The following is a 135,830-nucleotide window of genomic DNA, read 5'->3' on the forward strand; positions in this document are numbered from 1 at the left end:
TCAATGAGGGTATTTTTACATTTTATCAAATCTTTCACCAGACCTGATGTGCGTGCCAAATTTGGTTAGTTTTTGAGCATGTTTAGGGGGTCAAATTAAGGGTTTAAGTGGTGTAATAATAAAGAAAGAAGAAGAAGACAGAAACAAACACACTAAATACAATGAGGTATTCGCCCCTTTGGGGTTCAGGCCCTAAATATTGATAAACACTCATTTCTCTCTTCTGGCATTTCGTTCATTCCACCAGTGCAGACAACAAAGCAACATAACTCATCACTATAACAACCATCTCTACTGTAATCAGATCATTTTAACACATGCAGACACAAACATGATGAAAAATGTTAGTTACGTTACCTTTAGATGCTGAAAATGATCTGAATCAAGCTGACGAGTGAAACCAACCAGGAGAACAAACAGAACCTGAAGTGTTCTTAAAGGAAATCTGATCACAGAACAGCAGCTCTGAACTTTGGAACGAAAGTCAAATATTAACAGACAGTATAAAACTTTATCAGCCGGATCATAAAATCTGATGTATGCCTTTTATTGCAACAAGGAAATAAAAAGTCCTGAGATGGCATTAATGCAGTCTGCTGAATCTCTGTGATATGTGCAAAACGGGACAAATAACATGTTTACGGATAAGATAAAGATCAAATTTGAACCACACCTGTCCCTACAGCTGGCTAGTGGCTACACCTCTTTTTACCAATGTTTTGTGATTATTTATTATTATTAATGATCACAATGCTCTCTGACACCAGGCCTGGGATGGTTTGTGTCCATGAAATGAGAAAAATAAAACTTTGTCATAGAGCTAAACCAAATGCATTGTTGTAAATGTCTCGATCTGGAGAGTAACATATGTCAGTATGAAGATTCAACACGTTCTCACTCCCAACTCGTCACATATCGAAGCTTGGTCAGGACCCTGTTGTCTCACTTTTTAACGTACAGGGTAGCCCTTTAGCCCCATTTTTCAATGCGCAGTATCACGGTAGTCACTGTTAAAAAATAATTATATTTTATGGTGTGACAATGCTGTGGTTAAGGTCTGATTGGGTTTAGGCACAAAAAACACTTGGTTAGGGTTAGAGAAAGATCATAGTTTGGGTTCAAATAAAAAATAAAATAAAAATGGCAAGGTGGTCTCGAATCATGGTCTGTGCTGATTTCCAACAATGTTGCAAGCCATCTACCGACCCTCCACCTCCTAATAATTTAGTCAGCTTATATATATACAGGTGTTGAAATGTAGATATTCAACGTATTTCTGGTTTACAGAAACGTACAATGCCAACATTTTATTCTGGCGACCAGGCTGAAATTTGTCACCTTATATAGACGTCATTGGTCTCATGGCGTCTACTTCAGATGTTGTGGGAGCTCAACAGAAGTCTATTGGACTTCTCTGCACGTTGAAAAATGAGGATAAAGGGGTACCCAGTGCATGAAAAAGTGACACCACTGGGTCCTGACCAAGGTTCAGCATGTGATGAGTTGGGAGTGAGAATGGGCTGGAAGATTCTACATGGCTCCTGCTTTGAAATACTGACCTTTGAACCTCAGTGCATATTTGAAGGCTTATAATTCAGAAACAAAAAGGGGCTGCAGACATGGGACCAACTGTTATAAAGAGCTCTTGACCTCAGCTATCATGTGAGTATAGTCAACAACGGGGGTGCTGTCAAATATGGGTAAAATATAGTTAAAATTCATTTTCACCCATTTAACAATTAGATATTTAAAATCTGATTTCACAAATGTATTTACCATCCCCTTAAACTCCTTGTAGTACTCTCAATTCAGTATTTACAACTCCCAATTCTAGGAAAAACACTAATATTTTTTAAAAACTACAACTCCCTGGAGCCACACCATGTAGCTTGATATAAATTAGCACCACAGTTGTAGTTCTTCCAGTTTGGGTAGAGTTGTAGGGGTAAGTAGGGTTGTAAAAAGATATATTTAGTGAATATATCAAATATGTATTATAGCCAAACTAATAATTACACTTCATCTGGATGATCTATATTTAGAAAAAGTAAAGATGTTGATTTATATCAGATATTTCAGATAATATTCTAGAAATGGGGTTTTGGGTTGGTGTTCAGTGTCAGTGGGTGTCATACAACACTTCAAACTGTGTTTAAGGAGCTTGATTGTTTTGGATTCAAAGTGTTTGTTCTAAATGGTTCAAATAGTTTTTATGAATTATTATTGTGCACAACTCAAATAAATGAAATGATTTGTCCAGCGACATATATATATATATATATATATATATATATATATATATATATATATATATATATATATATATATATATATATATATATATATATATATATATATATATATATATATATATATATATATATATATATGTGTGTGTGTGTGTGTGTGTGTGTATATATGTATATATATATATATATATATATATATATATATATATATGGAGTTCGATGTGCTGGGGTGAGAAGCTGGAGTCTGGGTCTTGTGTCGATTGACAGGTGGTTTCAACTCCTGAATGCTCTTATTCTTTGAATCAAAAATATCTACAATTTAACAATTGCATGATTTCTATTTTTGCATTTTTGATAGTGGCTTTAGCATTTTGAGAGAAAAACAAGCAGAATGGTACTAGACATGATGTTAGTGTTATCAAAGATTATGGAATGATGTTAGGGGCTTAAAGGCAGTGGAATAAAAGTTTAATTAAAGCAGACTCATTGGATGATATAAACACACATACTAACATACAATATTAATTGACAAAATCTAAAACTACATTTTAGAATAGCCAATGGCCCTGTTTACACCTGGCATTAATATGCATCTTGGGTGATCCGATCACAACTGGACAGCTTTAAGTATATAGTGCCATTACATGTGTATTAAATGTGGACTCTGATACAATGTTTGAGACTCATATATTGAATCTGGTGAGAGATGATCATTAGAACGTATCATCAAGCTTCAGTCATCACAGGTCAACTGAGTGGAACTCAATAACCTATCATTAAAGTTTCTGTGTGTTTTATGCCAATCATTTTGTAATTTGGGGTGCAGTGAATGAATCATACATCAATAATAGCCTAATTTTACACATGATCCATGACGATGAAGATGCAGAAATCTAGAAATGCATGGCAAAAAGAGTATATTGTCAATATTTTAGAGACCCCCCAAAAAATTCACAAATCATGTTTTCAGGGGAGCTTATGTCTTATTAAGAGGAGCCAAGCTCCCCCTGGCTCTCCTGTAGTTCACACCCTGAAACAGGATATTATACACCAAAACTCAGTAACCCTAAAATGATTAATTCAAAATTAACTTAATTCATTTATAAAAAATTGTGTCTTTTTTTCCTTTCATGTCATTGTAAATTAAATTTCTCTGGGGATTTTTTTGGACTGTTGGTCAAACTAAATATAAAATATGAAAACATGACTTTTCTGGGAAATCATGATGAATATTTGTCAATTTGTGAAGAATCTGAAAATGATCACTTTAGCGCCATCAAGTGATGTTGTAGTGTTACAGAAATGGACGCTGCTATACCCCTTCAGAGTTTATCAAGTGATCCTGTGTAATTATCAAACTGCAATTTTTAGCTTCATTAAAGATAGAAATATATATAGAAAAATATTACCAGTATGTGACAAAGTGGGTGAGAATACAGCATTTGTCCTCATTTTCACCATAAATGCCACATAGATTATGAATTTAACCATGCTTGTTAATTGTTTGTTTAGCCATAGGTCCAGCATTAATTTGTAACTTGCAGACACAAACTATTCCCGGTTTGCATTATGTTTGGTTACAGTTCACATACCAGTAACATTTTTGGATAAAGTAAAACACCGACAAGTATTGTTAAGTTTAGTTTGTTTGTTTATTGGGTTGGTTCTGCGTTTCATAATTTAATCATTTTCTTTCTGTGCATACCCACCAAGTGCTCCAGACATAAGGAGGAGGCACCCAATAATGTCCTGTATTCATACACTGGGTGACATCATTAGTGATGTCACTGGGTTGGATAATGGGGGGGAGGTGGTAGTAAATTATGTTATTTGTTACAACCCGGCTCTTAGGCCGTGACAAAAACAGGAGAATACTAACGGTTGTACGCAATTTTATTTATTTTTAAAGAAATTACAACAAAATAGTAATCTAATGTGTAAAGTGGTCAATCAGTAGATCAGTAGTGTTGGTGTGTGGATGTGTGAATGTGTAATGTTGTAGGGTGTAAACCAAAGAGAAATGCAACAAAACCAAACAAAAGAAACATGTGGTGCCAGGGGGAGAGCCAGAGATGAAGTCAGGGAGAGCAAGGAGTGGAATGGCTGATCCTTCTTTTTTTGTTACATGTGTAGCATGGTGCCACTTTTTCTTGTAAATAAACCACCTTGTGATACCTGGACAAGGTTTTCTGTGTCTGCCTCCTACCAAGTGACCAGCCACTCCGGTCAGGCTACACCACACAGTACATTACATAATATTACATTATATAAAATAATATTGAAACATTTTTTAAATAGTTATTTAAAATGTTAATGGTTAATGGCTGAGCTATCAATATGTTTTAATAGATTAGAATGTAAATGTCTTAAGTTTAGGCTAAAAGTGTAAATAAAGAAAAATATAAATACTAGGGATGTGCAGAGAGTCCAGTATTTGTATTTGTATCTGTATTTGTTGAGGCAGCAAAATTATTTGTATTTGTATTCGAATAAAAGTGGAAAGAGGCTTAAAAATCCTGTTTTTGCTTTTATTATGCTTTTAATTTTGGAAAATTAACGTTTTACAATAAGTGTTCATGAATAAACTACCTTACGAAGGAGGTCCCCAAACTGGGTCTCGAACTGGAGTCTCCCAGATCATAGACAACTGCGCTGACTACTGAGCTAAAACTTTACTCTTCACCTCATTGCAGATAGACCTCTAACTAACAAATATTTTAAAAAATATTTGTATGAAGCCTCATATAAGCTTCACATCAACTTTTAAATGACTGTGTGAAAACACTGTGGATTTTGGCCTCCATCACTTCCATTGAAAGCACATTTGAAGGATCTTTTAATATCCAGTATGAACAGGAGCAATGATTACAGCGAGGAAAACCTCTTTCACTGCTCATATGGACACCTGACTGCTGGTTTAACACACACTTGAAAATTGTGAACTGTTCTTTAAGAATATAATAGATTTATAACACTGTTAAGGACTGTATCTAAGGAGCGAAAATGTCACCAATACATTTCTATTTAACAGCCAACCATTTGTGTTTGTGAAGAACAAATTTATTCTGGTTGAACAGGCTACAGATGTGGAATTATAACATTAAACTTTCCTTTCTGGTATGTTTATTAGACTTAACTTTTTAAAAGAATTATGGCGCAACCATGATTTAATGCCTCTTTTTGTGTGGAGTCAGTATTGAATATAACAAGGTTATATTATGTTTCTATTTTATTTTATTTATATTTTATTTTTTAGAGTAGATTTCTAAAAAAAAGTATGGAAAAGTTTTAATGCAAACTATGAAAGTCGAAATTTCAGTTTTTTCTTTCTTTCTCGTGGTCTTTTCCCTTTTCTTTTCATGTTTGTTTCACATTTGATGTTTAGACCAGGACGGGATTATATTCAGATATAAATGTGTTCTGAGTAAGAATGAGAAAGAAAAATGAGAAAGAAAAATGAGAGAAAAGGACCTGCTGTAAACTGCTCAGAGACAAAATGTATCTACCATCAAACTATAAATATACATAGCGTTGTTTTGGGCTGCAGCAGGCAGCTGTTTTCAGAGAAAAAGCTGTAAAAAGCCACTGTACACTACCTGCTCAGCACCAAACTGCAAACAGACACAGTTAGCTGTAGACTAGCTGGTGAACATAGTGGAGCATTTAGCAGCTAAAGAGCCAGATATTTCCCTCAGGAGTTGGTAGAGAGCAAAAACAGAGCTAAAAGAGAGTGAATATTGGACTTATATTCACCAGGTGGACAGAAACACGACTCCACATGAATGATAATGTTGCTCCGTAACTGCTGAATGTGGAAATAAAGCAACTGTTCGCTAACAAGTTCAACATATCAACTTAAAATGTGATGATATGTCAGTGTTGTGTTCACTGCTTGTTTCTGATGAAAACTAGTGGACAAAAAAACAGTTAATGCAGGTTTAACTTGTTGCTTCATTAAATTTCATTAATAAAGTTGTTGGACTTGCAAGACAAAAATTGCAAAAAATCATGAAAACTGAAGTAGCAAAGCCGACATATCCAGTCAGCAGTAAGGGTCACGCAGTGGATTCTACATTTCCCATAATGCACCTGAATAGTGTTTTTCATTAGAGCCTCCCTGTCTGGTAAACAGTCAAATCTTCCCGTTATAAATTTTTAGTCTCAGAGCCCAGGCTGAGATAACCCTGATGACATCACTATGACATCATCAGGGTTATTTTCTGAGATTTGACAGAAGTGATTATACAACAGTTTTTATAGGCTGAGTAGGACTGACAACAGCAAGTAAACTGATCTTTATGTGTAGAATTGGTGGAATGTTCCTTTGATATTTCTTTCACAGTATTTTGGATTTAAACACCATCAAGTAAAAAGTAAAACAGCAAAAATGAACAGCTTTTTCTTCTGTTTAAGCTGTTTCACTTAACAAGCCTCATTGAAGAGCCCACACCCCAAACTCTGAAAACTGGGTAGAGCGGTTTGGTGAATTTGGTGTGGAAGGTGTGCAGGTGTGTCAGCAATCCTTTAGTAGACACTCTGTAGAAGGACAGGATGCCAGCCTCCCAGTCCAGATACACCGCCAGTCTGCTAGAGCCAGCCGGAGGGACATGAAGGACGATGGTCTTGAAGTTATGATGCACTCGGTAGTCATGAGCAGAGCAGTGAAGACTCCAAGATACCCCATTGTATCCCATCACACAGTCATGGTCTGGACCTTTGCGACGGATGTCCTTGTAGGTCACTCCCATCCCGGCCCAGTTCCCCTCCCACTCCACCTCCCAGTAGTGGCGGCCCTTCAGGCTCTGTTGGAACAGGACTTGGGTCCAGTAGTCGAACCTGTCCGGGTGGTCGGGGTACGGCTGCTCCTTTTGACCCTGGCTAACTTTTTGGTTCCCTTCAGAGAGGATGAGGAGTTTGTGGGTTGAGTTTGTATCCACTGTGAGCTCACATGCATCTGATGGCAGGAAGAAGTCAAGCAGTCAGACATTTATATTGACAGTTTATACCACCGGCACTGAAGGGACTTACTACTCGTTGGCTGGCAGGCATCTATACCATGTTATTATGGATCCCGCTGCTTTTCTTGGCAAGACCCACCCTACTCTGTCTCTGACTGGCTTACCCTGATACTCTTACCCTAATCCTAACCAGTCTCACTCCTCATGCCTAAACCTAACCAACCCAAGCAACAAAGGCAACAGGTACTAGCCAGTGGGAGGCAGAGTAGGGCGGGTCTTGCCAGAAAAGCAGTTTGATCCATAATAACAAGTCTATACAACCACGACTTCAGGCTGGAGTACCTTAAAGTGCCACTAGATGCTCCAAATGATTCCCATTCAAAAAGGCTCAACTTCTCTTTAGAAATACTAAGTCAATCATTATTTTCAGTGAGTTATTAAGGTCTCAATCTTTAAATTCAAGCCCTCTAATAAGTGTGCTGGTGGTCATTTTGGAATTTATTACCTGTAATACGATTTGAAGACTTACAGTATAGTCAGTGGTGGAGAAAGTATTCAGATTTACTTAACTTACTTTACTTTAAGGTTCTATGGACTGATTTCTGTGTGAAGGACCTGGGCCGGATTTTCCGCAAAAATCCAATGGAATTGACATTTTTGGACATTCCCGAGTACCTTGCCTCTCTCCGCTAACATAAACAAACGACCGGCATAACTACACAACAACACAACAAAAATGGTAAACCCGACTAGAAACACCCTGCAACACCCTCTCTAGCTAATGAAACAGCTAGCTGTTTCCATCAACCACTACACATTTCACAACAAAAACACCCCCGCAATGACAAGTTGTCCATTCCCGAGCACACACAGCACATTATTTCCTCAACAAAGGAGCAGAGAACAAGCTCCGGAGAGAGAGCAGAACATAGGTTACCCTGTTTGTTTCTACTGTTGGTAATTCAAAGGTCTTAATGAGCATGCATTTCACAACAAAATGTCAGGGCGTTGCTGCCCAGTGACAGCTCCCTGAGCCTACTGGTGTTTATAAAACACAGTTGGTAAAAAAAAAGTTGGCGGTTTGTGGGTCGGGTCAGGTCCGGGTGGTTGATTAACGCATATTTGTGCGAGTTGGGCGGTGCGGATTGGCTCTCACCAGCCAGCAGTCACAGAGCAACAGGAGCGTCTGTGTGTGTGTTTTTGTGTGTACATACAGCGTGGTGGGGGGGGCAGACTGACTGGGAGTGAGAGATGCTTTGCTGAAACACGGTACAACTCATAGACATGTGAAATGTGACCCTGACTACACACTGCTTTTTGTAAGACGTCAAAAGCCAAAAAGGTTTGAAACCACTGGTTTCATCTTTAACAATGTGTTGTATTTTATATTATCCATTGTGTCAAATCTTCTTCAAAGCTGTCAAATAAATGTAGTGGAGTAGAAAGTACAATATTTCCCTCTGAAATGTAATGGAGTGGAAGTACAAAGTAGCATCACATGGAAATACTCAAGTAAAGTACAAGTACCTCAAAATTGTACATAAGTACAGTACTTGAGTAAATGTACTTAGTTACTTTCCACCACTGCTTATAGTAGTTTTGATGTCTGCCGTGTTGGTGTTGAGTGACAGCTGTGATTGACATTTGGCTTACCTCCTGCTCTCACCGGCTCCGGGACTCACACTGAGTTGGACTATTGTCATAATATTTCACTAAGTTTAATGTTACTTGATTACGATACCTGCCCTGTTAGCACAGTTTAGCTAGAGCAAAACTGTAGTAATAATGACACACCAGGGTTTTATGGTATTTCTTTCTTAATTGCCTTTACTGGGGTTGTTTGGGCCTCCACTGTCATTTTCAACACAGAAGTATAGTACTCCATGTCTAACAGATTTTTGACAAATAAAAAATTCAAACTTACATCGTCTCAGTCCTGGTTTAAACCAGTGTTCTGCATTGTGGTCGACTCTGTGGAGCAGATAGAAACACATTTTGTCTGGATTATGTTGAAGAAGAGGCATTAAAGCCTCTCTGAAGGTTGTTCAAACTTCTTAATTTGACCCATGAAAACATCACAGCATTAAAAAACAACACTAAACACAGACACACAGAGGCTGAAGTCATTCACTTTTGGAGATATTTAGTCATGAATCAAAGTTTGGGACAAATGAAAATTTTGACTTGACGATGGTGAAACAAATTTCATGGCAATCCATCTAATAGTTGTTGAAATATTTGACTCAAAACCACAAATGTCAACATGATGGTGGCGCCAGCATTAAAAAAAAAAAAAAATTTACCAAAATCAGTAGGATACATCCTCTGGGAGCCATGAATGTCTGTACAAAACTGTGTGCAAATCCATTTAATAGGGGTTGAGATATTTCACAGAAGATGTTCACCTGCTGGTGGCGCAACAGTTTGACAGAGGATCACTGAAGTTGTCTGAATGTTTCCTCTGAGGATCACAAATGGCTGTACAAAATTTCATCTTAAACCATTCAATACTTTTTGAGATATTTCAGTCTAGATCAAAGTGGTGGACCGACAGCCTAGAAACAACCATCAGACTGTTTTCTTTACCTCAGTTTAGTAAATTCACATCGTCCTTCCTCCAGAGCTTCAGAGATGAGCTTCACTCCACTTCCTCCAAGGTGATTGTAGCTCAAGTCAAGCTCTCCCAGGTGGGACGGGTTGGACTTCACAGCCGAGGCCAAGAAACCACAACCTTTCTCTGTGATGTTACAGAACGACAACCTGTGACAGAGTGACAGAATCCATCTTTAACAGCTGGTTGTTACTCTTCATAACTATTAAAGTTGCATTACTAGTCTGCTTAAAAGGATACCTGATGGTTTCCAGTTTACAGCCCACATTTCCAAGTCCCTTGCAGAGCAGCTGAACTCCTGAGTCTCTGATGTTGTTGTCACTCAAGTCGAGCTCTCTGAGAGGTGATGAAGGACAACTCAGGACTGAAGCCAGGTCCTCACAGCATCTCTGGGTGAGACTGCATCGGTTCAGCCTGAAGGGACAAACAATGCAAAATGAAGAAATCAAATGCAAAGATACAAAAAACTACCACATTAAAATGATCACATAGTTAAATCAAACCTGTCAAAACTGAACATTATAAGCTTTACAAGCTGCACTTATTTCAGGGCTCTTGTATTGGATTATATTACACTGTCAAGTCTTCTTTGTCATTCTGTATGATTTTGCACATGTAACTATTATTAGTAAAATGTTGTAGAGAGTTTAACAGTCAACCAGTAAATGTGTACTAGATATTGGTTGTCATGTCAAAACAAAAAGTCAAATGTTGTCATGTCTCATACTAACACCTTTAGCAAATACAGACAACAAGGGAAAGTAAAAGTAAAATAAAATATTGAAATAAAGAATCTGAATGACACACTTTTGCTTTTTGTATCAAGTTTGCTTTACTTTTTAGTTTCCCTTTTTGTCTATTAAATCTTATGTAGTTGAAGACAACCCTCTTTAGACTGAGTGCAAAAGCTACACAGTAGCACAATATTACAAGAGCCTAAACTTATACTAAGTCATGGCTGAATTGATAAAAAAGAAGAACCGCACTATTGCTACAAGAAAAAGAGTCTACAGTCCTGCCAGCAGCTCTGTACTTAATCTCACAATCTTTAAAATAAATGATTGTACTGGAGATATGAGTGAGCAGGATTCACATTCTTTCTTTGACATATACCTGCAAGTCATCACCTCACAAGAACAGGAGTGTGTTTTCCTTCAGTTCAGCATGATGATGCTTAGCAGGTAATGTTTACCTGGTTACTATCATAGTTTAGCTTGTTAGCATGCTGTCATTTACTAACTAGCACTAAAAAGAAAGTAGAGATGAGACCTAATGAGAATGTCATTAGTTTGCAGGTATGGTCATAAACCATTGTAATGGACGAATGAAATTGCATAAATGTATCCTGTGGGGAACATGAATCTCAATCTTGTCAAAATTATAATCAATCAAATAGCTGTTTGTTAGTGTTACTAAAAAAACAAGATAAATGTAAACCTCATAAAAAGGTGCTAGATGAAAGGTTAGAGGATCACCAAAGACATTGGATTCATCCTTTGGAGACCTTGGAAATCTACAAACTTTCATGCTAATGAACACATATTTGTTGAGATATTTCAGTTTGGGCCAAAATGGTGGAACTGCTGCTACCACAACAAAATATTTTGTTAGCCAAACCCACAAGTTCTTGTACGATGACTTGCAAAGCATCATCTAAAATGTGATTACTATACTGTTAAGTCTGTCTGTAGTTGCAGAGTTGTCAGATTTTTGGAGACTTCCAAAATCTTTGTTCAGTCACATTATTGTTAGCTGCAGCTTTGACTCACCTCAGCGTCTTCAGTCTGCAGTGTCGGCTCTTCAGTCCAGTGCAGAGAAGTTTGATTCCTGAGTCTTGTAAGTTGTTGTCACTAAGGTTTAAATGATTCAGCTCATTAGAGTTTGAGCTGAGAGTGGAGGACAGCTCCTTACAGCAGTCTTCAGTGAGATTACAATCATTCAACCTGATAAACAGAAAGACAAAGTCAATTTGTTATTTAAATTTGTAACCTTAATGGATGATTATTAAAAATGAAACTGAATGATGAGAGAGACTTGCATTGCTGATTTGGATGCTTTGATGGCTGGTAGGAGCTTCTGAAGGCCTTCTTCTGTCCTGCAGTATTTCTTGAGCTGGATCTCCTCTGGCTTCTCTGGTGAGGTCAACAACACAAAGACCAGAGCTGCCCACTGAGCTGCAGAGCACTCGTCCATTACTGAGTCTCGGTCTGACTCCATGTAGCTCTGGATCTCCTCCACCAGTGAGTGGTCGTTCAACTCATTCAGACAGTGGAAGAGATTGATGTACTTCTCTGGATGATGAGTCTGACTGATTCTCTCTTTGATGTATATGATGGTTTCTTCATGACTTTGGGAGTTGCAGGTCTCTACTTGTATCTTCAGGCCTCTGAGCAGAGCCCGACTGGACTCCAGAGAGAGTCCGTGGAGGAAACGCAGGAAGAGATCGAGGTGGCCGTTGTTGCTTTGTAAAGCTCTGTCCACTGCAGCTTTGTGCAGTTCAGATACAGGCTTTTTTTGGGTCATTTGTTCAGAGCTGATCATCAGGTTTACACCAGACACCTTATACATCACATGGACATACAAAGCTGCGAGAAACTCTTGAACTGACAGATGTACAAAGCAGAAGACTTTTTGCTGCATGCAGAACTCTTCCCTGAAGACTTGAGTGAACACTCCTGAGTACACAGATGCTTCTTTGACATCAATACCACAGTCTCTGAGATCCTCCTCATAGAAGATCAGGTTGCCTTTCTCCAGCTGCTGGAAGGCCAACTTCCCAAGTGACATGATCACCTTGTTATTCCCCTGGGCATCCAGTTCTTGCTCCTCGCCGTACTTGACATGCTTCTTTGTGGTCTGATGAGCCAGAAAGTGGATGTACATCTGAGTCAAAGTCTTTGGCATTTTTCCTCCTCCTGCTTTGGCACACATGTTTCCCAGGACGATAGAAGAAATCCAGCAAAACACCGGCACGTGGCACATGATGTAGAGACTTCTTGCTGACCTTATGTTTGCAATTACTCTTTTAGCCAAGTTTTCATCTTCAATTTTCTTGTGGAAGTACTGCTCTTTCTGTAGGTTGTTGAAGCCTCGTATCTCAGTCACCCGGTCAACATACGCTGGAGGGATGCAGCTGGCGGCAGCAGGTCGGGTAGTTATCCACAGACTGGCTTCTGGTAGCAGGTTACCTGCAATTAGGTTTGTCAGCAGAGCATCTACTGAGGCTGCTTGTGTAGCATCACAACATCTCTCATTTCCCTCGAAATTCAGAGGGAGTCTGCATTCATCGAGACTATCCAATATGAACAGAACTTTGTACATTTTCAGGTCTTTGATTCCAGATTCTTTCAGGTCCGGAGAGAAGTTACGCAGGAGCTCCATCAAGCTTTGTTTCTCATTTTTAAACAAATTCAGCTCCCTAAAAGGAACTGAAAACAGGAGCTGGATGTCTTGATTGGCCTTCCCCTCTGACCAGTCCAGCATGAACTTCTGAGTCAGCACTGTTTTGCCGATGCCTGCTATCCCCATGGTGAGCACTGTTCTGATTGGTGTTTCTTGTTTGGGTAAAGGCTTGAAGATCTCCTTGCACTTGATCAGAATTTCCAAAGATTTCCGTCTGTTGAAGGCCGTCTCAATTTGTCTCACTTCATGTTCATTGTTGTTCCCTCCACTGCCCCCCTCTCTCAGGTAGATCTTTGTGTAAATCTTTCTGAAAGGCACAGGCCATTGCTCTGCACTTATCCCTTCCAACAAGTTCTCATTTTTTGTCTTCACAGAAGATTTTAGTTTCTGTTGATACATTCCGAGTTCTCCATAATAACCTAACAGCACAGAAATATGTAACATCAATAATAAGCCCAAACTGTTATGTTACCATAACACTTCTTATAACTCCAAATCTTGTCTGAGAATCATCATGATTTTAAGTTTTCTTCAGTATCAAAGTAATGCAGTGATAGTTGTCTGTACATACATGGCTTCAGTGAAAACAGGAGCTGCTAATAGCAAATTTGGCATACTTTTAATGAGGACAATTAGACAAATCAGCAAAAAAAAAAAAACCCTTGCTCAACCCAAATTCAAAATCAAATATTAGCCTGCAAAGAATTCAGGATATTGGCATGCAAAGTGCATCTGAGGGTAACAGGGTCTCAGTCACGTGTTGGACAAATTGAAATTTTGGCCTGTTGGTCATATTAATTGAAAGGACAGAGGATCATTAAAATATTTATCATTCATCCTCTGGGAACCCTGACTGGGAGCACCAAATTTCATGAAAATTTATCTGATAGGTGTGGAGATGTTTCACACTGGACCAAAGTTAATAAATGGATGAATTGGTACAAAAACTTAATGTATTACATTTATTGAACATCAGCTGCTCTAGTAAGATAACATGAAGTCTCTTACTTTGCTCAAGTGTGTGAGCATGTTCCTCCTCGTTCATCTTCCTCAAAACATGGAGGGCAATCTTCAGAGCTGCTTCATCATCAAACTCAACCTGTGGATCAGGGAGTTCATCCTCCTGCTCGTCTTCCTCAAACAGTCCTTTGTGTTTTGTAAAAAGGACCTTCTTATGTGCTTTCACAGCTTGCTTTAGAAAGGCCATGGTTTTGGATTCAAATACCTGACAAATACAAAGTTTTTATTGACCTATAAGATTTTTTTAATATATACTACATCCCCAAGGGAAAATGATATAGACATTACACACTACTGTTTTATTTTAAAATTATGTTAATGCAATGACACTAGACATAGCTAATGCTATAGAAAAACATAATAATAAACAAAAGATGATTCATTATGTATTTTTACTTTATCATTAGTCCATTGATATATACAGTATTGCTCACCTTCAGTGTGTCTGGGTTCTGCTGAAAGCTTGATGCTGTCAGGCTGCTGAAAAAAAGGATATAGTCCTCATAGTAACATAACATTTTCAAATCAACCAACCAAGTAGTCTGTCTTGTCAGATGTGATAAATATTCTACCTACTCCACTATGGAATTAATCAAATTTATCATTATCCTTTTATCTTAAAATTCCCATCATTTCAGTAGCCTTTGTTGCTACAGTTGTTCCACAGGTTGCATTGCTCGCTCACATATTTCAGATCTGATTCAGCTCCAACATGTACAGATGTACTTGAGAAGTTGAAATTTTGAGTAAAGAAGGAGAAAAAGAAGTGAAATCCTGCTACTATAGTTTGTTTACGTAGCCTCCGGAGCCGGAGGTAGCTTCCTGAGGCTGGCCAGTCAGAACAGAGTGGGCTCATTGGGAGGCGGGACCTTAAAGAGACAGGAACGGCCTGTTTCAGACAGAGGCTGAACTGAGGGGCTTGAGATAAATAAGGCATTTTTAACTGTAAATATTGCAAAAAAATTTAAAAAATGGACTTGGAAACATGCATGATATGTCCTCTCTAATGCTTTGCACTATGTCTCCTGAATATGTCATCTTCATCAACAGGAGAATAACACTTGTTCTGGACTCACAAAATAGATTTTATCTTGTAAATCTCATGGACTGTAATCACTTTCACTTGTAGAGTTATTCACTTCTGCAATAAATAACTCGATGGATATTAAAACTAACTATCCATGGTAAAATATGTAATTTCACCCTACAGGCTGACGGCAATCTGCTATTTTATTAAGCTGGATTTCCCCCTCCAATATGAATTAAAGTTTAAAATTGAAGAGTAATACATCCCTACAGATTATTATTACCAATACCAATATAATAAAATTGTACCTTGTTCCTGAAGTTCTGGGTTCAGTGCTTAAGTCTGGAGGATATTCTCTGGAGTGATCAGTCTTAGCAGACATAGAACTGATTGTTGAAGATGCTGATTTGCTCTCAGATGTCCTCATCTTCTTGGCTTCAGCAGCTCTGAAGTAGATCAGTAACAACATAGATTACAACCAATGTTTTTGCAGCACTGGACGCAACCACAATCTGATACAGTTTTGTTGTAACGGAAATACATAATCTCATACAGACTTTTGTTGGTGCTGAAAAATGCAGCTGCTCAGTATCAAGTCTAGTAAGGACCTTAATCTTTGTCATTTGATGATTGCAGTAGAAACCAGACACATAATAAAAACAGATAACTAAGTCAAGGTACAGAATCTGGGATGTGCCAAACGGGAATATTAAATGCGGTTAAAGGATAAGGCTGGCAATTTTATATATTTTTCTTATTGTCAACAAATCTCATGTTAAGCAAAATGTTGTTAAAAACATAAACAATGCCTTCCTACCGTAGTAAGATAGACAACTAGCTACAATCTAATTTTCACCAAAAAGAGCCGTCCCCCAAGCTGGACTGATAAGATTGGTCTTTATGTACAGCTGGCTGTGAGAGGAATGCACAGAGAGTGTCTAAAAAGTGCAACAGGATTAATCCTATCTATTTAAAGAAGAATTTGAAAATGTAAATGAAAGTTGTCAGGGCATAAAACCAATGATCTGTTGTCTAACAATGGCAGCTGATAGCTGTCAGTGCTAAAAAAAAAAAAAGCGTTTCAATTGAAAATTGAACTGAATTGTGACCTTAAATTTGAAAGAAAAATCAAATTGTGGATTTCGAGAATTATGACACCCCTAGTCTCTGGAGAGTAGTTCTGTGTGAGGCAGAAGCTACTGAGCATGTGCGGGAACATGTTTCTGTTTACAGCTTCACTAACTTGTTGTGCTACATATCACAACCTCTTGACTTTGTACAGAAGTCCTTTGAGAAATGTAATAATGTAATACAAAGTCCAGTAGTTGTGATATGTAGCGCAACAAGTTAGTGAAGCTGTAAACGGAAACAAAAGTTATATTCTTAACTTTACTGTCACACAGCTGACTGTGACTGACAGCTACAGACAGTCTGTTACTCTGCTGAGATTCAGTCTGTTAAAGCTCTGTTCAGTTCCCTCCTGCTCTCTGTGATCACTTATCCTGTTTTAATGTAGCTGAAATCACAACATAGTTGGTCTCATTTACATATTTTTCTGTTGTCAGACAATGGAACGAATGATATATGAAATATTGATTTAATCACATCTTATACTACCTGTTAACCAGCAGTCATTCCAAAGCCGCTGCAAATTATTGTTATATAATCATGACATCTAACAAAATCAACATAATCAAGGTCAATGACAACCACTCTTTAATTTTAATTTAAGATGAACGATCAAAGAGAAGGTTAGAGACAACAAAGTCCTTTTTAACTTCACTGCCACACAGTCCCCAAACCTCATTCAACAGCTTACGTCTCTGTTTTGCAAAAGATCAGTTTTCCCTGAAAATACTAGGTGTGTTTCCATCCACCTGTTTTTATTTGCATTTTGAATTTGCAAAAACTGGAGCGGAAATATGGAAAAATTGGGGGAAAAAAATTGTGTTGACAAAATACAAATGTAAACAGACTTGGTGAATAAATGATGACGTACATGAATCATGTGACTTAAATGTCATTGAAGAGCTGAAAACATCAGATCTGTGTGGAGCGATGAGGAGACTGTTACCTTCCTCACATCGATACATGAAACTAACAGAAATGTCATATTTCCATCACGTTTTCCACATGGTTGTGCATGGTTTCAGCTTTGACTGCCGCTCTTTTAATGACATCATCTTGTTGTGTCCTCTTCTTCTGCAACGGTTTAATGGAGAATTAACGCCACTTGCTGTTTATCTCCTAATATTCACAAAACAGTAGTAGATGGAAACATATTCTATATTGAATTTATTTTTTTCTGGAAATTAGGTTAAAATTTGTGCTACATTTGGATGCAAACCCAGCTACTGAAATGCAAAGCTGGAATTTTAGGATTTACACACTCTGGAGATGGTTTTAGAAAAGCTCAGATTCAATGGGGAGAAAAAACTGCAATTTAGTCTGGACAGAGGGATGAGACAGAGAGAAAAATATGCATTTACAAATTTAAAGAAAACTCCTACTGTACCTTTTTTGTTTCTTTTTGTGTTTCATGCTGAAGGCTGGGGGACAGTCTTTGGCACGATCACTCTGAGCAGACAGAAAACAGTGTTGAACGTGCTGATCCAGCTTCAGATCCATATACACTCATCTTTATATCATGCTGATCTATTTTCTTGATTAATCATGTCTAAAAAATACTGAAAAATACCTGTTAAAGGTGAAATCTTCATATGTCTCTTTTTCTTCGACCAACAGTCCAAAGCCCAAGAAAATCAGTCTGCTCTCATGTATGACAAAGAAAGCATCAAATCATCACATATGAGAAGCTAAAACCAGCAAATCTTTGGCATTTTTGCTTTAAGGGTTAGGGTTACATATTAATATAAAAGTCAGTAGACTGTTTGAGGTTCAACAAAGAGGGAAACATCAGGTTCTCTATCCAAATATCTTATTCCGCTACCATAGAAACTGAATCCTCAAACAAATTTAAAAGCAAAGAATACCAGAAAAACAGTGCATCTCTGAAGAGAACCAAGAAGAGGTGACGTTGACAGTCACTGTTTACAAAAACAGTTGGGCTGCTTTTCAGTAGGAAATTCACGGATAATGCCTACTAGTGAATACAGTCTCAGTATCTGTCTCAAAAGATTCAACGTTACAGTCTTTTTAGTGCCAAAGTCCCTCTTTTTGTTACTATACTTCCACCTGCAGCTCAACAGGGAAACACTGTCCGAGGAAACACAAAGAGGGAATTTGATGCTAAAAAGACTGTAAATGTGTCAGATATCCACTTGATATGACTAACTCAGACTGCTGAAGCTGAATAGAAGCTTCACATCAACTTTTAAATGCATTTTTGAACCAAATGACTGTGTGGACACAGTCCACTTACATTTACACTTACAACGTCCGTGCTTGTAATTGTTTCTTTTTTTAATGTTTTAGGCAAGCGATAATACTTGTGTACTTTTACAGTGTACTGTAATTACATGACGTTGAATCTGTTGTAGGGTTTGTTTTCTTGAGATAATGGCATTTCAAAAATAATTGCAAGTATGGCCGTTCTCAGCTCCCGAAGATTTTGGCCCCCCCTTACTTACACTGAAAACCATGGATGTATTAGTATTGGATAGAGCTCTTAGCTGAAAACACATTTGAAGGGGATCTTTTAACAGCCAGTATGAACATGAGGAATGATTACAGCGAGGAAAACCTCTTTCACTGTTCATATGGACACCTGACTGCTGGTTTAAGACACTGGAAAAATTGTGAACCTGTCCTTTAATATGCAGGCGGTTGAACACATGTAGTGCTTCTGTCAGTTTGATGCGTTTTGGAACAACGTTTGAGGAGAGAAAATCAATGACCTATGCTGGAAATGTTTTGTGGTGAAAAATCATTGTTGACAGCCTTGGCCTCAGCAGTTTACCATCAGTAAGGACAAGAAAAATATGCTACAGTTAAAATGCTCAAACTTTAGGACAATTTCACTCAACTCATTATTCTCGTTTCATTTTCCCCGTATTTGTTCAATTTTTCAGTTCATGAATTAGCTTGACAATGAATGAACACCGCCATACACGGGCGGAGTAGGAAATTCCAATCGGAAGCAAACTTCAGCCTCATCTCAGAAAACACAGATCAAACATCTCTGTTGTAGCGCTGGACTGAAGATAAACAGCTAAAACTGATCTGAACATGAAATTCAACTTTGCAGCAAAACCAGGAGACACTAAACTTTACCAAAACTTATCAGGAAATGCATTCTGCATTGCTGCTGTCTGCATTGCGGCCTACCCTGCCGCCAACACTCAGCTATGATTTTCATTTAACCAGGCCTATAACTTTTGTATGAAATGTGAAAACTGTCATTTTCTTCGCTTTACAGTTTCAGTAATATTTGTTTTAAAAACGTACCTGTGGTAAATATGAATTCAACTGCGACATTTGAAGCGGGAGAGCAGGTCTTCGGCGCGGACGTGGCGTAGTGACAGTTTCACTTTCATTCCTCCTCCACATCCGCTGTAATATGCATTTGGCTGCAAAAATGAAAAGTGACACGACTGTTGGTTCAAATTCCATGATTACCTGAGAAGCTGTTAGATAAATAACAGAGAAGTCAATATGTCAGTCAAATTTAAACTTTGCCCTCTTCTTCATCTCCAACAAGGCCAAACTCTCCAGATGTGCAACATCAGGCAGTAAACAGCACCTGTTAGTTTATCACCAAGACACAGCTGTTTAATGAATGACAGACAAAATCTTGGAGGATTCATGTCATCTCCTGAATCTTCATTTATTTTCAGCTCCTGCCTTCAGAGAGACAATATAGAGTCTCCTGTACAAAGAAAAATATCTATAAATAATCATTCCTCCCACAGGACGAACATCAGTTAAACCGGTAATTAATGGACACGTCGTTATTGTTTTGAATCGCATGTATTTTAAATTATTTCTGGCAATTTATTAATTCATTGAAAGCTGAACGAATTACAACAAAGGTGGACAATAAAGCTGTTTTGATTTGAACAGGCTGTAACAACATGTGTCCACCAGATGGCAGCATGTTGTCTGATGATGGTCAGAAGGATCCCTGACAAAGTTTGAAAAGGATCACACTCAGAGAGCTCTGGCTCTGGTCGTTGTTCCTCATATTTCACAATTATCTTGAGGAGAACAATGTTGTTGTAACAAAACATCTGAACACTGAAAAAGTTATTGTTTAAGTAATTTTTCAAGACAGATCGATAGAGTACTTTATTTATCCCCAAAGGGTAATTTCAGTGTTTCAGCAGATAAATTACATAGGTTACAAAAACACACACACATACACACAGAAAAAATATACAGCAGTTTTAGTCCTATTCTACGTGTGTGTGTGTGGGTGTGCGCGTGCGTGCGTGTGAGTGAACAAAACATCTTGTAATTGCAACTTTTTAAACAAAACACAGGAAAACATTTGTTTATTTACAGAGAGCTTTCTGTAGAGCCAATGAACAGCTGAACCAAATATTAAAGCCCTCCTCCAATCAAAATCATGTTTTTCTTCTTGTTCCTTCGGTTGGATGTTTGTTCTCTTCTCTGTGCAGAGTTTGTTTTTATTCATCTGCTGAAGGAGGAAAGTTTCTCTGAGCTCACCTTAAATCTCAGTTTAACACCTGGACATACTGTTAGGATTTATGACATCACAGCTAGTTTGGAGCCAATTATGGTCAAGCATGAACTTATACAAGTGCATATACTGAGAATGGACTTTACAGTGAAGGAGGAGACATGAACAATATTTACATATTCAGAGATTCTGGATTTTTACATGAGGGAGAATTTTAACCCACGTAATTTAACTTTTTTGTGGAAAAACTATATCAGACACAAATTAGTATTCCAAGCTGAATATTTGTCTTAAAACATGACTGGAGGGGATCTTTTAAGTTTTTACTGAGGTATTTTGGGTTTTCTAGCTTTGCGAAGCTACATGTATGGAAATATTAGTTAAATAGCCTGATGTTATCAGCTACAGAATAAAAAATAACAAAGTCATCTCCTTGATTAGAGAGATTTTGGTCGTGTTTAAAACTTAGACTCCTATAATTAGACTATTGTTGTTAACAGTAGGGCTGGATAAAAAAAACAAAACAAAAAAAAAACGATTCTCCGATTAATTGCAATTCTTATTTGAATGAATGAGCAGATAGTGTACAGTGGCTTTATACAGCTTTTTCTCTAAAAACAGCTGCCTGCTGTGGCCCAAAACGACACTATGAGAGCGCTGAGAGTGAACCAGAACAGTAAAGTTGCAGCCGGACAGATAAACAATGAGCTGAAACTCACCATAAAGCTGCGTAAAGCTGAGAGGATCTGCAGAGTCACTGATAATTCTCTGTAGGTTCATCACTACAAGCCGCGACCAACACATTATACATCAAACTCAATGAATCTGGCACCAGCGCAACACTTGAACACAGTATAAACTCTGTGACCAGAGTCTGTTCATGTCTTCTTCATTAGTTCAGTTTGATTCCTGCTTCTGCAGGTTTTTTTACTCTTCATGTTTACAGGGTTTTATTATTTGGGTTCAGCTGTTCATTGGCTCAACAGAAAGCTCTCTGTAAATAAACAACTGTTTCCTGTGTTTTGTATTAAAATGTTGCAATTACAAGATGGTTTGTTCTTGAATTTTTCTGAATTGAATTGAATTTTTGAAAAAATAGAAAAATGACACCTAAACTCGAACAGTTGGTGCAACAGTTAAAGGATCTGCCTGCAGGATGGACAGCTGGGGATCAAACCTGTGATGTGTCAATTTCAGGACATTTTTCTGCACATTTCTCTGCTCTGATCTCTGTCGTGGAAATTTAAGGATGAGGTAACATAAAGAGTTTTACTGCAATAACCAGTTCACATTTGCAAATGTTCATCTCCCAGTTTGCTAGGCTGAAGAAGTTCAGTATTTGTACATACAGCTGCATGTGTCACAGACATCCCATATTCATCACCCTAACAGGTATTTTTAATTAAGGCAATAAGGGTATTAGTTTCCATTTCCCTTCCCCCTTTTAGCATTCCATGTTAACATTAAACCTTCAGTTATCTACCCTGTGTCCTGTCGGCTCTGTCAGACTCAACAATCAGGTTCAAAGGATCCTCAAAAGAAATGAAGAGTCCTGACAGAGTTCACAGGTACGCTGGCCAAACCTCCCTCCTCCCAACTGACAAGAGGAGGGTAAAAGATGAATGTGTCTAACTACTTTAACTATTAGTGCCATGAGAGAAAAACCTCAAAGGAGGAGATCTCCCGAGGCCCTCTGACATCTGTCTAAAGTAAGCACAAATAAACCTAAAACAAATGCAAACATGATTACAGTAAAAAAATATATATAAAGAAGAAAAACAAGAAATAAATTGATCAAGAACTACTGAGTATAATAGTAATAATATTTTAAACACATCTGAATTCACTTTCATCTCAAATCTTCTGGTTATACTGATTTCAGATTTCAGATATTAGCATCAAAACACCTGCTGATTAAAGCACTTAAAACTGGCACTTAAAGGTCTGTAATCAACGTTAAGAATATAAGATAAAGACAGCAAACTTCAGGTAAAACTTGAAAACATAGTAAAAATGAAAACACCTTAATGTATAGTTCAACTTAAAACATTCAGCCATTGTAACATTGTTTTCGTCATGTTCTGTTCTCCAAAGTAATACTGCAAAACGCTGTCTTCAGTTAAAATATGTTTGAACAAGCAAAAAATAATCAATACATTTTACACACAAATATCATAATTCTGGAGGAGTTCAATCTGGGGTTGAATCACACTGTACATTGTACTTTGCGCACAGTAAAGGGATAGAAATACATTTAGTATTTATAATTGTCAGTTATATGAAGTTTTCTCTTTATGTGAAGCATTTATAGCTGCATTTCTTGCTTGAAAGGTTCTATATCAATAAAATGGGTTGATTTGTTATTATTATCAAATTTGCTCTGGGAGATAATGTCATATAACTCTGAGTAAAACTGATCATTTTGATAGTTTCAATGTTAATATGAATAATGACTAATCAAGTCTTTTCTTCTGTTTAAGCTGTTTCACTTAACAAGCCTCACTGAAGAGCCCCTACCCCAAACTTTAAAAAGTGGGTGCAGTGGTTTGGTGAATTTGGTGTGGAAGGTGTGCAGGTGTGTCAGTGATCCTCCAGTAGAAACTCTGTAGAAGGACAGGATGCCAGCCTCCCAGTCCAGATACACCGCCAGTCTGCGAGAACCAGCCAGAGGGACATGAAGGACGATGCTCTTGTAGTTATGATACACTCGGTAACCATGAGCAGAGCAGTGCAGACCCCAAGATATCCCATTGTATCCCATCACACAGTCATGGTCATGACCTTTGCGACGGATGTCCTTGTAGGTCACTCCCATCCCAGCCCAGTATCCCTCCCACTCCACCTCCCAGTAGCAGCGGCCCCTCAGGCCCTGTTGGAACAGGACTTGGGTCCAGTAGTCAAACCTGTCCAGGTGGTCAGGATACGGCTGCTCCTCTTGGGCCTGACTAACTTTTCGGTTCTCGTCAGAGAGGATGAGGAGTTTGTGGGCTGTGTTTGTATCCACTGTGAGCTCACATGCATCTGATGGCAGGAAGAAGTCAAGCAGTTAGACATTTATACTGACAGTTTATACCACTGCCACTGAAAATACTTACTACTCGTTGGCTGGCAGGCATCCATGCATCAGGAAACATCAAACAGCTCCAGTCAACAATGTAATCACTGTTTAAATCAGTGCTCAAGGTATTTTAAACTGCAGGTATCCATCACTACAGTACTGATGCTTCATGGTCTATTAACTCACTGGTAGTGCCAGTCAGCCTCCTTAGTCAGAGTTGTCAGAGTTAGTGCATCATGTACTCCATAGCAGATTTTTGACCAAAAAAAAGAAAAAAGTCCAAACTTACATTGTCTCAGTCCTGGTGTAAACCAGTGTTCTGCATTGTGGTCGACTCTGTGGAGCAGATAGAAACACATGTTGTCTGGATTATGTTGAGGAAGAAGCATTAAAGCCTCTATGAAGGTTGTTAAACTTCTAAATTTGACCCATGAAAACATCACAGCAGTAAAAACAACACTAAACACGGACTACAGCTAAGGCTGATGTCATTAGCTTTTGGAAATATTTAGCCATAAACCATAGTTTGGGACAAATGAAAAATTGACTTGATGATAGTGAACCAAATTTCATGGAATTCCATTCAACACTTGTTGCGATATTTCACAGGATAAGTGAAGACTTTCCCCTGCTGGTGGCGCTAAAGAAAAAGTCACATGATCACTGAAGTTCTTTAAATGTTTCCTCTGAGGATCACGCATGGCTGTACAAAATTTCATCCTAATCCATCCAATACTTTTTGAGATATTTCAGTCTAGATCAAAGTGGTGGACCGACCAGCTAAAAACAACCATCAGACTGTTTTCTTTACCTGAATTTAGTAAATTCACATCGTCCTTCCTCCAGAGCTTCAGAGATGAGCTTCACTCCACTTTCTCCAAGGTGATTGTAGCTCAACTCCAGCTCTCCAAGGTGGGACGGGTTGGACTTCACAGCTGAGGCCAAGAAACCACAACCTTTCTCTGTGATGTTACAGAATGACAACCTGTGACAGAGTGACAGAATCGACCTTTAACAGCTGGTTGTTACCCTTCATAGCTATTAAAGTTGCATTAATAGTCTGCTTAAAAGGATACCTGATGGTTTCCAGTTTACAGCCCACATTTCCCAGTCCAGTGCAGAGCAGCTTAACTCCTGAGTCTCTGATGTCGTTGTCACTCAGATCGAACTCTCTGAGAGGTGATGAAGCACTCAGGACTGAAGCCAGGTTCTCACAGCATCTCTGGGTGAGACTGCATCGGTTCAGCCTGAAGGGACAAACAATGCAAAATAACGAAATCAAATGCAAAGATACAAAAAACTACCACATCAAAATGATCACACAGTTAAATCACACCTATCAAAAACTGAACATTATAAGATTTACAATGACCACACTTGTTTCAAGGTTCTTGTATTGGATTGTATTATACTGTCAAGTCTTCTTTGTCATTCTTTATTGTACATGTAACTATTAATAGTAAAATGTGGTAGAGAGTATAAAAGTCAACCAGTAAATGTGTACCAGATATTGAAAACTTGGTTGTTGTGTCAAAATAAAAAGTCAAATGTTGTCTCATACTAAAACCATAGGCTAATACAGACATCAAGAGAAAGTAAAATAAAATAGCGTAAAAATCTGGATGACACACTTTTGCTTTTACATTTTGTGTCAATCTTGTTTTACTTTATAGTTGCTGTTTCTGTTTAGGTTTTATGTAGTTGAACATAACCACCTTTAGACTGAGTGCAAAAGCTACACAGTAGCACAATATTGTCAGAGCCTAAACTTATATATAACTCACAGATAAATGGATAAAAAGAACTGCACTACTGCAAGACAAAGAGTCTACAGCCCTGTCAGCAGCTCTGTACTTGATCTCAGAATCTTTAAAATAAATGATTGTATCGGAGTTATGAGTGAGTAGCATTCCCATCCTTTCTTTGACATCTGCCTGGAAGTCAGCATCTCACTAGAATGGGAGTGTGTTTTCCTTCAGTTCAATTGTGTACTCGCTTACTATTATAGTTTAGCTCGTTAACATGCTGTCATTTACTAAATAGAACTAAAAACAAAGTACAGATGAGACCTAATGAGAATGCCATTAGTTTTGCAGGAATTTGCTCATAAACCATGTTTCTGACAAATGAAATTGGATAAATTTATCCTGTGGGGAACATGAATGTCAGTTTTGTCAAAGTTTTAATAAACCAAGTAGCTGTTTGTTGTTGTCAGAAAAAGAACATCACAAATGTCAACCTCATGATGGTGCTAGATGAAATGTTAGAGGGTCAACAAGGTAATTGGATTCATCCTCTGGAGACCTTGGAAATCTACAAAAAACTTTTATGCTAATGAACACATATTTGTTGACATATTTCAGTCTGGGCCAAAGTGGTGGTACTGCTGCTACCAAAACAAAACATTTTGGTGGCCAAACCCATAAGTTCTTGCACCATAACTTGACAGTAGCGCAATATTGCAAGGGCCTAAACTTATATATAACTAATAGATAAATGGATGAAAAGAACTGCACTACTGCAAGACAAAGAGTCTACAGCCCTGTCAGCAGCTCTGTACTTAATCTCAGAATCTTTCAAATAAATGATTGCACTGGAGATATGAGTTGGCAGCATTCCCATTCTTTCTTTGACATCTTCCTGCAAGTCAGCATCTCACTAGAACAGTGGGTACGTCTCAAGTATCTCATTTTATGTCTCCTCACTCCTCGCCTGAACTGGAAGTTGTTCCTGATACGCCATTTTGACAGGCGTCTCAAGTCTCTTATTCTGCTCCGAGGAGCGAGGAAACATGAGAGCAGCCTTCACGGAAGTCTTTTATCAGCCGACACGCTCCCTTATTGGATATCAGTTATTGATTGGACGCTGCAGCTGATCAGACTGATCTGATACATCACTGCAGTTTCAAACCGAAGTGGAGACAGATTACAGATTAAATTTAAGTGTATCATTCCCGAATTTTATGCTTTACTTGTTTTCTGATTCATCATAGTTAAAAATCTGTTAATTGTTGGTCTGATCAACAAAAGAACCATAAACAACTTTCTTCATTTATTAGAAAGATTTTTCTTTTCATGATGTTATTTCCTCCATTAAACTGTTTCTTGCTGACAGACAGACTCTTCCTGACTTTAATTTGATCTATAATAACAGTCAAACATATTTATATTTTACATCATTTATCGTCATTTCTATTCAGTCACATGTGAGGATGAAAAATCCTGAGCGTCGGGTTTGATATGAGTTACATCATTTCCATTTTCCACTTTATTTAGGTGTTTGTTAAACAGGTAACAGCCTGCAGAGAGGAAACAGCTTTCTCTAGTGGTGATAACTGTGCACCTTTATTAGTGTCAGCACAGTACACATGTGTGCAGACACAAACTCCATCAGAAGTTTCGACAGCTGTTAAAGCCAACTGACAGCTGATCCAGCTGTGATCAGCTGTCGCCGTCATCAGAAACGGATGTCGCTTCATGTGACGCTTCAGAGGAGAGGACGTCTCATGTCTCTTAAAAGAAATTTCCTTGTTTCCTTTCTCCTCACTTCTTTTCCTTGCATCCACGGTGGGAGGGACTAAGACGCAAGGAAAAGACGCAAGTGAAGGAAACGTGGATGCAATTTAGACTTGGGATGCACCCATTGTGTTCTCCTTCAGTTCAAATATCAGCTTACCAGCTTACTATCATAGTTATGTGTGTTAGCATGCTGTCATTTACTAAGTAGCACTAAAAAGGAAGTGAAGATGAGACCTAATGAGAATGTCATTAGTTTTGCAGGAATTTGTTTCACTAGCAAGGACCACACCATCAACAAGATGCGTTTGGATGATTTATTAAGGAAAACAATTGATGTGCATAGTTCTTCCGGTTGCTGTGTTGTGGGGAGGCTTATGAGGAATCCGCTATAGCACCAGGGCAACAGCGGATCCCCTCAGGACACTAAGAAGGAGAGGAAGAATCAGGAAGAAACAGGAAGAGAGAAATACGGTGGGGAATACGAGAGTGGCAGAAGAGGAAAGGGTTAGGTGGTATTTATAGGAATGTCGGAAGTGGCGTAGTTGAGGTATGTTCCTGCTCCTGAAACTTCACTGACCAAACTTCAATATTGGACAAATGAAATTGCATTAATTTATCGTGTGGGGAACGTGAATTTACTTTCAATTTCAATTCAGAACATGAAATGTCAATTTTGTCAAAAGTTTAATAAACCAAGTAGCTGTTTGTTGGTGTCATTAAAAAACAACACTAATGTCAACCTCATAATGGTGCTAGATGTTTTTTTTTAAATTATATATATATATATATATATATACATATACATATACATATATATATATATATGAAATGTAAATATATGTGTGTGTTTATATATATATTTATATATATATATATATATACACACACACACACACACATATATTTACATTTCATGTTGATGAACACATTTGCTGAAATATTTCAGTCTGGGCCAAACTGGTGGCCCTGCTGTTACCACAACAAAAAGAGTCTGTCTGTAGTTGCACTGAGTTATCAGTATTTTGGGGACTTCCAAAATCTTTGTTCAGTCACATTATCGTTAGTTGCAGCTTTGACTCACCTCAGCGTCTTCAGTCTGCAGTGTTGGCTCTTCAGTCCGTTGCAGAGAAGTTTAATTCCTGAGTCTTGTAAGTTGTTGTCACTGAGATTTAAATGATTCAGCTCATTAGAGTTTGAGCTGAGAGTGGAGGACAGAGTCTCACAGCAGTGTGCAGTGAGATTACAATCATTCAACCTGATAAACAGAAAGACAAAGTCAATTTATTATTCAAATTTGCAACCTCAATGGATGATTATTAAAAATGAAACTGCAAATGATGAGAGAGACTTGCATTGCTGATTTGGATGCTTTAATGGCTGGTAGGAGCCTCAGAAGGCTTTCTTCTGTCCTGCAGTATTTCTTGAGCTGGATCTCCTCTGGCTTCTCTGGTGAGGTCAGCAAGACAAAGACCAGAGCTGCCCACTGAGCTGCAGAGCGCTCGTCCATCACTGAGTCTTGGTCTGACTCCATGTAGCTCTGGATCTCCTCCACCAGAGAGTGGTCGTTTAGCTCATTCAGACAGTGGAAGAGATTGATGTATTTCTCTGGATGATGGGTCAAAAGACTGATTCTCTCTTTGATGTACCTGATGGTTTCTTCATGACTTTGGGAGTCGCAGGTTTCTACCTGTATCTTCAGGTCTCTGAGCAGAGCCTGACTGGAATCCAGAGAGAGTCCGAGGAGGAAACGCAGGAAGAGATCGAGGTGGCCATTGTTGCTTTGTAAAGCTCTGTCCACTGCAGCTTTGTGCAGTTCGGATACAGGCGTTGTTTGGGTCATCTGTTTAGATCCAATCATCAGGTTTTCAGCAGACACCTTATACATCACATGGACATACAAAGCTGCAAGAAACTCTTGAACTGACAGATGCACAAAGCAGAAGACTTTTTGCTGCATGCAGAACTCTTCCCTGAAGACTTGAGTGAACACTCCTGAGTACACAGATGCTTCTTTGACATCAATACCACAGTCTCTGAGATCCTCCTCATAGAAGATCAGGTTGCCTTTCTCCAGCTGCTGGAAGGCCAACTTCCCAAGGGACATGATCACCTTGTTATTCCCCTGGGCATCCAGTTCTTGCTCCTCGCCGTACTTGACATGCTTCTTTGTGGTCTGATGAGCCAGAAAGTGGATGTACATCTGAGTCAAAGTCTTTGGCATTTTTCCTCCTCCTGCTTTGGCACACATGTTTCCCAGGACAATAGAAGAAATCCAGCAAAACACCGGTACATGGCACATGATGTAGAGACTTCTTGCTGACCTTATGTTTGCAATTACTCTTTTGGCCAAGTTTTCGTCTTCAATTTTCTTGTGGAAGTACTGCTCCTTCTGTCGGTTGTTGAAGCCTCGTATCTCAGTCACTCGGTCAACATACTGTGGAGGGATGCAGCTGGCGGCAGCAGGTCGGGTAGTTATCCACAGATTAGCTTCTGGTAGCAGGTTACCTGCAATTAGGTTTGTCAGCAGAGCATCTACTGAGGCTGCTTGCGTAGCATCACAACATCTCTCATTTCCCTTGAAATCCAGAGGGAGTCTGCACTCGTCGAGACCATCCAATATGAACAGAACTTTGTAAATTTTCAGGTCTTTGATTCCAGATTCTTTCAGGTCTGAAGAGAAGTTACACAGGAGCTCCATCAAGCTTTGCTTCTTATTTTTTAACAAATTCAACTCCCTAAAAGGAACTGAAAACAGGAGCAGGATGTCTTGATTGGCTTTCCCCTCTGACCAGTCCAGCATGAACTTCTGAGTCAGCACTGTTTTGCCGATGCCTGCTATCCCCATGGTGAGCACTGTTCTGATTGGTCTGTCTTGTTTGGGTAAGGGCTTGAAGATCTCCTCGCACTTGATCATACTTTCGGAATATTTCTGTCTGTTGAACGCCATCTCAATTTGTCTCACTTCATGTTCATTGTTGACTCCTCCACTGTCCCCCTCTCTCAGGTAGATATGTGTGTAAATGTCTTTGAAAGGCACAGGGCATTGCTCTGCACTTATCCCTTCCAACAAGTTCTCATTTTTCGTCTTCAGGGAAGATTTTAGTTTGCGTTGATACACTCCAAGTTCTCCATAATGACCTAACAGCACAGAAATATGTAATATCAATAATAAGCCAAAACTGTTATGTTCACATAACACTCCTTATACATAGCTACACTGACAACAGGAGCTGCTAATAGCTAATTTGGCATACTTACCTGGCTCAACCCAAATTCAAATAGAAATATTAGCGCTCTAACAAGTAAAGTTTAGGATATTGGGATGCTGTGTTATGTTTAATTATAAAATGCATCTGAGGGTGACAGGGATTCAGTCACTAGTGTTGGACAAATTGAAATCTTGACCTGCTGGTTTTACTATATGAAAAGTCAGAGGATCATTAAAATCTTTATGTTTCATGTTTTTGGAACCATGAATGGGAGCACCACATTTCATGAAAATTCATCTGTTAGATGTAGAGATGTTTCACAAAAGATGAAAGTTAACAGATGGACAAATTGATACAAAAACATATGTATGACATTCATCAAACATCAGCTGTTGTAGTAAGATAACATTCAGTCTCTTACTTTGTTCAAGTGTGTGAGCATGTTCCTCCTCATTCATCTTCCTCAAAACATGGAGGGCAATCTTCAGAGCTGCTTCACTTGTTTCATCATCAAACTCAACCGGCGAATCAGGGGGTTCATCCTCCTGCTCGTCTTCCTTAAACAGTCCTTCATGTTTTGTAGAAAGGACCTTCTTATGTTGTTTCACAGCTTGCTTTACAATGGCCACAGCTTTGGATTCAAACACCTGACAAATAAAATGTTTTTTATTAACATATAAGATTTTTTAATTATATACTATATCACTGAAGGAACATGATATAGACATTAAACACCACTGCTTTATTTTGGAATTATGTTAATGTAATGACATTAGAAATATCAACCCTAATGTCTTAGTAAAACATGATAATAATCAAAAAATTATTCATTATGTATTTTTACTTTATTATAGTTCATTGATATGTACAGTATTGCCCACCTTCAGTGTGTCTGGGTTCTGCTGAAAGCTTGATGCCGTCTGGCTGCTGAAAAAAAGGATATAGTCCTCATAGTAGCATAACATTTTCAAATCAACCAACCAAGTTGTCTGTTTTGTCAGATATGATAAATATTCCACCTACTCTTCTATGAAACTATTCAAATTCATCTTTATCCTTTAATCTTAAAAATTCCATCCGTTCAGTAGCCTTTGTTGCTACGGTTGTTCCACTGGTTGTTCACAGCAACAGCATTGATAATCTTACCTTGTTCTGGAAGTTCTGGGTTCAGTGCTGAAGTCTGGAGGATATTCTTTGGATTGATCACTCTTAGCAGACATAAAACTGATTGTTGATGATGATGATCTACTCTCAGATTTCCTCATCTTCTTGGCTTCAGTGGCTCTGAAGATCAGTAACAACATAGACTACAACCAATGTTTTGGCAGCAGTAACACAACTACAATCTGATATAGTTTTGCTGTCATAGAAATACATAATCTCATACATACAGACTTTTGTTGGTGCTGAAAAATGCAGCTGCTCAGTGTCAATTCTAGTAAAGAACTTAGTCTTTGTCACTTGATGAGTAGAAACCAGACACATAATACAAACAGATAAATAATTCAAGGTACAGGAATTGGGATAAGGCTGGTAATTTTCTATATTTTTCTTCTTGTCAACAAATCTCATGTTTGGATCCAAACCCACAATTAACTGATCTGGTAACAAGTATTGTGTGTGTATCCAAAGGTTATTCCTTGGTGCCGTAGACCTCTGTTGTTGTCCAAAAACGATTAAAAACACATCAATGAGTCACACCGCTGCACTGGGTGACATGTTCCTTCATTATGAAGAGTTTGGTCACGTTAGTTTGTTTAGAAACGGCTCCAAAGATTAATAACAGTGATCATGTTTCAGTCTCCTTAAGTGTAAAGCGGACGCCACTGAGCATGTGCAGAAACATTGTTGTTTACAGCTTCAATAGCTTGTTGTGCTACATATCACAACCTCTTGATTTTATACTACATTATAAATTTCTCAAGGAACTTCAGTACTAAGTCAAGAGGTTGTGATATGTAGCAAAACAAGCTATTGGAGCTGTAAACAGAACCAAAAGTTATTTTCTTAACTTTACTGTCACACAGCTGACTGTGACTGACAGCTACAGACAGTCTGTTACTCTGCTGAGATTCAGTTTGTTAAACCTCTGTTCAGTTCCCTCGTGCTTTCTGTCATCACTTATATAGTGTTTTAATGCAGCTGAAATCAACATAGTTGATCTGATTTACATATTTTTCTGTTGTCAGACAACAGAATGAGTATGAAATAATGATTTAATCACGTCTTATACTACCAGTTAACCAGCAGTCATTCCCAAGCTGCTGCACTGCAGTGATAAAATTATTGTTATATAATCAAGACATCTAATACAATCGACATGAATCCAGGTTAATGAAACCACTCTTTAATTTTTAATTTTAATTTTAGATGAACGATCAAAGAGAGGGTTAGAGACAACAAAGACCTTCTACCACACAGTCCCCAAACTTCACTTTACAGCTTACGTCTCCGTTTTGCAAAAGCTCAGTTTTCCCTGAAAACACTAAATGTGTTTCCATCCACCTGTTTTTATTCGCATTTTCAATTTTCGCATTAAAAAAATTTGAGCGGAAATGTGGAAAAATTGTGAAAAAACAGTTTTGTGGATAAAAAACAAATGTAAACAGACTTAGTGAATGAATGATACTATTATCTATGCCTAGTTTATAAAATGTTAAATGGTTTAGCCTCTCCTCCACTATGTGACTTTGTGTACACTCGCTCAGTAAGGTCTATTAGATCCTCCAGAATATCCTCTATACAAGATTGTACCAGACCATTTCATTGCACTGCATTTGGGAAGTCAGCTTTCTCTGTGAAAGCCACAACTCAGTGGAACGTCCTACCTGAAGATATGAAGAACTGTAGTTCAATCAATACATTCAAGGCCAAATTAAAAAATCTTCTTGAGACCAATCAGCTTTGTGACCACTGAGTCTAAATTCCATCTATGGTCTTCTCATTAGCACAGGTAATCTTGCTTTTAATTTGAAAAGCTTTGTATTTTGTATTTTGTATGGTGTATTCTGTGTGTTTTTTGCTTTGCACGGTTTGTTGTTGTGCTGTTGTATGTTTTGATTGTGGGGGAATACAGATGCAAATTAGCTTTGAGCTAATTTCAGTGCAGTGCATCTTTAATGTTTAAAACTGCACACTGTTCTAATCAATAAATAAATACAATCAATTAATAAGCGTCACTGGAGAGCTGAAAACATCAGATCTGTGTGGAGTGATGAGGAGACTGTAACCCTCCTCACATCAATATATTGAAACTAACAGACATGTTATATTTCCATCATGTTTTCCACATAGTTTTCCATCGTTTGAGCTTCCACTGCTGCTCTTTTAATGACATCTCATTGTGTCCTCTTCTTCTTCAGTAGTTTAATGGCACTGACTGGAGAATTAGAGCCACCTGCTGTTTGTCTCTTAATATTTACACAACAGTAGTGGATGGAAACAAACACTATATTGAATTTACATTTCCAGATTTTCTTGAAATTTGGTTAAAATTTGTGCTACATATGGATGGAAACCCAGCTACTGAAACACCAAGTTCAAATTTTAGGATAGGACACGCTCTGGAAATGGTTTCGGAAAAGCTCAGTTTCTATGGGGAGAAAAAACACCAATATAGTCTGGACAGAGGGCTGAAACACAGAGAAAAATATGCATTTATAATTTTATCCAGCTTGGTGTGCATACCAGGCCTTTAGTCTTTAAATGACATTTAAAAAGAAATTCAGACTCCTCAGCTGTGTTATAGCACCTTCTGATTTCCACTCAAGTTGATGATTTATGTTTTTCAACAAAACAAAAAAATTATTTGCTCAACTTTACTATCATGGTCCTCAAGACAACTCCTACTGTACCTTTGTTGTTGTTTGCGCTTCATGCTGAAGTCTGGAGGATATTCTCTGGAGCGATCACTCTGAGCAGATTCTGATCCAGCTTCAGATCCACATTCATTCATCTTCAGGCCTTCAGCAAGTCTATAGAAAGATCACTGCAGTCTACATCAAGCTTGACTAAGATCTCATAAGGATTTTGTGTCTGTGTTGTTTTCAACCACAGACAGCTTCACTAAAAAACAGAATTACACATTACAAACATTACTTTCCTAATACTGTAACATTAGTAAGTTATTTATAACTTGAAAAACTAAATTATGGAATAAAACACTTTAATAAACCCTCCATATGATAGTGTAGACAGCTGTTTTCATCAAAAGAGATTTGATAAACTCACTGTTCACGACCTGCTGCAGCAAATAGACACAGTTAAGAGACTAACTGGTATATAAAGTGAAACATGAAGCAGTTAAAGAGACTTAAACTTACATTTATCAGGCAGAAACAGGAATCTAATGAGATGGATAATGTTGCTTCATGTCTGCAGGATGTGGAAGTCAGATGTTTGGAAATAACATCACCAGCTGCTCTTCCTGTTTGAAGAAACAGTTACATTTATATCTGGATTTCCTTATTTTCTTTATCCTGCAGTGAGTTTTTCCACTGAATGTGATGGATATACATGTCTTTGTTTCCTCTTGTTTGGCTCTTTCGGCTTGGCTTCTTTCCTCACCTGCACATACACATTTTGTTTTATTAATGTTCGTCTTTTATCATGACATATTGATTGTACAAAGTAATAAATAACCACGACCACCTGAACACCTTTTCAGACTTAATGTGCTGACCAGGAGCAACCAAACAAGCAGTGGTGGTAATATGCAGCACCAAAGACATACAGTTGGCTCTTTTCTAGAGTGTTTGATTCACATTATGTGTCATGTAAGTGACCACTTGCAGAGCAAAGGGAGAGTGTCTTAAACTAGGGCTGCAACTAACGATTATTTTCATTATTGATTAATCTGCTGATTATTTTCTTGATTAGTTATGTCCACAAAGTACTGAAAAATGCCCGTTAAAATTTCCCAGAGTCAAAAGTGACATCTTTGTTTTGTTCCATCAACAGTCCCAAGAACAAAGATAATCAGTCTACTCTCATGTGACAAAGAAAGCATCAAATCATCACATCGGAGAAGCTAAAACCAGCAAATATTTGGCATTTTTGCTTTAAAAAGAATAAAACTATTAACTTTTAACTTAATTTTCGGACGATCAACTTATCGTTGTAGCTCAGTCCTAAAACATGCCCAGTAATAGAAACGAATAAATTTTTTTTAAAAATGCAGACAACAGAACATTGCACTTACTTTTGTTAAGGTTGCAGAGTACCTTGACATACTGTCCGATGATTTGAGAGGAGTAAAAAACCTGTGGATGTAAGTAAACATGAAAGGAGAAATAACATATGGTGAAACTGAAATAAAGAAGTGAAGACTGTGTTGCAAGTGAAAGTTCTGCATGAGAAAAATAAAAGTACATAAGTATTATGAGCTTGATGTAGTTAAAGTATTGCAGTAAAAGTAGTGGTTTGGTCCCTCTGACTGATATATTATTATATATGACATCATTAAATTATTAATAGTGAAGCATCAGTGTTAGAGCAGCATGTTACTGTTGTAGCTGCTGGAGGTGGAGCTAGTTTACACTACTTTATATACAGTTAGCTAGTTTAGTCCAGTGGTTCCCAACCTAGGGGTCGGGCCCCTCCAAAGGGTCAGCAGATAAATCTGAGGGGTGGTGAGATGATTAATGGGAGAGGAAAGAAGAAAAAACAAAGTTCTGATACACAAATCTGTTTTCAGTTTTTGGACTTTTTCTCTAATCTTTGATTTTTGCTGAAATATTGGATCATTTGAACATTTATTGAAATGAAAGCATGTGAGAAGTTTAGAGGGAAAAATCACTATTTGGTGGATCTCTTAACAACTCATAGACATGTGAAATGTGACCCTGACTACACACTGCTTTTTGTAAGACGTCAAAAGACAAAAAGGTTGGAAACCACTGGTTTCATCTTTAACAATGTGTTGTATTTTAAAAGCTTGTTATATTATCCATTGTGTCAAATCTGCATCTGAAAAGCAACTAAAGCTGTCAAATAAATGTAGTGGAGTAGAAAGTACAATATTTCCCTCTGAAATGTAGAAAGTAGCATCACATGGAACTACTTGAGTAAAGTACAAGTACCTAAAAAACAGTATATGTACATCAGTATATGGTTTTCTGTTTATTCTTTTGCTATTGTATTTTGCCACTAGATGGCACTGCATAATCATGTCTCCCACACCCCCCAAAATAATGACGCTGTTCTTTAAATACGCAGTTTAAGATTATCGGTGCTGTTTACAAACTAGTCGAGTATTAAACCTGAACATACAGACTATATCTATATATCTATATATACTGTGGATAAACTGTCCGTGTTGATTTTAATGTATTTTGCACTTTTGCATAATGCACCTAAGGACGTTTGAGGGAGAGGAAATAAAATTACTTATTATAATCATCAACATTATCAAACTATTAAACATAAATTTGTTTTATCGTCTGGTCTGCAGAAAGCACAACAATAATATAATGTTTAATTTAAATGTTAAATGAGCTCTTCTGTTTGCTTTGTCTCATCTCTCCCTCTAAGGTCTAAACTGTGTATTACCCACAAACAACGTCACATCGACGCGTTTTTATTGTTTTTTGAATGTAAAATCTATTTTTCTAGCCAGAGATTCGTTAATGTTAAAGAAACTTACCGCTCAGTGCAACCGTCGTACGCCCCACTCCACAAGTCAGTTTAAGTTTCGTTATAAACAACATTAAAAATACTTTCACTTTCTGCAGATAACTATCAGCGATGCACCAACCCCGCCTACATAAACATAAATAAACTTTAACATTAAAGATCTGATACTTTATGATAAATAATTTGCTGTATTTGCATCTGAACTAACTGTTCTTCTCCTGCCATGACTTTGATATTCAGCTTCCCTTTTTAGAAGAATGTGAACTCCAGGAAATAGCGTATTATACGTATACGTATATAATATACGTATACCGTATAATTGTGATGACTGGCGGTGATAAAATATTGAATAATTAGTAATTAGTAACATGTAGTAATTAAATATGCTGTTGTAAATGTTAAAGGTGTGTGTTAAACCAGCAGTCAGGTGTCCATATGAACAGTAATGTAATCATTCGTCCTGTTCATACTGGATATTAAAAGATCCTTCAAATGTGCTTTCAATGGAAGTGATGGAGGCCAAAATCCACAGTGTGTCCACACAGTCATTTAAAAGTCTGTGTGAAGCTTCTATTCAGCTTCATCAGTCTGAGTTAGTCATATCAAGTGGATATCTGACACATTTACAGTCTTTTTAGCATCAAATTCCCTCTTTGTGTTTCCTCGGACAGTGTTTCCCTGTTGAGCTGCAGGTGGAAGTATAGTAACAAAAAGAGGGACTTTGGCACTAAAAAGACTGTAACGTTGAAAGATATCTACTTGATTTGACTCATTTGGACGCTGAAGCTTCACATTAGCTTCAGATAAACTTTGAAATACATCTTTGCACAGAATATTTATATTTAATAATCTTCAATTTAGATCTCAACTGAGACAAACTGAGAAAAATCATAAAAGCAACAAATAAAACTGAACTTTATGTTTCAGCAAAAACTCAAAGCAGATTTGCAACTACTTATAGTTAAATCTATATTATTTTCTTACTTCTATAAAAATGTGGATTAAGTTGAGTTCTATATTCAAGGCTGTCACATCTTGCCTGGACTTTGGGTGTTTTTTGGTCTTTTTATGTTCTTGTGTTCTTTGGGGTCTCCTGGTTTGCACTTCTGTTTAGTCCTTCGGTTCATAAGGGTTTTCTTGTATGATTTGGATGATGGGTTTAGAGGACTGCATCATTAGTTTGTTGGGTTGTGTGCTTGGGTTTGTGTTTGTGGTTGGTTTTGGATGGGTTAGTGTACGTGGCGTTGAGTTTGTTTTCTGGGTTTTTGTTCTGTTTCCCTTGTGTGTTCATGTACTCCTCCACACCTGCCCTGCATTTGGACTCGTTAGCCCTGCCCTGCTGTTTTCCCCACACCTACCCTGTGTTAGCCTCGTCAGCCCTGCCCTGCTCCCTGTGTTTCCTCAGCCAATCAGCTCCCTGTATGTTCACTCCCCTCTCTTGAGTTCTCCACCCATCTCCCCACCTGCACCTCATCTCCTTGTTAGTTCAGTTTCTTTTTAAGTTCTGGTTTTCTGTTCAGTCCTTGTTGGATCGTTTTGTGTTGTTTCATCTGCTAGTTCTGTTCAGCTCTTTTTTTTGCCTGTCTTTGGTCCACTCCTGCTTCCCCACCTGACAGAAGGCGTCTGTTTTGATTTGTGAAAAGTGTCAAAACAAGAGAAGGAAAATGGTCTCATGTTGTAAATCGCAGCTTTGTTTGAATCAGGAACCAAATAGATGTTTTTGGACACATTGAGACAGTTTTGTTCAAAAAAGGTACAATTTTAATCAGTAAGTAAATTACTTAGTACAATTCATTTGAGGATTTTAAATTGTAAATTAATATTTGACAGAACAACCAAAACAAAGAACAAAAATCCAGAAACAGAAAGTCTTCATCAACAACAAAATAAAGACTTGAAATGGTTGTTAATCAAAAATAGTTTTAGCTAATTAAAAAGCCAGAAGTTGTGAGTTAAAAGCAAAGATCAGATTTGGCAAAATGTGTTTTAAATTGATTGATGAATCATCGTACATGTAAGAAATTCAATGTTTTCCACTTGTTTTGAAATTTATTTTTTTTGCAAATCAAACTTTGCTTTGGACTCGACTGAATGAAAAAAGCTTTTCAGTCATTCCTGCTGAAGTTTGTCCCTCGTGAAGTTTTGCAGTGATTCACGTCGACTTTATTCTTCAGATCTTCATGTGATGAGCTGTGAGGAAACATTTAAAGAACCATGAAGAAAAATCAACAAAATATTATTCTGAATAACTGCAGTAATGTAAGAAAGCTTTACAGCTCTACTAATCAACCTCAGTGTGGATGATTATGGATATAATCTTTTAACATTTTAGATATGTAGATGTAATATTGTTTTTTTTATGTCAACTGAGAATATTTTTATAAATAATCAGGCTACAACTCATTATTTGAACTATTGTTTAATCTACAGATTATTTTCTAGATTAAATCAATTCATCATTTGGTTTATAAAATGTCAGCAAACTGTAGGAAACTGTGCATCACAAGTTTCCAGATACTCAAATTATGCCATTGTCTGTTTGAACTCCTTCCATCTGGCAGATATTATAAACCTTCTACGCCCACATCTCCAGACTGAGAAATAGCTTTTTATCCAGAGCTGTAACTGTTCTGAATCACTAAATACCCTTCATAACCTGTCTGACGGTTACTGTTATATACTGCTATATACTGTTCATACTGTTATATACTGTTAAATACTGTTATATACTGTTCATACTGTTATATACTGTTATATACTGTTAAATACTGTTCATACTGTTATATACTGTTACATACTGTTATATACTGTTAAATACTGTTATATACTGTTACATACTGTTATATACTGTTAAATACTGTTATATACTGTTATATACTGTTCATACTGTTATATACTGTTATATACTGTTAAATACTGTTCATACTGTTATATACTGTTACATACTGTTATATACTGTTAAATACTGTTATATACTGTTAAATACTGTTCATACTGTTATATACTGTTATACTGTTATATACTGTTCATACTGTTATATACTGTTATATACTGTTATATACTGTTAAATACTGTTCATACTGTTATATACTGTTACATACTGTTATATACTGTTATATACTGTTCATACTGTTATATACTGTTAAATACTGTTCATACTGTTATATACTGTTATACTGTTATATACTGTTCATACTGTTATATACTGTTATATACTGTTATATACTGTTCATACTGTTCATACTGTTATATACTGTTATATACTGTTACATACTGTTATATACTGTTAAATACTGTTCATACTGTTATATACTGTTACATACTGTTATATACTGTTAAATACTGTTATATACTGTTACATACTGTTATATACTGTTAAATACTGTTATATACTGTTACATACTGTTCATACTGTTATATACTGTTATATACTGTTAAATACTGTTCATACTGTTATATACTGTTACATACTGTTATATACTGTTAAATACTGTTATATACTGTTAAATACTGTTCATACTGTTATATACTGTTATACTGTTATATACTGTTAAATACTGTTCATACTGTTATATACTGTTACATACTGTTATATACTGTTAAATACTGTTATATACTGTTAAATACTGTTCATACTGTTATATACTGTTATACTGTTATATACTGTTATATACTGTTACATACTGTTATATACTGTTATATACTGTTCATACTGTTCATACTGTTATATACTGTTATATACTGTTACATACTGTTCATACTGTTAAATACTGTTCATACTGTTATATACTGTTACATACTGTTATATACTGTTAAATACTGTTAAATACTGTTCATACTGTTATATACTGTTCATACTGTTATATACTGTTACATACTGTTATATACTGTTAAATACTGTTCATACTGTTATATACTGTTATACTGTTATATACTGTTCATACTGTTATATACTGTTATATACTGTTATATACTGTTCATACTGTTCATACTGTTATATACTGTTAAATACTGTTACATACTGTTATATACTGTTAAATACTGTTATATACTGTTATATACTGTTCATACTGTTAAATACTGTTATATACTGTTAAATACTGTTCATACTGTTATATACTGTTACATACTGTTATATACTGTTAAATACTGTTATATACTGTTAAATACTGTTCATACTGTTATATGCTGTTATACTGTTATATACTGTTCATACTGTTATTTACTGTTAAATACTGTTCATACTGTTATATACTGTTACATACTGTTATATACTGTTAAATACTGTTATATACTGTTACATACTGTTATATACTGTTAAATACTGTTATATACTGTTATATACTGTTCATACTGTTATATACTGTTATATACTGTTAAATACTGTTCATACTGTTATATACTGTTACATACTGTTATATACTGTTAAATACTGTTATATACTGTTAAATACTGTTCATACTGTTATATACTGTTATACTGTTATATACTGTTCATACTGTTATATACTGTTATATACTGTTATATACTGTTCATACTGTTCATACTGTTATATACTGTTATATACTGTTATATACTGTTAAATACTGTTCATACTGTTATATACTGTTACATACTGTTATATACTGTTCATACTGTTAAATACTGTTCATACTGTTATATACTGTTACATACTGTTATATACTGTTATATACTGTTAAATACTGTTCATACTGTTATATACTGTTATACTGTTATATACTGTTCATACTGTTATATACTGTTATATACTGTTCATACTGTTCATACTGTTATATACTGTTACATACTGTTATATACTGTTATATACTGTTCATACTGTTATATACTGTTATATACTGTTACATACTGTTAAATACTGTTAAATACTGTTACATACTGTTATATACTGTTAAATACTGTTATATACTGTTATATACTGTTCATACTGTTATATACTGTTATATACTGTTAAATACTGTTCATACTGTTAAATACTGTTATATACTGTTCATACTGTTATATACTATTATATACTGTTATATACTGTTCATACTGTTCATACTGTTATATACTGTTATATACTGTTAAATACTGTTCATACTGTTATATACTGTTATATACTGTTAAATACTGTTATATACTGTTCATACTGTTATATACTATTATATACTGTTATATACTGTTCATACTGTTCATACTGTTATATACTGTTATATACTGTTATATACTGTTCATACTGTTATATACTGTTATATACTGTTAAATACTGTTCATACTGTTATATACTGTTACATACTGTTATATACTGTTAAATACTGTTCATACTGTTATATACTGTTACATACTGTTATATACTGTTATATACTGTTCATACTGTTATATACTGTTACATACTATTATATACTGTTCATACTGTTAAATACTGTTCATACTGTTATATACTGTTACATACTGTTATATACTGTTATATACTGTTATATACTGTTAAATACTGTTCATACTGTTATATACTGTTATACTGTTATATACTGTTCATACTGTTATATACTGTTATATACTGTTCATACTGTTCATACTGTTATATACTGTTACATACTGTTATATACTGTTATATACTGTTATATACTGTTACATACTGTTATATACTGTTAAATACTGTTACATACTGTTATATACTGTTAAATACTGTTATATACTGTTAAATACTGTTCATACTGTTATATACTGTTGCTGTATTGCACATCCACTACTTACTACTGCTGGTCACTGTTCATACTGTCCATCACTTTATTGCTATTTTATCTTATTTTTTGTTCTATGTTCACCTTATTTATTGTTATTTATAGCATAGATACAGAAGTCTCACACTTAATCTTGTTGTACTTGTACAATGACAATAAAGATATTCTATTCTAATGGCTGCAGCTCTAATGCTGATGTTAACCTTAAGCTCAAAGCACCACTGTGTACAGCCTCACAGAGCTGTTAGCATGGCTGTAAAAGACTGAATATGTTTGCATGTGGTTAATATGTTAAAGAAGCAAAGAGGAAGTTTAAATAGTACAAATAGATACCATCAGGTCAGTAGCAGAAATGAGGTCAGCAGCCTGTGGTGTGATATCATTTGCCACAGTATCACAGATGCAAAAAGAGGTGTTTAAAATATCCTGCTAAAGGTGTTGATGCATCAATGCAGCTCTTATGCTCAACAGTGAAAACCTGAACTGTAAAATCCAGCAGCTGTAATGTTGTTTGTGTGTCTGTGTATAGCTGCAACTACTAATATTTTTTCTTACTGATTAATCTGAAAATAGTGTTAATCACTTAATAAATTAAAAGTCGAAAAATAGTGAAAAAATGTCCACTGCAAGTTCCTCGAGTCTTGTTCATTTGACCAAGAGTCCCAAAAATATTTAGTTACAATAACAAAAAAATTAGGGCCCATAGAAAGATCCTGCATCATGTCCTTCATTACTGATGCCAACGAATCAAACATCAGAACAGCTCAAAGCTCAAAGTGATGAACTGCTGAAGAGGAAACAAGCTGCAGTGAACAAGTTCACTTTGACCTCGTCTTGCTTAAATTCTGTATTACATCTATTAGTGGCTCATATCTCTTATATATTCTCTCTCTTATAACTTCTCTATCTCATATTAAATATATCAAACAGTGAGTTTTCAGCTGTCATTGTCAGCATTATTACAACATCCAGAATCCTTTTTCAGACAGTGAAAAACAGCTAAATCTCCTAATCTGAAAGAATGTGGATGCAGCAGTATATCCACACAATTCAGCATCATCAGATTAAATGATGATCTGTTATAAAACTGTCTCTGCTTGAGATCCTTCTTCTTCATGTTTAATCTACAGCGGCTGTTTAGTTTCACTCTGTGTTGTTGACATCCTCCCTTCCGCATTATTTCCTGTTCACTGTTGCCGAAGGGCGTTTCCACAGCAACAGCAAGTTAAATTTAACCTCTTTGATACCACATAGAATGTAACTTAAAACCTATTTCACAGTAAAAGTATGAAAGATCAATAAAAACCATCAGGGATGATAAGGACTAGAATTATTAACCAAGTGCAATATGAGATGTCAAAATATATATATTTATTTCACAGAGTTAAAGTCATCTTTATTGGCCAACTATGTTTACACATACAAGGAATTTGACTCCTAATTTGTAGGTACAGTATATCACAATCATTCCCAATAATATAACTAATGACTTATTAATCATGACCTGGTTGTGGATAAGCAGCAGAAAAACAATGTATGAATTGATGATAGATTAACTAATCAAATAAACAACTAATTCATTTAAGGTCAGAGGTCTGGAACAACAGGATTGGGGATTTTCCAGACAGGTTTTGCTGAAATCACATTAAAAAAACCTGCAGATACTCATCATGTGCAGGAAGCATCATCAAGCAATCTGTGATTTTTAACGACATCTGCTGGATGAACCAGAAATTGCATTTTCCTCAATTAGACCTTTTCTACAGATATCTGAAAGTACAAACAGAAACACAGGAGAGAAACTAAACTTCAAACCACAGAGATTCAGTTTCTACAAAAGTACCGAGAGTCTCCAAACACAGCTGGTTTGAGGGGGAGAAGCGGTGAGAAGGAGGGTCATGATGGGTCGGCTGCAGCCGGCGAGACATCAAACCGCTTGGAGGCTTGAGGTTGTTGTTATAGTTATTGTTGTTGTTGGTGTTTCTCTGTGTCTCTCCTTCTTCTTTCTTTCTCTGTCAACCCAACCAGTCGAGGCAGATGTCGTCCACCTAGAGTCCGGTTCTGTTTGAGGTTTCTTCCTGTTAAAGAAACAGGCGCGACTGTGTTTAAACTGGAAGTGGAAACGTGACATGGTTTAACTCTGTGACCAAAAGTGTCGATGGAAAAACCCTGAATTTGTCTCCACCTGCTGTCAACAGTGTTGGTCTACAGAGAGCAGATGTCAGTCCTTGTTTTGATTCCCATCATATTACTGCATCAAATACAGCCTGACAACTGGACTCTGAACTCTTTTCATGCTCTGTACTGAAGGGATCTGGTGCACCATTTCTCAGCAATGGAGGTGAAATTTGAGCTAAATGTATTATTTTCTTTATCAATTAAGCTCTTGTTTTTCTAACTAATGGTTTAGTCAATAAAATATCAAAAAAATTATTTCATCAAACGTCCAAAATTCAAAAGATATTCAGTTTAATATAATACACTTCACTTATAGATATAAGATATAATGACATTATTTTAAGTGTTCATTATTATTACAGTATTTGTCAACAATTATAACTTCTCTGAAGACATATTTTATATTATTACAACAGTGTTTTACTATATTGTTTCATTATCTGTTTTTATTCAGCAGTTATGAAGTTATAACTGTTGACAAATACATTAATAAACACATCTGCTTATAACTTCATTATAGAGTTACCGTAACATTTAATAGACTGAAACCAGAGGATTGTGATTTGAAGTAATTAAAATGTAATAATGCATTACGTAGGTCGAACAATTACATTAGAACAAGAAAAAAATGAAATCAGAACAAGATGTTTAAAGTGAGGCAGTAGATAATAAAATAGAGTTGTATATTTTGAGGTTATGACTGTTTGTCAAGTTCAAATCAATGAGCAAACATCATCAGTAAATAACTCAAAAATGGATTTGTGGAAGTAAGAAATGCTCCACCATAAACCTGAATAACAGGATAACACATTTCACATGATGAGAACACTGAGTTCCTTAAAGTCTGTATGTATACCAAACACTGAATACTGGTAGAGAGTTAAGTGTGTGTGTGTGTTTACAATTACAATACTTGTTATTTTACTAACAAGTATTGTGTGTGAATCAAAGCCTGATATATCTTATTCCTCCGTTGTTGTCCAGAAACTATTAAAAACAGGTCAGTGAGTCACACCGCTGCACTGGATGACATGTTCCTTCATTATGAAGAGTTTGGTCTCATTACTTTGTTTAGATAGACACAAGATGTTGCTGTGCTGCTGAATTTAAAGCCCCAAAGTTTCAGAAAACTTTCATTTACTCATCATCAGTTTTTCTTCAATGAAACAAGGACTTATTTCAAATGGTACACATCTGTGGATTGTCCTCTGTTGGTTACAACTATTAAAGTCCAATAAAAACTTGACTGGTAAATGTCTGCGAGTGTCTGTATGTATCTGGGGTGTGACATGTTGCTTCTCATGTTGCTTCTCCTTGTTGTTGATGTTGATGACTTACAACCTGTCTGGTGCTTTTATGCTGGTTTGCCCAGTGATCAGTTCTTGGGTCAGTTATTCAAGTCCTGAAAATGAGTTCAGAGTGGGATTAAAGTGGGTCTAGCTAGTCTCTGTGGGTGACTGGCTTTTAGAGGTGAGTTATGGTAGCCGATGGTGGGGGATGTTTATTGGTGTGAACTGGTCCTCCTATTTTTCAGGCTCTTGCAGCTTGAAGGATCAAAGGGGGTTTGGGTCAATAGTCTGGTCAGTGAAGAGTTTGGGAATCTCTCTGACCCTGTTTATACCTGGCAGTAACATGCGTCTCAGGTGATCCTATCACAAGTGGACAGCTTTAAGTATATAGTGCCATTACATGTGTATTACATGTGGACTCTGAGACAATGTTTGAGACTCATATATCGACTCTGGTGAGAAATGATCATCAAGCTTCAGTCACAGTTCAACTCAGTGGAACTCAATAATGTATCATTAAAGTTTCTGTTCGTTTTGTGCTGTCAATCATTTTGTAATTTGAACTTATCTTTTTAACAGTGATAAACGTATAATTAGTTTTATTTCATCAACATGACAAAAACTGGAGCCTGCGATCCAAAACCAGCTCTGCACAGCACTTTATTCAGACCACTACAGGTCAATACAAACACACAAACACTGCTGGTTTGATCCCCAGTAAAAACAAATGGCTCATTTTCATTTTTATGAATCCCCACTTGAACTGAAGCTAACTTTGAGCCTAATGCAGGGATGCAAAATGGCACAGAAGGGGGAATGCAACAAGATGCAAACAAGAAATTACAGTTTGTTACTTATAGGTTATTATTTTCAGATCATCTTTTTATCGATATTCCAAATGAATCCTAATAATTGATCCTCAGTGCTGGCACAGCATCTCTGCAGGTCTTGAAAAGTCTTTAAAAACCTTGAATTTGGTGTCTTCAAAAAAAGACAAGAAATTATATATTCATATCTTATGTTTATTTAATGTACACAACAAACACATACAATATACAGGATTGCACTAATGTTTAACTGCTGTACCTGAACAGAGAATTTGACTATTTTGTTAATTTATTTAAAATTAACTTAATTCATTTACTAAGTACAATATCAATAAATATGCGGCTTTTCTTCCTTTCATGTCATTGTAAATTAAATAATTTTGGGGAAGTTTTTGGACTGTTGGTCAGACAAAATATAAAATATGAAAACATGACTTTTGATGAATATTTGTCTTTTTGTGAAGGATTTGAAAATTATTACTTTAGCGCCATCAAGTGGTGTTGCAGTGTTACAGAAATGGACGCTGTTACACCCCTTCAGAGTTTATAAAGTGATCCTGTGTAATTATCAAACTGCAATTTTTAGCTTCATTAAAGATAGAAATATACATAGAAAGTATTACCAGTATATTACATAATTATATAAAATGATATTGAACATTTTTTTAAATGGCTATTTAAAATGTTTATGGTTAATGGCTGAGCTATCAATATGTATTAATAGATTACAATGTAAATGTTCAGGCTAAAAATGTAAATGAAGACATATATACATACAGTGAAAAATGTCAGGAGTACAACACAGGGATGTTCTTTGTTGCCCTTTATCTTCTTAACTTTAAAAAGCTTTTCAAAAAGTGATAAAGTTTTCTTTCAATAATATTTTTACATATGATTTATAGCTACAGAAGGTCACATATCCCTCTCTCAGCTTTTTCAATCTGCCTCTCAGTAACAAATATTTAACTCAATGAATAATTCAATGTAGCAATAAAGTAAAAAAAAAACTCTAATGCAGGTTGTAAACTGTACATGCTATAGAACATGATTAACATATCAGTGACCCTCCAGGATGCCGTCTGAATTAAGACTTAAAACAAGTTGCAGTATGAAGATGACACACAGAAAAGTCCAATATACATATACACAGATTACAAAAGATTTTTTACACAATTAATACTGCAGTATCAACAAAGTAAAGTCTGCTGTGCATAACTAAAAATACACATGATGCAAAGTTAACAAAGTGCTGCTATATGTAACAAGTTATGATCTTCTCTCCACTGTAACGGTACGTTTGATGTCTTACATGCCATGTGATCCCGGTACTTATATGTGCATGACACAAAAATAACTAACTAAAAAATAACTAACTAGCTTATTTTGAATCTACACTGCCATGCTATCATCAGCATACTAATATGCGCACACTGATGATGTTACCATGTTGATGTTTAGTAGGTATAATGTTTACCATCACTAAACACAAAGTACTGCTGAGGCTGATGGGAAATGTGACCTGATGATGGTGTTAGATGAAAGGTAAAGGGATGGAAGTTATTATAATTCATCCACTGGATAACATGAATGTGTGAATCAAATTTCGCGGCATTTCATCCAATAGTTGTTGAGATATTTCAATAAAACAAAACAAAAAAGAGGAGGAAAAGTCAAGAGATCACCAAAGTCAGAGGGATACATTGTCTGGGAACCTTGTATGTCTGCACAGAATGTGAATATGTAAAATATATGTGAATAGTATGAATGAATGTATGAATGGCCAAAAACAGAGTCCTGGGACATGCCCCGAACAGCAGGCACACCTAAAAGTGATCATTGTGATTATTTCAATGTTAGTATGAACAATGACTAATCAAGTCTTTTCTTCTGTTTAAGCTGTTTCACTTAACAAGCCTCACCGAGGAGCCCTCACACCAAACTCTGAAAACTGGGTAGAGTGGTTTGGTGAATTTGTTGTAGAAGGTGTGCAGGTGTGTCAGCGATCCTCCAGTAGACACTCTGTAGAAGGACAGGATGCCAGCCTCCCAGTCCAGATACACTGCCAGTCTGCGAGAACCAGCCAGAGGGACATGAAGGACGATGGTCTTGAAGTTATGATGCGCTCGGTAGCCAGGAGCAGAGCAGTGCAGACTCCAAGATATCCCATTGTATCCCATCACACAGTCATTGCCTGGGCCTTTGCGATGGATGTCCTTGTAGGTCACTCCAATCCCAGCCCAGTTTCCCTCCCACTCCACCTCCCAGTAGTGCCGGCCCTTCAGGCCCTGTTGGAACAGGACTTGGGTCCAGTAGTCGAACCTGTCCGGGTGGTCGGGGTACGGCTGCTCCTCTTGGCCCTGGCTAACTTTTCGGTACCCTTCAGAGAGGATGAGGAGTTTGTGGGCTGTGTTTGTATCCATTGTGAGCTCACATGCATCTGATGGCAAGAAGAAGTCAAGCAGTTAGACATTTATACTGACAGTTTATACCACTGCCACTAAAAGTACTTACTACTCATTGGCTGGCAGGCATCTATATATCAGGAAACATCAAGTATAGCTCCAGTCAACAATATAATCACTGTTTAAATCAGTGCTTAAGGTATTCATCACTACAGTACTGATGCTTCATGTTCTGTTAACTCCTTCTCCTCTCCATCTATATGCATTCATGTACCATCAATGCATGTTACTAACTTGGCTGCTTCCCTGGAGATTTTTGTGCTTTCTCGTCTCGCAGGAATCTTCAGGATCAAGCTATAGGCTCTGCTGCTGGAAGGGTGGTGCAGACCTGTTGGTCCCAGGGGTCTTCTCTGGGTATTGCTACTATTGTCATTACTAGTCATATCTCATATTTGTTATTGTTGTTATTGTTATTATGCTTCTCTGTGTCTCTCTTCTTTCTTTCTCTCTCAACCCAACATGTGAAAGCAGGTGGCCGCCCACCTAGAGTCTGGTTCTGCTTGAGGTTTCTTCCCGTTAAAGGGGAGTTTTTCCTTACCGCTCTCGCCAAGTGCTTGCTCACGGGGGAACTGTTGGGTCTCTCTAAATCTAAGAGTACGGTCTAGACCTGCTCTATGTGAAAAGTGCCCTGAGATGACCTTTGTTGTGATTTTGTGCTGTATAAATAAAATTGAATTGAATTGAGTTGAATTAAAACTAACCTAACCATAGATTAAACTGATAACAAATGCTTCAAACATGATGAATATTTTTAAAAAAGCCTCCTTTTTCTGAGGAAAATTGCCAGAGAGAGTGCTTCAGGTATTAGGAACAAGCAGCAGCAACCACGTCTTGAGGCTGAAGTACCTTTAAGTCCCACCGATGGCTGTTAGATGCTTCAACTGACTCCCATTCAAAAAGCCTCAACTTCTCTCAAAAAATACTACATAAGTAATTTTTTTCAACCAGTCATTATGATCTCAGTCTCTAAATTCAGACCCTCTAGTAAGTATGCTGGTGGTCATTTTGGTAACTATTACTCTGTTAATAAGATTTAAAGACTTACAATATAGTCAGTGGTGGAAGAAGTATTCAGATCCTTTACGTGAGTAAAAGCACTAATACAACAATGTAAAAATACTGCATTACAAGTAAAAGTCCTGTATGAAAACTCCTACCAGATTTTTGACAATAGAAACAATAGAAAATTCAAACTTACATTGTTTCAGTCCTGGTTTAAACCAGTGTACTGCATTGTGGTCGACTCTGTGGAGCAGATAGAAACATGATGATTAAAGCTTCTCTGAAGGTTTTTCAAACTTCTTAATTTGACCCATGAAAACATCACAGCAGTAAAAAACAACACTAAACACGGACTACAATTGAGGCTGATGGCACTTGCTTTTGGAGCGAACCTTTATTTAGTCATAAATCAAAGTATTGGGCAAGTGGAAATTTTGACTTGATGGTGGTGAACCAGATGGCAATCTATCCAATAGTTTTTGAGATATTTCACTCAAAACCACAAACTGATGGTGGTGCCAGTGTAAAAAAAAAATCAGCAGTTCACCATAATCAGTAGGATACATCCTCTGGGAACCATGAATGTCTACACAAAACTGAATGCTAATCCATTTAATAGTTGAGATATTTCACAGGATAAGTGAAGACTTTCACCTGCTGGTGGCGTTAAAGGAAAAGTCAGAGGATCACTGAAGTTTTTTTAATGTTTCCTCTGAGGATCACAAATGACTGTACAAAATTTCATCTTAATCCATCCAATGCTTGTTGAGATATTTCAGTCTAGACCAAAGTGATGGACCGACCGACCAGCTAAAAACAACCATCAGACTGTTTTCTTTACCTGAGTTTAGTAAATTCACATCGTCCTTCCTCCAGAGCTTCATAGATGAGCTTCACTCCGTCCTGTCCAAGGTGATTGTAGCTCAGGTCAAGCTCTCCCAGGTGGGATGGGTTGGACTTCACAGCTGAGGCCAAGAAACCACAACCTTTCTCTGTGATGTTACAGAACGACAACCTGTGACAGAGTGACAGAATGCACCTTTAACAGCTGGTCGTTACCCTTCATAACTATTAAAGTTGCATTACCAGTTTTCTTAAAAGGATACCTGATGGTTTCCAGTTTACAGTCCACATTTCCCAGTCCGGTGCAGAGCAGCTGAACTCCTGAGTCTCTGATGTCGTTGTCACTCAGGTCGAGCTCTCTGAGAGGTGATGAAGTACTCAGGACTGAAGCCAGGTCCTCACAGCATCTCTGGGTGAGACTGCATCGGTTCAACCTGAAGGGACAAACAATGCAAAATAAAGAAATCAAATGCAAAGATACAAAAAACTACCACATTAAAATGATCACATAGCTAAATCACACCTGTCAAAAACTGAACATTATAAGCTTTACAATGGCTACACTTGTTTCAGGGATCTTGTATTGGATTGTATTATACTGTCAAGTCTTCTTTGTAATTCTTTATTATTTTGCACATCTAACTATTAATAGTAAAATGTGGTAGAGAGTTTAACATTCAACCAGTAAATGTTTAGGAGATACTGAAACCCTGGTTGCCAATTCAAAACAAAAAGTCAAATGTTGTCATGTCTTAAACCAAAACCTTAAGCAAATACAGACATCAAGGGAAAATAAAAGTAAAATAAAATACTGAAATAAAGAATCTGAATGACACACTTTTGCTTTTTGTATCAACTTTGCATTAGTTTTTAGTTTCCCTTTTTGTTTATTAAGTCTTATGTAGTCGAAGACAACCCCCTTTAGACTACACGGTAGCACAATATTACAAGAGGCTAAACTTACACTAAGTCATGGATGAATTGAATAAAAAAGAAGAACTGCATTATTGCTACAAGAAAAGTATTTAATCTCACATTCTTTAAAATAAATGATTGCATTGGAGATATGAGTGAACAGGATTCACATTCTTTCTTTGACATCTTCCTGCAAGTCAGCATCTCACTAGAACAGGAGTGTGTTTTCCTTCAGTTCAATAAGATGATGCTTAGCAGGTAATGTTTGCCTGGTTACTTTCATAATTAAGTGTATTAGCATGCTGTCATTTACTAAGTAGCACTAAAAAGTAGAGATGAGACCTAATAAGAATGTCTTTAGTTTTGCAGGTATGGTCATAAACCATCGTAATGGACAAATGAAATTACATAAATATATCCTGTGAGGAACATGAATGTAAATTATGTCAAAATTTTAATCAAATAGCTGTTTGTTAGTTAGTTACTAAAAAAACAACACAAATGTCAACCTCATAATGGTGTTAGATGAAATGTTAGAGGATCACCAAAGTCATTGGATTTGTCTGGAGACCTCAGAAATCCACAAATTTTCATGCTAAACTGACAAACTGACAAACCAAGACAAAACATTTTGTTGGCCAAACTCATAAATTCTTCTACCATGACTTGCAAAGTATTGTCTAAAATGTGTTTACTATACTGTAGTCTGTCTGCAGTTGAGTCATCAGTGTTTTGGGGACTTGTAAAATCTTTGTTCAGTCACATTATTGTTAGCTGAAGCTTTGACTAACCTCAGCATCTTCAGTCTGCAGTGTCGGCTCTTGAGTCCGTTGCACAGAAGTTCGATTCCTGAGTCTTGTAAGTTGTTGTCACTAAGGTTTAAATGATTCAGCTCATTAGAATTTGAGCTGAGAGTGGAGGACAGCTCCTTACAGCAGTCTGCAGTGAGATTACAATCATTCAACCTGATAAACAGAAAGACAAAGTCAATTTGTTAATTAAATTTGCGACCTCAATAGATGAATATTAAAAATAAAACTACAAATGATGAGAGAGACTTGCATTGCTGATTTGGATGCTTTGATGGCTGGTAGGAGCCTCAGAAGGCTTTCTTCTGTCCTGGAGTATTTCTTGAGCTGGATCTCCTCTGGCTTCTCTGGCGAGGTTAGCAACACAAAGACCAGAGCTGCCCACTGAGCTGCAGAACACTCGTCCATCACTGAGTCTTGGTCTGACTCCATGTAGCTCTGAATCTCCTCCACCAGAGAGTGGTCATTCAACTCATTCAGACAGTGGAAGAGATTGATGTACTTCTCTGGATGACAAGTCTGACTGATTCTCTCCTTGATGTGCTTGATGGTTTCCTCATGATTTTGGGAGTTGCAGGTTTCCACCTGTATCTTCAGGCCTCTGAGCAGAGCCTGACTGGACTCCAGAGAGAGTCCGAGGAGGAAACGCAGGAAGAGATCGAGGTGGCCGTTGTTGCTTTGTAAAGCTCTGTCCACTGCAGCTTTGTGTAGTTCAGATACAGGCTTTTTTTGGGTCATCTTTTCAGGGCTGATCATCAGGTTCACAGCGGACACCTTATACATCACATGGACATACAAAGCTGCGAGAAACTCTTGAACTGACAGATGTACAAAGCAGAAGACTTTTTCTTGCATACATGGCTCTTCCTTGAAGACTTGAGTGAACACTCCTGAGTACACAGATGCTTCTTTGACATCAATACCACAGTCTCTGAGATCCTCCTCGTAGAAGATCAGGTTGCCTTTCTCCAACTCCTGGAAGGCCAACTTCCCAAGTGACATGATCACCTTGTCATTCCCCTGTGAATCCAGTTCTTGCTCCTCACCGTACTTGACATGCTTCTTTGTGGTCTGATGAGCCAGAAAGTGGATGTACATCTGAGTCAAAGTCTTTGGCATTTTTCCTCCTCCTGCTTTGGCACACATATTTTCCAGGACAATAGAAGAAATCCAGCAAAACACCGGCATGTGGCACATGATGTAGAGACTTCTTGTTGATCTTATGTTTGCAATTGCTCTTTTGGCCAAGTTTTCATCTTTAATTTTCTTTTGGAAGTACTGCTCCTTCTGTCGGTTGTTGAAGCCTCGTATCTCAGTCACCCGGTCAACATACTGTGGAGGGATGCAGCTGGCGGCAGCAGGTCGGGTAGTTATCCACAGACTGGCTTCTGGTAGCAGGTTACCTGCAATTAGGTTTGTCAGCAGAACATCTACTGAGGCTGCTTGTGTAGCATCACAACATTTCTCATTTCCCTTGAAATTCAGAGGGAGTCTGCACTCGTCGAGACCATCCAATATGAACAGAACTTTGTACATTGTCAGGTCTTTGATTCCAGATTCTTTCAGGTCTGAAGAGAAGTTACACAGGAGCTCCATCAAGCTTTGTTTCTCATTTTTTAGCAAATTCAGCTCCCTAAAAGGAACTGAAAACAGGAGCTGGATGTCTTGATTGGCCTTCCCTTCTGACCAGTCCAGCATGAACTTCTGAGTCAGCACTGTTTTGCCAATGCCTGCTATCCCCATGGTGAGCACTGTTCTGATTGGTTTGTCTTCTTTGGGTAAAAGCTTGAAGATCTCCTCGCACTTGATCAGAATTTCCGAAGATTTCCGTCTGTTGAACGCCGTCTCAATTTGTCTCACTTCATGTTCATTGTTGACCCCTCCACTGTCCCCCTCTCTCAGGTAGATCTTTGTGTAAATCTCTTTGAAAGGCACAGGCCCTTCCAACAAGTTCTCATTTTTCCTCTTCAGGGAAGATTTTTGTTTCCGTTGATACATTCTGAGTTCTCCATAATGACCTAACAGCACAGAAATATGTAACATCAATGATCAGCCCAAACTGTAATTATCCTGTAATACTCCTTATAACTCCAGACCTTGCCTGAGAATCATCATGATTTTAGGTTTTCTTCAGTATCAAAGTAATCCAGTGATAGTTGTCTGTACATACATGGCTACACTAAAAACAGGAGCTGCTAATAGCTAATTTGGCATACTTTTAATGGGGACAAGTTGACAAATTGGCAAAAAAAAAAAAAACCCAATTTCGAATATAAGCTAGTGAGTAAAGTTTAGGATATTAGCATGCTACGTTAAGTTTAATTATAAAGTGCATATGAGGGTGACAGTGATGCAGGCACTAGTGGTAGACAAATTGAAATGTTGACCTGCTGGTTCTGCTAAATGAAAAGTGAGGATCACTAAAATCTTTATGATTAATCTTCTTGGAACCATGAATGAGAGCACTAAATTTCATGACAATTTATCTATTGGGAAAAACTTTTCATTACTTTTCATTCAAAATTGTTATTGTTCCCAATAACTCTTCTCTAATTGCAAGTGAAGAAGACAGTGTGCAGGAGTTCTTTGTTCTACTATAGATGGTCCATGGTCTTCTCTGATGTACCCCGTGATTTACAGGTGTACAAAAATTCTGGTCCTTGATGACAATTTATCTGATAGGTGTGGAGATGTTTCAAACTAGACTTAAGTTAATAGATGGACGAATTCGTACAAAAATTCAATGCATAACATTAATTAAACATCAGCTGTTGTAGTAAGATAACATGCAGTCTCTTACTTTGCTCAAGTGTGTGAGCATGTTCCTCCTTGTTCATGGTCCTCAAAACATGGAGGGCAATCTTCAGAGCCGCTTCACTTGTTTCATCATCAAACTCAACCAGTGAATCAGGGAGTTTGTCGTCCTCTTTGTCTTCCTCAAACAGTCCTTTTTGTTTTGCAGAAAGGACCTTCTTATGTGCTTTCAGAGCTTGCTTTAGAAAGGCCATAGCTTCTGATTCAAACCCCTGAGAAAGACCATGAAATGTTTTATTCAACTATTAGTCATTTAATGTAATAGTAATTTTATTCCTCAGATGCAGGTCTACAGCATAAATCATTATAAATCAAACATTTATTTGGAACTACAATGCAATTATACTATGATGTGTAATACCACTCTACATGTTTTCATGTTGGTGTAAATGATTAAGCTCTAGATGACTTTTTGTGCCTTCTCATCTCACAAGTTCCTATGGATCAGGGCACTCACTGGTGCTCTCAGTTCTCTCTCTCTCTCCTCTTTTTTTAAATGAGTCAGGAAGCCGACAGAAAAGTCTAACTTTACTTTTAATGTTATCAAATGAAGTGTAATTTCTTTGATAAATGAATGTTATCAAAGAACTGTCCTCCCCTCATCCTAGAAACATCTTTGTACTCAGTCAATCACAGCTGAGCCTGTCCTGCACTCCAGCTTAAAAAAAGCAAACTTTTATTATTAAATAAACTTTCACCTACACATTAGCACCAAATAAAATCAGTCAACAATGCTGTTAAAATAAATCCATAACATAATATAACATAAAAATATAATTTAATTTCCAAAGTGCCCATTTTTATGTTTGAGGTAGATTATGTCCATTTTTGCTGTCTGAATATCATCAACTTTTAATCTTCTGACTAACTGAATGTAAACCTCATTTGGGAACATGTGGTAATTGTTTTGCTCGGTCTATGGCATCATTTCTGTCAGCAGGAGAGATTTGTCCATCTTCCACCTGAATACACTGCAATGACGTAAGTAACCACCACTCCAAAATGTGGCAATTGGTCCAGATAACAAGTGGTCTTTTGATTTGGCCATTTCATGCAGAAAAGTTGCGGTAACTGCAATCACAAAACTGCAATTTCCTGGAGGGACTGACTGGAAAAAAGTCACCTGTGAAAAAGAGCTGAACTGAGAGCAGCAGAGAGAAAATGGCGCAAATCCAGAGAGTGCACTGACCTCAGTGACTCTCAGGGTCTCCTTGCATCATTCTCCTCCAGTCTAAAAACTGCAAAGACCACTTACTACCAGAACAAGATCTGCAGCGCCACAGATGCACAGAAAATGTTCTCCATTTTTAATTCACTCCTCAATCCGCCTCCTCCTCCGCCCTCCACTCTGCTCACTGCAGACATGTTTGCCTCATTTTTCACTGACAAGGTCTCTGCCATCAGTAACCAGTTCACTGAGCCTGACCAACCCAGTCTACAGCTGCCCACTAACAGGGCCACACTGTCCTCATTCTCCCCTATAACCAAGGAGGAAGTCTCCAAACTTCTTCTAAACTCTTGTCCCCCTACCTGTCCACTGGACCCAATACCATCCAACCTGCTTCAGAATATTTCCCCCGCACTTAACTCCACAGTCACACACATCATCAACTCCTCACTTACAATTGGTGTTTTCCCCACCGCCTTTAAGCAAGCTTGAGTCACCCCTCTGCTCAAAAAACCTACATTCAACCCAGCTCAGGTTGAAAACTACAGACCGGTTTCACTCCTGTCCTTCCTGTCAAAAGTACTTGAGCGCACAGTCTTTAATCAAGTCTCTGAATTCCTCTCTGCCAACAACCTGTACGATCCTAATCAGTCCGGCTTTAAACAGGGTCACTCTACCGAGACTGCACTACTGTCGGTTATGGAATCACTGCGCTCAGCTAGAGTTGCTGGTCAGTCCTCAGCCCTTTTGCTACTGGACCTGTCAGCTGCCTTTGATACAGTTAACCACCAACTCCTCCTCTCCACACTCAGTGAGCTTGGTATCTCAGGATCCGCCCTCCGCTGGTTCATGTCCTACCTGTCAGTGAGATATTATAGAGTATCTTGGAATGGAGAAATGTCCAAACTGCACAGCTTATCCACATGGGTTCCCCAAGGGTCAGTGCTTGGTCCCCTCCTTTTCTCATTATACACCACCTCACTTGGTGCAATCATCCACTCCCATGGTTTCTCATACCACTGCTATGCTGATAATACCCAGCTCTTCCTTCCCACCGGAACACCGCACAGTCTCCGCTAGGATCTCTTCATGCCTTGCCGATATATTGGCATGGATGAAAGAACGCCACCTTCAGCTTAACCTCTCTAAAACTGAGCTCCTTGTCATACCAGCCAGTCCTTCCATACAACAAAACATCAGCATCCAGCTCGAATCAACCCAACTCATGCCCACAAAGTCTGCCTGAAACTTAGGTGTCATGATTGATGACCAACTAACCTTTAAGGTTCACGTGGCCTCAGTCGCTCGATCATGTTGATTCGCCCTGTACAATATCAGGAAGATCAGACCCTACCTGTCTGAGCATGCAGCACAACTCCTGGTACAGGCTCTCGTTATATCATGCATCGACTACTCCTTACTGGCAGGCCTCCCTGCATGTACACTTAAACCTCTGCAGATGATCCAGAACACAGCAGTGCGTCTGGTCTTCAATCAGCCCAAAACAGCACATGTCACCCCGCTGTTGATATCCCTCCACTGGCTCCCAGTTGCTACCTGCATCAAATTCAAAACCCTGACACTTGCTTACAAAACAGCAACTAAAGCAGCTCCTGCCTACCTGAACTCCCTCATTCAGGTCTACACTCCCTCCTGCCCACTACGCTCTACCAACGAAAGGTGCCTGGTACCACAACAGGGCCCTAAGTCACCAGCTAGACTCTTCTCCTCTGTAGTTCCCCAGGGGTGGAACGAGTTACCAAACTCTGTTCGATCTGCAGAGTCCCTCTCAATCTTTACGAAAAGACTAAAGACCAAGCTCTTTCGCGAACACCTCTACACTTGATGAACTGTAGGGTGAAAAAAAACAAAAAAAAACAAAAACAAAAAAAAAAAAAACAAAACAATAACAGCAACAAAAAAAACATGCTTCTATGCACTCTAATCATTGCCTTGTTGCACTGCCTGTTGGCATCTACGTCCTATGGGGCCCTAACTTAAGCTTTATGGCACTTACTGGTGTTGTTGTCTCCTGACTAGATCCCTGCTTGTGTTGTATCAGTCTCATATGTATGTCGCTTTGGATAAAAGCGTCTGCTAAATGAAATGTAATACGATGTAATGTAATGTAACCCGTGACTCACAGAAACAGTGATAATAAACAAAAAAATCAATAATTACACAAATTGGTTGATTATCAAATATAATTACCCACCGTCAGTGTGTCCTGGTTCTGCGGAATGCTTGATGTAGTCTGACTAAAAAAAGTGAGAGATAGAAGCCAAAAACATTTTCTATCAAAGCATACATTCATTTTTGTTGTCCTTTTGAAATAAATACTGCACAATGAAAGTAACAAAACAGTGATATCAGTGTCACTTTTTTAAATTTGAATTTATCTGAATAAATACTTTTACAATTTATGACTAACAGACACTGTTTGTAATTGTTTCAAGAAAAGTTTAAATTGATTTCAACTCTATAACTGGTTCTAGATTCAGCTAGAGGATGCTCCTAATGAAGAGTGGGAATGTAAAACACCATTACCACCAAACATGCCTATTTTGAACAAAACTATCCCAAAAACACAAAGGTAGGAACCACAGGACTGAACCAGCTAAAGTTTAACCAGCAGAATAACTGTAAAATCAAACATTTTCAACCATGAATACAGTGAAGAACTCACTAATGAACACTTAAACCAGTGTCTCCACCTTAACATTACACCTTTTTATACTCGAGTTTAAGAACAACAAAGGTGTCACATCTCCCATTAATACAGAAATGCTGTTGTACATAATCTTGAGAATGTAATCTGAAAGCATTGATCATCTTACTTTGTTCCTAAAGGTCCAGGTTCATTGCTGAAGTTTAGAGGAAATCCTCTGGAATTATCACTCTTTACTGACATAAGACTGACTGCTGAAGGTTTTTCAGTGACTCTGTGAAGTAGATCAGTGATAGTATAGATTAGTGTTCAGTTAACCTGGAAAAGGAAAGGATCTGAAAACCTGATGAAAACATTATAACATAAAAATTTAATGCCAATTTGGTGCTCCAGGGGCCCTGGAGTACCAGCTTCCCTCCCCTAATATTATATAATGTTTTAAACTAACAGTGCCGACCATCTTACTTTGTTTCTGGAAGTCTGGGCTCATTGCTGAAGTTAAGAGGAAATCCTCTGGAGTTATCACTCTTCACTGACATAACGCTGACTGCTGAAGGTTTTTCAGTGACTCTGTGAAGTAGATCAGTGATAGTATAGATTAGTGTTCAGTTAACCTGGAAAAGGAAAGGATCTGAAAACCTGATGAAAACATTATAACATAAAAATTTAATGCCAATTTGGTGCTCCAGGGGCCTTGGAGTACCAGCTTCCCTCCCCTAATATTATATAATGTTTTAAACTAACAGTGCCGACCATCTTACTTTGTTTCTGGAAGTCCGGGTTCATTGCTGAAGTTAAGAGGAAATCCTCTGGAGTTATCACTCTTCACTGACATAACGCTGACTGCTGAAGACGCTGATCCTCCCTCAGATTTACTCATCTTCTTGGTTTTAGTGACTCTGTGAAGTAGATCATTAACAGTGTAGATTAAAACAAATGTTCTGGCAGCATAAACCACAACCACAGTTTGCTTCAGTTTTGCCGTAACAGAAACAACGTACCATATAAAGCCTTGTATGTGCTGATGAATTAACTGTTGCTGTTGGTGAATCAGTGTCAAGTACTGTGAGGACCTTAAAAAGTAATTAAACACCAACTGAAATGTTTCTACTGACCTCCAGTATATGAAGCTCTAGCTGAAAGTGTAGACATACACTCACATTGTGGACAGTGTTCATTTTGGCTCCTTATTTGATTTAGTGTTTGTCTTTTCTTCTTATATATCAGTTTTAGTCAAATTTTAAATCATTAGACTTTCGTCTGGTGTTTCAGATCAGAGACACTGTATTTCACACATCCTGTAGTAGTTGCTGCTGTGGGCCTTTCAAAGTCCAATATTTTGAGAATTTGATCTTTTATTTAATTCACTTTAAATAGAAATGTTGCTTTAAAGCAGTTGTCTTCACTATTTTTTTCATGGTAGCCAGCCTGCCTCTGCTGCTGAAGTGATTCACTGCTGCAGGTACCGCTGGTAGAGAGGAGGTGCTGGTTTGTCTCAGCCAGCAACCGACTTCAAAAAAATTCTCCAGATTTTAAGATACGTAGAGCGCTCTAGTAGCCAAATGCACATGCCACATAATTGCAACGTTCCCGATTTGATTCCAGCGAGGGACCTTTGTTGCATGTATTACCCATCTCTCTGTCCCTTTGTTTCCTGTCTGCCTCTTCACTGCCCACTGTCCAATAAAGGCACAAATGCCAAAAATCATCTAAAAAAAAAAGAAGATTTTAAGATACGTGGCAAAGTAAGATAAATATCGACAGTGGATGGGACACTGTGGACAAAGCTGTTGAAAATATGTCTTTCTACATGTTTTTGCTTGTTAAACAGATGTTTTGATAAATAAAGTACTTATTGGCTTTTTACTCACTAAGGTTTTATTGCAGTTACAGTTACATTGTCATCAACTCGAGTAAAACGTCTTCACTTCACCTGCTTCACTGTCTCCACATCTCTGCTCTGCTGTCTGCTCTGTATGTGTGTGTGTGTCGAGTAGCTGAGCTCCACTCTCAGTCAAAACGACACAGAGAGCAGAGGAGAGGCCAAAATGTATAAAAGTACTGATAAAAAAACAAAATTAAAGAACTACAGTTTCTTAAACTTTTATTATTATTAGCTACAATGTGAGCCACCAATTAAAGCTTAGTGAGCCACGTGAGGCTGCACAATGAATAACAACAAGAATGCTTTAGGATTCATCAGTTGTGTTATAGCATCTTCAGGTGTGTTTTAAAACAAAACCCACATTGTGGCTGCCACATTTGGTTCAGTTTTTGCAGTGCTGGAGCACCAGCTTCCATCTTCCCTCCCCTAAAAGTCTATAATGATGTTTATATAAACTTTATATAATCTTACTCTGTTCCTGAAGGCCTGGGTTCATTGCTGAGGTCTGGAGGATATTCTCCAGATTTATCACTCTTTGCAGGCATCCAGCTGGCTGTTGAAGATGCTGATCCCCCCTCAAATGCAGTCACTCATTTTCTTGGCTTCAGAAAATCTATGAAATAGATCAGTAACACTGTAGACTATATCGACTCAGGAATTACTTAGATCTCACACAAGGTTTAAGGTTTTTGTATATTGCTTTGCTCATGGGGTGCTTCACCCAAAATCAGAATTATAACTTTAGTCTTGTTTTTATGAGGCCACATAGGGTCTATGATGTGTTAAATGAGTTAATAGTTAGTAGTAGTTCACATTACTGTTTTTGTACCTTCTGCTCTTTCATTGTTTCCTTTAGTTTCCTTTAAGACAAAAACTCATGTTAAGATTAGGAAGTGTAATAAATTCAAATCTCTTGTGCAGGGTTATTTCTGCTGGTCAGTGTAGAGAGGACTGGGATAACTATTAAATATAAGAGTCAGTAGGCTGAATGTGGCTCAGATGGAAACATCAGGTTCTCTGTCCTAATGTCTGATTCTGCTGCGATAGAAACTGAAACCTCAAACAAACTTTAAAGCAAAGAATATCAGAAAAACTGCATTCAAATTTAGGATAATTGAATGATTTGACTCAAACTGTGTATGTATCTTTCGCCCCCATCTGCCTGAAGTGGACAGGAGTCCAATAAGCCCGTTGCTGCTACACAACTTCAGTGCATCTCAGAAGAGAAAGGAGAAGAGGCGGATAGTCGAATGTTTACAAAAACAATCGGCTGCTTTTCAGTAGGAAATTCATGGATAACACCTACTAACAAATAGTCTGAGTATCTGTCTTAAAGGACGGGTTCACAATCTTCCAAGTGTGTCTTAAAACAACAGTCAGAAGCCCAAATGAACAGTGAAACTTGTTTTTCTTGCTGTAATCATTCCTCCTGTTCATATTGACCATTAGAAGATCCCTTAATAATGACCTTACAATGGAAGTGATGGGGGATAAAATCCACAGTCCTCCCTCTGTGCAAAAATGTATTTAAAAGTTTATTTGAAGCTAATATGAAGCTTCATCTTCCAAAGGAGTCAAATCAAGTAGATATCTTTCACAGGCTAATAAACAGGCTATAACAACATGTGTCCACTAGATGGCAGCATGTTGTTTGTGGAAGTCAGAAAGATCCCTGACAATGTTTAAAAAAAAGATCAGACTTTTACACAGTGGCTTTAGGGGGAGCCATATCTTATATTTTCCAGTGCACTACTAAGCATCTTACATGCATGTGCATACATGGACGTGCACGGTCAATTGCAGGATTACTGTGAAAAACATTCTACTGTTACTACATACGGTTAATACTGTCAATAACATTTCACTTCATACCGAGAAAATGTAGCCATGCAGGTACCACAAAGACACAGAAAAACAAGTCATCATTGCAATATTTCACTAGAGCAACAACAAAAATAGGTCTACTCCACACAGTGAATCAGCCAATGGTTTACACTACGCTTCTAAACAGAACAGACATAGTTTACATCACATGACAACACTGGAACATGCCCACAGCTTCAACTGTTGGTCTGACACAAAACATAGTCTAGAAAGACAACAGCCACACATGAATTAGAGAATTAAACTTACATTGATCAGGCAGAAACAGGAATTCAATGAGATGATAATGTTTCCTCGTCTAGAGGATGTGGAAGTCAGAAGTTTGGAAATCACGTGACCAGCTTCTCTTCCTGTTTCAACAAACAGTTACATTTATATCTGGATTTCTATATTGTTTTTATCCTACAGTGACTTTTTCTACTCAATGTGATGGATATACCTGTCTTTGTGTCCTGTTTGGCTCTTTCGGCTTGGCTTCTTTCCTCACCTGCACATACATTTAGTTTTATTAATGCTCGTCTTTTATCATGACATATTGATTGTACAAAGTAATAAATAACCACGACCACCTGAACACCTTGCACTGACCAGGAGCAACCAAACAAGCAGTGGTGGTAAAATGCAGCATCAAAGACATACAGTTGGCTCTTTTCCAGGGTGTTTGTCTCACATTATGTGTCATGTAAGTGACCACTGTCAGAGCAAAAGGGAGAGTGTCTTAAACTAAGGCTGCAACTAATGATTATTTTCATTTTTGATTAATCTGCTGATTATTTTCTCGATTAATCATGTCTACAAAATACTGAAAAATGCCTGTTATTAGTTCCAAGAGTCAAAGGTGACGTCTTCATATGTCTTTTTTTGTTTGACCAACAGTCCCAAAGACAATCAGCCTGCTCTCATGTAACAAAAAAAAACATCAAATCATCACATATGAGAAGCTAAAACCAGCAAATATTTGGCATTTTTGCAGTGCACCTGTCCTAGAACATGCCCAATAATGAGAATGAAAAATGAAATTTAAAAAAATGTACAGAACAGAACATTGCACCCACTTTTGTGAAGTTCCCAGAGTACATTGACATACTGTCAGAAGCTGTGAGAAGAATAATAAACCTGTGGAAGCAAGTAAACATGAGAGGAGAAGTGGTCATATGGTGAAACACAAAATAAAGAAGTGCTCATGTGAAATACTCAAGTACCTCAGAAAAACAGTGATGTAAACTGTAAATGTACTAAGTGACTTTCCACCACTGTATATTTAGTATTACAGCAGAGCAGGTGGGTGCACCAGCATTTACAAACATTTAGCTTGCAGCCTCATACTGTCATTATTAATCACTTACAATAATTCTTTCTTTCTTCAAATCTAATTTTGTCACTAGATGGCACTGCATTATTTCTCCCCACCACTGGTTTAGCAGAGTAAGCCAATAACATGGGGTCCATAACATAACAGTTACACAATAGTGGGCGGGTCCTGTTCACAAACCAGTCGAGTATTAAATTAGAGGGGTGTACTACGAAGTGAGATTAGTGTGTTAGCGAGGTATGTTGAGCATAAAGCCAGGATGTTTAATGTCACGAAGGTGGCTCTCTTTTAACCTGGCTACATCACCATGGTAACTTATACTGCAAACTTAACCTGGTCCGGAGCAGGTTAAATCGGCAATAAAAAGCGCCATACTTTCTCTGACTACCTGATTTGCTGCCAAATCCGTTTAACACTGTTGGTACTGCAGTGCTGCTCATATTCAGTGTGTCTGCAAGATAATCCCGCCCTTCCTTGTGACAGAAAAGTCACACAACAAAACAAAAACACAGCTCACACAAAGAAAGCCTGAGTATGTTGAACTTGCTTCGTAGTTCACCCCTCTGAAAATACAGAATATTTATATAGATGCACTGTGGATAAACTGTCTATGTGGATTTTAATGCATTTTGTATAATGCACATAAAGACGTTTGAGGGAGAGGAAGTTAAATTACTTCTAGGCTGATAATCATCAACATTATAAAACTATTAAACATAAACTTGTTTTATCGTCTGGTCTGCAGAAAGCACGGAAATTATTAGTTCTCATGTAATATTTAATATTTATGTTTAATCAGCTGTTCTGTTTGCTTTGTCTCATCTTTCTCTCTAAAGTCTAAACTGTTTATTCTCCTCAAACATCGTCACATCGACTTGTTTTACTGTATTTTTAATGTTAAATCTAATTTTCTCCCCAAAGCTTCGTTAATGTGACAGAAACTCACCGCTCAGTGCAGCCTCCGTCCGTCCTGCTCCGCCGAGGCTGCAGACAAACTGGCGGTAAGTTTCGATGTAAACAACTGTTATACTTTCACTTTCACTGAACCGCATATGCTGCTGATAAGAAGATAATTCAACCGGATGTTTACATGTCTCCAGTGCACTAATGCTGCCTGCATAAAATCATAGTTTTAACATTAAAGATCTGATACTTTATGATGATTTACTGTATTTGCATCTGAACTAATTGTTCTTTTCCTGCCATGACTTTGATGTTAAGTTTCCCTTTTACGAAGAAAATGAACTCCAGGAAGCAGCACGATTATATAATATAATTATATAACTCTAATGATTGATGGGGATAAAACACTGAAGTGAGAGATTTAGAACAGTGCAGGAAGAACCACACTGTACAAATACTCCAGTACAAGTAAAAGTAATAAATTCATGGTTAATAAATCATTAATGCTTTATAAATAATTTATCGATCCATTAATAAAATAAGTACAAATCCTCCTCCAGCATCAAACTTTTTCTTTTTAGCTCTTTAGTTTTTCAGTTAAACCCTCAAATGTCATTAAAAGTGTTCATATTTCTCACTTTCCACTAAGTCATCAAATATTAGTATTTAGTTAATAATGGGTCTAATAAGCCATTTATAAAACTTTATCAGTCAGCTGCTACTATAAATGTGAATAAATAATTAAAAAAGGGGTTCATGTCGTAATTAAATCTGCTGTAGTAAATGTTAAAGGTGTGTGTTAAACCAGCAGTCAGGTGTCCATATGAGCAGTGAAAGAGGTTTTCCTCGCTGTAATCATTCCTCCTGTTCATACTGGATATTAAAAGATCCTTCAAATGTGCTTTCAATGGAAGTGATGGAGGCCAAAATCCACAGTGTGTCCACACAGTCATTTAAAAGTTGATGTGAAGCTTATATTCAGCTTCATCAGTCTGAGTTAGTCATATCAAGTGGATATCTGACACATTTACAGTCTTTTTAGCATCAAATTCCAAATTGTTTGCAGGGGAGGAGCAGTGATTTTAAAAGTGTGGGGGTTCTAGTAATGCCATATCAAAATGAACGCCATGCATTCCTAGAATTTCTTCTACTACTATAGTTGTAACCACTGCTTCAGCTTACCGTGAAATAATTACTGAGACCACATGACTGTAACAACTCAGGAGAATTTATTGAGGGTCTGGTAGCAGTTTACTAACTATATCCAGTTATTTGTATGAGCTACTAGACTGGAGCAGAGCTATTCTTATTATACTTCAGATAATCACAGAATATCTTTATCCTACTATTTTACACATTTTATAGACATGAAATAAAGGAAACTAACACTTCTATTAAAATGAAATGGATCATAATAGATGCAAAACAAATTGAATCCTGGTAACAAATCAGTATCTTCAAATAATTGGCTTCATGACATTAACATTTACAATAACTGGTTCAACCTGGAAATGTATTATGTTGCCCTTAAAGAGTCCCTTCTGAGTCCATGGACTGGTAGATCCGAAACGGTTTTCAGATGAAAAAATAAGTGTCTCTTTGAGTAGGAATCCAAAGACGTCCTTTAATTGTCTTTAATTGTGAAATTAAATACTGAAAGTTGTCCAGGAGGTTCTGTAGCAGCAGCCGTCAGTTCCTCTCCAACAGCAACAGGGAACAAGCAATCCTTCTTCATCTGAAGTCTTCCTCAAAGCTAACAGGAGAAAATCACATCAGCAGGTGATGTAAAGCTAGTGAGTGCAGAGAATGAGCTGTTAGCTCTCACAGTCTACAGCTACAACCTAACCCTTTTAAACTCAATAATAAACAGTAACGTTACTGTACTCTAGCTTTAATACACGATACAAACTTTAACTCACTGTATATAAAATGCAAAACACACATTACTCCCTAACATAAGGAGTGCAACTATGATATCTAAAGCAACATATTCATTTGGCATTTAGCTTCAAACAGCATGAACCATGTGAGTTTACATTCTGGACACAGAGTCCGTTTAGCATGGTGGCTAATTAGCGATTAGCTTAACTCACGATTAGCGATTAGCATGCTAATAAACACTAATTTGGTTGTTAAAACTTAACATAAGGCAGGTGACACATCACCATAAGACAGACAGATGTTACACTTCTTAAATATGAGCGCTCACCTTTGTCTACAACTATAAAAAAACACTTTACAAACCAAATTTGCCACCTGGTTTACAATTACGCTATTTCAAAATGTTGAATGACTAATGTTAGTTGCACAAAAGTAGAAATTCGTCTTCAGCTTGCAGCATGACGATCAACATCAATATCACATCATTTACATCTCATTCACCCTCTTTGTGTTTCCTCGGACAGTGTTTCCTTGTTGAGCTGTACTGTAACGTTGAAAGATATCTACTTGATTTGACTCATTTGGACGCTGAAGCTTCATATTAGCTTCAGAAAAACTTTTAAATACATTTTTGCGCAGGATATTTATATTTAATAATCTTCAATTTAGGTCTCAACTGAGACAAACAGAAAAATCACAAAAGCAACAAATAAAAATGAGCTTCTGTGTGTTTCGGTAAAAACTCAAAGCCGATATGCAAATATTTATAGCTAAATCTATATTATTTTCTTATTTCTATAAAAGATTTTCTTATTCGCTGATAAATGAGCATCACAAGTTACCAGATACTCAAATTATGCCATTGTCTGTTTGAACTCCTTCCATCTGGCAGATGTTATAAACCTTCTACGCCCACATCTCCAGACTGAGAAATAGCTTTTTATCCAGAGCTGTAACTGTTCTGAATCACTAAATACCCTTCATAACCTGTCTGACGGTTACTGTTATATACTGTTATATACTGCTATATACTGTTCATACTGTTCATACTGTTATATACTGTTATATACTGTTCATACTGTTATATACTGTTATATACTGTTCATACTGTTATATACTGTTCATACTGTTATATACTGTTCATACTGCTATATACTGTTATATACTGTTCATTCTGTTATATACTGTTCATACTGTTATATACTATTATATACTGCTATATACTATTATATACTGCTATATACTGTTCATACTGTTATATACTGTTCATACTGTTATATACTGTTATACTGTTATATACTGTTAAATACTGTTATATACTGTTATATACTGTTATATACTGTTCATACTGCTATATACTGTTATATACTGTTCATACTGTTCATACTGCTATATACTGTTATATACTGTTCATACTGTTATATACTGTTCATACTGTTATATACTGTTATATACTATTATATACTGCTATATACTATTATATACTGCTATATACTGTTCATACTGTTATATACTGTTATATACTATTATATACTGCTATATACTATTATATACTGCTATATACTGTTCATACTGTTATATACTGTTCATACTGTTATATACTGTTATATACTATTATATACTGCTATATACTATTATATACTGTTATATACTGTTCATACTGTTATATACTGTTCATACTGTTATATACTGTTATATACTATTATATACTGCTATATACTATTATATACTGCTATATACTGTTCATACTGTTATATACTGTTCATACTGTTATATACTGTTATACTGTTAAATACTGTTCATACTGTTATATACTGTTATACTGTTATATACTGTTAAATACTGTTATATACTGTTAAATACTGTTCATACTGTTATATACTGTTATACTGTTATATACTGTTCATACTGTTATATACTGTTATACTGTTATATACTGTTAAATACTGTTATATACTGTTATACTGTTATATACTGTTAAATACTGTTATATACTGTTAAATACTGTTCATACTGTTATATACTGTTATATACTGTTAAATACTGTTATATACTGTTAAATACTGTTCATACTGTTATATACTGTTATATACTGTTATACTGTTACATACTGTTCATACTATACTGTTCATACTGTTATATACTGTTCATACTGTTATATACTGTTATATACTGTTATATACTGTTATACTGTTATATACTGTTAAATACTGTTATATACTGTTAAATACTGTTCATACTGTTATATACTGTTATATACTGTTCATACTGTTATATACTGTTATACTGTTATATACTGTTCATACTGTTATATACTGTTCATACTGTTATATACTGTTATATACTGTTATATACTGTTATACTGTTATATACTGTTAAATACTATTATATACTGTTAAATACTGTTCATACTGTTATATACTGTTAAATACTGTTATATACTGTTAAATACTGTTCATACTGTTATATACTGTTCATACTGTTATATACTGTTAAATACTGCTATATACTGTTCATACTGTTATATACTGTTAAATACTGTTCATACTGTTATATACTGTTATATACTGTTCATACTGTTATATACTGTTATACTGTTATATACTGTTATACTGTTATATACTGTTAAATACTGTTATATACTGTTAAATACTGTTCATACTGTTATATACTGTTATACTGTTATATACTGTTAAATACTGTTATATACTGTTAAATACTGTTCATACTGTTATATACTGTTAAATACTGTTCATACTGTTATATACTGTTGCTGTATTGCACATCCACTACTTACTACTGCTGGTCACTGTTCATACTGTCCATCACTTTATTGCTATTTTATCTTATTTTTTGTTCTATGTTCACCTTATTTATTGTTATTTATAGCATCGATACAGAAGTCTCAAACTTAATCTTGTTGTACTTGTACAATGACAATAAAGATATTCTATTCTAATGGCTGCAGCTCTAATGCTGATGTTAACCTTAAGCTCAAAGCACCACTGTGTTAAAGTACAGCCTCACAGAGCTGTTAACATGGCTATAAAAGGCTGAATATGTTTGCATGTGGTAAATATGTTAAAGAAGCAAAGAGGAAGTTTAAACAGTACAAATAGATACCATCAGGTCAGTAGCAGAAATGAGGTCAGCAGCCTGTGGTGTGATATAGTTTGCCACAGTATCACAGATGCAAAAAGAGGTGTTTAAAATATCCTGCTAAAGGTGTCGATGCATCAAAGCAGCTCTTATGCTCAACAGTGAAAACCTGAACTGTAAAATCCAGCAGGTGTAATGTTGTTTGTGTGTCTGTGTATAGCTGCAACTACTAATATTTTTTCTTACCGGTTAATCTGAAAATAGTGTTAATCACTTAATCAATTAAAAGTCGAAAAATAGTGAAAAAATGTCCACTGCAAGTTCCTCGAGTCTTGTTCATTTGACCAAGAGTCCCAAAAATATTTAGTTACAATAACAAAAAAAATTAGGGCCCATAGAAAGATCCTGCATCATGTCCTTCATTACTGATGCCAACGAATCAAACATCAGAACAGCTCAAAGCTCAAAGTGATGAACTGCTGAAGAGGAAACAAGCTGCAGTGAACAAGTTCACTTTGACCTTGTGTTGCTTAAATTCTGTATTACATCTATTAGTGGCTCATATCTCTTATATATTCTCTCTCTTATAACTTCTCTATCTCATATTAAATATATCAAACAGTGAGTTTTCAGTCAGCATTATTACAACATCCAGAATCCTTTTTCAGACAGTGAAAAACAGCTAAATGTCCTAATCTGAAAGAATGTGGATGCAGCAGTATATCCACACAATTCAGCATCATCAGATTAAATGATGATCTGTTAGAAAACTGTCTCTGCTTGAGATCCTTCTTCTTCATGTTTAATCTACAGCAGCTGTTTAGTTTCACTCTGTGTTTTTGACATCCTCTCTTCCGCAGTCATTTCCTGTTCACTGTTGCCGAAGGGCGTTTGGAAGCTACAGCAAGTTAAATTTAACCTCTTTGATACCACATAGAATGTAACTTAAAACCTATTTCACAGTCAAAGTATGAAAGATCAATAAAAACCATCAGGGATGATAAGGACTAGAATTATTAACCAAGTGCAATATGAGATGTCAAAATATATATATTTATTTCACAGAGTTAAAGTCATCTTTATTGGCCAACTATGTTTACACATACAAGGAATTTGACTCCTAATTTGTAGGTACAGTATATCACAATCATTCCCAATAATATAACTAATGACTCATTAATCATGACCTGGTTGTGGATACAACAACTAATTCATTCAAGGTCAGAGATCTGGAACAACAGGATTGGGGATTTTCCAGACAGGGTTTGCTAAAATCACGTAAAAAATACATTTTATAACTAACATTACTGCCTATGGCAGGTTAGAAAATATAATTAAGACCTTTGCAAATCAAATGAAAGACTTTTAAAAACAAAAATCAACTATTTTTAAGATTTTTCAAGGGCTGCAGATACTCTGTGCAGGAAACATCATCGAACAATCTGTGATTTTTATCGACATCTGCTGGATAAACCAGGAATTGCATTTTTCTCAATTAGGCCTTCTCTTCACATATGCTGACCTGGTTTGACTCGGTTTGACTCGGCGTGTCAGCTCAGCAGGGCTCCATTGGAACATGGCTGCCTGCTTGAAGGTGTGTCTTTAACTGATGACACGCTTGTCTTGTGTCGAAAAGCAGCAGGCTGTATACATTATGGCAGTGACTAGAGATCATGGCTGTAAAATGGTGGATAAACACATTTCATTTCCTACAAGTTCTTCACTTCAGTTAGTTTGTCAGTTTGAAAGCGTTTAACATGAAGCAGCAGCAGCAGGAAATGTTTTCATCAGCAGTAACATCTCCATCTCTGTCAAGAATAACTCAAACTTAAACTCATCTAACTTAAAGCAGCTCTGACACAGCTGAGAGCGAACAGGAACCAGTAAAAATAAAGCAGATATCTGAAAGTACAAACGGAAACACAGGAGAGAAACTAAACTTCAAACCACAGAGATTCAGTTTCTACAAAAGTACTGAGAGTCTCCAAACACAGCTGGTTTGAGGGGGAGAAGCGGTGAGAAGGAGGGTCATGATGGGTCGGCTGCAGCCGGCGAGACGTCAAACCGCTTGGAGGCTTGAGGTTGTTGTTATAGTTATTGTTGTTGTTGGTGTTTCTCTGTGTCTCTCCCTCTTCTTTCTTTCTCTGTCAACCCAACCAGTCGAGGCAGATGTCGTCCACCTGGAGTCCGGTTCTGTTTGAGGTTTCTTCCTGTTAAAGAAACAGGCGCGACTGTGTGTAAACTGGAAGTGGAAACGTGACATGGTTTGACTCTGTGTGACCAAAAGTGTCGATGGAAAAACCCTGAATTTGTCTCCACCTGCTGTCAACAGTGTTGGCCTACAGAGAGCAGATGTCAGTCCTTGTTTTGATTCCCATCATATTACTGCATCAAATACAGCCTGACAACTGGACTTACTGTAACTCTTTTCATGCTCTGTACTGAAGGGATCTGGTGCACCATTTCTCAGCAATGGAGGTGAAATTTGAGCTAAATGTATTATTTTCTTTATCAATTAATCTCTTGTTTTTCTAACTGATGGTTTAGTCAATAAAATATAAAAAAAAAAGTTTCATCAAACGTCCAAAATTCAAAAGATATCAGTTTAAAATAATAAGCTTTACTTTAAGTGCCCATATTTAGCATTAATGAGCAGCATATAAACAATGAATATTAATTAACACAATTTAATGTTTATAACACACTATAATGTAGTTGTAACCAGATATAATGACATTATTTTAAGTGTTCATTATTATTACAGTATTTGTCAACAATTATAACTTCTATGAAGACATATTTTATATTATTACAACAGTGTTTTACTATATTGTTTCATTATCTGTTTTTATTCAGCAGTTATGAAGTTATAACTGTTGACAAATACATTAATAAACACATCTGCTTATAACTTCATTATAGAGTTACCTAGAGTAACATTTAATAGACTGAAACCAGAGGATGTTCTGCATTTTTGCATTGATAAATGACTTCAATGATTTACTGATTGTCAAAATAACAACTGTAGATCATTTTCTCTGCAGTTGTTATTTAGTTAGTTGTTTCATACCAAAATATTAACACTTATTTCACAAATATATAAACCAGGAAATTATGCACCAAAACTCAGCAACCCTAAAAATAACAGACTGATAAATATAGAGGATTGCACTAATGTTTAACTGCTGTACCTAAACGCACGGCGTGATTTAGCCAAGTAGGACGTGATCCTGGATCAACATTGCGATCAACCAATCACAGCCCTCTGACATCATCAGTGTGCTGCTTCTGTGCTTCTCTCAAAATTTCTTTGTGGCTCCAGAGACAGCCAGAGACAGTTGTGCTTCTTTTCTTCAGAGTTAAGCTAAGTTTTCCTAATTGAATTTATCAATTTATTAATAGTCAGAAAACTGAACAAAATCCTTAACTGCATGTCTTTAATATTTAATATTTATCTCTCGATAAGAATCACAGATGTTTGTGTGAAAAAAGGAGGGAAAATGTGTGTCATCACAGATCTTTGTGTGACTCACAATGGTAAACAAGTCAAGGATAAGTCTGATGTATTTTTTATTGTTTATTTTTTTGTTACTGTCAGCATGGCCTCTATGAAAAGAGCAAAAATGAGTTTCTCTTATGAATAAGTATGGTTTAACTAGCCATCAACAGGAGTAGTTCACATCATAAGTTGTTTCCAGAAAAACTACAATGTTCGTGTTCATTTTATTGATGAATTATTCTGACCACAGCAAAATTAGGGCTCTTTTATTATCTTTACCCTTTATTGTTAGTGAACAATATACTAGCTAACCCTGTAATTTAAAATTAACTTAATTAATTTACTAAGTACAATATCAATAAATATGCAGCTTTTCTTCCTTTCATGTCATTGTAAATTAAATATCTTTGGGGATTTTTTTGTTCTGTTGGTCAGACCAAATATAAAATATGAAAACATGACTTTTGATGAATATTTGTCATTTTGTGAAGGATTTGAAAATTATTACTTTAGCGCCATCAAGTGGTGTTGCAGTGTTACAGAAATGGACGCTGCTTTACCCCTTTATGAAGTGATCCTGTGTAATTGAAACTGCAATTTTTAGCTTCATTAAAGATAGAAATATACATAGAAAAATATTACCAGTATATTACATAATTATGTGAAATAATATTGAAACATTTTTAAAATGTTTATGGTTAATGGCTGAGCTGTCAATATGTTTTAATAGATTAGAATGTAAATCACTTAAGTTCAGGCTAAAAATGTAAATAAAGAAATATATGCGTACAGTGGAAAATGTCAGAGGTAGGCTATAACACAGGGATGTCCTTTGTTGCCCTTCATCTTCTTAGCTTTAAAATGCTTTTCAAAAAAGGATGAAAAAGGATTTTTAAATAACTGAATGTATGTTACGTATAAGTATATATTGGTTTTATATGTTACGGATAAAAAAGAATAGAAACAAGACTAAATTTACAATAGGTCACATATCCCTCTCTCCCCTTTTTCAATCTGCCTCTCAGTAACAAATAGTTAACTCAATTAATAATTCAATGAAGCAATAAAGTAAAAAAAACTCTGATGCAGGTTGTAAACTGTACATGCTATAGAACATGATTAACATATCAGTGACCCTCCAGGATGCCGTCTGAATTAAGACTTAAAACAAGTTGCAGTATGAAGATGACACACAGAAAAGTCCAATATACATATACACAGATTACAAAAGATTTTTTATACAATTAATGCTGCAGTATCAACAAAGTAAAGTCTGCTGTGCATAACTAAAAATACACATGATGCAAAGTTAACAAAGTGCTGTTATATGTGACGAGTTATGATCTTCTCTCCACTGTAACCGTACGTCTGGTGTCTTATAAGTCCATGTGATCCCGGTACTTATATGTGCATGACACAAAAATAACTAACTAAAAAATAACTAACTAGCTTATTTTGAATCCACACTGCCATGTTATCATCAGCATACTAATATGTCAAGGAAAAAGTCAAGAGATCACCAAAGTCAGTTCATTGTCTGGGAACCTTGAATGTCTGCATAATTTGAATATGTAAAATATATGTGTATATGTATCTGTATGAATGGCTAAAAACAGATTTCTGGGACATGCCTCGAACAGCAGGCACACCTAAAAGTGATCATTGTGATTGTTTGAATGTTAATATGAACGATGACTAATCAAGTCTTTTCTTCTATTTAAGCTGTTTCACTTACAAGCCTCACTGAGGAGCCCTCACCCCACACTCTGAAAACTGGGTAGAGCGGTTTGGTGAATTTGGTGTGGAAGGTGTGCAGGTGTGTCAGTGATCCTCCAGTAGACACTCTGTAGAAGGACAGCATGCCAGCCTCCCAGTCCAGATACACCGCCAGTCTGTGAGAACTTGCCAGAGGGACATGAAGGACGATGCTCTTGTAGTTATGATGTACTCGGTAGCCAGGAGCAGAGCAGTGCAGACCCCAGGATATCTCATTGTATCCCATCACACAGTCTTGGTCTGGACCTTTGCGACGGATGTCCTTGTAGGTCACTCCGATCCCAGCCCAGTTCCCCTCCCACTCCACCTCCCAGTAGCAGCGGCCCTTCAGGCCCTGTTGGAACAGGACTTGGAACGAGAAGTTGAACCTGTCTGGGTGGTCAGGATACGGCTGCTCCTCTTGGCCCTGGCTAACTTTTCGGTTCCCGTCAGAGAGGATGAGGAGTTTGTGGGCTGTGTTTGGATCCATTGTGAGCTCACATGCATCTGATGGCAGGAAGAAGTCAAGCAGTTAGACATTTATACTGACAGTTTATACCACCGCCACTGAAAATACTTACTACTCAATGGCTGGCAGGCATCCATGCATCAGGAAACATCAAACATAGCTCCAGTCAACAATGTAATCACTGTTTAAATCAGTGCTTGAGGTATTTTAAACTGCAGGTATCCATCACTACAGTACTAATGCTTCATGTTCTGTTAATTCACTGGTAAAACTAACATAACCATGGATTAAACTGATAGGAAATGCTTAAAAACATGATGAATATTTAAAAACAGCCTCATTTTTCTGAGGAAAATTGCTTCATGTGTTAAGACAAAGCAGCAGCAACCACATCTTGAGGCCGAAGTACCTTTAAGTGCCACCGATGGCTGTAGGATGCTCCAACTGACTCCCATTCAAAATGCCTCAATTTCTCTCAAAAAATACTAAGTCAATCATTTTGGTGTCAATCTCTAAGTTCAGACCTTATAATAAGTGTGCTGTTGGTCATTTTGGAAATTATTTCTCTGTTAATAAGATTTAAAGACTTACAGTATAGTCAGTGGTGGAAGAGGTGTTCAGATCTTTTACATAAGTAAAATTACCAGTACAGCAATGTAAAAATACTGCATTACAAGTAAAAGTCCTGTATGAAAACTCCTACTTAAGTAAAAGTACAACAGATTTTTGACAAATAGAAAATCCAAACTTACATTGTTTCAGTCCTCTTTTAAACCAGTGTTCTGCATTGTGGTTGACTCTGTGGAGCAGATAGAAACATGATGATTAAAGCTTCTCTGAAGGTTTTTCAAACTTCTTAATTTGACCCATGAAAACATCACAGCAGTAAAAAACAACACTAAACACTACAGTTGAGGCTGAAGGCATTCGCTTTTGGAGATATTTAGTCATAAATCAAAGTACTGGACAAGTGGAAATTTTGACTTGATGATGGTGAACCAGATTTCATGGCAATTCATCCAATAGTTGATGGTGGTGCTAGCATAAAAAAAAAATCAGTGGTTCATCATAATCAGTAGGATACATCCTCTGGGAACAATGAATGTCTATACAAATGCATGAATGCCAATCCATTTAATAGTTGTTGAGATATTTCACAGGATAAGTGAAGACTTTTGCCTGTTGGTGGCGGTAAAGAGAAAGTCAGAGGATCACCAAGGTTATTTTTGAATGTTTTCTCTGAGGATCATGAATGTCTGTACAAAATTTCATCTTAATCCATCCAATACTTGTTCAGAGAGCAGTCTAGATCAAAGTGGTGGACCGACTGACTGGCTGAAAACAACCATCAAACTGTTTTCTTTACCTCAGTTTGGTAAATTCACATCGTCCTTCCTCCAGAGCTTCAGAGATGAGCTTCACTCCACTTTCTCCAAGGTGATTGTAGCTCAGGTCAAGCTCTCTCAGGTGGGACGGGTTGGACTTCACAGCCGAGGCCAAGAAACCACAACCTTTCTCTGTGATGTTACAGAACGACAACCTGTGACAGAGTGACAGAATCCACCTTTAACAGCTGGTTGTTACTCTTCATAACTATTAAAGTTGCATTAATAGTTGCTTGAAATGATACCTGATGGTTTCCAGTTTACAGCCCGCATTTCCCAGTCCGGTGCAGAGCAGTTGAACTCCTGAGTCTCTGATGTCGTTGTCAATCAGGTCGAGCTCTCTGAGAGGTGATGAAGTACTCAGGATTGAAGCCAGGTTCTCACAGCATCTCTGGGTGAGACTGCATCGGTTCAGCCTGAAGGGACAAACAATGCAAAATGACGAAATCAAATGCAAAGATACAAAAAACTACCACATTAAAATGATCACATAGCTGAATAACACCTGTCAAAAACTGAACATTATAAGCTTTACAATGGCCACACTTTTTTCAGGGTTCTTGTATTGGATTGTATTACACTGTCAAGTCTTCATTGTCATTCTTTATTATTTTGCACATTAATAGTAAAATGTGGTAGAGAGTATAAAAGTCAACCAGTAAATGTATATGAGATATTGAAAACTTGGTTGTTGTGTCAAAACAAAAAGTCAAATGTTGTCGTGTCTCATACTAAAACTTTAAGCAAAAGTAAAGTAAATTATTGAAAAAAGAATCTGAATGACACACTTTTGCTTTTTGTATCAAGTTTGCTGTACTTTTTATTTTTTGTTTCTGTTCAAGTTTTATGTAGTCGAACACAACCACCTTTAGATTGAGTGAAAAAGTATTGCAAGAAAGAACTGCACTAGTGCAAGACAAAGAGTCTACAGCCCCGTCAGCAGCTCTGTACTTAATCTCAGAATCTTTCAAATAAATGATTGTAGTGGAGATATGAGTGAGCAGCATTCCCATTTTTTCTTTGACATCTGTCTGGAAGTCATCATCTCACAAGAACAGGTGTGTTTTCCTTCAGTTCAACATGATGATGCTTTGTAGGTAATGTTTACCTGGTTACTTTCATAGTTAAGTGTGTTAGCATGCTGTCATTTACTAAGTAGCACTAAAAACAAAGTGATGAAACCTAATGAGAATGTCATTAGTTTTGCAGGTTTTTTTGTCATACACCAACATATTGGACAAATGAAATTGGATAAAGTTATCCTGTGGGGAACATGAATGTCAATTTGGACAAAATTTCAGTCAACCAAATAGTTTGTTCTCATAAAGGTGCTAGATGAAAAGTCAGAGGATCACCAAAGTCATTGGATTCATCCTTTGGAGACTTTGGAAATCTACAAACTTTCATGCTAATGAACACATATTTGCTGAGCTATTTCAGTTTGGGCCAAAGTGGTGGTACTGCTGCTACTACAATGAAACCTTTTTGTTAGCCAAATCCAGGGTTCTTGTACCATGACTTTCAAAACATAGTCTAAAATGTGGTTAGTATACTGTAGAGTCTGTCTGTAGTTGCACTGAGTCGTCAGATTTTTGAAGACTTCAAAAATCTTTGTTCAGTCACATTTTTGTCAGTTGCAGCTTTGACTCACCTCAGCGTCTTCAGTCTGCAGTGTCGGCTCTTCAGTCCGGTGCAGAGAAGTTCAATTCCTGAGTCTTGTAAGTTGTTGTCACTAAGGTTTAAATGATTCAGCTCATTAGAGTTTGAGCTGAGAGTGGAGGACAGCTCCTTACAGCAGTCTGCAGTGAGATTACAATCATTCAACCTGATAAACAGAAAGACAAAGTCAATTTGTTATTTAAATTTGCAACCTCAATGGATGATTATTAAAAATAAAACTGTGAATGATGAGAGAGACTTGCATTGCTGATTCGGATGCTTTGATGGCTGGTAGGAGCTTCTGAAGGCCTTCCTCTGTTCTGGAGTATTTCTTGAGCTGGATCTCCTCTGGCTTCTCTGGTGAGGTCAGCAACACAAAGACCAGAGCTGCCCACTGAGCTGCAGAGCACTCGTCCATCACTGAGTCTCGGTCTGACTCCATGTAGCTCTGGATCTCCTCCACCAGAGAGTGGTCGTTCAGCTCATTCAGACAGTGGAAGAGATTGATGTACTTCTCTGGATGATGAGTCTGACTGATTCTCTCCTTGATGTACTTGATGGTTTCCTCATGACTTTGGGAGTCGCAGGTTTCTACCTGTATCTTCACGTCTCTGAGCAGAGCCTGACTGGAATCCAGAGAGAGTCCGAGGAGGAAACGCAGGAAGAGATCGAGGTGGCCGTTGTTGCTTTGTAAAGCTCTGTCCACTGCAGCTTTGTGCAGTTCAGATACAGGCTTTTTTTGGGTCATTTGTTCAGAGCTGATCATCAGGTTTACACCAGACACCTTATACATCACATGGACATACAAAGCTGCTAGAAACTCTTGAACTGACAGATGTACAAAGCAGAAGACTTTTTGCTGCATGCAGAACTCTTCCCTGAAGACTTGAGTGAACACTCCTGAGTACACAGATGCTTCTTTGACATCAATTCCACAGTCTCTGAGATCCTCCTCATAGAAGATCAGGTTGCCTTTCTCCAGCTGCTGGAAGGCCAACTTCCCAAGGGACATGATCACCTTGTTATTCCCCTGGGAGTCCAGTTCTTGCTCCTCGCCGTACTTGACATGCTTCTTTGTGGTCTGATGAGCCAGAAAGTGGATGTACATCTGAGTCAAAGTCTTTGGCATTTTTCCTCCACTTGCTTTGGCACACATGTTTCCCAGGACAATAGAAGAAATCCAGCAAAACACCGGCACGTGGCACATGATGTAGAGACTTCTTGCTGACCTTATGTTTGCAATTACTCTTTTAGCCAAGTTTTCATCTTCAATTTTCTTGTGGAAGTACTGCTCCTTCTGTAGGTTGTTGAAGCCTCGTATCTCAGTCACCCGGTTAACATACTGTGGAGGGATGCAGCTGGCGGCAGCAGGTCGGGTAGTTATCCACAGACTGGCTTCTGGTAGCAGGTTACCTGCAATTAGGTTTGTCAGCAGGACATCTACTGAGGCTGCTTGTGTAGCATCACAACATCTCTCATTTCCCTCAAAATCCAGAGGGAGTCTGCACTCATCGAGACCATCCAATATGAACAGAACTTTGTAAATTTTCAGGTCTTTGACTCCAGATTCTTTCAGGTTTGGAGAGAGGTTACACAGGAGCTCCATCAAGCTTTGTTTCTCATTTTTTGACAAATTCAGCTCCCTAAAAGGAACTGAAAACAGGAGCTGGATGTCTTGATTGGCCTTCCCCTCTGACCAGTCCAGCATGAACTTCTGAGTCAGCACTGTTTTGCCGATGCCTGCTATCCCCATGGTGAGCACCGTTCTGATTGGTGTTTCTTGTTTGGGTAAAGGCTTGAAGATCTCCTCGCACTTGATCAGAATTTCCGAAGATTTCCGTCTGTTGAACGCGGTCTCAATTTGTCTCACTTCATGTTCATTGTTGATCCCTCCACTGCCCTCCTCTCTCAGGTAGATCTTTGTGTAAATCTTTCTGAAAGGCACAGGCCATTGCTCTGCACTTATCTCTTCCAACAAGTTCTCATTTTTTGTCTTCACAGAAGATTTTAGTTTCTGTTGGTACATTCCTAGTTCTCCATAATGACCTAACAGCACAGAAATGTGTAACATCAATAATAAGACCAAACTGTTATGTTCCCATAACTCTCCTTATAACTCCTAAACTTGCCTGAGAATCATTATAATTTTAAGTTTTCTTCAGTATCAAAGTAATCCAGTGATAGTTGTCTGTACATACATGGCTACACTGAAAACAGGAGTTGCTAATAGCTAATTTGGCATACTTTTACTGAGGACGATTTGAAAAAAAAAAAAACCTTGCTCAACCCAAATTCAAATTCAAATATTAGCCCGCAAAGACGTTCAGGATATTGGCATGCAAAGTGCATCTAAGGGTGACAGGGACTCAGTCATGAGTTGGACCAATTGAAATTTTGGCCTGTTGGTCGTATTCATTGAAAAAAAAAAGGATAATTAAAATGTTTATTATTCATCTTCTGGGAACGATGAATGGGAGCACCAAATTTCATGAAAATTTATCTGAGAGGTGTGAAGATGTTTCATACTGGACCAAAGTTAATAAATGGATGAATTGGTACAAAAACTTAATGTATTACATTTATTGAACATCAGCTGTTCTAGTAAGATAACATGAAGTCTCTTACTTTTCTCAAGTGTGTGAGCATGTTCATCCTCATTCATCTTCCTCAAAACATGGAGGGCAATCTTCAGAGCAGCCTCACTTGTTTCATCATCAAACTCAACCAGTGGATCAGGGAGTTTGTCCTCCTGCTCGTCTTCCTTAAACAGTCCTTTGTGTTTTGTAAAAAGGACCTTCTTATGTTGTTTCACAGCTTGCTTTAGAAAGGCCACAGCTTCGGATTCAAATACCTGACAAATACAGTGTTTTTTACTAAGCTATAAGATTTTTTATACATACATTATATTCCCCGAGGGAACGTGTTACACAACACTGTTTTATTTTGGAATTATGTTAATGCAATGACACTAGACATAGCTACCCTTATGACTTAGAAAAATGTAATAATAAACAAAAAATTATTCATTCTGTATTTTTAATGTATTATTAGTTCATTGATAAATACAGTATTGCCCACCTCCAGTGTGTCTGGGCTCTGCTGAAAGCTCGATGCCATCTGGCTGCTGAAAAAAGCATATAGTCCTCATAGTAACATAACATTTTCAAATCAAGTAGACTGTCTTGTCAGATGCGGTAAATTTTCTACCTACTCCACTATGAAATCAATCGAATTCATCTTTATCCTATTAGTCAACACATAACTATGAATATTAAAACTGTAATTATTCTTGGTACAATTCATCACGTCTCCCTACATGTCCAACATTAATCCGCTATTTTATGAATTTAGATTTCCCATTCCAATATATATCAAATAGTTAAAGATATGAGAGTAATACATCCCTACAGATTATTATTACCAATATAATAAAACTTAATATTAAAACCTTTTCATTCTCATTTCAGTATGACGGCCAGTGGTATAAAATCTTGCTCTTTGCAATCATAACCATCTAACAGCATTGATAATCTTACCTTGTTCCTGAAGCTCTGTGTTCACTGCTTAAGTCTGGAGGATATTCTCTGGAGCGATCACTCTTAGCAGACATAGAACTGATTATTGAAGACGTTGTTCTACTCTCAGATTTCCTCATCTTCTTGACTTCAGCAGCTCTGAAGTAGATCAGTAACAATGTAGATTACAACCAATGTTTTGGCAGCACTGAATACAACCACAATCTGATACAGTTTTGCTGTAAAATAAATACATAATATCACATCAACACACCGTTGTTGGTGCTGAAAAATGCAACTACTCAGTATAAAGTCTAGTAAAGAGACTTTATACTGCATTATAAATTTCTCAAAGAACATCAGTACAAAGTCAAGAGGTTGTGATATGTAGCATAACAAACTGGTGAAGCTGTAAACAGATGTAACTGACAGCTACAGACAGTCTGTTACTCTGCTGAGATTCAGTTTGTTAAACCTAAACAGAAAAATCATATTTCCATCATGTTTTCCATCATTTGCGCTTTGACTGCAGCTCTTTTAATGACATCATGTCGTTGTGTCCTCTTCTTCTGCAATGGTTTAATGGTACTGACTGCATCATCTCCTAATATTCACACAACAGTAGTAGGTGGAAATGTACACTATATTGAATTTACTTTTCCAGATTTTCTGGTAGTTTGGTTAAAATTTTGCACTACATTTGAATGGAAACTGGATACTGAAATGCCAAACTTGAATTTTAAGAATTACACACTCTGGAAATGGTTTTGTAAAAGCTCAGTATCTATGGGGAGAAAAAAATGCCAATTTAGTCTGGACAGAGGGCTGAAACACTGGGAGAAATATGCATTCATAAATTTATCCAGGTTTGTGTGGATATTCTCGCCAACACCAGGCTTTAGACATGATCAAACAACATGTCCAATAATATGGGGCGGCTGTGGCTCAGGAGGTAGAGCGGGTTGTCCACTAATTGGAAGATCGGTGGTTCAATTCCTGGCTCCTCTAGTCCGCATGGCGATGTGTCCTTGGGCAAGACACTTAACCCCATGAATGATTAGATCCTCTGAAATCTGATAAACCCACTGTTCACTACTTGCTGCAGCAAACAGACACAGTTAAGAGATCAACTGGTGAAGAAAGTGAGACATGAAGCAGTTAAAGAGACTTAAACTTACATTTATCAGGCAGAAACAGGAATGATGATAATGTTGCTTTACGTCTGCAGGATGTGGAAGTCAGATGTTTGGAAATAACGTGGCCACCTGCAGAGCTCTTCCTGTTTGAACAAACAGTTACATTCATATCTGGATTTCCTTATTTTTTATCCTACAGTGACTTTTTCCACTGAATGTGATGGATATACCTGTCTTTGTTTCCTCTTGTTTGGCTCTTTCGGCTTGGCTTCTTTCCTCACTGGCACACACACATTTAGTTTTATTAATGCTCGTCTTTTATCATGACATATTGATTGTACAAAGTAATAAATAACCACGACCACCTGGACACCTTTTCAGACTTAATGTGCTGACCAGGAGCAACCAAACAAGCAGTGGTGGTAATATGCAGCATCAAAGACATACAGTTGGCTCTTTTCCAGAGTGTTTGACTCACATTATGTGTCATGTAAGTGACCACTTTCAGAGCTAAAGGGAGAGTGTCTTAAACTAAGGCTGCAACTAATGATTATTTTCATTATTGATTAATCTGCGGATTATTTTCTCGATTAATCATGTCTACAAAATACTGAAAAATGCCCGTTATAATTTCCCAGAGTCAAAGGTGACGTCTTCATATGTCTTTTTTAGTTTGACCAACAGTCCCAAAGACAATCAGTCTAACAAAGAAAACATCAAATCATCACATATGAGAAGCTAAAACCAGCATATATTTGGCATTTTTGCAGTGCACCTGTCCTACAACATGCCAAATAATGAGAATGAAATATAAAATTAAAAAGCTGTACAGAACAGAACATTGCACTTACTTTTGTGAAGACTGCAGAGTACATTGACATACTGTCAGATGCTGTGAGAAGAATAAGAAACCTGTGGAAGCAAGTAAACATGAGAGGAGAGGTGGTCATATGGTGAAACACAAAATAAAGGAGTGCTCATGTGAAATACTCAAGTACCTCAGAAAAACAGTGATGTAAACTGTAAATGTACTAAGTGACTTTCCACCACTGTATATTTAGTATTACAGCAGAGCAGGTGGGTGCACCAGCATTTACAAACATTTAGCTTGCAGCCTCATACTGTCATTATTAATCACTTACAATAATTAATAATTATTATGAATCTATTGGTATTTATCACAGATCATATTCAATCTATAATATTAATTTCACCAGAATCTAAAGTGATTTCCACTCATCCTTCATTATGGGACAGAGTCAGACCTGAATGCACTTCTTGAGTTTAATGTTTAAATCTGCTGCATCAAGTTTAAAGTTTAAGAGCTATGTATATAAACTAATGACGTAATTAATAAATTAATGAATTCGTTTTTTAATTAACACATTTACATCAGCAATTTTCTGCCAGCATTCCTCTCTCGCCTTAATTGCAGCGACAGCGTTGCTTTTTGCTTATTATGTATATTATTCATATCTCTCAATTATAATGATATGCTCCTGCTGACTGACGTAGCGACACGCGATTGGTCCATTTTGTGCGGGAAAACGAGTCAATGACGCCAAACTCCTCCTTTAATGGAAACATACACACACATATAGCCTGAAGCAGAAAGCCTGAGTTGACAAAGACAACTGTTATCCTCCGTCGTGATACCATTTATCTCTGATCACGAGTTTAGGGTTTGTCGAGCCAGCTCACACAAAGAAAGCCTGAGTATGTTGAACTTGCTTCGTAGTTCACCCCTCTGAAAATACAGAATATTTATATAGATGCACTGTGGATAAACTGTCTATGTGGATTTTAATGCATTTTGTATAATGCACATAAAGACGTTTGAGGGAGAGGAAGTTAAATTACTTCTAGGATAATAATCATCAACATTATTCTCATGTAATATTTAATATTTATGTTTAATCAGCTGCTCTGTTTGCTTTGTCTCATCTTTCTCTCTAAAGTCTAAACTGTTTATTCTCAAACATCGTCACATCGACTTGTTTTACTGTATTTTTAATGTTAAATCTAATTTTCTCCTCAAAGCTTCGTTAATGTGAGAGAAACTCACCGCTCAGTGCAGACTCCGTCCGTCCTGCCCCGCCGAGACTGCAGACAAACTGGCGGGAAATTTTGATATAAACAACTGTTATACTTTCACTTTCACAGAACTGGATATGCTGCTGATGACACGCCTCCAGTGCACTAATGCTGCCTGCATAAAATCATAGTTTTAACATTAGAGATCTGATACTATGACGGATAATTTGCTGTATTTGCATCTGAACTAATTGTTCTTCTCCTGCCATGACTTCATCTTAGTCATCAAATATTAGTAAGTAATTAGTTAATAATGGGTCTAATGAGCCATTTATAAAACTTTACCAGTCACCTGCTAATATAACTGTAAATAAATAAGTAAGGGTAAGGGTTCATGTAGTAATTAAATCTGCTGTTGTAAATGTTAAAGGACGGTTCATCACTTTTCAAGTGTGTGTTAAACCAGCAGTCAGGTGTCCATATGAACAGTGAAAGAGGTTTTCCTCGCTGTAATCATTCCTCCTGTTCATACTGGATATTAAAAGATCCTTCAAATGTGCTTTCAATGGAAGTGATGGAGGTAAAAATCCACAGTGTGTCCACACAGTCATTTAAAAGTCTGTGTGAAGCTTCTATTCAGCTTCAGCAGTCTGAGTTAGTCATATCAAGTGGATATCTGACACATTTACAGTCTTTTTAGCATCAAATTCCCTCTTTGTGTTTCCTCGGACAGTGTTTCCCTGTTGAGCTGCAGGTGGAAGTATAGTAACAAAAAGAGGGACTTTGGCACTAAAAAGACTGTAACGTTGAAAGATATCTACTTGATTTGACTCATTTGGACGCTGAAGCTTCACATTAGCTTCAGATAAACTTTGAAATACATTTTTGCACAGAATATTTATATTTAATAATCTTCAATTTAGATCTCAACTGAGAAAAATCACAAAAGCAACAAATAAAACTGAACTTTATGTTTCAGTAAAAACTCAAAGCAGATTTGCAACTACTTATAGTTAAATCTATATTATTTTCTTACTTCTATAAAAAATGTGGATAAAGTTGAGTTCTATATTCGAGGCGTCTGTTTTGATTTGTTAAAAGTGTCAAAACAAGAGAAGCAAAATGATCTCATGTTGTAAATCACAGCTGTGTTTGAATGAGGAACCAAATAGATGTTTTTGAACACATTGAGACAGTTTTGTTCAAAAAAAGTACAATTTTAATCAGTAAGTAAATTACTTAGTACAATTCATTTGAGGATTTTAAATTGTAAATTAATATTTGACAGAACAACCAAAACAAAGAACAAAAATCCAGAAACAAAAAGTCTTCATCAACAACAAAATAAAGACTTGAAATGGTTGTTAATCAAAAATAGTTTTAGCTAATTAAAAAGCCAGAAGTTGTGAGTTAAAAGCAAAGATCAGATTTGGCAAACTGTGTTTTAAATTAAAAAAAAAAGAAATTAACATCCAAACCACTGCTCTTCATTTTGACCTGCAAAACATCGACTGAATCATTTCAGACACAAAAGGTTTTCTTTGAGGATTTCTGATGAACACAAACTGCATTAAATCATCTTCACAGGAAGTAAAGCAGGAGAATTAATCTATAAAACAAAGCAGATTGTTGAACTGATTCATTAATAAAGACAATTCTCTGACTGTTTCCTGTCTTTTCTACCAAAACATGACTGAAAGTCGACCAACAGCCATAAAATAAAATGTCAGTTTGAACTTTGATAAATCACCGTTCATGTAAGAAATTTGATTTTTTTCAACTTGTTTTGAATTTTATTTTATTTTTTTGCAAATCGAACTTTGCTTTGGACTCGACTGAAGGCACGAAACATGTGCCTGAGAACTCTAAAAAATGTTAATGATTAACTCTGTTGAGTTGACCTGAAAACCTACACGAGTCGAACATTAATAAAAAAAAACAAAAATAATTATGTATAAAACAACTTTGTATGAAAACAAAACATGATATGAAACAAATGAAAAAAAGCTTTTCAGTCATTCCTGCTGAAGTTTGTCCCTCGTGAAGTTTTGCAGTGATTCACGTCGACTTTATTCTTCAGATCTTCATGTGATGAGCTGTGAGGAAACATTTAAAGAAGCATGAAGAAAAACCAACAAAATATTATTCTGAATAACTGCAGTAATGTACGAAAGCTTTACAGCTCTACTAATCAACCACAGTGTGGATGATTATGGATATAATCTTCTATAAATAACATTTCAGATATTCAAATATGTTGTAATATTGTTTGTTTATGTCAACCTGAGAATATTTTTATAAATAATCAGACTACAACTCATTATTTGAACTATTGTTTGACCTACAGATTATTTTCTAGATTAAATCAATTCATTGTTTGGTTTATAAAATGTCAACAATCTGTAGGAAAATGTCCATCACAAGTTTCCAGATACTCAAATCTAACATGTTTATATCTCAACAGTTGGATGCATCGCCGTTCGCTGACTTCGTCTGGTTTTCATCTCGCTCCACCATCAGGTTACAACTTTTATTTGCAAAACTAAGAAAATGGTTCCACCTGCCTAATATCAGCATGTTAGCATGTTAGCATGTTAGCATGATCAGGGCTGCAACTAACAGACTGTGCTGGTCATTATTCATAAAAAGCTCAAACTGATTCAGTTGTATGCTAATGTCTGGCTACCCTTTGATAAATGACAATTAAAAAAATAAGATGTAAACAGCCTTTTGATTTAGAAAAAACCCACAACATTTTCAGCAAAAAATAGAGCATAGTTACTTTTTATAAATTTGGAAAAAATAAAAATAAAAACATCATTGTGACATGTGCAAAAGTTTGGGCACATAGTCAGTACTTAGTAACACCCCATCTAGCAGATATCACAGTTTGCAAACGTTTTTTGTTGCCGGGGGCGACAAACATAAAATCACTTTCTTTAAAGACTTAAAGATGTGCAGATAATCTGCACAGGAATCATCATCAAGCAATCTGTGATTTTTATCGACCTCTGCTGGATGAACCAGGAATAGCATTTTTCTCAGTTTGGCCTTTTCTACACACGTATACTGACTTGATGACACACTTTGTCTTGTGTTGAAAAGCAGCAGGCTGAACACATCATGGCTGTGACTAGTTGTCAAAATCACAGCTGTAAAACAGTGGATAAACACATTTAATTTCCTGTAAGTTCTTCATAATAAAAGCCTTCAGTTAGTTTGTCAGTGGAAAGCTTTTATTATGAAGCAGCAGGAAATGTTTTTCATCGGCAGTAACTTAACGCGACTCCGACACAACTGAAAGTTAACAGCAGCTAAATGTATTATTTTCTTTATCAATAAATCTCTTTATAGTCAATAAAATATCAAAATAAATGGTGAAAATGTTTCCCAGAGTTCAAGGCGACATCTTCAAATCCTGTTGTTTCAAACGTCCAAAATTCAAAAGATATTCAGTTTAAAATAATACACATTTTACTTTAAGTGCCCATATTTAGCATTAATGAGCAGCATATAAACACTGAATATTAAATTAACACAATTTAATAAACAATATAATGTTGTTATAAGCAGATATAATGACATGTAAACACAGTGTTTTACTATATTGTTTCATTATCTGTTTTTATTCAGCAGGTCTGAAATTATAACTGTTGACAAATACATTAATGAACACATCTGCTTATAACTTCATTATAAAGTTACCGTAACATTTAATAGACTGAAACCAGAGGATGTTCAGTATTTTTACATTAATAAATGACTTCAATGATTTACTGACTCAAAATAACAACTGTTGATCATTTTCTGTAGGCTAAGTTATTAAAATTTAATAATGTGTTAAGTAGATCAAACAATTACATTAGAACAAGAAAAAAACTGAAAATCAGAACAAGATGTTTAAAGTGAGGCAGTAGATAATAAAATAGAGTTGTATATTTTCAGGTTATGATTATTTGTCAAGTTCAAATCAATAAGAAAATTTCAGGTAAATGACTAAAAAATGGATTTGTGGAAGTGAGTGACATTAAGAGCACTTAAAGTCTGTACGTAAACCAAACACCATAATACAGGTAGAGAGTTAAGTGTGTGTGTGTGTGTGTGTGTGTGTGTGTGATGATACTCACAGACTTGACTGTCTGTTTGATGTAGTCCTTCCTGCTGGTCAGGTCGTGGTCTGGATATGTGTCAAACACCTGAAAGACAGAAAGGAATGATGGGAAAGAAAATTGAATAGTAGGTTATCATTTTATAAATCTTTTGTATATATATGTTACGAATGTTTTCAAACTAAGGAGTCAATGTTTGTTATCAACTGAATGTGATGTAATGTCATTGTCATTTTGGGGACACATGTTGGTAAAGATATCCTGCTCCTAGTCTAGTTGAACTCTTGAACCTGTTTCTATCTGAGGGTTGCTTGCTGATCTCTGGGGTTAGCTAGAGATATCTTTGTCTTAAGCCTTCTGTTTTAGAGACCATACTTGTTTGTAAGAAGGTGTAATGGTTTGTGTCCCCCCAGTCTGGTCCCCATTTAGGCACCAGACTGTTTTTAGCTTTGCTTCTGGAGAGGTATAAAGCTGTCTAGTTTGAGTTCACAATCTTTAGGGAAAGGACCAGCTGAACAACAAGCTTTCTCTCCAAAAATACAAGATGATTGTATTTTTGTTTGTGTTTGGACATTTGTATAATTGTTACTGATGATGTGATGGATTGTACAGTGTTTACAACTGCGTCAACAAGTAACAATGTTTAATGCTTTCTTTATGTCTCCATGTGCCTTCTTTCTCCAGAGAAAATTTCCACAACAATGAAAGCTGAACTCTTTTAAACACTGTAAAAGTATAAATGACCAGTCTGGTGATTTTATATTTTTCTTCTTGTCAACAAATCTCATGTTTGGATCCAAACCAACAATGAACTGATCTACTAACAAGTGTTGTATGTGTATCAAAGCCTGATATATCTTATTGATCTGTTGTTGTCCAGAAACACCGCTGCACTGGGTCACATGTTCCTTCATCTTGAAGAGTTTAGTCTCGTTAGTTTGTTTAGAAACGGCTCCAAAGACTAATGACAGTGATCATGTTTTCAGTCTCTGGAGAGTAGTTCTGTAAGTTCTGTGTAAGTTCTCTACAATGTAAAACAGTCCAGAGGTTGTGATGTGTAACACAACCAGATAGTGAAGCTGTAAACAGAGCAGTGTTCCTGCACATGCTCAGTGGCGTCTGCTTTACACAGAACTACTCTGCCTAAACTTCACTGCTGAGCAGCTCTTCACTCATGCTCAGTCCTCAGATTTATTCACTCTAGTGACCATGTTCCAGAAGCTCTGTTTTTGGATTTTAAAGCACCAGTTTACTGTGAGAGGTGAGAAATGGAGTGAAATGGACATCGTCTTACCCTCTGGCAGATCTGTTTCATGGTCATCTCCTCCAGATCAGCCTCCTTCAGAAGACTTTGGACCGTCTCCTTCAGCTGCTCATCAGTCGGCGATTTCTTTATCATCTTAATGAGCGGCTCGTCGTCGTCTGAGCTGTCCTCTGCTGCGGAGAGGAGGACACAGAAAAATTAGATACTGTAGTAAAACTTTGGAAGCCATAAAAAGAATAATGTAAATGTCACAGGGATAACACAGACTAACAGACACATTAACACCTGCAGCTAATCTACAGTTTACAGTTACTGTTACTTCTTCTACATTAAAACACAAAGGACTCGAGTTCAGGCTGTTTCATGACTAAATAAAGACGTGAAATCGCTGCTGTTGACTGAATCCAAGAACCTCAGAATTTAATGTTAATCTCTGAGAGACACTGAGATGATTTAAGTAAACAATCCTTTTTTAGAAATCGACAGGAACTTTATAAAACATCATTTTGACCATGAATCGTTGACATGAGCTCCATCCTCTTTAACATCTAACTAGTATGATTCAATAATTCAACTCTAACAATAACAGTTTTTACATTTTTAAACAGATGTTAGATAGTGTGTGCAGATGAGAGATGATGAGTAGATAAGAGCTACTTTAGAAAATTAAAATTATGTTTAAAAGGATTTTCCATTGTACATCATTTCTCTGCTGTTTTTTTGTGAAATTTCATCAAAAGCTGTGATTGGCTGGACATAATGGAAGCATTTCCTGTTTTTATGATACCTAAAAAGCTTTTAGTTGCACCAAACTACAGAATTATTAATAAGTTTCTGCAGTGTTCATCATAATCAAATTTACGACCTTTTTAATACCACAAAACATGATTTAATACCTTTTCCACCGTCGTACTGGTTCAGGAATGACAGAAAACCAGTTGGAACAATCAGGTATACAATTATGTATTAATTATTTATTGACATATCACGTTTCTTCAGTACGTCCCGGCTGTATATAAGAATAATTCCTAATAATAGAATTTTAAAATGTATTTTCTTTTATTTAGGTTTTTGCTAAACTCTCTTCTTGTCCACAGTGAGAGGACGAGCTTCATGGCAGCTTCCATACGTTTATAGACGTAAAACGTCTCCCGACAGCCGTAAACACACAAGAAAAACTTACGACTAATGTTACCGTCTACAGCAGGAACGAGACAATAGTTAAGACCTTTAGATAAGAAGCTGAAGTCTTTCTTTGAGGAAGTGAATTCAATGTATTTGAAGAGTTTTAAAGAGTAGCAGATACCTTGTGATCAGGTAGATGATGTCCAGTGATCTGGAGTTACCTGTGCAGCTCTGATCAGTGGTCTCACCTGTGTTTGTGTTGTTTTTGCTGTTGCTGCTGCTGTCGGCCTTCTTAGTTTTGGCAGCTGGTTTGACTGGAGCTGATTTCTTCTTTTTGGGCTGCGAAACAAAAAGAAAACCATCAGCTCAATAATGTGGAAACACGTCTGAGCCGCACGTCATCAGACGTCTCCAGTTTTACCTTCTCATCGGCTTCGCTGTCGGCGTCTGACTCGGACTCGTCTGAAACTTCCTTCTTCGCTCTCTTTTTTGGAGGACCCGTCTTCTTCGCTGGTGTCCTCTGTCTTTTCACTGGTGCAGATTTCTTGGAGGCAGATTTCCCTCTGCTTGACTTTGATTTGGAAGACTGACACAAAGAGTTTGTAGATTAAAAACTAAAACTATAAATCCCTCAGAGAGTTCATCCAGATCACTATTTAATATTTGTTATTATGAATATAGTTTTGAGTTTTTAAATGATGGGCAGACGCTACTGAGGCTTGTTTCACTTCTGTGTTTCAATACGTCGTGTTGGAGTTTGTGTCAAATGAGGATTAATACAGACTGATGACGTCTCTGCTGCTTCAGAAAACACTTCATTCAGTTTGACACTGTTGCAGCTAAACGATACGATGCTGAAGTCAAACGCACACAAGAAGAAAAGAGAATAATAACTGAGAAATATGGTGATTTATCATTTTATCAGTCAACAGTTTGGACACATTCACTTATTTAACTAAGTGTGTCCAAACTACAAAAACATTTCCATCAGATAATAACTACTGAAATAATATTTAAATGAACATCTTCGTTGTGTTTTTAAAAACCTGAAAAACATTTACTATTTCTCAGAACCTGCTGTGACGTCTTTAATTTGCTTGTTTTGTCCAAACAGTCCAAAATGTTTTTCTTTTTAAAATTACTGTCAAATATGACAAAGAAAAGCAGGAAATCATCGTATATAACAGAAATTATTTGGCTTTTTTGCTTGAAGAATAACAGAAACAATTATTCTGTATCAAAATAGTTGATAATTAATTTACTGACGCTTGATTAATCAATTTATTAACTAAGTGTCAACAAACAAAACAACAAAAATATTTGATATGGAGGTTTTTTGGACGCATTTATCAGTCATTTGTTAGCATGTAAATGTAAATGTAGCATATTTCACAATAATGTGCATTTACTGCAAGAAGAAGAGTTTTATAGATTTATTAAATCTGCAGATTCTTTTATTGCACACATATGAGATTCAAACAGTAAAATCAGTGAGGTGTTGTAGAGCATCAGTCCCTGAGCAGCTGCTGTAACTGGTTTTAACCACCAGATGTCGCTCTGCTGCTGAATTTCAAGCCCCAAAGTTTCAGAAAACTTTCATTTACTCATCACTAGTTTTTCTTTAATGAAACAAAGACTTGAGATGGTAAAAAAAATTATTTTACATCTTATATTAATGCTGCAACTAATGATTGTTTCCATCATTGATTCATCTGCTGATATTTTCTTGATTGTTTGGTTTATAAAATATCACAAAACAGCTAAATGATGACTTCAAATGTGCAGTTAATAGTCAAAAACCCAAACAAATAAGCAAACAAATCAATAAAAAACAGCAGATCCTCACATCTGAGAGGCTTAATTGATTAGTAAAATCTATTCATTTTCTGTCAGCTGATTAATCAATTAACTGATTAGTCACAGTTGGTTTATTTAATGATTTACCAGAAAATAAGTTTCCAGTTTTGTGCTCAACCTTTACAATCTCACCTCATCATCTTCATCAGACTCATCCTCCTCCTCCTCTTCTTCTTCTTCGTCTGCAGACTCCTCCGACTTGTCGGACCGGTCCTCCTCTTTCTCCGATCTTTTCTCCTCGGTATCCGATCCTTCCGCCTCGGCTGAAGCTCCGACCTTCTCGTCTTCCTCGTCGTCGTCCTCGTCGCTGCTGGAGTCCATGACGATGGCTTTGGACTTGCTTCCTGATTTGGACTTTTTGGGGCTGGACGAAGAGCTCCGGGGTTTAGGTTTGCTCTTCTTCTTGGTTTTGGCCTTCGAGTCGTCGCCTGATAGTTTCTTCTTTGATTTCTTCTTTTTCTTCACAGGAAGACGCTGCAGAAACACACAAGACACAAGTTTCAGTTTCTACGACTTGACTGATGAGTCGCTGCTTCCACAAGAAGAAGAAACTTAAAACACTTGACTTTATCTCCTATTTATCATCTATAAGCAGAATATTAACCTATAATTAATCATCTACAACACATAAAACAGTTATAAGCAGATCAAAGAACATTTTAACTGTTTAACTTTTAAGTGTTTATTAATGTACAACCATTATAACTTATGAATATTTTACGTAATTGCAACTAATGATTAATCTGTTGATTGTTTTTAATCGTTTGGTCTATGAAATGATGAAAAATGGTGATCAGAGTTCCTTTTTACCAGCCGTTAGTAAAAATAGTAAAAAAACATAAAATATTCAGTGAAGACAAAAGAAATATTAAATATTAATTATATTCATTTGACAGACTAAAACCAGAGAAATTTGACTTTTCTTTAAAAGTGAACAATTAAGCTATTATCAAATCAATTAACTAATTAATTAACTGACTAATCACTGTGGCTCTACTGTTTTACTATCTTCACATTCATTATCTGTTTATACACCAGCATCCAGTCTCTATAAAAACAATTATTCACTGACAATAACCAGATGATAAATTAGAGCCGACGAGCTCACAGCTCTCACCTTGCCGCTGTTTTTCGGCGCGGCGAGGAACGTGAGGATCCTGTCGACCAGATCTGAGTGGGTTCCTTTCTTCTCCAGATCCAAAACTGTGCAGACGACTTTCAGTTTGCTGTTGGTAAAATTTGAACTCCTGCATCCAAAAAAAACCCCCAAATGATTATTGTTCATCTTCTGGGGTTCAACACACATCTTCATCACAGAGGTTTTTATACCTCTGAGGAAAAACTTTCCTTCACTTTCATTCAGCTGAGAAACTGAACACGAAACGGAGAAAATTTATAATTCAAACCAATAATGACAACATTAAAGTTTCTGAAAACTCTATAGTATAAATCCATACGGAAGTCTGATGATTAAATACTAATTAATTGAGAAGTCAGCTGTGTTATATTTCATCAGACGGCAGCACGTTCAAATTAAGAAATTTTAAATCAAAGCAGATTTGGGGCTTTAATGAAACAGTATTTTAATAAAGCCCCAAACATCTTTTATTCATGTCGCTTCAATAACAGACTGGTTTCATCTCAGCAGTTATAAAAATCCTCCTTATCCAATTTAACATGAATTACATATTTAAACACGAGGGTTCACTATCTGCATATTAATCTACACATGAACAGAAATCATCCTCGACTCGTCTAAACTACCGACTCTGCAGAGTAGATGAGTTACTGAACAAAAACTACTGTGAACGTCTGAGTCCACATGATGACTCAGTGTGAAAGCGTCTCTGCCCAGAAACTCACTTGAGAAGTTTTTCTCGTTTTTTGGTGTACTGTTCGCTGGCGGCGTCAAAAGGAAAGCCGTTAAACAGACGCAGGTTCTTCTTTATTGTGGCCATCTGTTAAAAGAGCAAACAAGAATAATCTCTACTTCACTGCAAATGTTTAGAAATCACAATTATTTGTCATTTTTTTGTAGTTTTGTTTACAGAAGAGGTTATAAAAAAGACTCGAGACTGTAGTTAACAGCTCATAGTTGTTCCATTACGGATTTATATGAAGTTTTGAAGGGAACAGTCTCTTCCCTGATGCTCCTGGCTCATTACCATCACATTACATCAGTAATAAATGATGTCATGAATGAAAAACCAGAATCATTAAACTTCAGTCTTCTGCAGACGGAGTCTCTGGTTCTGTGCTGGTGGGTTTTATATCATCCAGATGTTTGTACCTTTCCTGGTCTGTCGAATAAAATGGCGTGAAGAGGTTTCAGATCAGCTGGCTTCATCTTGTTGATCTGGTAGCCGGTGCGTGGAATATCTCCTAATTTATCTCCACTTCCTGAAAAGGCGGGAAATCAACCAGCCGACAGTGTTTATACACATTTCAGCACAAAGCTGGACGGCTCGTTATTAAACGGCAGATGTGTGAGTTCTGCACAACACTAACAAAATAAAATACTGTGTTTATATAACTGAACACATAATTTAAATGAAGCAGAAGAAGAAGAAGTTGATCACATCCAGCAAACTTTACCATCTCCAATCTTGAGCTTCTCTCGTTGCTTCGGTGCCTGGAAGTCGAGCCTCTCAACTGTCTTCTTCGCCCGTTTGCCCTCGATGATTTCACCTGCAGCTGCAACCACAGGGAGAATTATATACAACATGTTTTAAAAATGTGAGTTTTTTAGTATATTAGGGGGCCGTTTAACAGTAGTGTTGGTGGTTTGATCTCTTGCTCTTCATGTTCACATCATAGTGTACTTGAGCAAGACACTAAATCTCAAACTGCACCGAGCAGAGCAGCACTGTGTGTGTGTGTGTGTGTGTGTGGGTGAATGAGAGGCTTTGTAAAGCTGTAGAGTGTCAGCTGTGTTATATATGTTGATATCTACACAGTGTTGTTGCATAGATGTGATGTTTGTGTTGTAGCACCTGACAAAGGGTCCAAAAATCCAATAAACTATCAATCTGAAATCTTTCTTCACTCTCAGATACTTAAACGTGACTTTAAAATGAAGGTTGTTGTAACGTTGTGAATGATGCTGCCGCCACCGTGTTTCACAGATGGAATAATGTTCTTATGCTGGAATAAAGTGTTTGCTCGTCTCCAAACGTAACGCTTCTCATTCAAGCAAAAAAAAAAAAAAGTTGGATTCTGGTCTAATCAGTCCACAGAACGTTTTTCCAGGAGCTTTCTGGTTTATCCAGGTGGTCTTCATCAAACTGTAGATGGGTATCAATGTTCTGCAATGCACACCATTGATGTTCAGTGTTCTTCTGATGGTGGACTAATGAACACTGGCATTAGTCACTGCAAGAGGCCTTTAGTTTCCTGGACGTTAACCTGGGGACCTCCTGGACTATTACACTCCTGCTGTTGGTCGACTCCTCCAGAGGTCTGTACTACAGATTTGGGGTTAGCGAGGTAACTTCAGGTCTGACTCTGGGTTTAAAACGGAGCTTCTAATAAACGGAGAGATTGTTTACGACACTAAACACATGATGATGATTTTAGCTGCATTTTAATTGTTTACGTTGATTTTCTCCCTGCAGTGACAGCTGACTGTGATGATTTTAACCTCTGAATAACATGAGACAACTGTGTGATGATAACTGGAAATAAAAAAAACAAATATTGTCTTTTATTAGAAAAATAAACCACACAGTTAATTGGCTCCATGATTATAAATGCAACATTTGGGTCAGAGAGACTCATCAGTCATTAACTACTTTTCTACTCTTTGCTCCAGTAGCAGAAACAGTCTGAATTATGTGACATATTCAGATGGTTTCTTCATCATCCAACTAAATAGCATAGATACTCACTCTATACTCTATACTGAAGCATATATAATAATTCCTACATGTATTTTAAGCCTAAGTCTACTTTTAATATGTGGAAATTATTTCTAGTGTTTCTACATCTTCTTATTCTGTTGTATAATTACAGACTCGTTTACATTTCACTTCATTGAATATGACTTTTTTCTGTCACTAAAACAAAAGTTTTTGCAGGTATTTGGTGTCACAGTTTCATCTCATATCATGCAATACTTCATTCATAGCTCTGATGATGTCACTCACTTTCACATGAAGGCGCTCGTAGCTGGAAAACTCAGAGCTGACTGAGCTGGTTGATAACCAGCTTCATGATACTGGTTATCAGGTCGGCCATTAGGCTCAGTGAAGACAGATAACGAAGTGATGTCTTGGGTGATGTTGAACTGGCTTCGTAGCTCAGCCCTCTGGGGAGGGTAACAATGGTGATGGATGTCTGCCTGACAGTCGACTGATGGAGTCTAAACTCCTTAGAAACAGTTTTGTAACCTTTTCCAGCCTGTAGAGCATCAACAACTCTTCTTCTAAGGTCCTCAGAAATCTTCTTTGTTCGAGCCATGATTCACGTCCACAAACCTGAGTTGTGAAGCTCAGAGTTTGACGGTGAAAACCCAGATTTCTCTTCTTTAAGTAAGGCAGGGCCTCCCAGACTCATCCCATTGATTGAAACACCTTCCCTCTTCAAATTAATTGGTAATTCTAGAGGTTCACATACTTTTGCCTCACACATATGCAACATTGGATCATTTTCCTCAATAAATTAATGTTAGAAAAAGTGTGTGTGTCTGTGTGTGAATGTTGGATTACTGGTTTAACAGACAAAGACAGCCTCCATCTGCATGTCAGGAGTGTTTTCAGTTTCTGACTTGACAACTGAACTGAAACAATAAACCAATTGTTTGTCTTTACCCGGTATTTTGGAGCGACTTTTGTTCAGACTGGACTGGTCGTCCTGTGACGTCTCCTGCTGGTCTTCCACGTCTTCCTCCGACACTGCAGAGCTGTCCATCGCTTCCTCCGCCACGTCACTCATATCTGCTTTGCCTCAGTCTGAGTATCAATAATCCTGAAAGAAGAAGGTGAACAAGTTTACGTCAGCGTTATTGCTCCCCTAGATGTTCTGCCTTCTTCATTGCTGTGAATAATAAAAGTTAATATCCTCTCTCTATTTAAGAATCTGTATTAATTTGTTTAATAACAGAATCAATATCCTTCACACCTGTATGTGACCTGTCACACAGTTGCAAGAGTTTGTCACTTTATTTCGGGATTGTTAACCTGAGAGTGGTTAAATGTCAGGTGTGAGATCAAAATTACATTCAGAAATCAGCCAATTTAATAAAAACTAAATTAAAAACTAACATAAAACCACAATTAGTGTCGTTTGACACATTAGTCTTAACTCAAAGTCCACTTAACAGCATCTTTTAAGGCTTTTAGCTGCACGTCATGGTCTTCATAAGCCAATAAGATGCAGCTGAACATTCTGAAAAAGCTAATAAGTGGACCTTGAGTCAAGTTTATCAGAATCAGAATCTGTTTATCAGTCAAGTAAACAAGCATGCAAAGAATGAACAAAAACAACATAGAAGAATAAAAATGAAACAAAAGTAAGGTAATAATAATAATACCAAAAAAACAAAGTAATATTAGAATTAAATGAAAAGTGTTATTTTATTATAGAGCAAAACTTTCCAGCAAAAATAAAGAACTTTCTATCTATCTTGTCCTTCAGTTTCAACAGAAACAGAACACCATAATTTTAACTGAATTATAATTTAATGCAGGACCATTACTGGGGCGGGTTACCTTGCACAGAAATTATAATGAGACTAACTTCAGACTATGAATATCTGGTACTCATAAGATCCCCACACATGATTTTGTGTCATTAAAAAAACAACAACAACACAGTTTTCTAGATATTTGCTCTACATGAACAGTGCATTATGGTGGAGTAATACTATGGAAACAGGAACTAATTATATGATATAAATTAGAGCTGCACCACAGGTATAAAATCAAAAATCAAGATATTTTTCACCAAATACCTCGATATGGATATTGCGACAATATTATAGGGACTTTTTGGCTTTCACAAAATATTTAATGAGATGTTTGATAAATAATCATCAGTAATGTTGATATAATAACTAAGTGGTTAAAGGCAAATAATAAAACAGTTCAGAAAATTACATCACTTTACTGTAATGCAGCTTTTAAAACCTGGAAAAGACACTTACGCCATCAAAAAGACGATATCCAGTCTCATATAGCGATATCGATATAATATTGATATACTGCCCGGCACTTCGGTAAATGTAGTTTGGTATATCAGAGTTATGCCGAACAATATTATGGGCTCTAATATTGTGTCAGGTCTTAACGTTTGTCATTTTAACTCATGTCCTACCAGGTTGGTGCTTTTGTCTATAAAAACAACATAATTGTTTAACGGTGTTTGGCAGCTTGGACAGATGCACTGAGCACTAATGTCTCAGGTTGACAATCGTTACTGTTTACCTATTTAAAATTAACTGAATCTTCTTTTAAGTTCAACCTTAAGTTGTGTGCATGTGCAGCAGAACCTGCATGTTTCTAAGGAAGTACTCGGCCTCCTGTTTGGTTTAATTCGTGCTTCATGCTGTGCAGGTTGATGGTGTTTTGTCTTTATTCCTTTACAATAAACGTCGGTGCGGATTGGCGCGCTGTAACTTTGCGTTATCGTTACGTTAGCTACCGCGCGTTAAGGTCGCCCGTTGAAAGGCTCCGGTATAAACTATGACTTCAACGTCCACTTCTAGTACCGGCCCGGTGTTTGTCGGTTAGTTAGCCGTTGTTACATGTGTTGCCAGTGAGTTTAGAAGACAAACGTTAACGTCTGCAGCTAGCCTCCGCCTGCTAACACCGACGTTAGCCACAATAATGTTAGTGACGTTCACTCTGAGCTCAGACAGAAACAGCGATACTGACCGTTTACAGCCTCGTGAAGCGATGAAACAAACTCCACATAAATGTCACCCGATATCCAAACTCTCACTGTCTGACGGTTAGTTGCAGCGGCTGATAAAAGTTTACCTTGTTATAAACAGGAGAAGCTGCAGCCTGCGTCTCGTCTGACAGTTTCTTGTTTTTTGATTTCATGATGGCGGTTTCTCTGGTGGGCGGGGATTACGACGGCGGCCACTACGCTGATTGGACCAGAGGCTGATGACGTAATCCTCTTCGTTCTATAAATGGTGGCTCAAACCTGGGTGAAGTCGGCCTACCGCCACCTTCTGTTGCTACTAGCAACGCAGTTTCCAAAACTTTCTTTATTTACAACAAAGATGTCATACAAAACCAGTAAAAAGCAACTTTGTGCAAGTTAGAGGAGTCCAGAATCCATTCACTGGGATTCTTTTAGAGTTCTAGTAAAATGTAGGGCAGGGTGGGAACGGTTAACACTTTTTGCATTTTGCTCAATTACTCTGAGAGTATTTACAGTGGACCAGCAAAGGGTCCATGGATTAATCTAAGGGGTCTTGAGATGATAGGACAGGATGGGACATCAGGAAACAAATAAACAAAAATGAAAACATATATCTTACACATTCGTTAAGCCTCTAAAACTTATTAAAATAAAACAAGTCCTCTTTCGTTATAATGCAACATGTGATGAGAGATCCCAAGTAGACATTGCTTTATTTTATGAGGTCACAAGCCAAAAAAGTCTCATTAACTTAATTTTTATTTTACCTGTCATATTAGTCTGAATATTTGAACTGTTTTACAAACAATGTAATATATCTATGAACAGTTAATTTGTTTTGTTTTGGTATAGAGAAGGCTGCTCTATGCAAGGTAGGCAACTAATCTTACCACGTTCCAGTGTTAGATAGAACAATAACAAAAAACGTCTATAGCTTCCCCTGATTTATAAATAAGCAGTTCACATACATTTGTATTTCTTCATCCATACGGTTAATCAGGAAGTGTTCTTATTTTTGTTGTTGTTGTTCAGTTTTTAATATGACTGCTGAGTACGGGGACAGTCACCACTTCCTTTAAAATACTGAGGGACTTTCACATTTTTGATTAAAGTGCCAAAATACTGTTTGAGTTCAACAGCAAACTGATCAAAGCAGGTTGGAACCAGATTATTTCCATCTGTGGATGTGGAATTTACCAAGAATGATCAGAAGCTGAATTATATAGTAGATACAGTAGATATTACTATCCAATGAACACAAAATATAACATTACAACAAATGCAAAATACATTTGAATGATCACAGTGAAAAAACAAATGAAATATTGTTTCTCTATCTTAACTGCAAAGTCTGTATTTAGCTTAAATCTTTCCTTCTTTAAGAGTCGATTCCATGTAAAATCTTGAAGGATACTTGTTTCACTTTATTATTAATATTTAATTATATTTATTTAGAATAAAACAAGCCTTTTCCAACTGTAAATCACAACATGATAGAAGATCAGCAGAAACAACATAGCAGTCTTGTGAAAATAAGTTTGCACAATTTAGTATCTAAATTAGTAGAAATAATTCCTTTTTTTGTCATTTAAGTTTTTATTCATTTTCACATTTTAACAGTGTAAAATACAGATAGTATAAATGTGGTACATTAAAATAAAGGGAAGAAACACAGAAGTAAACAAAGACAAACAACAAACAACACACAGAACCCATTTATATCAACAAACCAACAAACAAAAAGCCAAAGGCAATCAGAAAGAACAACCCCAGCATTTCAGCGTTTCTTTATATTCTGTCAACATTACCCCAAACCCTCTCTAAGATGTAACATCCTTAATGTCTGTCACATTTTGCTTTGAACATTATTTACTCTAACAGTCAAGTGTTGAACTCTGCTTTAGTAAAACCTGGTGGTGCTGGTACTGGTTCTGGTTGAGGGCAGCACCAAGGAACAGTCCCACAGAGCATGTAGAAATGTGCCCACTTATTACATTTCCAACAGTTATTATGTTGGGTTGGGCCCATTTTTGTTTCCAAGTTTGAGAATGTAAAATAACATCCATGTGCAATTTTATAATGGTTACAGTTATGTAACGGATCGCTTGTAGTCCAGCCTACATGGAAATAAGAATTAAAAGAAAATCATCATAATCATTATTATTATTATTGTTGTTGTTGTTGTTATTGTTATTATTACAAAATGGGTGACACTTTATTTTCAGGTCCTCTAATTTTATAATAATTTCCTGGAAGTTTTTGAGTAATTTGCAGGTATTTAATGGTTAATTAATTTTTGCTTGCTGTAATTGTTTGTTCTGGATGTTAAAAGATCCCCTTCGGTGTAAGTGATAGTGTACCAAAATCCACAGTGTGCCCATACAGTCATTTTGCACAAAAATACATTAAAACATTTATCTGAAGCTTTTACGAGGCTTCAGCAGTCTGAGTTAGTCATATCAAGTGGATATCTGACACATTTACAGTGTTTTTAGCGTAAAATTCCCTCTTTGTGTGACAGTGTTTCCCTGTTGAGCTGCGGTGGAAGTATAGTGACAAAAAGATGGACTTTAGCACTGAAAAGACTGTAACGTAGAAAGATATCGACTTGGTTTGACTCATTTTGGAAGGCTGAAACTTCATATTAGCTTCAGATAAACATTTAAATAAATTTTGCAGAGAATGAGGCTTGTGGATTTTGTCCCCCAACATTTACATTGTAAGTGCATTATGAAGGGATTCTAATAGACAGTATAAACAGTGAGGAATGATTGTGGCCAGAAAAACCTGTTTCAATGTTCATTGAAACAGGAAACAATGGGCATCTGACTGTGATTTTAAGACAGACTTGAAAAATCGTGAACCCGTCCTTTAACTATGTTGAGTCCAAAACATGATATGCATGCTGTTTTTCTTTTATGTATAACAGTCGGCATAAATCACAATTTAATTAATCTTGCACAATGTTCCTTTCAGGTTTTGGACTGATAAAGTCACTGGTTTGGTTTGACACTCACGGCCAGCTGCTTGCACTTCCATCAGCTGCTCACCACAAAAACTGCATGTGTGCTGCTAAAACAGAAGAGGGAAGAAAAGGTGTGAAAACAACAGGAACAGACTCTTGATCTTTTGTATTGGAGATAGTCGAGGAGGAAACAGATAGTGTCTTTTAAAACCCAATACTGTCACAGGTGTTACATTTGCACGTCAATGTGCAAGTACTGAGCATGAAAATCCTGAGGTTTGGGGATGCTGTGTCTGTGAAATGGTTTCTGAGAATGATTTAAGAGATTTTATGCTGATATGAGGTATATAAATAGTACCAAGCAGAATGAAGGTATTGATAAGGCTATTAATATAAAACCGATTGACCAATAGGAGAAAGCTTTTTAAATTTTGTGGTGGGACTGTATAGTCTAATTTTGTATCATGGGTGCATTTGCTGCTTTGTTTGTGTGTCAGTACTGTTGACAACACATCTCTATGATAATACCACAAGAGCAAACCACTGTTTATTGTTTTAGTAAACTGAACTTGGTAAATTTAAAGTTGCATAGCATGCATCAAAATACATCCACCGAGCTCTTTATTAGGAATACCTGTGCAATCTAATGCATTAAGTACAACAGCTCTGCCATAAATTCTACTTTGAAGATGCTTACCCATTTTCACTTGTTGTTGACAGTGTCAGAAAGGTGATAATGGTGAAAGGTGATGTATAAGCTTTGTAAAAGTTGAACTTATGGCAGAGCTGTCGTATTGGATTGTACTGGTGAGTGTATATGGAAACTTAATTCACAGTTTGCAAAAAAACAAAAAAACCCAAAACCTTTAAATGTGCAATGACAAATCAGATGAGCTGTCAGCAACTTTTATTTTCATTTTTACAAATATACAGGTATTTTCTTGAACGGCAAATTCTGGGGTTGTGCGGTGTATGGAACACAGAATCTTGCCTTTTTAACAATTATGGTTCTGTGGTGCCTGACTTCAGTAAGAATATTATTTTCCAGGGTTTTCAATGTCACAACTGAAATAAAAGTAAAAGAGACTTGTAGAAATGTGCAAAAATGTATGTTTATATGGCTTCTGACTTAAAAATATTGGACTGTCCTGGACCGCAGGAAAAAAAACTTTATTAAGTACTTAATTATGAAATTGTAACCACTCAAAATTAGCATAATGAGCCTGAATTTATATTCACAAATATCCATCATAGTGTCATTACACATGGTGGCGCTGTGGCAGCAGGGATGTGTGTTTGAAAAGTGGAGCAGCTTTTAAATTTCCATAAAGTTAAATTCAATAAAAACCAGTTTGTTGCCTAGCAGCAGCATCTCAAACAGTATGGAGGGTGATTAATGCCACGAGAGACAAACCAGAGACTCATCATGAAAAAATACATCACACTGTGTGAAAGTAAGCTGAGAGCGACCCGACTGTTACCCAAACAGACCGTGTTCACTTGAATAAATTGGATTATTAGAGACTTTTTTAATAATTTAGAGAAAAGCCAATATCATAATTAAGCAAAAGAAACCATCATTATTGAAAATAAACTGTCAACAGTTTGGCGGGTTTGACACAATGACAAACATTTTTAATATGTGAAACATTTTAATATGAGAAGGAATTGTCTGTGTATTTTAATCAGCATTAATGAGCCCACATTGAACTCAGTTCATCTTCAATGTGTCCAGAATGGTTCTCATCAGATTAATTCCCAGATCTTCAAAAAGTCTGATGTTTCATCAGTTAAAGGCTGTTTGATCATCTTCATCAATCATTTACATCAATATGTTTATAACTTCCTTCCTTTTCAATTTCAGAATTCCTTTTCACTTTAAGTGTGTTTTAATTCCAGCATCTTTACAAGACTTTCTCTCATTTGGTGCTAATTACCCCCCATATCTTCCTACTTTAACTGTGAGGTAACAGCTCTGATTGGTCGTCTACATATTCACAAAACCTCAGCCAGACAGACGCTGGATACAAATATCAATTAAACTGCAATACATGAGTATCCACACACTGAATCACTAAGGCTCCCTTTAATTTTATTTTGACCAACCTCAGATCTTTTCCTCAGTTTTTTTTTATTTTAATTCATGTATAAAATGAAAGGAAGCTCTGATTTAGTGTGCAGCTTCAAAAATGTTTTATTACTTTTTTTTTTTTTTTTTACTATAAAAAACATTCCAGTGTGCTAGAAAATTTCATTTTTTAACCTAAAAATATGTGTAATTGTCATTTTTTAATCCCACCTTACAGTTTTCAGGTTTTAGAAATATATTTTTCCTACTATATCCGACATTTGATTAATTTCTGTTTAGTGCACTCATGAAACTGCTTTTTTTTTTGCAGTGAATTACTTTATAATAATGTAATTTTGACCAAAAATAATAATTAAAAAAAAATAAAAACTAAATAGGACAAGCCACCAGAGTCTCTCTTCATATAGTAAATAAATGAGTGGAAACCAGTGGATGCCATGAAGGACAAAATACTTCAAACTTTCTAAACACAGTAGTATTGTTTGCAAAGTGGTTAGTTTTCATGTAAAGCATATCGTCGGTAAGTAGCAGGAGACTCAAGTGCACGACGCAGGTGGTATGAACTGAAGAACAGTCTTCATTTATCCTCGAGAGCAAAACTGAACAACACAGAACAAAAGACCCAACAAAACTGAACTGATACACAGGACTGAAATACTACCTGATACTAACTGAGGACATGAGGAGCAGGTGGGGAGATGGTTGGAGAAACTCAAGTGAGGGGAATGAAGAGATGAAACAGGAGAACAAGAAAGAAGCTGATTGGCTGAGCAGGGCTAATGAGGATGACTGCAGGACAGGTGTGGAGGATAAACAAGAAAAACACTAAAGGAAATCACTGCTCTGAGCTGAGGACAAGTCAAAAACAGAACTTCATCCATGAGTTACATAAAAGTCTATAATCATGTCCTCTTCAGAATTACATAAATATAACTTAAATAAAGTCACACTGAGCAAACACAACAAATAAACTCAGCATTACGTTCCCAACCTGGGAACCAGAAAGACTAGAAACATAAATTACCGTTGACATGAACATGAACCAGAGTGATCTGCATATTAAGGCTGCATAACAACATAAACTGGACTGAAAGACAACTGTTGCTCTGAGTTTCAGTTCACTTTTACACTTGGTTTCTACGAGAGTCGATAAAGCAAACAACAGTATCTCAAGTGGTCCTTCAATATAATCTACAGCCTCTCTTATCAGTCCAGTCTAAACAAACTGGGAGACAGTCTGAGGGCATCTGGTGGACTGATGGAGCAACCCAGTCACCAGGAGAAAACGTCGGCATTGAACGTTTCTGCAAACCACAGAAATGTTGAATATCTACGTTTCAACACTTGAATTACGTATCATAACAACATTTCTACAAACGTAGCATATTAACATTTCTACCCGTTGAATAATGATGTTTGATGGTGTGACGACGCTGTGGTTCAGGTCTGGTTAGGTTTAGGCACAAAGACCACTTGGTTAGGGTTAGGGTTAGGGTTAGGGTTGAGATGATACGTTTTGTTGACATTTCCATATGATACGTATTATTGAAATGTTAATATGCTATGTATTTCACGTTTTGAGACGTAGATATTCAACGTTTCTGTGGTTGCAGAAACGTACAGTGCCGACGTTTTATCCTGGCGACCAGGCTGAATGGAGGGATGCAGAGCCAGACTGGGACAGAACCATAACACATAAAGCTGTGTTCAAACAGAAAACAAAGCAAATTTTTGCATGAATTTCACCCATTAATTATGTTAATTCATCCCAAGAAGTATAATGTGCTAACTATATATTAGCTGTAATCTAGTTAACAATGAACCACTGATCATCTGTAGAAGTGTCTGTGACTGAACTCTTGTTCTTCCTGTTATTTCCCTTCTTCTTGTCTCCGTACATTTATGAAGCAGATTCATAAAACCCTGAGATATGTGCAGATTTTTCACTCAAGCTGACTGTTTTTTTCAACTTGCGTTAAATGCGCTGCCTGTAATATTTATTTGGCATTCCGTCTGAACACAAGATGACATGATTTATAGTGCAAACATGCAATATAACAGGTACAGCAGGTCATTAACCTTCACATACTGTTCATATTCTGATCCCTTACAGTCTCCCCTCATAATTAATCTCTATACCAGATTTCTGGCCCATAAATCCATTTTTCATTCATAAATACCTCATCAGTCATTAATAAATGGGTGATTCATCCTTAATGGAGTTTTCAGAGAGCAGAGAGAGAATATTCTTGTCTAAAACAGGAGGGTATAACATCATGATTTCAATTAATGTTATTGAATGTGACACAATTTTTTAAAATAAATATGGGAAAACTATGAACACTGTGTATCAGCTGCACAAAAAAGTTGATATATTTCTATTTTTGTGTGTTCTGGGTCACTTTAGGAAAAATGATAACATTTCTGGCTGAAGCAATGGTGTTTATATAATGGTGAATATTATATAAGGGTTAAATTTACAAACCAAACACCATTAAAAACATCAGCATAACAAGGTACAAGCATGATTATTCTGTGACAGATCAATTATTAACCCTCATACATGTCTCCTCCGTCGTTGCTGTGTCATTAATCACCTTCCATACCTGCCTGCACACTGTTTTAAAACCGCACCGCGAACCTCAGAGAGCAGAAAGGCTTCAGGAGCCGCTGAGATGTCTCCTCTCTGAGACGAAACTCGAGACTTTCTACTGTATATTAGGAGACAAAGTAACTTTCTTCTCCTGCTTTGCCATCATGTGATCATTTCCTGGAGACATTTAATTTGTACTGGACTTTATTTTGTACGAGAATTAGTGAAAATGTGGATTTATTGAACGAAGATGTTCGAGATTCTCTTCGGTTAAACCAGGTAAGAATCACCTTGTTACACCAACTGTCAGCTGTTTCTGTGTTTTTGAACGATAACCTGCGTTTATATTTTGCTAAAACATGTTTATTTGTTATAATCATTGCATATTACAATCATCAATCAACATGTTTTGCAAGATGTTAGCAGGAAAGTTTCGCTTTGTGCGTTGCCTCATACATTTTCTTATAATTTATCACATTTTAAAATAATATTTAATTAAATGTTTTACTATATTGTGTCCAGACAGGATTTTATAAATACTGAGGTCATTATTTCAACTTCTCTGAGTGCAGCCTCGCGTCTCTAACAAGATGTTTGACTGTAAATCTGATCCGGAAACTGCGAATCAACGGTTCAGTTATACTTTCTGCAGATTAGATCTGCCTGTAAGTGAGTTAAAAGAAGTCTCCACACTGCATGAATTGGAACAATTCATTTTACCATTAATAACCAAACGTGCACAAATAATTGAAGATGGTGTTTAAGTCTGTGCCTCCAGTTTAGGGCTGTTACTAACAATTATATTTATTATCGATTAATCTGTCAGAAAATGTCTCGTTTCAGTCCACAACCCAAAGATATTCAGTTTACTGTCAAAAAGGACAAAAGAAACCAGAAAATATTAATATTTAAGAAGCTGGAATCATTGATATCTTTTCTTAACAATTACTAACAATTAATAGATTCAACTTTATCCAGTTTAAACTTTAATATGTTAATGGAATAATAACTTTAACATTACTCATAAGTTGCACAATAGAAAGTGAATTAGAAACAGCTAAAATGATGGCAAACGTTCAATCACTAACTCTCCAAGTTTCCAATAAACTGAGAAATATTTCACAAGAAAAGAAAAGAAAAACTCTTAAAACAAAACTATGACACAAAATATCTGACTGGATGTGAAACTGAGACATGATTGTTGAGATCAGATTATGAGAAATTACGTCCAAAGTTGAAGAAAATCTTTTCTAAACATTAAACATCTTGCAGAGGACTGAGTCTGTTTGTCTCATACCCTTTAAAAACATAATTATGATATTGTGTATTTAAATCCAATAAACTGTAACTGTGTTATTCTAACACAAAGCTTATGTTTGGTGCCACAAATGATTAAATGACATCATGAATGTGTCACAAAACTGGAGAAAAGGTTGCACATACATTGATATAAATTAATGACTCATACACACACATACATTTCCTCCAGCTGTGACCTTTTACACAAACATAATGTTCTAAATATAATATTTATTTATTTGTTGTCTATTTTTAGGTCCTTGTTGCTTTTCATGTGTGTTTATAACAACGTGTATTTTTTATGTTAAAAGTCAACATGGATGCTGGTTATTAACACGTTAAAAGGCACTTAATAGTACAAGAAATGTGCTGATTTTGCAAATGTGCATCCACTTTTTTATACACTTTGAGTAAAAACATATTTCATACAGTGTAATCTTTAGTATTGTGTGTCATTTTATAAAATAGAGTCATTTGTGATTAATTTCATCAGATTTCACTGAATCATTCTCAGCAGAAAAATCCAGTATTTTAAAGGTTTTTTAATTCTTGAACTTCGTGAACTTTTAGGGTGTTTCACTTCATGTAAAATGTGTCTGAAATGACATCCTGACACATTAATAGAGAAAGAGAGACAGTAGAGTCAAGCAGGTATGACATCTCAGTCCTTTGCCAAAAAAGGAGTTTCAACTGGACTTAACTTGACATATTTCTGCCACACAGTAAAAACTTCAGGTCAGTGGTCAGATGTTCATTTCTGTTATTTCTATCTTATATCTACTGTATATTCTGTTATGATGTCGGATGTTAAACATGGTCAAAGTTCCAAAACTTGGTATGAACATATGTAGAAATGCTCCCTGCACGTCAGGTTGTTCGCACATGCTCACAAACGTCCGTCTGTTCTCTCCAGTCTTATATTTCGGATCTGATTCAGCTCCAACATGTATGGGTGGATTTGACATTGGAATAAAGGAGAAAAAGAAGTGAAATCCTGCTACTATAGTTTGTTTACGTAGCCTCCGGAGCCAGAGGAAGCTTCCTGAAGCTGACCAATCAGAACAGAGTGGGCTCATCAGGAGGCGGGGCCTTAAAGAGACAGGAGCTAAAACGGCCTGTTTCAGTCAGAGGCTGAACTGGGGGGCTGCATAAAGGACCAGTATAAGATAAATAAGGAGTTTTTAACTGGAAATCATGCAAAGATATTCCAGTAGAGCCCCAGAATATAAATATAGAGCTGAAATGTGCAGAATATGTGTCCTTAAAGGTGTTCCTAAAGATAAAAAAGGAAAACAGAACAGGGATGAAGATTCTGGGAGGTTGAAACCGTTTTGCATTTTAACCTATATGCCTGCCTAAATAAAGGCTTTTAATATAATTTTGCTCCTAGCGCTCAGAGTAATCCATTTAAGTCCTTTATTGACATTCTGGCTCGGAGAGTAGAGCAGTTTATCTACTAATTGCAGGGTTGGCGGATCAATCTTATACTTCTCCTGTCTGTATGTTGATATGTTGACATCTTGTGTCCTTCAGCAAAAGACACTGAACCCAAAAGCCATCGGCTCACATGGTAGCTTACAGCCATTAGTGTGTGAGTGTTTGTGTGTGTGAAGCTCTTTGTCCATTAAAGGTACCCTGTGGAGTTTCTGACCTCTAGTAGCACTGCTAGACCTGGAAATGTGCAGAATATGTCCTCTTTAAAATGGATGTGACTGTCAGATTGCCTGTTTCGGAAAGTGTTTTGTTTTGATGTTGTAGACGTGTCCTTACAGAAGGCATTTGACCCACATCAACACTAACACACACTGTATCATATGGAATTGGGCCGTTTTCGTGATTAAATTATGTTCCTCACAGTGTTTATGTTGTGTGTCACTGTCACTTGCCGTAGAAGTGGTTTTGATGGATTTGTGCTACCGACAAGGAGATAACAGAGTCTCTCTTCAACCTGTTTCATGTTGTCTTCACTCTCAACAAACTACCGGCATCAGAAACACAAGCTGACCAATAACTTCTTGTTTTCCCTCGTGGTATCTCTGTAGCCCCAACATGTATTTACATTTCTGAGGAGAAGCTACAGCATGTAAATCCATCATAACCCAGAGTATTTTCAGGTATTCTGGTTCACCAACCAGGACTCATCTGCATGTTGTAAGCAAATGAGCTTCACACATCAGAATCACACCCTGTAAACCCAGGAGGATTTGAGCTGCTGCATCTGTCATATGATTCAAATAATCAGACGCTTTCACACAGCGATGAGAAGCTCTGAGCTCCTGACAGCAGCTCACTGACCCTCAAACATTCACAACAACTTCAACGTCATCTCAGTTACATGTTGTCACTGCAGAGGAGCAAAAAAAAGCTTTATGTTTGTCTCCACTGCGGCTTGTTTTCTTCTGCGCATCATCCCATCTCTGTCTCTGCTCAAACATACTCTTGTAATACTCAGATTATAATATTCAGAATTAGCAGGATGTCAGTGTTGGTGTACTTTGTTGTGTCTTGTCTTGTTTGTAAGCTCAGTGTTTTGCTACAGTAGCTGAACTTCTGTCACCAGAGAAGAGCTCATGTATATCAGGGAACAACTTCTTCAGATTTGGTTCCCAACTTTCTCATCCCATCTGTTGAATTACTGAACATTTTGGTCAAAGGCACACTCACCGTGGATCACCGACTTCCTGTCTGACAGGAAGTAGCACGTGAAGCTGGGGAAACACGTCTCTGACTACTGGACCACCAGCACCGGTTTCCCTCAAGGCTGCGTTCTTTCTCCTCTACTCTTCTCTCTGTATACAAACAGCTGCACCTCCAGTCATCAGTCCATCAAGCTCCTGGCAGACGGACCATCTGGTGTCCTGGTGCAGCCAAAACAACTTGGAGAAGGAACATAGCCCCACCCGCCCCCATTACCCTGTGTGACTCCCTGGAATCCTTCTGTTTCCTGGGAATCATCATCAGCCAGGACCTCAAGTAGGAGCAGAACACCAGCGGCCTCACCAAGAAGGCTCAGCAGAGGATGTACTTCCTGCATCAGCTGAAGATGTTCAACCTACCAAAGCCAATGATGGTGCACTTCTACACCACCATCATTGAGTCCATCCTCACCTCCTCCATCACCATCTGGTACACTGCTGCAACTGCCAAGGACAAGGACAGACTGCAGCGTATCATCCACTGTGCTGAGAAGGTGATCGGCTGCAACCTGCCATCCCTCCTGAACCTGCACGCCTCCAGGGCCTTGGTGCGGGAAGGAAAGATTGTGGCCGACCGCACAGCAAAAGAACAGTTTCTTCCCGACTGCAGCTGGCCTCATCACCAAGGACCGGGACCCCCACTGACTGTTAACCAGACCCCCACTGACACTGACTGTCATCCAGACGCTCACAGAGACTGACTGCCATCCAGACCCTCACTGAGACTGACTGCCATCCAGACCCCCACTGACACTGACTGTTAACCAGACCCCTACTGACACTGACTGTTAACCAGACCCCCACTGACACTGACTGTTAACCAGACCCCCACTGTCACCACATGTACATTAACGCACATCTTGCACATATTCTGTATTGCGCTTATCTATATACTTCATACTGTAAACTTTTGCACATACACACAATATTTTGCACATTCCTGCACAAAATTGCACAGCTCTATTTTTTTTAAAACAGACATATCAAATTTATTCATATAACACTTTTATTAATATCTTCTATTGTTTATTTGTCACTTATGTTTCTTGTGTTTTGCGGTAATTGCCTGTCTCTGTCCTCACATTATGTTTGTTGTTATACATCATCAGACCAAAGCAAATTAACCTTATATGTGAAAACTACCTGCTACTAACCTGTTCCTGATTCTGATGAATGATCACAGGAATAGTAGCATTAGATCTATTAATTAGATAAGCCAACTAAAATATTTAAAAGTGGAAGCAGCCAGAGCTCTGCTACAAGTAGGACACTGCCAGAAGCTTAATCTCTTTCATTTCTACTATACTGTATGTCTGCTCATTTTATGGATGTGTCTCTCAGCTTTGTTCTGTTTCTTTCTTCTCTCTTCTTTCTTTTTATTCTCCTTTGAGTCATTCTTGTTATAACTGAGGTCAAGTGAGGATATTCTGGTGAAAGCTCCTTCAAAAGTCCAGCAGATCCCCAACAACAACACAGGCTGGTCTCACTTGGTCATAGCTTTATTTTATTTCATTTTTTCTCTTTACCTTCTTTTTGTGGATTTACCACACCCACATGCACACACATGTACAGATCATGAACATTGTAGTCCTTGAATGACTGTGTTCTTTGTGTCTTTCAAAAATTAAAAAAACTTAAGTTCCAAAACAAATAACACAACATTACAATACCACTACAGCTAGTTAGATAGATGGTCAGTTAGTTATTGTGTCATGCACATATGCGTGCCAGAGCCCACATGGACTCACAAGACACCAAAATATAGCTGAACAGCAGAACAAAACTTCTTCCGTTACATTGCAAACAAAGAACCTTGTCTTTTGTCTCAGGCTTTACAAATAAACAGAGATTTCCTTCCTGAAAAAAACTGCAAAACAGCTCAAGTTTCTTTCAGTTATTCATCCAGAAAAAAAGCAATAATTAAGTAATTATTCACATAATGAGTAATAAAACATAAAATGGACTTCATTTTCACCTAAATCACACAGCAAACAAAGTCTTTTCTCTTCATGAGGACATTAAACCTGCCTGTTTCTGTAGCTGATGGTACCTGAACATAACTGTGAACACAGAGATCTTTGACTTTGGATAAATTCTGCTTCACATGAGGCTCCGCAATGTTTTTCATTAGACAATATGTTCTTAATTTAGGTTTGTACTGAACATCGACAGACCATCTTTCTTTGTACACCAGGAACAGTTTGTGTCAACGTCATGAATATTACACTGTTACCTGAAATATGAGAGTGAACAGTGTGAACAACACATGGGAAAACCTGAGCAACAACCTTAGCAACCAAGGCTACAGAACGGACGGCTGTTTATGGGCATGATGTGCTGATATCAAGTCATCAGCAAGGTAGAAAAAAAATGTTGTAAATGAAGCGTTGAGAGCAGTTTGAATCCCTGACTCTTGTCTTGCAGGCAGCATTTCTACATATGATGACCTCAAGTTTTGGAACTTTGACCATGTTTAACATCCAACATCATAACAGGATATAAATAACAGAAAACCACAAAAAGCATGATATGTCCCCTTTGAGGTTTCCTGGACTTACTGTATGTGAAACTGAGTGAGCAGTTGGCCAGAACAACTTTATAAGATTGTAAAATGTGGAGCTGTGTGTTGTAGAATGAATCCTCCTGCTTCCTAGTGGCCAAAAATCAATTAATTAGTGTGAAAGAGTAACTTAAAGTGCTCTGTCTGTTACTGTCACCTCTCCTCCAGCTCCTCCAGCTCCTCCCACCTCCCGCCATGAGCCTCTCCTCCAGCTCGGTGGCGGGGGCGGAGCTCTACAGCTTCAGCGACTCTCCGGTGTCTCTGGACTCCAGCGTTTTCTTCTGTGAGACGACGGCGTCCTGCGTCAAAGACTCGCTCGAGTTCTTCATCATCAACGTGGGTGGAAGTCGCTACTTGCTGTCCCAGGAGCTGCTGGCGTCCCACCCGGAGACCCGGCTGGGAAAACTGGCCTGCTGCAGCCGCGACTCGGCACTGGAGCTCTGCGATGATGCAGACTTCCTGGAGAACGAGTTTTTCTTTGACCGCAACTCACAGACCTTCCAGTAGGTGGCACCATTTTCTCCTCCCTTATTTAAAACATGCAAATAACACATAACTTAAAGTCCCCCCTCAAGTCAAAAACACGTTTTTCCTTCTTGTTCCTTCAGTTGGATGTTGTTCTCTTCTCTCTGCAGAGTTTGTTTTCACATTCATCTGCTGAAGGAGGAAAGTTTCACCTTAAATCTCAGTTTAACACGTGAACCTACGAGCAGGATTTGTTACATCAGAACTAGTTTGGAGCCAATCATGGTCCAGTATGCAACTTACACAACGTTGAAACCTCCAGTGCACAAACAATAGTGAAGTAGGAGACATCTTGTGTCCAGCAGTTTAACTTTTGTAATGAACAAATATTTACATATTCAGAGATTCTGAATTCAGGAGAAGGAGGAGATGTAATTTCAAGGATTGTAAACTAAGTAAATAAACATTTTTGTTCAGAGTTCTTTTGTATGTCTGTAAACATGCCTGGAGGGGATCTTTAATGTAATTTAATGGAAAAAAAATCATTTCTACAGTCAGAAGTTCCTGCTGATGGCCAGGGAAAGCTTGAGCGAGTGTACGCATCCAGGCAAAGTATTCAGGCAAGACAAAAGAAAAAAAAACATTGCAGCATACAAAGGAGAGAGGTCTGCACACTGTTAAGCCCCCAATAAATAAAGAGAATAAAAATATTTATTGGGAGCTTAACAGTGTGCAGACCTCACTCCTTTGTACCCTGCAGGGAATGTTTAAAACCAGCTCGACTGTATATGAAGTGTTGTCCAACCATGTCTGAAGTGTTTTTAGCAGCCGCACTGTAAGAAGCCTCATACAGAGGACGAAGACGTGAACACTGAGCACACTTTCAGACAGTTAGTTATTGAAATGAAAGCATGTGAGAAGTTTAGAGGGAAAAATCACTATTTGGTGGAGCTGTTAACAACTCATAGACATGTGAAATGTGACCCCGACTACACACTGCTTTTTGTAAGACGCCAAAAGCCAAAAAGGTTGGAAACCTTGTATTTTAAAAGCTTGTTATATTATCCATTGTGTCAAATCTTCATCTGAAAAGCAACTAAAGCTGTTAAATAAATGTAGTGGAGTGGAGGTATAAAGTAGCATCACATGGAAATACTCCAGTAAAGAACAGCTGCACGTTGCATCTCTGAAAACAACAAGACACGTCTGAACTGTGACTCCTCTGGTGTGTTTCTGCCTCGAGTCAAACATTTGCATGAATGAGAAGCAACACCTGATGTTAAAACCGGAGGTCGTCTTCACAGGTCTGCTGTCAGCTCTCGTTAACTGATGACGTTCACTGTTTTGCTCTGATGCCCTTTAAAGTGTGATTCCACTCAGCTCTCACCTCAAAAATAAACTGTAAACTGTGAGATCAGCTGAGAAGAAATCCTGTTGTGATTCTCTCACTTTCTCTGTCTTTGTTTTCGTATATTTTAAATGAAGAATCTCTGGATTAAAACCAAAATCTCCACCTGACATTATATATATATATATATTATATATTATATACTTGCATGCTAAAATGCCAAATGTGAAACATGTGATACTGTAAAAGCAGAGAAGTGGAGTTTTGGCCGCCATTGGCCCTGTGTAGGCAGATCGCTCCGTCTTGATGATTTAATGTAGATATATGAAAGTAAAACTGATTTCATGGAGCGGAGCAGAACAGAAAAGCTGGACTACATTTAGATGATAACCTTTATTTTTATGATATTTGATATTTTCAACCGTTTCTACAGCACTGAGGTGCTACACGGTGATGGTAGCTTGTATATTTCTGCCTACAACTTGGATTCGTCGTAATTTCTGCAAAGAAGTTAATCACCACCAAGAGAAGCTAGTTAGCATTAGTGCTAGCTCGGTTACCTCTGTCAATCACATGACTCTCATCTTCAATGTCGAAGCGGTTCCTCAAGTCTTTCCTGACTCGTCTGTAGCTTTTTTTTTGAAGCTACTTCTTGTTGTTCCACCTTTAAATGTGTTCTTGTTTCACAAACTGAAAACCTGATAATGAAAACAATGAGTTCTTATTGTAATCAATGAAACAAAAGAACAGAGAGATACAGCAGAGTTTCTTCTTGTAAACTGCGATCTTTGACTGTTTTGTGTCACTTTTTGATAACGATGCAGTTTTTCCATAAACTCCTACTTCTTCTCTGCTGACAGGATGCTCCCTCTCTGTCTGTATTTCTGCTGCAGGTATGTGATGAACTTCTACCGGACGGGTCACCTGCACGTCAGGGAGGAGCTGTGTGAGATCTCCTTCTTGCAGGAGATCGAGTACTGGGGCATCGACGAGGTTCGTATCAGCCCCTGCTGCCGCGAGCGTTACTACCGCCACAAGGAGCAGAAGGAAACTCTCGACGTACAGCGAGAGTTCGAGGCCGAAGACAGTGATGAGGACTTTGTTGGCGCCGCTTGCCCGGCTTTCCGTCGACGTCTGTGGGACCTTCTGGAGAAACCCGAATCATCACGCGCCGCTCGCACTTTTGGCTCGCTCTCAATCTTCTTCGTCGTGGTGTCGGTTATCAACATGGTGCTCATCTCGCTGGACTTAGGGGAGGACTTTGAAGTGAGCGGTCTCGGTGCCCCGCTGCTGTTTGACGCCCTGGAGTACGTGTGCGTGGTGTGGTTCACCGGCGAGCTGGTCCTTCGGTTTCTCTGCGTGAGGGATAAGTGTCGGTTCAGTCGGAGCATTCCCAACGTGATCGACCTGTTGGCCATCCTGCCGTTCTACGTGACGCTGACGGTGGAGAACCTCCACGGAGGAACCACCGAGCTGGAGAACATGGGCCGCGTGGTGCAGGTCCTCCGACTCCTCAGGTCCCTCCGCATGCTGAAGCTGGGACGACACTCGACAGGTAAACAGCTGATGATGCTGTATATGTTGAAAGGCATCTCTGTTCAAGTCTGCATCAGTTAGTGTTGATTATTGGGAGATAAAATCATGAGTTTCTTCTGATCCTGTTGCTGCCAATATGTCTCCTTGAAGGAAAACTATGGTTTCATAGAATTTGGGGCTTATTTTTATAGTTTTGTTCATCATTTCTATTGATTATGAACAAGGCAATGTGTGCAACAGGAGCCTGAGACCCTAAAAGACCCCAGAATACTTGCAGCAAATACTTTGTGGTACTTCGATTACTTCTGTTTGGCAATATGCACTAAAGCACAATATAAACTGAAGGACATTTATTTTGAGTTTTTATTTATACCATACTGTTAGCATTTTAAATAATCTTAGATGCTTTTAGGCTTAAATGCAAATTTCTAGGTTCATATTTTATTCTAGAATATTTTTCCATGTTCCTTGTTTAAACTTGAGGTGAACGTGTGTAAAAATGCTCCCTGTAAGACAAAGCCCAGGTTATTTGCGTGTTTTTCTCACCTTTTCCGACAAGATGACACCTGCTTATCGTGTTTGCAGCTCGTTCTGTGATCTTTGTTGCTGATGTTGTTCACGTCGTCCACTCGGATCTGATTCAGCTCCAACATGTACGGATGGATTTGAGAAGTTGACATTTGGAGTAAAGAAGGAGAAATAAAGAATGAAATCCTGCTACTATAGTTTGTTTACGTAGCCTCCAGAGTCGGAGGAAGCTTCCTGAAAGCTGACCAATCAGAACAGAGTGGGCTCATCAGGAGGGCGGGGCTTAAAGAGACAGGAGCTAAAACGGCCTGTTTCAGACAGAGGCTGAACTGAGGGGCTGCATAAAGGACCAGTAGAAGATAAATAAGGAGTTTTTAACTGGAAATCATGCAAAGTTATTCCAGTAGAGCCTCAGAATATAAATATATAGGCTGGAAATGTGCAGAATATGTCCCCTAAAGTGTCACCGTTTCATCCTCAAAGTCTTTTCTCTTGTAGAAGTGAAGTATAAATCTAAACTTTGTGCTGTTTGTCAAACAGCAGAAACAGCAACTGACAAAAATTTTTGCCACAAGGTCCATTTAGTGGCTGTTCTGGAGCTGTTGATCACATCACATGTTCCTCATCAGTAGATCTTACATCTATCGAGCAAACTCAGTCTGCTGATAACTGAGGTTCTTCGAGCATTTTAGAGAAATAAGACCAACGAAGAAGACGATAGGAGTATTTTCAAGATAGATGACAAAAAGTTGTAATAAAAACTCCAAACAGCTGAAGGAGTCGGTCATGTGTTCTCAGCCTGTCAGAGGATTTCACGTACATGATGTGAGAGAGAAAAAGGAAATTGTAATTTTCCGCGGTGGGAAGCCGCTGCTGTGAGATTACAGCCGGGAGGTTTTCTGAGGACGACAAAGACGAGAAGAAAAAAAAATTCGATTCATATTTTGGCAAATTCCTTCAGGAGACGGAGGATGTGTGTGTGTGTGTGTGATTATATGTGCGTGAGCGTATTTGTCAGACTGGGACTGTGTGAGGGCTTTGATGTGGGTGATTTTGGGAAGGATGATGATCCCTGGACTCAACTCATGAATAATAAAAGAGAACATGGGGGGGGGGGGGGGGGGGTGATGGAGAGCGAAAGAAAGAGGAAAAGGGAAAGAAAGGCAAATATTGAAGTAGGAAAAAAACATAGAGTGAAATGAAAAACAAATATAAGTGTTGTAACTGTTTACAGTAAAGCTCGGTAATTAACGTGCTGTGTTTCTTTAATCTTTCACCTCCTTTTTAATTTGGACAAATTATAACTGGAACAAAATGTAAAACATTTACAGATGTTAAAATGATGAAAAACAAACTTGTAGCAGCCAAACTCCCTCAAAAATACACATTTATTATAAATATTCATGCAAACATGACGTCAGATTTATCAGATTTTGAAAACCACATTATTTCTGCATCATCCTTCGATTAACAGAATTTCCCTCAAACATTTACTCCAGTGCTGTACTTAGGTATAATTTTGAGGTACTTGTACTTTACTTGAGTATTTCCATGTGATGCTACTTTATACTTCTACTCCACTACATTTATTTAACAGCTTTAGTTACTTTTCAGATGAAGATTTGACACAATGGATAATATAACAAGCTTTTAAAATACAACACATTGTTAAAGATGAAACCAGTGGTTTCCAACCTTTTTGTCTTTTGACGTCTTACAAAAAGCAGTGTGTAGTCGGGGTCACATTTCACATGTCTATGAGTTGTTAACAGCTCCACCAAATAGTGATTTTTCCCTCTAAACTTCTCACATGCTTTCATTTCAATAAATGTTCAAATGATCCAATATTTCAGCAAAAATCAAAGATTAGAGAAAAAGTCCAAAAACTGAAAAGAGAAATATCAGATATCTGTCTGTCTCTCGTTACTGTAATCATTCCTCCTGTTCAAGAGTCCTTCATAGCGTCTCCACACTGTTAAAACGGCCATAAATAAAATCTTGTTTTTTTTCAAGCTTGGGGTCCAAACGCAGAATTTAAACACCATATTTTAAGGACATCATGTGCTAAACATACAGGGATGTTTTCAAGCATATAGTGTGTCTTGTTCTGCTCTGAATAAATGAATGAGTCGGTGGTTAGTTTGTTAACTTGTTAGTTCAGTTTTTTCGTTCCACACAGAAAATCCAAGAGAAAATCATCACTAAAAGTCAGGTGAGAACGTTCTGTCCTCTCATTGGTCAGATGTGTCTGCAGCAGCAGGAGCCAGAACGTAAATACATCTCAATGTCTTGATTCAAGATTTTTGTTTTTCGATTGTTTTTCCCTGAAAAATGCAGGATTAAAACATGTATTTTAGGATATCGTGTGCACAAAATATAAGAATTAAGAATGTACTTCAGTTGTAATTTTGTTGATCAGCAGTGATCAAACCCTGAGTCAGGTTTCCCATCATGCCCAGAGCTTCTAGTCAGTAAAGAGCAACTGTGGACACCAATCATTGATCATTGATCATCTTGTTTGAGACCGTTACTGCTCTCAGGAACAAACAGATGGTTTTTATTGATCAAATGCATGAAAATCTTCATCATGATCAGGAAATTCAACTAAGAAGCAGAAAAAAATCCATTTTTTCTGTTGACTCTGTTGTGAAAATTGAGTGAAAACAAACTGCAGAAGTTAATTTGCTTTGATTCAGTGTTTTAAATCTTTATAAATGTAAAAAAGCAGCAGGAAACCTTTTATGAGCTCATTTCAAATCCTCCTTAAACTCTGCAGCAAAGCTCATTTCTTCTTCTCTCAGAGGAGAACAGAGACATGACAAGTCATTCTGGGGTGTGAATGTCGCCCCTGCGAGCAGCTCACATGTGGGTATATTTATAAATTTCCTCGTTATATTTCTTCCTCGCTGAGCAGCGTCAGACCTCTAGACTCGCTCGGCTGTTCAGACCGTAGAGAAATGAAGAGACGACGATCCGTCGCCGTCGCTCACACACACACACGACCGGAGAGAAATAACAAGTTTCATTATGAAACTGTACACAAAGACCTGCTGCTGGGAAAGAAAACACTTTGCTGTTGTTGTTCAGCAATAATTTGAAGTTATGAATCAATGAAAGACTTTAATTTAATAACTAATTATACGGTTTGAGTTACTCAAACATTTCAGACAACAAAAAAAACTCATTTTGAAATTAAGTTTTTCTCCTACAGCAGTGTGAATGAACCCAAAATTAATATCTGAATAAACATGTGATAAACTCATTATTTACACTATTGATTATTGATCCAAATCTATTTCTCTTTAGGCTGCATTTAAACACATTGTTTGCTCTATTTAAAGCACTTCACACTTATAATCTTCATCATCATTTATAATAAAACTAATAATAATGATAATAATAATACCTTTATTTATAAAGCACTCAAAACAAATTAAACAGACAATAAAAGGCTAATAATGAATAAAATATAATAATAAAATGATAAAATACATCGAGAGATCATAAAACCGATTATAAAATCAATATGAATGTGTTTGAAATAGTGAGAAGAAGAAGTCCAGTATCTATATTATCACACTATTTAGTGCCAGAAAAAGATTTAGTATGTTGCAATACATATTATATCAAATGCATCATGATAAAAATACCAGGATGTTCTACTGCATCCAGTCACAGTTTGCAGTGTGAAAGCCAGCGAGTGTTTCTGCTACTCTTACCCACAATCCTCTGCACCGCCGAGAGACCACAGACCAGTGGAAGCGTTAAAGGCACAATGTTGAATGATGAAAGTATGTAATGATCTTGGTTATTGTACATATATCAAACTCTATGATGCATGTGGCTCCCCCATATTGAATTATGCTGCAGGGGTTTCAAAGAATCTAAAACTATACAGAATAGAGCTATACGATGTTTTTTGGGGGTTCATAGATTTGCTCCGATCCCAGCAGTTCAGGGAGACGTGGGCTGGGTACAGCAGGGTCTGTTGATTGTGGAACCGTCTAATCAAAATGTCAGAGGACAGAATAAATAAGAAAGTATTTATATGGAGTAAATTATGTAGTTCTCCAGTTAGAGGAGGTGGATATGCTGTATATCTATAGGAACAACCTGTGCTGTAATGTTAACTCTATTCTATTGAAATTTGAAGAAAAATGGTTTTAAAATGTTCTGTTAAAGCCAAAATTAAGAACATATATGCATATCAAACAGACGTAACATCTTGTTTATCTAGAGGCCAAAGATCTTTGGTTGCACAGTTGAGAGCTGGTTTTCTTCCTCTGGCCGTTGAGGTCGATCGATTCAAAAATATTCCAGAGGAAAATAGATTGTGTTAGAATTGTGATTTGGGTGAAGTGGAAAGTGAGTCCCATTTTCTATTGTACTGTACAAACTATGATGACTTAAGAGAGTTACTGTTTCGTGAAATTGTTCGACTAAACCCTGAAATATTCTGGTGTTCAGATGAGCAAAAACTGGAATGCCTGTTTAATTTTGATGTATTTAAGTTTGCTAACTTTATCTCAAAAGCCTGGAAAAGAAGGTGAGATAGATTGTTTAATTAGTGTTCACTTAGACTTTTCAGTAATATATGGTAAGCTCCCAACTGTAAATCATAATGTCTGAACTATTTAATGATGAACTCTGGATCTGAAGATGAAAGATTTTCTTTTTACAATATATACGTTGTACTCTGGTTCTGGCTCGTTGGAATTCATGGTGTCTTGTAAGCCCATGCGGGCGTACAGTTGTATGCATGACACAATAATAAAAATTTCATTCATTCACTCATTTGTTATAACAAAGTAGTGCAGTGTGTCCCAGTTGTATGCAGACTGAATGCAACATGTGTACTCTGTAAGAGCAGCTGCACTTCTTATTAAATTAGAAAGAATAAATATGCGGTTTGGATCCAGTCAACATGTTCGCTTCCCTGATCTCATTTAATAATAATCTTCTAATCTATTGTGATCTAATATAATCGTTTTAATAATATGATTTAACCCATAAGAACCCATGCTGACACAGATGTCACCAACCCTTTCAATGTGCTGGAAAATTCCTTATACAGCTTTTATCCTTGATTTGAACTCATGATGTCCCTAAAGTGACATCTACTGAACATCCTGCTGCAGTCATGTGAAAATGTGTGACATCACTTCCAAAATGGTGGTGTGTCTGGTCAGCAAATGTGACAGAACTAGCTCATTAAAAAAAGAAGAGCTACCTTTTTTTTGTTACTAAAGGAAGGTTTCAACCCATTTAACAATTCTGATGCTTTAATAAGACGTCCTGTATTACATTTAACCTGTTCTGACCACATTTCTTCAACAAATTGATATGTTTATCAATTTATTAAGTTATGACATATATGTTACATTACAGAAGGTAGAATTTCAAAATAAAACTCAGAAATGTTTTATATTCCCCGTAATTTTCCTTTAAGGAGAAATGGGTTCTTATGTGATAATAATATAATATGAAGTACTGCTGGTGCCCCCTAAAGGCTGCAGTGTTGATCAGAGCCAGAATATCTGATATATAATCAATCCTGATGATACCAAACAAAATATAAATGTAAAGTTTGTCCTGAGTTGATGAGTCAGTTCGTTAAGTGATGAAAACATTCGTCTGTCCTTGTGTCTGTTCAGGCCTCAAGTCTCTGGGTATGACCATCGCTCAGTGCTACCAGGAAGTCGGCCTCCTGCTCCTCTTCCTCAGCGTCGGCATCTCCATCTTCGCCACCGTGGTGTTCGCTCTGGAGCACGACTTTCCCGGCTCCACCTTCACCAGCGTGCCGGCCTCTTGGTGGTGGGCGACCACCTCCATGACCACCGTCGGCTACGGCGACATCCGGCCTGACACGGCGGTGGGGAAGGTTCTGGCCTTCCTCTGCATCCTGTCCGGCATCCTGATCCTGGCGCTCCCCATCGCCATCATCAACGAACGCTTCTCCGCCTGCTACTTCACCCTGAAGATGAAGGAGGCGGCGATCCGGCACGGCGAGATGCTGAAGAGGTTGGCTCGAGGCTTGGTGGTGGAGGCGGCTGAGGGAGGCGCGGCGGGAGGCGTGAACCTGAGGGACGCCTACGCCAGGAGCATGTTGGAGATGTTGAGGCTGCAGGGACGCGAGAGGGCGAGCACACGGAGCAGCGGAGGAGAGGAGCTGTGGATGTAGAACAGTTCAGGGCAAACAGAGACAAGACTGTCCTGACCTTTGACCCCTCAGGAGGAACTGTGTGGTTAAAGCGCCTGAAAGTTGACATTTCTTATCTGAAATAATTCAAATTTTGACAAGTCAAAAGGTCTTATCTTAAGAAATGTGTCAGAACAATGACCCTCTGAACAAAGCTGCAACAATTAGTCGATTGATCAATTAGTATTTTGATAATTAATTAATTGATCAAGCAAAACTCTTCACAAACATTCTGGTTTCAGCTTCTCAAATGTGATAATTTGTTTTATATCATTATAAACTGAATATCTTTAGTTTTTTGTCGGACAAAACATCACATTTGAAGCTGTTTTCAGGTGTTTTATAGACTGAATGATTACCGTATTGACTCTAATAAGATGACCACTCACTTTTCAGACACCTACTTTTGGAAAAATACTATTTGAAGATACAAAACACGAGTTTGGATATCGGCCGACACTGATACCAGAACTCTTTTTTTCTTGAATCAAATCAAATATATAAATATCTTGACCTTGAACATAAAGGAACGCCACCTTAAAAAATGTAATTTATCCCCCTAATGGTTTTATATTCCAGCCAATATATAATCGAGAGAATAATCTGCAGAATAATAGATGAAGACAATAACGGCAGTTAGTCGCAGCTTCGCTCTGAATCGTAGTAAAATGTAGGTCGACTGTCAGGAAGTTAAAATATTCAGGAGGGAATCTGTGTGGAAGCAGCAGACGACGCCGTCGTTCTCCTCTGTGGTTTTACTCTGAAGGCGGCAGCTTGTCTCATCTGTTGAGTATTTTGACAGTTTAGTTTATATTCTGAATATTTTGTCTGGTTTTATTTAGAAATACATGAGAACATTTTGTCTTTTTTTTTTAATCACAGAAGTGAAGTTTAACACAGTTTGACAGATTAACGAACTTGTTTCAGTCTGACGTCTTAATAACAATGAATAACTTTATTTATTTGATGTTAAAGTCCACACATGTTGTTACTCATGACGTTCTTCTCTGTGTAGGTTAGTTAGAGACGTTAACATGCGTCTCTGCAGAAGCATAATTCCAGTTTTAGACAGTAAATCCATTTTCAGACATGGAAAACGTACCATCTGTCTGTTAAAGTGAAGCTTCAGATGAAGTTTTATATTAATGTTTCTCAGCTTCGTGATATCTGAGAGGACGAGAGCAGCGGTGAGTTAAATATGTTGTGAGCTGCATCTCTGATGGATTTTAAGACGTATTTTGCTGTTGAAGTTTTAATGAACGAGCGTGGGTCTCCTGCTCCTCAGTTTCATCATTTAATGTTATCAGAGAGTAAATTCTGCTGCCTTCCCACGACAGGAAGTTCAGTTTAATTCCTATTAGCTCAACATGCTGCATGTAAATGTATTTATTGGTATCGCAGCTGACGTGAATAAAAACTGTAAAATATGAAGAAAGTGCTGCTCAGATTATTGTTGTTGTTGTTGTTGGAGGAGTTTTTAACATCTTTTCATTGTTTTCATAGACTGATCAGATACGAGAAGAATCTCTTTCACAGCGTTTCATAGTTAATTAAAGTGATTTTACTTTCTTTGTGTGTCAGAGATGAAGATTGAGATAATAAATGTATCACAGTGAAACATGTTTTTCCTTCTGCTGCTGTTTATGTTTATGTGACAGAAACGTTTCAGAGGTCGGACCTCGTCAGATTGTCTTCTGACTTTGACGTCAAAGTGACTCAGATGTTTATTAAGACATGAGACTGACATATTAAATAAAGGGGTGCAGGTCTGAAAGGGGCTCAGTCGGTCTTCCTGCTTTGATGCAGCGTCTCGAGCAATGTCATTATGAGTAGGAGCCGCAAGCCGTCGCAGCTCGTCGTCGTCCAAATTTTTGAGACGAGGCTCCAACTCATTCATTTCAAGTTTGCAGACGGTCTGAACAGGCTGTGGCTGTGCAAACCTCTGTGTGACCTTTAGTTAAGAGACCATAGAGACAGTAAAATGACCTTTAATTCATGAAAAATTCATCTCCTCTTGCATCGCTTTTTTTTCTGTTTATTAGCCATAAAGCAATGTAGAAGAGCGAGCAGCCATGTTTGGTCCACGATGTTCTTCTGGTAAAACTCGTTGACTTCTTTATTCTGAACAGATTATATTGTTTACACGCTACCAGAGAATACAACAGAGAGCATTAAAGCATAAAAACCTCTGTGTTTGAGGGCTGATAGTAGCTCCCTGATGTGTTCATGTGATGAACAACGTGAGTAATTGGACTGAAGATGAGTTCATGATGTCTAAATAATGTAAATAATGTAAATAAAAATCATATAAAGAGAGAAATGATGATAAAATAAGAGAAATCTTTATAAACCTAATATGGTGACATGTACAGTCATTTCATTTAAGCATCCTGAGATATTTCCAGTCTTTGTCAGTTTGGTGCAAGTTATCAAAAAAACAGGATTTATTACCAAAACTCTTGATTCAGTTCATCTAGAGAGAATTATATGTCAGTGCTCTTGTTATGTTGTTATGTTTTCATCCCTACATAATGTTTTCATGCATTAGTAACTCTTGTACAGAAGTAGAATATAAAACCCTGCAGGATGTGTTCAGGTCATCGTACCTTGATGCTTCTTGTGTAGCTGCTGTCATGACTCTGCGACTCGGTCATGCAATAAAAACGTTCTCCTGTGGGTCAGAGTGGTCTTTTCAAATATCACAGTGAAGCCCGAAGGCGTGAATAAAAACACTGACCTGTGAGCTGCTGCTGGGATGTTTTCTGCCTTCTTGCCTTTTTGTTTGTAGATGAGCTGCGGTGTGAAGGTTTAGCAGCATGTTGGAGTGTTTATTTATCGCAGCTCAAATTCAAAAGCTGAAAAACACTGGAGCATGAAAACATGTTGTCAGACTTACTTTTGTGATTTAGGAGGATGTTGCATTGACTTACCTGAACCTAAACCATAATAAACCAAGATTTAACCCAATAATTTAATGGTTAATGATGTAAAGACCAGCTCTCTGTCTGGGTTCCCATAATGCACTGCTTCCCAACCTTTTCTCAACCCTAGTTTTTGCTCCTCACGACCACAGCAACAAGAGTCTTATCATGTAAATCTGTGTCAAATCTATGTTTTATTTTCAAGAGCATGAAGAGTATAAAACTAAAATCCAGGACAATATTTAAAGAAAGAAGTCACATTACTTCAAAATTAAGCTGTAATTTTATTAGAAAAATTGTATTATTATAAGAAAAAGTCTTAACAATTGAAGAATAAAGTCATAATTTTATGAGAAAAAGTCCTAATATTTTGATATTAAATATTTTTGGATTTTGAGACGCAGTTGTAATTTTACCAAAAAAGTTGCAATATTTTGAGAACAATGTCAAAATGAGGAAAATATCTCAATTTTACAAGAAAAAAATACATATTTTGAGAATAAAGTTAAACAAGTTTGAGATTGATTTAATATTTCATAAATAAGGTCTTAATTATATGAGAAAAAGTCTTAATATTATGAGAATATAGTTGTAAAAGTTTGAGACACAGTTGTAATTTTACAAAAAAGTTGCAAAATTTTTAGAATAAAGTTGATATATTTTAAGAAAGTCATAGTTTTATGAGAGTATAGTTGTAACAGTTCAAGAATAACGTCAGTAATGAAAAATCCTAATTTAACTTAAAAAATTACATAATATTTTCAATAAAGTTGTACAAGTTTGAGATTAATGTCAAGATTTATTATAATTTTTCAAGATAATGTAATATTTCATTAATAAAGACGTAACTTAATGAAAATGACAATAATAACAATAATAATAATAATAATAATAATAATAATAATAATAATAATATAAGAAATGCAGCTCAAAGTACTTTACAACAAAAGAAAGTGCTTCAAATGAAAAAGACATAAAAAGGACATAAAAGCATGTAAAAAAAACATTAATGTGACATTAACAAACATTAAGATGGAAAATAAAACCCACTTGATAATATTAATATAAATACGATAAAATACAGTGAAAATACAATATGCGTCCTTCAGTGGTGGTAAACTCAGAGATTATTTCTGTATTTCTGTGTCGAGGTCTTTGATGCATAACAGAACTTCTCTTTTCCCAGCAGACACAGACTCACCACCGGTCTTGATTAACCCAAATAAGCCTCTTTCAGTTTACTTCAGAACATCTTCCCGTGGGTTTAACCTCACTGTGGATCTTATCTGTGTCGGGCTCAACCTGAAGCAACCCGGGGAAAAAAAAAACACCCTTAGTGTTGCTGTAAAACACACTGCAGTCTTTTCTAAAACCTACAAACCTCATAATCTGAGACTAAAGTGTAATATTTCTAGATAGTGAAATATTATCAAAAAATTTAATTGTAATTTTTTGAGAAAAAGTCCTATTATTTTGACAATAAAGTTGTAAAAGTTTGAGACTGATGTAATATTTCAAAACAATGATGTCACAATTCATCAATAAAGTTGTAATTTCATGATAATAATAATTTAATTGAATTCCTAATAATGTGTGAATAAAGTTGCAAACCTTTGAGACAATTGTAATTTTATGATAAAGTTGCAACATTTTTAGAATAAAGTTAAAGATATATATATATATATATATATATATATATATATATATATATATGTATGTATGTATATATAAACATGTATAAAATATGATAAATTGTATGGCAGTAATATTTCAAGGAAGCCAAACTGAGGAAAGTGTTTTAATTTTACAAGAAAAATCACAAAACATTTTAACTGAATTAAATTTGATTATTAATTATTTAATGATTCATTTAATTTGCAATACAGATGTAATAGAGAAAAAGACAGAATTATGAAAAATATCAACTCAAAGTGTAAAGACATGCATCAAAATATGAATATTAGTATTAGTCTTCCAGGAACACATCTGCACACACACAGAGAGAAAGGTGATGATCACGCCTGTTTTTAGTCTCGTTAATATTAATTTATTTTTACAGACACTTCTCATGTCGGCTTCAGGTGTCGTCTGACAGGAAAAAGGTTGCAAAAAAATCAACGGCGATGATTTGCACCTTTTAAAAATGTTTGTGTTTGTTTAAAAAATAACATCACACAACTTTTTCATGTGTTCCTCTTGTGTTGCCGTAGTCCTGCACACCTGCCTGCGACACCCTCGTTGTCTTCACTGTTAACTAATCCTTGTGTTTCCCTCTTTATTCCAGTCAGCTGTGTCTTGTTCTGATTGATTGATTGATTAGTTTCTTGTATATTTATAACTGTCTGTTCTTTTAGTTCTTTTTCAGTTTGTGTTCAGTGTATCTCGACGTTTGCAGCTGTTGTTTTTGCTCCTCCATGTTTTGCCTTCGTCTGCCTGAAACCAGTCTGGCAAATAAATTGTTTTCTTCAGGTCTGGTTGCTCCTGCGTTTGGGGTCCAGCCGCCTGTATAACTGTGACACATAAACTGTATTTATTCATCAACAGTGATTTATAACAAGGTTGGAAGGTCAGAAATCAGATCAGAAAACATTTCCATGAGTTGTTCTGGAGTTCAGTCATGTATTCTGTCATCTGACATGTTGATTTCCACATATTCTTTACCAAATAATAGGTTATTTCCTGTTATTGTCATTAGAATCAGCTTCATTGGCCAAATATGTTTCTATAGTGGCTCTCAGTGGAGTCACACACAACAGTGTTCAGGAAGATAAATTGAACATAAACATATGATTATTATGTACAAGCAAGTAGGTGAAAAATAGATAAACACACACAGAACAACAAATGCACAACAACATATAAAGTCTATATACAGGTCAAACAGTTTCTGCACACAAGCAGTGCAAAGGTGTATAAGTGTGCAAAGAGTGCTGAAATAAATACTGATTTATTTGTTATTAACTTCTTATACAATCTAGATACAAGACAACCACATTTATATTTTGTGGTGTACTATTCATTAACAGCTAGAGTGATATCATGGAACAACATTAACACTTAGCTTTAAAAACACTTTGCTGGTTATTGATGTGTGTTCTTAAGATATTCAGATTTAATTAATAGTTTTATTTAAAACTGTTTTCAAAACTTTTAAGGCCTTGATTTGACACATTATATATATATTTTTTTCCTCTTGGCTTATGTGTTACTTTTAAAAATCATGTATATTGTACCTTTAGACCTTAGTTATTAGTTTTATAACATGATTCACAGACAGAGACGAAAGCACATGTTACACTAGTTTAACATGTCAGAATCATATGTTCACATATCGGTCGATGCTCCTAGAAAATGAAATGTTTTCTTTGTGGTTGATGATCATTTTTGGTTGTTTTAATGGAGGGAATATCAGGACAAAAAAAATAATTTATAAAAACATGAATTAAGAGCACAGGTGTCCACATAGTTTTGGCCACATAGCTTACGTTAATACAGTTAAATCCTCCTGTTCTCATTTCTGACACATTCTCATCTTACTCACATTCTGGATGTTTGAGGCCGCTCTGACCTTTGACCTCCTGAGCGCTGCCTACCTGATGTGAGTTGATGTTTCCTCTCCTCCTGCCCTCGCTGTGAGGTCTGACTGGATTCGACTGGAGCTTTTGTTTTTTCCTCCCTAAACGGCTAAAATGCAAATGTGATGTTCCAGTTTTGTTTTTTTTTTGCTTGCTGTGCAGCCAGAAGCATCAAATGGTGAATTCAGGTCAGTTATGAAGGCAATGAAGCAGGAAGTCGTCCAGTCTACCTGAAAATAAGAAATAAGGAAGGAGACACATGCACACACACTTACAGTACAAACATGTTTACACTACTTGTAGGGACCCTCGTATCCCTGATAACTGCTGATACCTCTAACATAACTCTAAAACCAATCTCAGAACCAAAGAGCCTTTTGAAAAATGAGGGCCAGAAAAAAAGTCCCCAATCTCAAGGTCTAAAACTCTCATGGGACCTCCTGAAGACAGAAATAAAGGAGGAAAAACACATACAGACACATCGCTAAAGGTCGGGTTTGCTTGTTCATGTGACGAGTCATCAGGTGACGTCTTGAGGTTGAAGTTAAATCGCTTTTTCAGACATCTACATTTGCAGAAAAGCTGGAAAGCTGTTGTCATAGAGATGGGTTGAGATGCAATGAAGCCTACAAACCACAGCCCTTTATATAAAGCTGGATGTGGCGAGGTGTGACGTCACTCACTGGTTTCACTGGAGCTGCAGCTTATGGTCGGCGCCATCTTTTCTTCCAAATCAACCCTGTTTTGCAGGAAACGTAATGCTGCTGAATCATGATTTTTCTCAACATAACAAGAAAATGTTGTTAACATATTTCACAAGTTGCTAAAAATGTTGATACTGAACACATCAGTGAAATGTTCAGAGACAATGTCAACATCGTATCTAGGAGACAAGGTTGTCCAGGTAAAGAAGGTGGGCTGTTGCCTTTCACACTCTGCCCCACTACCTCTGAAGCTAATGCTAAATTGTGCTAACAGGTCAGGTATCATGATCAAGTAACATTAAACTCAGTGAAATATTGCGACAATAGTCCGACACAGTGCGAGTCCTGGAGTCGGGGAGAGCAGCAGGTGAGCTAACTGTCAATCACAGCTGTCAATCAACACCCACACGGCAGACATCAAAGCTACTATAAGTCTTCAAATCTTATAAACGGAGCAATAATTTTCCTAAATGACCACCAGCACACTTATTAGAGGGTCTGAATTTACAGATTGAGACCAGAATGACTCATTGAAGTAAATGATTGATTTATTATTTCTAGAGAGCAGTTGAGGCTTTTGAAGTCAGGCGGAGCAGCTAGCGGCCGTCGGTGGCACTTTAAGGTGAAAACGGCTCACACACGTTTTGAAGTAGTTGTAAATCTTGATAGAGATGTTCATATCCAGCTTATTTTCACACCTTCTCACACCTGACTAATCACTGCATGAACTGGGCGTGATTGTCGGATTTGGAAAGTTGCAGAAACAGTCAGACGCCTCCCAGTGGTCCCAGTGTCAGGAAGATGTGGAGGAAGAGGTTTTAAGATGCTGTTCAACCAGTTGACAAGCAGTTTGTTGACTGGATTTATTTATTTATTGAATGGGACAGTGTGCAGTTTGAAACATTAAAGATGCACCGCACCAGAGTTAGCTCGAAGCTAATTTGCATCCGTAGTCCCCGACAAAAAACATACAACAGCACAACAACAAACAGTAAAAAGCAAAAAAAACCCCAAAAGAACCCCCAAAAAACCAACAAACAAACAAAAAAACCACACAGAACACACCATACAAAATACAAAATACAAAATACAAAGCTACACATCACATACACCCACAATGTCAATTAGAAATAATGTAAACTAAAGTCAGCTGTGTGAAGCATACTGAACAATGTCACCAAATAATATGAACATTTAAAGGAAATAAAATTAAAATCTGATCCAGTAAGATGGGAATCATCCTGACTGTGGATGTTTCAGAGCCTCCAGGTGAAAACACAAAGTGTATCAGAGACTCTATGAACCATTCAAAACGCTTTTTTCAGGCCTTGTTATGATCAGAGTGTCTCCCTCGTCTCTGCTTGTCATAACAGTTTAACTTTGAGCTGTTTTATTTCCCTCCGGTGTTTCCTCTTCTTCTCCTCCTCTTCCTCTGCTCTGATGAAAGCTAAACACAGATCCTTCAACTGAACTGACCTCAAACCTGCAGCTCCGCTCACATCTATATGCTTCTCAAAAGTCGGTGTCTGCATCGACAGAACTAGTCTTATAAAATACTGAATGCATTGGAGGACGGATGAGATCTTATAAAGTATCTGATGTGACACTGGACACCTTCATGAGACAGATAGTTATTGATCTGCCCTGTGGTTAGTAGCTTCAGTGCTGCATCATCCCAAACAAGAAGATACTGATCAATATGGAACAATAATAATAATAATAATAATGTAAGAAATAAAAGTTTAATCATCGTAGCTTTATGTTGATATGTGGTCATCAGCAGACTGACTCAGGGGGTATTTTGGGGGTATTTTTGCCTTCACAGTGATACAGACATGTGGGTTATTTAGTTGAAAATAAATAAACTTTTTTTTGTGGAAAAAGGAAACAAAGAACAAACTCTTCAATTAAAACAGAAAATCATAGTATAGAGAAAATAAATTGTCACCTTTTGTTGGATATATTTAAGTAATTTGGGGTTTTCATAGGAAATGTAAAAATAAAATCCCTATTTGCAGTCAAAAATAATGTCAGCTTTTTTTAATATGCTGGTAACAGTTTTTTCTTCGGAGAAATATCAGAAGTACGTAAACAAAAAACATAAAATATAAATTTCTCTCTTTGTGTTTCTGATTTTTTTCTCAAAGGTGAACAAAGTGATTTACAGAGCAGATGTGTTGCTGCAGCAAACAAAACAAACCAAACACAGTGTGGAGGATTTAGTGACATCTAGTGGTGAGGTTGCAGATTGCACCCAACTGAATCCTCCTCCCATCCCCATCCCCTTCCAAGCATGTAGGACATATGTGTCAAACTCAAGGCCCGCGGGCCAAATGTGGCCGCCACTAGACCGCAATGTATCCACATAAATGCGATTTTCCCAACAAGTGGAATTGAGAAATATAAATAATGACCCCAAAATGTCCAGAAAGAGAAAAACTGATGCTGATGGAAGGCAGTTTCAAGAAAGACGGGAAGGAGAAAACATGTTTTAGCTTCAAGGAGAAAAACCGGTACGTCCTCTGTGTTATGAGGCGGCGTCTGTGGCCAAAGAGAATAATCTACGTCGGCATTTTGACACCAAACACGGAGCTAAGTATGCAAAAAAATATTCTGCCCCTCTCAACAATGACAAAGTTAATGTCATAACAAAGCTTGTTGCTTTGTATTTATGTTATAATTACAAAGCAACAAGCAAACATTTTTTT

The 135,830-nt window shown here is 37.1% G+C and overlaps 4 protein-coding genes and 2 long non-coding RNA genes across 20 annotated transcripts; 1 reads left to right on the forward strand and 5 right to left on the reverse strand.

Moving 5' to 3' along the window:
* Positions 1 to 5,980: 5,980 nt before the first annotated feature.
* LOC121905113 (NACHT, LRR and PYD domains-containing protein 12-like) lies at positions 5,981 to 66,402 on the reverse strand. Of its 9 annotated transcripts, none has more exons than XM_042423106.1 (15): positions 66,031 to 66,402; positions 64,828 to 64,888; positions 35,855 to 35,915; positions 34,977 to 35,220; positions 34,509 to 34,628; positions 31,801 to 31,938; positions 31,536 to 31,581; positions 31,154 to 31,301; positions 14,229 to 14,306; positions 11,857 to 13,639; positions 11,588 to 11,761; positions 10,059 to 10,232; positions 9,794 to 9,967; positions 9,132 to 9,178; positions 5,981 to 7,203 (listed from the first exon to the last, which is right to left on the reverse strand). In XM_042423106.1, the coding sequence occupies exons 5-15, from the start codon at positions 34,607 to 34,609 to the stop codon at positions 6,668 to 6,670; spliced, it is 3,399 nt and encodes a 1,132-aa protein (XP_042279040.1). In that variant the 5' UTR covers positions 34,610 to 34,628; positions 34,977 to 35,220; positions 35,855 to 35,915; positions 64,828 to 64,888; positions 66,031 to 66,402; the 3' UTR covers positions 5,981 to 6,667. The 9 variants fall into 9 exon arrangements, with proteins under 9 accessions (XP_042279040.1, XP_042279041.1, XP_042279042.1 ...); XM_042423107.1 differs by lacking the exons at positions 64,828 to 64,888; positions 66,031 to 66,402 and adding an exon at positions 37,298 to 37,522 and having other exon boundaries at positions 34,977 to 35,080; positions 35,170 to 35,220; XM_042423108.1 differs by lacking the exons at positions 64,828 to 64,888; positions 66,031 to 66,402 and adding an exon at positions 37,298 to 37,522 and having other exon boundaries at positions 34,977 to 35,080.
* On the reverse strand, positions 17,327 to 19,951 carry LOC121905119. Of its 2 annotated transcripts, none has more exons than XR_006098351.1 (4): positions 19,675 to 19,951; positions 17,966 to 18,034; positions 17,783 to 17,844; positions 17,327 to 17,469 (listed from the first exon to the last, which is right to left on the reverse strand). It is a non-coding gene; the product is annotated as an uncharacterized LOC121905119 (long non-coding RNA). The 2 variants fall into 2 exon arrangements; XR_006098352.1 differs by having other exon boundaries at positions 17,327 to 17,514.
* On the reverse strand, positions 48,968 to 86,487 carry LOC121905115 (NACHT, LRR and PYD domains-containing protein 3-like). Its single transcript, XM_042423114.1, has 13 exons — positions 86,451 to 86,487; positions 85,237 to 85,297; positions 84,616 to 84,665; positions 84,428 to 84,528; positions 83,271 to 83,408; positions 82,813 to 82,858; positions 82,360 to 82,585; positions 79,998 to 81,780; positions 79,727 to 79,900; positions 51,893 to 52,063; positions 51,628 to 51,801; positions 50,983 to 51,029; positions 48,968 to 49,759 (listed from the first exon to the last, which is right to left on the reverse strand). The coding sequence occupies exons 5-13, from the start codon at positions 83,387 to 83,389 to the stop codon at positions 49,224 to 49,226; spliced, it is 3,276 nt and encodes a 1,091-aa protein (XP_042279048.1). The 5' UTR covers positions 83,390 to 83,408; positions 84,428 to 84,528; positions 84,616 to 84,665; positions 85,237 to 85,297; positions 86,451 to 86,487; the 3' UTR covers positions 48,968 to 49,223.
* Positions 67,194 to 68,435, reverse strand: LOC121905120. Its single transcript, XR_006098353.1, has 2 exons — positions 68,197 to 68,435; positions 67,194 to 67,740 (listed from the first exon to the last, which is right to left on the reverse strand). It is a non-coding gene; the product is annotated as an uncharacterized LOC121905120 (long non-coding RNA).
* Positions 86,488 to 87,615: 1,128 nt separating the features above from the next.
* Positions 87,616 to 101,849, reverse strand: dek (DEK proto-oncogene). Of its 5 annotated transcripts, none has more exons than XM_042425002.1 (12): positions 101,752 to 101,849; positions 99,583 to 99,731; positions 97,370 to 97,468; positions 97,065 to 97,174; positions 96,638 to 96,732; positions 95,892 to 96,021; positions 94,907 to 95,248; positions 93,339 to 93,503; positions 93,166 to 93,256; positions 91,823 to 91,965; positions 90,547 to 90,615; positions 87,616 to 88,515 (listed from the first exon to the last, which is right to left on the reverse strand). In XM_042425002.1, exons 2-12 carry the CDS (start codon positions 99,704 to 99,706, stop codon positions 88,504 to 88,506), a joined length of 1,380 nt encoding a protein of 459 aa, XP_042280936.1. In that variant the 5' UTR covers positions 99,707 to 99,731; positions 101,752 to 101,849; the 3' UTR covers positions 87,616 to 88,503. The 5 variants fall into 5 exon arrangements, with proteins under 5 accessions (XP_042280936.1, XP_042280937.1, XP_042280938.1 ...); XM_042425003.1 differs by having other exon boundaries at positions 99,583 to 99,739; positions 101,752 to 101,844; XM_042425004.1 differs by having other exon boundaries at positions 91,823 to 91,962; positions 99,583 to 99,739; positions 101,647 to 101,818.
* A 7,484-nt stretch (positions 101,850 to 109,333) lies between these two features.
* Positions 109,334 to 126,027, forward strand: kcnv1 (potassium voltage-gated channel modifier subfamily V member 1). Of its 2 annotated transcripts, XM_042424516.1 has the most exons (4): positions 109,334 to 109,570; positions 116,015 to 116,349; positions 118,553 to 119,214; positions 125,378 to 126,027. In XM_042424516.1, the coding sequence occupies exons 2-4, from the start codon at positions 116,042 to 116,044 to the stop codon at positions 125,902 to 125,904; spliced, it is 1,497 nt and encodes a 498-aa protein (XP_042280450.1). In that variant the 5' UTR covers positions 109,334 to 109,570; positions 116,015 to 116,041; the 3' UTR covers positions 125,905 to 126,027. The 2 variants fall into 2 exon arrangements, with proteins under 2 accessions (XP_042280450.1, XP_042280451.1); XM_042424517.1 differs by lacking the exon at positions 109,334 to 109,570 and having other exon boundaries at positions 115,924 to 116,349.
* Positions 126,028 to 135,830: the final 9,803 nt, after the last annotated feature.

Source organism: Thunnus maccoyii, chromosome 10 (assembly GCF_910596095.1).
Source record: "Thunnus maccoyii chromosome 10, fThuMac1.1, whole genome shotgun sequence".
Classification (NCBI taxonomy): domain Eukaryota; kingdom Metazoa; phylum Chordata; class Actinopteri; order Scombriformes; family Scombridae; genus Thunnus; species Thunnus maccoyii.

Bases quoted from the DNA above. Each gene is read 5' to 3' on its own strand.
- LOC121905113 (XM_042423106.1), bottom strand. From the start codon at position 34,609: ATGAATGAATGTGGATCTGAAGCTGGATCAGAATCTGCTCAGAGTGAT. The intron at 13,640-14,228 runs GTAAGAGACTTC...CTGTGCTGTTAG, and splicing joins TGCTCACACACTTGAGCAAA to GTTATTATGGAGAACTCGGA. The intron at 9,968-10,058 runs GTATCCTTTTAA...ACTCTGTCACAG, and splicing joins TGTAAACTGGAAACCATCAG to GTTGTCGTTCTGTAACATCA.
- LOC121905115 (XM_042423114.1), bottom strand. From the start codon at position 83,389: ATGAGGAAATCTGAGAGTAGAACAACGTCTTCAATAATCAGTTCTATG. The intron at 82,586-82,812 runs GTGGGCAATACT...TGTATTTGTCAG, and splicing joins AGAGCCCAGACACACTGGAG to GTATTTGAATCCGAAGCTGT. The intron at 79,901-79,997 runs GCAAGTCTCTCT...TCTGTTTATCAG, and splicing joins AAAGCATCCGAATCAGCAAT to GTTGAATGATTGTAATCTCA.
- dek (XM_042425002.1), bottom strand. From the start codon at position 99,706: ATGAGTGACGTGGCGGAGGAAGCGATGGACAGCTCTGCAGTGTCGGAG. The intron at 97,469-99,582 runs GTAAAGACAAAC...CTGTGGTTGCAG, and splicing joins AAGTCGCTCCAAAATACCGG to CTGCAGGTGAAATCATCGAG. The intron at 97,175-97,369 runs GTAAAGTTTGCT...CCGCCTTTTCAG, and splicing joins GAAGCTCAAGATTGGAGATG to GAAGTGGAGATAAATTAGGA.
- kcnv1 (XM_042424516.1), top strand. From the start codon at position 116,042: ATGAGCCTCTCCTCCAGCTCGGTGGCGGGGGCGGAGCTCTACAGCTTC. The intron at 116,350-118,552 runs GTAGGTGGCACC...TTTCTGCTGCAG, and splicing joins CGCAACTCACAGACCTTCCA to GTATGTGATGAACTTCTACC. The intron at 119,215-125,377 runs GTAAACAGCTGA...GTGTCTGTTCAG, and splicing joins GCTGGGACGACACTCGACAG to GCCTCAAGTCTCTGGGTATG.